Source organism: Choloepus didactylus, chromosome 5, assembly GCF_015220235.1.
Source record: "Choloepus didactylus isolate mChoDid1 chromosome 5, mChoDid1.pri, whole genome shotgun sequence".
In the NCBI taxonomy this organism is placed as follows: Eukaryota; Metazoa; Chordata; class Mammalia; order Pilosa; family Megalonychidae; genus Choloepus; species Choloepus didactylus.
Genome location: NC_051311.1, coordinates 64853102 through 64997280, shown reverse-complemented (window position 1 = coordinate 64997280; position 144179 = coordinate 64853102). Strand labels below are relative to the sequence as shown.

Here is a 144179-nt window from a genome sequence, read left to right as displayed (position 1 = left end):
CAGGGCAATCCGGCAAGACAAAGAAATAAAAGGCATCCAAATTGGAAAAGAAGAAGTAAAACTGTCATTGTTTGCAGATGATATGATCTTATATCTAGAAAACCCTGAGAAATCGACGATACAGCTACTAGAGCTAATAAACAAATTTAGCAAAGTAGCGGGATACAAGGTTAATGCAAATAAGTCAGTAATGTTTCTATATGCTAGAAATGAACAAACTGAAGAGACACTCAAGAAAAAGATACCATTTTCAATAGCAACTAAAAAAATCAGGTACCTAGGAATAAACTTAACCAAAGATGTAAAAGACCTATACAAAGAAAACTACATAACTCTACTAAAAGAAATAGAAGGAGACCTTAAAAGATGGAAAAATATTCCATGTTCATGGATAAGAAGACTAAATGTCATTAAGATGTCAATTCTACCCAAACTCATCTACAGATTCAATGCAATCCCAATCAAAATTCCAACAACCTTCTTTGCAGACTTGGAAAAGCTAGTTATCAAATTTATTTGGAAAGGGAAGATGCCTCGAATTGCTAAAGACACTCTAAAAAAGAAAAACGAAGTGGGAGGACTTACACTCCCTGACTTTGAAGCTTATTATAAAGCCACAGTTGCCAAAACAGCATGGTACTGGCACAAAGATAGACATATAGATCAATGGAATCGAATTGAGAATTCGGAGATAGACCCTCAGATCTATGGCCGACTGATCTTTGATAAGGCCCCCAAAGTCACTGAACTGAGTCATAATGGTCTTTTCAACAAATGGGGCTGGGAGAGTTGGATATCCATATCCAAAAGAATGAAAGAGGACCCCTACCTCACCCCCTACACAAAAATTAACTCAAAATGGACCAAAGATCTCAATATAAAAGAAAGTACCATAAAACTCCTAGAAGATAATGTAGGAAAACATCTTCAAGACCTTGTATTAGGCAGCCACTTCCTAGACTTTACACCCAAAGCACAAGCAACAAAAGAAAAAATAGATAAATGGGAACTCCTCAAGCTTAGAAGTTTCTGCACCTCAAAGGAATTTCTCAAAAAGGTAAAGAGGCAGCCAACTCAATGGGAAAAAATTTTTGGAAACCATGTTTCTGACAAAAGACTGATATCTTGCATATATAAAGAAATCCTACAACTCAATGACAATAGTACAGTCGGCCCAATTATAAAATGGGCAAAAGATATGAAAAGACAGTTCTCTGAAGAGAAAATACAAATGGCCAAGAAACACATGAAAAAATGTTCAGCTTCACTAGCTATTAGAGAGATGCAAATTAAGACCACAATGAGATACCATCTAACACCGGTTAGAATGGCTGCCATTAAACAAACAGGAAACTACAAATGCTGGAGGGGATGTGGAGAAATTGGAACTCTTATTCACTGTTGGTGGGACTGTATAATGGTTCAGTCACTCTGGAGGTCAGTCTGGCAGTTCCTTAGAAAACTGGATATAGAGTTACCATTCGACCCAGCGATTGCACTTCTCGGTATATACCCGGAAGATCGGAAAGCAGTGACACGAACAGATATCTGCACGCCAATGTTCATAGCAGCATTATTCACAATTGCCAAAAGATGGAAACAACCCAAATGTCCTTCAACAGATGAGTGGATAAATAAAATGTGGTATATACACACGATGGAATACTACGCGGCAGTAAGAAGGAACGATCTCGTGAAACGTATGACAACATGGATGAATCTTGAAGACATAATGCTAAGAGAAATAAGCCAGGCACAAAAAGAGAAATATTATATGCTACCACTAATGTGAACTTTGAAAAATGTAAAACAAATGGCTTATAATGTAGAATGTAGGGGAACTAGCAATAGAGTGCAATTAAGGAAGGGGGAACAATAATCCAAGAAGAACAGATAAGCTATTTAACGTTCTTGGGATGCCCAGGAATGACTATGGTCTGTGAATTTCTGATGGATATTGTAGGAGCAAGTTCACAGAAATGTTGCTATATTAGGTAACTTTCTTGGGGTAAAGTAGGAACATGTTGGAAGTTAAGCAGTTATCTTAGGTTAGTTGTCTTTTTCTTACTCCCTTGTTATGGTCTCTTTGAAATGTTCTTTTATTGTATGTTTGTTTTCTTTTTAACTTTTTTTTCATACAGTTGATTTAAAAAAGAAGGGAAAGTTAAAAAAAAACAAACAAGGAAAAAAAAAAGATGCAGTGCCCCCTTGAGGAGCCTGTGGAGAATGCAGGGGTATTGGCCTACCCCACCTCCATGGTTGGCTAACATGACCACAGACATAGGGGACTGGTGGTTTGATGGGTTGAGCCCTCTACCACAGGTTTTACCCTTGGGAAGACGGTTGCTGCAAAGGAGAGGCTAGGCCTCCCTATGGTTGTGCCTAAGAGCCTCCTCCCGAATGCCTCTTTGTTGCTCAGATGTGGCCCTGTCTCTCTAGCTAAGCCAACTTGAAAGGTGAAATCACTGCCCTCCCCCCTACGTGGGATCAGACACCCAGGGGAGTGAATCTCCCTGGCAACGTGGAATATGACTCCCGGGGAGGAATGTAGACCTGGCATCGTGGGATGGAGAACATCTTCTTGACCAAAAAGGGGATGTGAAAGGAAATGAAATAAGCTTCAGTGGCAGAGAGAATCCAAAAGGAGCCGAGAGGTCACTCTGGTGGGCACTCTTACGCACACTTTACACAACCCTTTTTAGGTTCTAAAGAATTGGGGTAGCTGGTGGTGGATACCTGAAACTATCAAACTACAACCCAGAACCCATGAATCTCGAATACAGTTGTATAAAAATGTAGCTTATGAGGGGTGACAAGGGGATTGGGAAAGCCATAAGGACCACACTCCACTTTGTCTAGTTTACGGATGGATGAGTAGAAAAATAGGGGAAGGAAACAAACAGACAAAGGTACCCAGTGTTCTTTTTTACTTCAATTGCTCTTTTTCACTCTAATTATTATTCTTGTTATTCTTGTGTGTGTGCTAATGAAGGTGTCAGGGATTGATTTGGGTGATGAATGTACAACTATGTAATGGTACCGTGAACAATTGAAAGTACGATTTGTTTTGTATGACTGCGTGGTATATGAATATATCTCAATAAAATGAAGATTTAAAAAAAAACAAAAAAAAAACAAAAAAAAAAAACATAATGCTGAGCAAAATAAGCCAGGCACAAAAAGAGACATATTGTATGTTACCACTAATGTGAATTCTGTGAAAAATGTACAATGTTTTATACTGTAGAATGTAGGGGACCTAGAGATACCAATTAGTGGAGGGGGAATGATAATCTAATAAGAACAGATAAACTATGGAGGGTAATCTCAATGTTATGGGAATACTCAGGAATGATTATGGTTTATAAACTTTCTTGGATATAGTAAGATCATGTTGGAAGCAATAGCGTTATTTTAGGGTTTTTTTTCTCTTATTCCTTTGTTTTCTTAGGGGTTGTTAATTTTCTTGGGGTATGGTAGGAACATGTTGGAAGCAATGTAGTTATTTTAGATTATTTGTTTTTCTTACTCCTCTGTTTGGACATGGTTTATTAATTTTCTTGGGGTATGGTAGGAACATATTGGAAGCAAAGTAATTATTTTAGGTTATTTGTTTTCCTTAAGCCATTGCTTTGTTTGAAATGTTGTGGGGTTTTTTTTGGTTGTTGTTTGCCTGTTTGTTTTTAATTTTTTGATAAACAAAGTTAAAAAATTGAAAAAAAATCAGTAGAAAAATGGGAGTAAAAACTAAATGACAAATAGGGTGGGATGGGGGGATGGTTTGGGTATTCTCTTTTCACTTTTATTTTTTATTCTTATTCTGATTCTTTCTGATGTAAGGAAAATGTTCAGAAATAGATTGTGGTGGTGAACGCATAACTATATGATCATACTGTGAACAGTTGATTGTATACCATGGATGACTGTATGGTTTGTGAATATATTTCAATAAAACTGAATTTAAAAAAAAATAAATAAATAAATCCAAAGCAAGAAGAAGGAAGAAAATAATAAAGATAACAGCAGAAAACAATGAAATTGGAAAAAAAAAAAGCAATAGAGAAATCCAATGAAACAAAGAACTGGTTGATCTTTCCTTTGAAAAGATCAATAAAACTGACAAATCTCTAGCAAGACTGTTCCAGTTTGCTAATGCTGCCATTTTGCAAAACACCAGAAATGGATTGGCTTTTATAATGGGGGTTTATTTGGTTACAAATTTACAGTCTGAAGGCCATGAAGTGTCCAAACAAAGGCATCAACACAAGTATACCTTCACCAAAGGAAGGCCAATGGCATCCAGGAAACCTCTGTTAGCAGGAAAGGCAAGTGGCTGGCATCTGGATTGTGGCTGATCCTGGATTGTGTTCCAGCTACTCTCTCAGCTCCTGTGTGTTCTTCAAAACGTTGCCCTTGGGGTGTTTTGTCCACTCTTAGCTTCTCTGGAATGACTCTGGGCTAGCATACCCAAAGTGTCAGCAGAAGTCTGCTTTCAGTGGCCATCTCCAAAATGTCTCTCTGAGCTGCTCTCCAAAATGTCACTTTCAGCTGCTCTGACATCCTCCTGTTTGTAAGCTCTTTTATAGGACTTCAGTGATTAAATCAAGACCCACCCTGAATGGTTGGGGTCCATATCGCCATGGAAATAATTCAATCAAACATATTATCCACAGTTGGGTGAGTCACATCTCCACGGAAACAACCTAATCCAAAGATTCCAACCTAATTGATACTAATATGTCTGCCCCCACAAGATTGTATTAAAGAACAGGGCATTTTGGGGGCATAATACATCCAAACTGGCACAAAGACTAACCAACAAAACAGAGAACATGCAAATTATCAATATCAAGAATGAAATAGGATATCCCTTCAAACACTGTAGTCATCAAAAGGATAATAAGGGTACAATACAAATAACTCTACACACATAAATTTGACAACTTAGATGAAATGGATCACTTCCTTGAATACTACAAACTACCACAACTCACCCAATATGAAATAGATTATTTGAATAGCCCTACAACTATTAAGGAACTTGAAGATATTATTTAAAACTTTCAAAATTAGTTTCAGAGATTTCTATCAATCATTTAAAGAAGAATTAACCCAATTCTACATAATTGATTCCATAAAATAGAAAAGGAGGGTATAATTCTCAAATAACTTTATGAAACTAGTATTACTCTGATACAAAAATCAAAGAACACAGTACAAAAAAAAAACATACAATCCAAAATCCCTCATGAATATGGATTTGTAAAAATCTTTAACAAAATATCAGCAAATAAAGTTCTATAATATATTTTTTAAAAATTATACATGTGACCAAGTGGAGTTTATTTCAGGGATGCAAGGCAGGTTCAGTATTCAAAAATCAATGTGATCCACTCTATTAGGCTAAAGAAGAAAAATCACATGACCATATCAATTGATGCAGAAAAATAATTTGAAAAGCTTCAACACTCATTCAAGATAAAAATTCCCAGGCAAATAGGAATAGAAGAGAGCTTCTTGAACTTGATAAAGAGCAATTACAAAATCCTACAGATAATATTATACTTTATGGTGAAAGACTGAACTCTTTCCCTTTAAGATCAGTAACAAGGCAAGATGTCTGCTTTCAATAATCTTATTCAACATAATCCTGAATGACTAGCCAGTGCAATAAGCCAAGAAAAGGAAATGAAAGGCATATAGATCAGAAAGGAAGAAATAAAACTATTTCTGTTTGCAAATGGTACAATTGCTTATATACAGAATCTGAAACAATCTAAAAAAGAAAACTCCTAGAACTAGTGAGTTCAGCAAGTTTGCAGGATACAACATAAACATACAAAAATCAATTGCATTTCTATAAACTATCAATAAACAGGTGTATACAAATTTAAAATACAATACCATTTACAATCACTCAAAAAATTAAATATCTAGGTGTGAATCTAATAAAATATATGCAGAATATGTATGCAGAAAACTACAATATGCTGATGAAAATAATCAAGAAAAATTAAATAAGAGATTTACCATGTTCATGGGTTGGAAGACAACATAAAGATGTCAATGGTCATCAGATTGATATATAGTTTCCCATATATATAGGTTCCCATGATTCCCATCAAAATCTTAGCAAGAGATTTTGTATATTTGGACAAGATTATTCCAAAATGAATGTAAAAGGCAAAAAACTTAGAATGGCTAAAACAATTTTGAAAAAGAATAATAAGTAGGAGGAATTAGTCTGCTTGATTTCAAAGTTTATTATATAGCTGCAATAATCAAGGCTGGCATTGGTGGAGGGTTAGACACATAGACAAATAGAAAAAAAAAAAAACCAGAGAACTCAGCAATAGACCCCACACAAATATGCCCAACTGATTTTTGACAAAGCTGCAAAAGTAATTCAATGAAGGAAAGATAACATTTTCAACAAATGGTATGTGCCGGTTTGGATGTATTATATCCCCCAAAATGCCATGTTGTTTGAGGTAGTCTTGTGGGGGCAGATGTATTAGTGTTGATTAGGTTGGAATACTTTGATTGAGTGTTTCCATGGAAATGTGACTCAATCAACTGTGGGCAAGACCCTTGATTGGATAATTTCCATGGAGGTGTTAGCCCACCCATTAAGGGTGGCTCTTGATTGAATCACTGGAGTCCTATAAAAGAGTTCACAGACAGAAGGAGGTGCTGCAGCTAAGTGAGACCTTTGAAGAAAGCACAGGAGCTGAGAGTGGAGCTGGAACATAACCTGGGATCAGCAGACACCAGCCACTTGCCTTCCCAGCTAACAGAGGTTTTCCAGATGCCATTGGCCTTCCTTCGGTGAAGGTATATTTGTGTTGATGACTTCATTTGAACATTTTCATGGCATTCAGACTGTAACTTTGTAACCAAATAAACCCCCTTTATAAAAGCCAATCCATTTCTGGTATTCTCCATAATGGCAGCAGTAGCAAACTGGAACATGATGCTAGAGTAACTGAATATCCACAGGTTAAAAAAAAAATGACCTCTGACCTATGTCTTATGCTTTAGACAAAAATTAACTTAAAATTGATTGTGGACTTGAATGTAAAATATGAAACTATAAAATTTTTAGTTAAAAAACTGGAGAAATTCTTCAGGATCTAGGGCTAAGCAAAAAGTTCTCAGACTTGACACCAAAAGCATGATCAATAGGAGAAAACTTTGAACTTCATCAAAATTGAAAATGGTTGCTCTGTGAAATACCCTGTGAAAAGTATAAAAAGATAAGAAACAAAATGGGAGAAGATATTTACAAACAACATATCTGACAAAGGACTAGTATCTAAAATATATAAAGAACTCTCAAAACTCAGTAGTAAAAAAAACCCAAACAATCCAATTAGAAAATGGGTAAGAGACATGGACAGATATTTTACCAAAGAGGATATACAGATTACAAATAAGCATATGAAATGATTTTCTTCTTTATCAGCCATTAAAGAAATGTAAATTGAGACTACAAAGAAATATCACCACACACCTATCAGACTATCTAAAAAAAAAACAAAATCGGTGACAAGGCCAAATGCTGTCAAAATTACAAAGGAACTGTATCACTTGTACATTGCTTCTGGGAATGTAGAATGGTACAGCCACTCTGGAAAACAATTTGGCAGTTTCTTTAAAAACTAAACATACAACTACCATATGACTCAGCATTTATCCCAGAGAAATGAAAACTTACGTTCACAGAAAAACCTGTACACCACTGTTTTCAGCAGCTTTATTCAGAATAACCCCAATCTGGAAACAAGCCAAATGTTCTTCAACAGGTGATGGGTTAAACAAACTGTGGTAACACATACCTTGGAATACCACTCAGCAAAAAGAAGGAATAAACCATTGATACAAGAAACAACCTAGATGACTCTCCAGAGAATTCTGCTGGTTCCAGAATTCCCTAAGGAGTCCACTTATATAGCAATCTTGAAGTGACAAAATTATAGAAATGGAGAACAGACATATTACTTTTTATAACTGCATGTGAATCTGTAATTATCTCAAAATTAAATTTTTAAATAAAAACAACAAAACAAAGCAAAATATCTTTTCAAGGTATGGAGCCATAATTACCTTCTGGAGACTACAGTCCTGCCACTCCTGTTGCACTTGGGAAGCACCTGGTTGCCAGGTAGCTCAGTGGCGTGTGTTTCACTTCAGAGTGATCCTGCCAGTTTTTGCCTGTCTCCTGGCTGGTCCTAAGCTGAGGAAAACAAAGAAACAAACTTCAAAAACACCCACATGAGATGGCAGTCATGGCCCTGTACAGGCATGAGCCTCATTGTGTGGTCACATTTCTGGTCTACTCTGAGCTGAGATGACAATTCTAAAGGAGCCCCAGAGCAATGAAGTCTCCCTCTAGTTCTTAAGAATAACCATTTGTTGAGCACTAACTGTGTGCTGGGCACTCTGCTAAGTGTTTTACTTGGATTAACTCATTTAATTATAGTAACAGGCTCATCAAGTAGGTTCACTCCTTTTTACTGTGGAAACTGAGGCACAGATCAATTGCATAACTTGCTCAAGGTCACAGAGTATGTAAAAGAACCAGGATCTAGACCTTAAAAATCTGGCACCAGAGTCTGAACTATTAACTACCACTATACAACTGACTCCAGACTTCGTCTCTGGAGACTAAAATGTTTAAAACAGTGTTTTTCAAGGTTGGTCCGAGGTATTTGCTTCAGGATCATGGGGCAGAAGGAGTGCTAGTTATAAAGCTGAGATGCATCCCCAACATTACCAAATCTGAATTCTGTGGGCCGGGTCCTGAGAACCATATTTCCAATAAGCACCCTAAGAGATTCTTAGGTACATCAGAGCTTGAATATAAACTTGACCTGAACAGACCATGCTTCAGCTCCTACCAACAAAACAAAACAAATGAACAAAAAAATTTTGATTTCTGAGAAAGACAGTTCAAACACAGGTTGCTCTCTAATGCCCAGTGGGTCCTTATCATTCCAGTTAGTAAAAATGGAAATTGGAGACAGCAGGTGAGCTTAACTGTTCCTAAGAAGGATTCCAGCTATGGGGATTATGCGAAAGCCAAGTACAAAGGCCTTACTTTTTATTCCTGGTCCTTAGAGCTCTAGTCTGGATCTTAGTGCCCGCATTCTATTCGCAATCAGTGAACTAACCATTTTGATAGTTGACCATCTGATTAGGAAAGTCCTAACATTTTGTTGGCTAGTTTGACTGAAGTTTATCCTATCATTCTGGCCAGTGTTCCAGACCTTGATTGTCTTTGAAAACAAAATAACTAACTAAAAAAACTAAACAAATAAGATTTGCAGATCAGACACTGAAACAGCTCACAATTTCCCCAATTTCCCATTTGCCTTAACAAATATCCCTGGAGACACTATTAATTCTAAGTGGCATTATCCAGATTAAAATAAAAGATACTATCAAAATAAATTTATCTGGATAGGATTTTACCTTAACAAAATTGTCAGGAGTGATAAATGAGGTGCCTGTTAGGCACCTCACACAAGGTTTACACATAGTAGGCACTCAATACATATTAGTTCTCTTCTCTTCTCTCTTCCCCATGCAAACAACGTCAGTCACCAGAAAAATAAAATAAGGCCCAAACGAGGGCACCTTGTTAATGAGATTCTAGTGATGTGTACGAGAGGACAGCATTATATGGAAATTGTACTTGCAGAGATTCATTATGTACTTAGCATCCCTAACTAAAGCAGGAGAAGGTTAACCTTGACCCTAGCCACTCTTTAAAATATATACCATTAATATCATATGACTGGAGTTTATTTTCACAGATTAGTAGAAAGACAAATTGCAGGAAGAAGTTAAAGTATAGGTTTTCTGTTCTTTCTTTTTTTAATCTTTAACTTCTTACAAAGACTGGTAAGTACATACAGCAAACTTTAGTTGCAGCACAGCAGGGTTTTTTTAGTTCTCCGGAATTATAGGTAATAATGAAGCTTGAGAGCTGGTATGGAGGTGGAATGGCCAGAGGATGCAGTTTAGCTAGGCAAGTTGGTGGTAAGGTAGGAGGTGATGAACAAAGCGGAAAAAAATAAAGATGAAAGAAGCAGGACCACACTTCTCACAGACCAAGGTTTCAAGCTGAGCAGCACTGAAGCAGGTGGGGGTGGACGTTACACAGTTATTATGGAAAGATGATTATTTCCCATTGCCCTCCCCTTTGAGAAAGAAATTTCTAGCAATGTGGTTTCCCATGGATAAGAAGGAGGTCAAGGGATTACAAGTAGCCTACTGCCATGTTCTGTCTTATGTAGACATTTGATGTGTCCCTTACAGAGCCTCGGAAGCTGTAACAAACTCATTTGTTTCTGTTGATGCGTGTTTCCCATGCATCTCACACTGCTCATACCTGTGTCCTAACAAGCCTGTTTCTGATGACCATTCAGCAGCACAACACATCTCTCATACAGGGCTATTTCCCAGAAGCCAACAGTCATGTCTCAAGGTCTCATGGGCTTAAACAGAACTTGAACTTAGATGGGATCATTGTATGGCACCCCAATTCTTGGTCCAAATCTATTCCACTCTTCTGTTACTTCAACATGTGTGGAGAATCATGATAGTCTCTTTATCTCTCCTGAGCCAAGAGTGGTTCCTCATCTTTTTACCACCAAGAACCTTCTTCCTTTTATCCATCATGAAACCCAGCATGAATAAAGAGTCAAAGTCTCAGCCCTGAGTTCCAAAATAGAGCCTTGGAAGCTCTGACTTTTCATTTGAGGAGCCAGGTATTCACACACAAAAATGTTTAGGGGGAAGGGGATGCAGGGATTTCAAGATCTTAGCCTGGATACTGAGAACTAGGCTGAGGGGATTTAAGGGTAATGATTAAACAATAAACCAGAGAGTGGGGAAGAATGTGTGTTTATGTAGAGCCAATTTCACCACACAGAGAAAAGATTAGAATTCTTTCTGGGCTAGGAAGAGGGACTTGGACAGAAGAAGAGAAGAGTTTCTATGTTGGCCTGGGAAGCAGGGTCACTACTTGCCCCTTTGGTGTCTTTGTGTAAATTAGAAAAAAGCGCTCCTTTCTCAAGACTTCCACTTACCAGAAAATTGCCATAATAAATAAACCAATCAATGACATGTGTAATGTGAATGGGGCCTGCTTAGATGTGATGCCCTTGTGCAGTGCATCACCATTTCATGAAGGCCCTGGGGGGTGCACACTTCTCCGCCTGCTCCCTTGGGTAAACACTCAGATGTGGGGGGATGGAAACTTCCCAGTAGGTTGGGGATTTGAGACCAGAGGGGAGTTGTGCCCTGCTTGCCATCATAGAACTCTGGAAGGAGACAGCTTCAGCATACTGCCCCCCTAGCATGGGGTGGCAGCAGAGTAGAAGCTGGCAGCTGGCCATCTAAAGCAGAGAAAGATCAGAGAAGGCACACTCCTCACTTCCCCAGGTCAATTCTAGAAGAAATCCAAAAAGGTGTCGAAGGTAGTTGAGGACTGAGAGCAATGGCCCCAGTCAAGCTGATTCCTAACCAAGACTGCAGGTAAACCACTAGGAGCCAGGATACTAAGTGTCCCAAAAAGCCATGGTGGGGATCGAATATAGAGAGAGAAATGCTGAGCTTCTCAAATGATTGTGCCTAAGGGAAAAGACAATGAGCCACACAGATGTGGCTGCCCCCAGAGGATCAAGACAGCCAGATTCCCTCCCCGGAAGCCAGAATGATGGATGAGTCCCTCGGAGACGGCACAGGAATATTGCTGTCAGGGAGAAGAGGAGAGGAGGAAGGAAGATGCTACTTGAAGGGATGGAATTACCTTGAGTTGGCGGGATTACCTTTTCCCCTATTTATTTTTTTCTGTAAGATTAAACAGCGTTATTTGGTTTGTGAACCACTTGAATTTTCTTACTGTGGGAATATCCTACCTGCCACAAAGAAAACACTCATTATGTACTTCTCCTGTGTCTCCCTTCTCCCTGCTTCTCACCACACTTTCTGCTATAGGCTAGGAATTCGAATTTCATAATCTGCCCCAAGAGGAATATTTCTTTGTAGAACTTCAGACTTTTGCTTTTTAACTGTGGACTGTTTCCCACTTGTTTTACCTTGTCTGTTCTCACAGGGCTAGTAGTGGTAAAATCTTCAGTAAAACATAATAATATGTGGTTGCTTATGAAACTGAAATCAGAGAGATTAGTAACCAAGTTGTGTTCCTGATCTGTAGTGAACAACAGAGGACCAGTTCCCAGCTACATGTGAGAACAGGTGTCCAACATGACAGTGAGGATGTAGTGGGCGAGGAAGGGAGGGCAGGAGGGGCGTCTTTAAACAACTGTTATAGGGCTTGAAACTCTGAAGACCTCAGTGATGGAAGGGGAAAGTTCTCCTACATTGAATGACCTTTTCCAGATGTGAGGGTGACATGGGTAAAGTGTGGACACTATAGTGTGCACTGTTTAACTTGAAGAATAAAATGTAAATGTTTCATATTACAGCCATATATTTAATCTTAACTGCAAATCTGTCTTCTTTCTTACAATAAGTAGTTTAATTCCTGCTGTATCCAAGCAGTGGCTTTGACACAATTCGGTGCCTTTCACTTCACTTCTCTTCTTCTTTCACACAATTTAGCACTGACATTATAATGCTCTGCAGAACTGTTTCATAATAATAATAACTGCTAACAGTTATTGACCATTTGCTTATGTCAAAAACTAGTCTAATCACTCTATAAAGATTAGCTCATCTAATTCTTGCAACCCTATAAGATAACCAGCAACCTTTGCTATTTCCAGTGTACACATGGGACAACTGAGGCCTAGACAGGTTAAATAAGGTCACACAATTAGTAAGTGGCTTTAGAACCCATCTCTTACCCCACACTAGCTTAGTTTGTAATAAACTGCAAAACTCTTTGAAATTAGGGATTGTCTTCCATCCCTACCACCTAGCATAATGGACAGGGGACAGGCAACAGTTATTAACTTGACTTGTCTTGTAGAAATAACGTGGGAATTCAGTCATCACCTGTCCCCTATGTGGGTCAAACACAAACCCTCTTATTTGATGACTGGCTTGTCAAGAGAATCTAACTATTGGTCATCTCTTTCTACTTCCTGGTGGACTACATCTCTAGGAAAATTGATACAGATATTATTATATCTACAGTTAGAACCAAAGTTTTGATTGATCTCTTTTCAAAAAACATTGGTCCCATCACTTGATTTATTGATAGATTTTAATTTTTTTCACCAAGGTCTAAAGTTTGCTATCAAAATGAGTGTCTCATAGGAATAATTCATGCCATACTTACATTTATTCCTGAAAAGTCAGGTATAAACTTACCTTTGATAAACTAATTCAGATTGTACCCACTCTGGGAAGTTTATTTGTTAAAGGCACTCTACGTTGAACCTTTTATAAAAGAAAAAAAAAACTCATATTTGACATTTTTGTAAATCTATATGTTACCCCAGCATCAGTCCCCTCAGAAAAGATGCTGACATTCTCAATCTGACTCCCTAGCCAGGATCGTAATGTAGCTGGTGACCTTTCTTAGCCTTATGAAGTCAGTCAGATCCTTGGCTGACTGAAGAATACCTCTTCAGGATGATTGTCAGAGAAGTCCTGCATTTTGTTCTATGAGGCTCTTATCGGGTCCCTTTCAGAATACAGCTATTGTCACTCTCAAGTTGCTGCCTGAGCCATGAAAATAGAATAATATCCAAGGAGGTGGTTAGGATGGATTTACCACAGCTTCAGTTTCTGTGTTGTACCCTCCCACAGCTGGTTCAGTGATAGCCTTCACCTGTAAGCTCAGGAAGAACCCAGAAATGTGTTAAAAATAACCTTAGCTGCTGCAACCCTTCTCCATCACTGGGGCATGCACATAAGTTTCATTCAGGATCCAGTGGCCTAGGCACAGCTGTTGCTCTAGATACCATCTTTATCTCCACCCCCATCCCAACTAGATTTAGTGAGCTAGGCTAAACCTTGGTGTCTGTGTATCCCCAAGTTGAAACACAGCCTCACTTTCAGCCAGGGAACTCCTTTGCCAGCCTGAGAAGACCAAAGCAATGGCCTTGGTCTAGTGGCCAGCTTATTCTAAAGTGGACTTTCCTTGACATGCATGGGTGGTGTAACCTAAGACTTGGAAATGAATTTGAGAGAACGAGTAGCCTTTCCAGTCTGCCATGGATCTAAATTCACAGCTGCCTCTAGTGGCAGCCAAAGGAATCCTCCACGCTAAGGTTTTACATTAAGGATTGGAGCCAAAGGAATGGCAAGTGTACATTTGCAGACTTTTGTCCTGTGTCCGTATTTCCTGTAAGTTCCTTGACAAGAGGGCAGGTTGCTTCAAGGCAAAGGTATGTGTGTGTGTGTGTGTGTGTGTGTGTGTGTGTGTGTGTGTGTGTGTGTGTGTATCTCAGGGACTCCCGACCAAATACCACTATCTTATTTTTACTCATGATTCTGGACTCTAGCATTTTGAAATAACTTATTATTTATGTTTAATCAGTATAATTCAACTCTTGAATTAAAAGTTGTATTCTCTGCCTTCTAAAAGGTCAATTGAAATTGGATAACTAAAAGCACTCCATCTCTTATGCTAGCATTATTTTTTAGGTAGTACACCTATCGAACTGGATTAATATTCTGAGGTTTGTTGGGTTTTGTTTTGTTTGTTTTTTGAGTGGAAAGTAAAAGAGAGATGCTGAGAGCTGAGATGGATGGGTATTTGCCTATATTCTCACTGATTGATTACAATGAGGATAGATGTTCATCATCAACAGCTCAAGGTGATAGTTTAGTTTTTAGTAAGGAATAATGACATCTCAAACAGTGCCGTTCCTCTTCTGCTCATGTTGTCCTCAGACTACTCTTTGCTAAATAATAGTCCTTTTTCCTTTCTTAAGAAGAACTGATTTCTGAGTTTAGTCCTTATGATTCCAGAAAAAAGAATATGACGATTTTTGCCTTTAAAAGATAAAAGATTATTAAGAGAATGTGGATACGTGGGATCTGACAACCAGGGGTTTAAATACCCCTGGCAACATGGAATATGACTCCTGGGGAGGAATCTGGACCTGGCATCGTGGGATGGAGAACATCTTCTTGACCAAAAGGGGGATGTGAAATGAAATGAAATAATTTTCAGTGCCTGAGAGATTCCAAAAGGAGCCAAGAAGTCACCCTGGTGGGCACTCTTATGCACAATATAGACAACCCTTTTTAGGTTCTAATGAACTGGAATAGCTAGCAGTAAATACCTGAAACTATCAAACTACAACCCAGAACCCTTGAATCTTGAAGACTATTATATAAAAATGTAGCTTATGAGGGGTGACAGTGTAATTGGGGAAGCCATGTGGATCACACTCGCCTTTGTCCAGTGTATGGATGGATGAATAGAAAAACAGAGGCAAAAAAAAAAAAAACACCCAGTGGTCTTTTTTACCTTAATTGTTCTTTTTCACTTTACTTTTTTTCCTTATTACTTTTGTGTGAGTGGCAATGAAAATGTTCAGAAATTAATTTTGGTGATGGGCGCACAACTATATGGTGGTACTGTGAACAATTGATTGTACACTTCGTATGACTGTATGATATGTGAATATATCTCAATAAAATTGAATTATTAAAAAAAGAGAATGGAATTAAAACAAATTCTTTTTTAAATATGATTTCATTTCTGAAAAATCAATATGGTTTTTTACAAAAACACACTCTCTAAAGTTACTGCAAATATATGTAGCAATTCTAAATCAGTGAGAAAATATTTAAGCTAACTTTATTTAAATTGAAAAAATACAAATAAAGTTCTTTCCTAGAGAGATAAAGAAATATGAAGCCCTTAGCAGACTTTTGCAATTAAATATATTCATGATCGCTTTCCAGTTTATCCTAGGAGGAAGAGGAATAGTAGCAGTGGTAGTAGTAGCAGCTAACATTTGAGTGCTTACTATGTGCTAAGATCTGTGCTCGGGCTGTTACATGCTTTACTTCATTTAATTCTTAAAGCAACCTGTGCTGGTTTGGATGTATTATGTCTCCCAAAGCATCATGTTCTTTGATGTCATCTTGTGGGGGCAGATGTATTAGTGTTGAGTTGGAACCTTTGGATTAGGAAGTTTCCATGGAGATGTGACCCACCCAACTGTAGGTGATAACTCTGATTAGATAATTTCCATGGAGGTGTGGCCCTGCCCATTCAGCATGCCCCGATTAGTTTATTAGAGCCATATAAGAGCTCAGACAGAAGGAGCTCACAGCTGCAGCCTATAGAGGAGCGTCCTGGGAGAAAGCCATTTTGAAACCAGACTCCGGAGCAGCTGCCAGCCACGGGCCTTCCCAGCTAACAGAGGTTTTCCGGACACCACTGGCCATCCTCCAGTGAAGGTACCCGACTGTTGATACCTTACCTTGGACACTTTATGGATTTAAGACTGTAAATGTGTAACCAAATAAACCCCCTTTTATAAAAGCAAATCCATTTCTGGTATTTTGTGAAAAGGCAGCATTAGCAAACTGGAACACAACCCTAAGAGATAAATACTATTATTATTATTGCCATTTTGCAGATAAGAAAACTAAGGTTTCAAAAACATTATTAACTTGCCTTAGATCACATGAAAATAAACAGTAGAGTAGGATTTAAACCCAGGCACTGATCTAGACACTTGGAATTAAAATTTAAGTACTGAAACAGTTCTTACACTGTCCCTAATCTAATCCCTCATGAAGGATGAAGTGGTTGAGGCTTAAACTGCAAATGACTCACCCTGGGTCATACAAGGAAGCACAAGGTGAGAAGTCAGGTCTCCTAACTTCCATATCAATGTCCATTACACTATAAAAGACCAATATAACAGCACTGATCCCTTATGGGATAAATCCCATATGCCAATTCTGAGAGAGAGAGAGAGAGACCACGTGTACAGCTTCATCAATCTCTGGGACTGAATTGTGTCCCCCACAAAACGTCTGTATGTTCAGGTCCCAAACCCTGGTCCTATGGGTGTGAACCATTTGTAAATAGGACATTTAATGATGCTATTAGTTAAGATGTGCTCAAACTGAATGAAGATGGGCTTTGATCCAATAGGGCTGACATCCTTATAAACAAAGAAAACAAAGAAAATTGGACACAGAAAGAGAAGCCATGGGGCGCAATCAGAAGGTGGAAGCCAATGGAACCCAGAAGAGAAAGAAGAAGATGCTACCACGTGCATTGCCATGTGAAAAAAAAACCATAGAACCCCAAAGATTGCCACCAGTCAGAAGATATTGACCCTATGAAGAAATAAGCCTTACAGCCTATGAAATCATGAACCAATAAATTCCTGTTGTTAAGCCAAACTATTGTATGGTATTTGTTTTATTAGCTAGGAAATTAAAACAATCAAGCACAAACATACATTCATTAAGAAGCAGCACTGGCTAGACCTAGCAACCAGGTGAGTACCTTATTCTTTTCTCCACTACCCAAGCAGGGCAGAACCAGGAGAATTCAGGGGACTTGAGGAAACACAGGTGAGGTCACCTGGGGACAGGAATTTGAGCGGCCCAAGGAACTGCCATAAGGATGAGTTGAAAAGCTGAGAGGCCATTCCATACAGCACATTCGGGTGCCAGGGATTATATAGCCTACCAAACCTCACAAGCAAAGAATTGGAAGTAGAACAGAACTGTGTGGGAGGAAGGAAAACTAAGGAACAGCAGGTCTCACCAGAAGATTCATGCCCTGATCCCCCAACTTCAAGAGGACTATGACCACTAGATAAGTGCAAATATGTCATATTTCCCCATCATTTTATTATAAAACTTCTCAAACAGGCAGAAAAGTTGAAAGTATTACACTGTGCACCTGTATACTCCCACTTAGATTTGACAATTAACACTTTGCTAAATTTGCTATCTCACATATTTATCAAGCTGTATTAGTCAGGGTTCTCTAAGGAAACAGAATAAACAGGAGACATATGTAAACATTATGAGTTTTTATAAGAATTGTCTCACATGACTATAGGAATGGCAAGTACAAATTCCATAGGGCAGGCCACAAACTGGGAATTCCAATGAAGGCTTTTGATTAACTCCCCAGGAGAAGCTGGCTGGCTGAAGTAGAGATAAAAGTTCTCTCTTCTGACTGCTGAAGTCATCACTTTTCCTTTTAAAGCCTTCAACTGATTGGATGAGATATCTCTCATTATTGAAGATAAGCTCCTCAGTTGATTGCAGATGTAATCAGCCATAGATGCAATCAACTTACTGATGACTTAAGTCTACAAAATATCCTTACAGTAACAATCAGGCCAGGGCTTGCTTAACCAAACATTTGGACACCTAACCTAGCCAAGTTGACAATGTGAACCTAACCATCACAGCCAACCCCTCATCAACTTGGCACCCATGCACATTTCCTAAAACCATGTTTAATCTCTAAATAAAAACAATGTCACATTTTTACCTAACAATACCCAACTGTCTTGCATACAACCAGAAACATATTAACTTTCCTCAGAATAGGGTGCAAGTCCTTGGGTAATATTCACTCTTAAATTTGATATCCTATAACTTAAATACCATGACATGAAGTTAATACAATTTACACCATATGATAGGGGATAAAAACAGGGAGGAAAACAAAGATATTTGCTTGTCAATTCTCCTCTTGCAGGGCACTTCAGCTATTTCCAGTTTTTGGCTATTGTGAATAAAGCTCATATAAATATACTCATAAGTGTCTTTGGATGGATATATGTTTTAATTTCTTTCAGGTAAATACCTAGGAAATTTCTGCATCATTGGGTAGATGTATGTTCAGAAATTGCCAGAATTTTCCCAAAGTAGTTGTGGCATTTTACACTTCCACCAACAATGAATACAAAAAGGTTCTGGTTGCTGCATATCCTCACTAACATTTGGAGCTGCCAGCTTTATACTTTTAGCCATTCTGGTGGCTAAAATTTATTCCTATAATTTCCCATCCATTTTCCTCTCCCATAATTTAAAAGGGAGAAATAATAACTGCTTCTGCCTTTAACACTAATCATACAGCATTCAATGGGAACTTACTATGTGCTAGATAATGAAGCTACTTAGACTTTGTAACTTCATCAAGGTCACACATCAAGTCAGTGACACCACCTGTTACTTGCCTAACCTCAAAGCCCACAGTTTTAACCTCTCTGTGATACTGATACCACATCCTCAGGCTGGTGTTAAGACAGAAAAGGATTTCACAGTACGACCTTCTGTCTCTCCTTTCCTCCACATAACTAAGTCTCCTCAATGAAATATGGAAGTCTTTGGTTAGTATGCTGAATAAATGGAGAAAATTCAAGGCTTGATAGGAATCCATAGCACAAGTAACCCACCTGATTGCCCGTGAGAAATGTGTCCATTTCTCAGGGAGCTACTGCTCCATTTACTTCTCCAGTCAGTCAATAACCACATACTGAGCAACCCAGGGTACATGGTGCTGTGCTAGACTCAGGATTCCAGAAGAAGTTAATTTCTTGGAACCTAAGCTGCCACTGTTTTATGTACTACTAAGAAATGATACTGCTTTCTTATGATTTAGAATTTTTATTTTGTACTTCCTGAAAGAATTCTTTTCATACTTATACAAGTTGTCAAACAACCTGTGTTCATCTGATCTTGATTCTTTATAGCCCTTTTGCACTGACAGTATAATTTCAAGACATGTTTAAAAACACCTGGGTATTACTAGCATTTCCACTTTGATTAAACTCACAGTTTATTTTTTTTTCTCTTCAATTAAACCACAGGTTGCTTGAAGTTAAAGCATTTTTATTCAAAGGTATCAGCAAGTTTCCGATAAATTAATGTCTGATGCCTTAAGCACAGACCTGCCTGAGGCATGGATTGGCCTCACCAGCTTCTCTCATTGATCTAAAATTTTATCATCTATTCCGAGGGATGTGACAAGTTCTTCTGCCTTTGTTGCTCTTGCTTGGCCTGTGATAGGTAATCCTTTTGCACATATCTCAGGAACAAAACATACCACAACTTGTGGGGACTACCTTTTTGGGTACCTTGGAGCACTTGGTTTTATTTTGCAAAAAGTACAGACTTGTAATTACTCCTCTAACAATGAATATCTGCTTCACTAATATCAAATGCATGTGCACTGCTCTGCTTCTTTAGACATAATTTTCAATGCTGAACCATACTGTAATATTTTTAAGATTTTTTTTCTTGATCAATAAATTTACCATCTTAACCAAAATATCCTGAAAAATTGAGATTGTATTCATCAGTTTAGGCCTGTTCCTGAGCTCTGAGGAAACTGGCCACCTTCTGAGTAACCTGATCTTTCTTCTGGCCAAGACACATTTTAGGAGGATTTTACATCTTCTTTTAAACTTCAGGTTTCTTCTTATAGATTGGATTCTCTTATGTGGCAGCATGAGCTTTCTAATCCACTTCCTCCATCATGTCTAGAGTTTCGCTTTTCTTTATGTGTTGAAATAATTATTTCTTCTAAGCTTCTGACCCATAATACATTTACTATGTACTTCCACATGGAATTTGTTGTTTTCTGAATCATAACCAGAGTACTATTTAGTACCCTTAAAGGATGTACAACCTTCATACTCATCTCCCTTCAGAGTCCCAAAATCTTTGTTTCCAAAGGGGTTCTGGTAAGGTCCTCACCCAAACATCACATGAAGGCAGGCTGACCATCAGTCCTTTCCACATTACCCTCCTCTCTGGTCACCTTCATGTGGCCTTCTTAGGGCTCGTCTACACTAGTGTCTTCAGCTGCAGCATGACTAAGCAAGCCAAACTTCATGCCATGCTTGGGGTGCTCATGAGTAGAAGCTGCACAGACTAGCATATCCACCTTTCTTCAGGCATAGCAATCAGGCAGAGTAAGTCTCTGTTGGAAACATAAACCATCATCCCGCACTTTGACAAAGAGGGCTCATTCTTACCCTGGATTGCCAAATGCTCTAAGCATAGGAATCATAGTCTTACTCTTCTTCTTCTAAATTTCACATTGTAGCTCCTGAAAACTTTCATAAACCCTATCCTTTCATGTCCCTGTCTTAACCCAGACCCAAAGGCTTTGCAATGCTGTGAAGGAAAAAGTATCTGAAGACATTATTAATTGCTTTTTGTTTAAAATAAACTCAACATGTAGTGCAAACAATGTACATCACAATATGTCACCACTGCCCACTGTCATCAATGTCAAGGATCTTAAAATGTAAAAATAGATAGATAAATAAATAAACAAATAAAGATCTCATTTAAAAATGGATGAAACATAGTAAGGAAGAGCCCTGATCTCAGGAAATACCAGGGTTTGTCTCCTTTGAGTCTCCACACTCTCTGAGAACAGTGGATTCAGCTGTCATTTCAAGGATCATTCTTACATTTGAGTGAAAATTATCTTTAAAATTTTCTCTTTCCTTTTATACAGTTAAAATGGTAGCAAATTTACTATACATTGAAGCTTAAAGAGTAATGCTAATGTAAATTGCTTGGAAAAGAACAGTAGACCTTAACTGGAGTTATGTTTATTCTTCTATTGAGAAAGAGAATTTTTTTAAACTTAAAGGATTTCTTAAAATGTGGTTTCCAGTGGCAGCCTAGAAAAGTATTGATGACTCTTCTATTTCTGGAAATAAAAAGATGTGAGATTCAAATCTACTAGTAAATATTTAAATACTTATCAGTTACTCCAGGGTTTCAAGTAATTGAAGGGAAAACAATCTTACTTAAAACAAATACAAGATTAGTCTTGAAAATAAAAGCATGAACAGTGCCTTCACTGATAGTTCAAGGTTTCTTTGTTTCTCCCCAGCTGTGAACATTAGTTTTCTTTTGGTTTTAACCATAACATATCAAGTAGTTGGACTTCCTATGACTCATTATGCTTTAAGAGTGTTTTACTTTTATTATATTTTCCAAGAACACTGAGTTACATGAGATCCTTCTTTATTCATAACAAAGAAGCCAGCATCAGAAGACAGGGTCTTCTGATAGAATAGTTACTGTGGCAAAAAACTATTAAATGTCAGATCCATATTCCAATCTTAGATTTATCCTATTAAACCACATTCTCTTGCCAACTGTACTCAATGTGGTTTTCTTCATTCATTTCTATTAACTTAGTCGATCAGAATGAAATAAGTATCTCTGATGAGGCTCCAGAAAGCTTACAGCTTAAAAGCAAACCATTTCTCCTCATTTAGTGCTGACTTGGGCCGGTTCACCCCTTCACAGGCAACCTAGTGGTCCCCTGCACCTGGGAGGTCACCACACTGATGCCGAGCTTAGCGTGGCCCACTGCAGCCCAGAACTCCCGGGCTCAAGGAATCCTCCTGCCTCAGCCTCCCTAGTAGCTGGAACTCCAGGCACATACCACCATGCCCAGTTCATTTAGTCCCTTTATGATCTTTTCAACTTACATGACAACCCAGATGGCCTAAAAGAAAAAAAAATTAAAGAAAGCGTAACATTAAAAAAAAAAGTATGATTATTTGAAAGCATTTGCTTCAGTCAGAAAATCAGTCCTTTCAAAATGGATTTTCTCAAGTTACTATCTCTAGTTCCCCATTCAGTGTCTTTGGTTTTATGCATATGATATAGCACTGATGTGGGCAGCTACTGGGAAGAGTCATATTCAGGAGGATGATCATCCAATTACTCAGCAATATTTCCTGGACAATGAATCGAGAGAAATAATTTCTGACATTCTATTTAATGTGCAGTCTTAAATAGTCAGCAAATTATCTACATTATGAAGTATGAATAGGAATATTTCTGAGGCTGTGAATTTTAAGTCTTGCCTTCACTGTTTTTTCTGAACCTGAGACTTCCTTTATTAAATACAAAACCTCTACCGACTTAAAAAACAGAACCATATAATAGCTGAAGTACTTTTACAAGATTAGCATTAGACAATTGTGCACAGCGATAATCATATGTCATAGAGTAGTGAGAGTCAGGGAAGTAAAACAATAGCAAACTATTTCCTTTGTTGTTTTATCCTAGGAATGGGTTTGCATATATCATTTTCAGATTTCTGCTAATATTACAAACAAAATCCATGAAAGGGGATTAATATATAATTTGCATAAAGTCAAATTTCTACAAAGCACTTTACAATATGTGGATGAAAGAAAAGTGTCAGAACATTATTAAAGCAATCAAATAAATGAAATTGCTAATTGCATATCCCTTTTAGTTAGAAACAATGATGTTAAAGAATGACAGAAGTAAAACTGCAAATTTGAGATCTGTAATTTTAGGAACCTTTTTCATTAAGCTCAAAATTAGTAAACTAGTTATTAAGCACTGGCAGTTAGTTGAGGCTTTAATTTTTTTCACAACCAGTGAAGCTGCTCAAAGGAGAGTTATGCCACAAAAGTACCACACTAATTCAAAGTGTTAATAATAGGGAAAAATTGTGGGGGTTGGGGTGGATATAGGAACTCTGTACTTCCTGCATGATTTTTCTGCAAACCTACAACTTCTCCAATTAAGAAAAGGGCAGGGGGAGGGGGAACATTATGCCAAATATCTGAACACCGTTTCATTTAAAAATGAAACCTGGGTTATCACAAGTCAAGGAAAGGGACTTTAAAGAAACCACTCAGATTAGTTATTACATGCCCCAGGCTGGATTCTGACTCTTGATGCATTAATTCCCTACTGATGCTAAAACAATTGACCACAAACTTAATGGCTTAAAACAACACAAATTTATTATCTTACAGTTCTGGTGGTTAGAAGTCCGAAATGGGTCTCACTGGGCTAAAACCAAGGTGTCAGCAGGGCTACATTCCTTCTGAGGCGCTAAAGAAGAATCCAGCTTCTAGAGGTGCCTGCACTCCTTGATGCATCATCTCATCCTGAGATCCGGGCCTTTCCTTACTATGTTTCATCCATTTTTAAATGAGATATTTATTTATTTATTTATTTATTTATCTATTTTTACATTTTAAGATCCTTGACATTGATGGCAGTGGGCAGTGGTGACATATTGTGATGTACATTGTTTGCACTACATGTTGAGTTTATTTTAAACAAAAGGCAATTAATAATGTCTTCAGATACTTTTTCCTTCACAGCATTGCAAAGCCTTTGGGTCTGGGTTAAGACAGGGACATGAAAGGATAGGGTTTATGAAAGTTTTCAGGAGCTACAATGTGAAATTTAGAAGAAGAAGAGTAAGACTATGATTCCTATGCTTAGAGCATTTGGCAATCCAGGGTAAGAATGAGCCCTCTTTGTCAAAGTGCGGGATGATGGTTTATGTTTCCAACAGAGACTTACTCTGCCTGATTGCTATGCCTGAAGAAAGGTGGATATGCCAGTCTGTGCAGCTTCTACTCATGAGCGCCCCAAGCACGGCATGAAGGTTGGCTTGCTTAGTCATGCTGCAGCAGAAGACACTCTGCTTCCATCCTCATATCTTCTCGGACTCTCCTGCCTCCCTCTTTTACTTATAGGGACCTTCGTGATTATAGTGGGTCCACCTGGATAATCCAGGATACTCTCTCCATTTTAAGATTATTAACTTAACCACATCAGCAAGGTCCCTTTTGCCATATGAAATAACATTCATAGGTTCCAGGGATTAAAACAAGGACTTATTTGGGAGGCCATTATCCTGCCTGAAGAGAACCAACTGGCCAGCACTGGCAGGTGAGCTGTAAGAGTGCCCCACTGGGCATTCTGTGCTCCGAGGGCATGTCAGGGCAAAGGATGCCTTAGTGTTTCCTGTGAGCCATTTGTGGGCAACCTAAGTGAGAGAGACAAAGAAAGACAGATCCAGTCAGTGCCAGGGGCCCCAAAGGGGAGAAGCCAAATATTGCCATCTCCCAGGCACTAGGGAAGGAACAAGCAATGAGCTACATCAGTGCTCGTCAAGTGGAATCTGAAGACTGGTGCTGGTCCATGGACTATTTTTTACCACTATACGATGGAAAAAGTACAGAAATCAAAATTACAATTTGACAGAGTAATTTTATGTCTTCTGCATGTGATAATAAAAAGTGAGTTTATATATTGTGTCTTTTTTTTTCATTTCGTTTTCCTAGCAACTAGTTTTTATTCTGTATTTTCAAAAGCATTGGTCCATGGCAGAGTGGAAATTAAAAAAAAAACAACCAATCCTGGTTCTTCACCACAGATGGTTTGAGAAGCCCTGAGCTAGAGGAGAGAGCATCACTCACAAAATGGAGCTGCAGGTGAGAGGTCTCCTAAAAGTATCCAAGGAAACATAATCAGCTTTAAACACTTGCCAGACCCAGGAGGCTTCACACCAACAAACTATGCTATCAGTTCAATAAGAGCTCTCCTGGCTCCCTTTCCTTCTTTCCACCCAATGCCAGGGGTCTGGTGAGCCAGGAGAGGAGAAGCAGCCCTGATCCAGAAAAGGTGAAAAAACCCACCACACTCTTTTCCTCCACTGCAGCCTTCTCTAAGCTGGGGGAAAGGGAGGCTCAACTTTAAATTAAGTTTGGAGTTTTGATTTTTACAAGGGACTAGTCATTTTAATTACTGAATTGAGAATATATTGTGTAGTTTAAAATGGAATATAGAATTTAAAAATTTTTTTCTGTAATTTTGAGGTCTAACTAAGTTTTCATCCAAGGCCAGGGCAAGAACAAGCCCCACAGAACTACTGTAATGAAGCAGTTGGAAACCAATTATGTTATAATTCCATCCCTCAACCTAATGATTCTATAACTCCTAGACATAGGGCAAGCCTTAATGTAGTCACCCATGTACTGACTTAAGGCAGGGTTTCTCAACTTTGGCACTATTGCAATATTGGGCTGGATAATTCTTTTTTTGTGGGGGGCTATCCTGTACATTACAGGATGTTTAGCATTCTCCCTCATCTCTAACCCCTAGAAGCCCACCCAAAGTTGTGGCAAACAAAAATGTCTCCAAACATTTCCAAACATCTCCTGGGGTGTAAAATTTCCCCAAATTGAGAACCACTGATTAAAGGAAAGCAATACATCTCTTCTCCTCGCCCAGTAATTACCTCCCTATCAAGATCCAAAGCATTAAAATTCCACTATTCAACACATTGTCTATTCCAGACCTACTCTTTTAAATTTGAAGTCCCCTAGTAAAGAACACTGAGCTGTTATCAGTCACTGATATATTAGTGTGAATGGATCATCAGATGTCTCTCTTGTACAGAATGGCCCAGTAGTAACATACTGGTTGTCTGTAGCCAAGACGAAAGCAAGACACAAAGATCTGGGAGAACCCTTTGGTTCCCTCCATTTCTGAAACATCTCTTGAGCCCATCTTCTCCCCAACTCTACTACCAATTCTCTATTTCAGGAACTACATCTCTCACCTGTATTATGACAATAAATTTTTATCATGTCCCCCTGCCCCAGTTTCATGTGTCTCAAACCCATCCTCCACCTTGTTCTTGAAGTGATCTTTCTAATCACATCATGCCCTTTCTCAAAAGTTTTTAAAGAGCCACCATTACCCAGAGTAAAATATTCAAGCTCTTTAACAGGACTCCCTATCGCCCAGCCATACTGAATTATTTCCATCCCCAATGCCTTTGCCCTTGATGTTCCCTCTGCTTAGAACATTCTTTTCTTCCATGACCCCTTTGTTTACCGGAAAACTCCTGCTCAACTTTCAGTCTCAAATCAAGCATTCAAGTCTTTGAAAATCCTTCTCTGATTCACTCAGCTCCTTTTCCCATATTTCCAGATAACAGTAAGCATATCTTTCTTTACTGTACAATTCATATTTTTGTTTTTGAATTATTTTCTTACTAGATATTTTTCTCCTCTAGACAGGGGAACTCTCTGAAGATAAACACCATGGTGTGCTTGTTTTCTCGAAGAAGGTCGAGAACGTGGTTTACAGAGCCGTACATGATCAGGCTTGTGCATACCTCTCTAGTCTTATCCCACCACACTCTCCATCTTGCTTTCAACTCTCAAACCACACGTCTTCACTCAGTTCTAATTTGTCATGTTTTCTCTCACCTCCAACCTCTATATGGTCCTCTCTGATATTTGCAGTGCTCTTCCTCCTCTCATCCCTTGAACACTGTCTGTGACAACTCTGTTTACTCTCCACCTCTCGCTAAATGTCACTTCTTTCAGGGACTTTTCCTGTACTACCAGGCCAAAAGAGACCCTCTGTTGTATCTTCCATGCCATCCTATGCTTCTTTTTGCACCATTTTGTACTTATTATAATTTAGCTTGCCTAGCATGTCTCTCACATCACCACACTCTGATGTAAGAGATGTGTTAATACTTTAATTTTTTAAGTAAAATGAAATCTGAATCTGAACTTTCCACTCACCTGTAAGGAGAAAAAATCAGTTAATCACATTTTGGCAAGGCTGTTGGAGCACAGAAGAATCCCAAGGGTTTCTTTAGTGCCTAAGACTCGGGGTCCCTCTAATCTGTAGCCTATCATAGTCTATGGTGACTGCTGAGATACTCATTGTCTAGTTTGTGGTCCATTTCAAGACAGAAGTCTCTGGTGCTTCATTCCAAGCTGTAGGGCTCCATACTGCCTGATCAACGTGGCACCCAGAGTTCTATCACCCAAGGATCAGACTAAAGCTACTTTCCTCCAAGGTGCCAAGACCTCCCAATGTGTCACTGCCCCCAGGATTACAGCTTTTGCATCTAGCCTTCCAAGGACCAATTTTACCTCTGATATTTGCAAGGGCCTGAGCACGAATAAAATGGAGGCTTATAAATGTGCAAATATTTCAAAATTATAAACAAAGCCAACAAACTGTTAAAATGTGTTCTTTTGTTATATACTGACAAATGTACCTTCATAATTTCCTAGAAGGCCACATTCAAAATAAGAATTTTTAGATTCCTCAGAGTCCCATGCTGGAACATGGTGGCCTTGGAAGAACTGGTACCTACCCCCATGCACATCCAACAATGTGAGGGGCTGCTCCAGCCTAGAGTAACCATGCCATGCCCACACTCTTTCAAATTAGCCATCCTTTGGCCACCCTTTGGGCCTAGAGATGCTCAATTACTGGCAGAGTAGGGGACTTGAAGAGCTTCTTCAGGTGGGTCTGTTTGGGCTGGGAGTTCTGGGGTTCCAGCAACCTAGAAGGTGGTTTAAAGAAGACAGCTCAAGTTCCAGGTAGGCAAATTCCCTTTACTTCACAGATTTTTCAACTTGGGAAAGAGGGAATGACCAAAGAAGTCCCAGAGCAGAGCTTTATAAAGCATGAGACCCAAAGCAAGGGCCTCTCTTACCTGGGTCTAAGGGCAATCCTGAGATCAGACCTTCAGGCATTGCTGGGACTAAGCCCTCCCAGCACAAGAATAAGAGGCACCAGAAAGCAGACTTATTCTGCAGACTAAATTGGTTGAGAGTTACACTATCAGTGCTAACTGAATTTAATACTGATGTGTGGAAACCTAATGGAGGGCCATTAGGACGTTAAGCTATAAATAAAACCAGTGTTGTCCAAAGTTTTTAAAAGACTATTAACAGATCCCAGTTCCATAGTGAAACATGCAAAATACATGTTTTTAAAGTAAGCTTTTCCTTTAATGCAGAATTCCTCATAGCTTTTAAAGTGCTCATGTGGTTTGTGAGCCTCCAAATAGGCAAATAAAGTACATGACATTTCCCAAACTTGTACAGGATGCGTGCACATGCATATGTATGTACACACACACACACACACACACAACATATCTCTTGGCCCTAGAATTCTGAAAATGCTGTCAATCAAATCAAACAAAACTGTATCAGTCAGAGTTCTCGTGTAAGTGATAGAAACTATGTTAGCTTAATGAACAAAGGAATTAAGTGGAAAGGTATCAGGGGAATCTTCAAGGCCTGGGCTTGTAAAGTAAGCAAGCTAGATACTAAAAAACCACAGCAGGATGAGTCTGGTCCTTTTGCTACTGGTACTGGATAAACTAATTCCAAACTATCCCCACTTCCTTGTGTCACAGGGAAAGGCTCACAAACAAGCAAAACAAAAAAAAAAAAAAAAAAAGAAAGAAACAAAAAAACAGAATTCAAATTCTATCAAAAAGAAAGAGAGATGTACAGAAATACAACAAAATATTAACAGTGCTTTCTCTGGGTAATAGAGTTACAGGTAATTTTTATTTTCCTTGTGTATAGGAATTACACATCTAATTACAAAATACATTTTTAAAACTTTTTTCTCAAGTCTAAAAGAAAAATTGTTTTAATGCCCAGATTTTGTGATTAAATCTAGGTTCACAATATTCAAATCCTTCCTGATTCCATAAACTTTGTTAATTTAATTAGGATCATTTAAGTTCCATGTAATCTGTGGATTTTTAATACAATAAAGATTTCTAAATCTTTTTCTTGCCTTTTATATGGGTATCTAGGACATTATGTAAAAATCACAATTCCAGTAAATTATTGGCAGAAAGGGTACAATATGCCAGTCTTCCGGGGAAGATGGAAGAACTGTTCAGGACTCAGTCCTTCCACCAAAACAACTACAGGTAGGAACTGTCTGAAACACTATTTTGAAACCCCAGAAGCTAGAAGAACACTGCACAGCATCCAAGGAAAAGCAGGAAGAAGAGACTGATAAAGTAGTAAAGAACTGTAAACTGTTTTCTTGGTGTGGGGGCTACCGACGCCCATCTCCTAGCTTCACAGCAGGCCATCATGGAGACGAGTCCCTGGCTAGTTCATTGGTAACAGAAAAAGACATAAAAATCCTCTTCCCCAAGAACAGGGGTGGACATGGCTGATTGCTGATCCCAGCTTTTGATTAGTGAAATCAGAATGCTGGGTCCTGGGCTCTGAGGACAGCTATTCTTTCAACCCACCCAGGATAAAAGAAAGCAGCAGCTATTTTGTTTCAATCCCACCCTGGACAAGGCAGAGGTATCCATGGTTTAACCCTCCCCTGACAGGGTTAAGGCAGTGTAGATTTAAAGACCCATTGTTTCCTCAGGGCTGCAGGAAACAGTTAGCTGAAGGGCTGCACTTGCTGGGCAGGCCAAGAAAGCCCAGCTTTGGGGAGCCATCAGAGAAGATTTTGGTACCCTTCCTGGTCCCCTCCCCAGAGCACTTTGGAGCCAGTCTGCGCCCTCTTGATGGGTCCCTGGCCCTGTGTTGGCTGGGAAAGACAGACTTGTGAAAGTCTACTCAGGGTGACCCTCTTCCCAGAATTTGCCCTCTAGGCAAAAGCAGTGTGAAACAACAAAAGGAATGTAAAAAACTATAGAGGTGGACAGTCTGGTACAAAGAACTGCTGGCTTCAAATACCTGAGAGAGGGAGGTCTGTCTCCTGGAAAGCAAAGGGGGCAACAAAACTCCTGTAAAGAGGGGATCTCCAAAACAACTAACAAGCAAAATCCCAGGACAAGACAGAGGCCCAGAAAGACAGGGAAAATGCTGCACACTGCATTCGCCTTGGTGGACCTTCCTGACTGGAGGGCTGAAGCTCAAGAAAATTTCTGTCTTATCACCAGCTGGTTAGAAAACCAAAAACAGACATCCCAGGAAGTAAATACCAGACTTAACATTTTTAAATATTAGAATGTACAATGCACAACAAAAGAGTACAAAACAAAGAAACAGCAAATGATGGCCCATCCATCATGAGAATGTGGACACACTGAACAAAGCCTTTTAAAAAATGATCTTAAAAATTCTCATGGAGATGAAGGAAAGTACAGAAAAGAACTACAGGATATTAGTAAAGAGTCAGAAATTTTTTAAAAGAGCCAAACTACTGGAGTTGAAAACTACAATAACTGAAATGAAAAATTCCCAGGAGGGTTTCAAGAGCAGATTGGAGCTAGCAAAAGAAAGAATCATGTGAAAGGAAATGAAATAAGCTTCAGTGGCAGAGAGATTCCAAAAGGAGCTGAGAGGTCACTCTGGTGGGCACTCTTACGCACACTTTAGACAACCCTTTTTAGGTTCTAAAGAATTGGGGTAGCTGGTGGTGGATACCTGAAACTATCAAACTACAACCCAGAACCCATGAATCTCGAAGACAGTTGTATAAAAATGTAGCTTATGAGGGGTGACAATGGGATTGGGAAAGCCATAAGGACCACACTCCACTTTGTCTAGTTTATGGATGGATGAGTAGAAAAATAGGGGAAGGAAACAAACAGACAAAGGTACCCAGTGTTCTTTTTTACTTCAATTGCTCTTTTTCACTCTAATTATTATTCTTGTTATTTTTGTGTGTGTGCTAATGAAGGTGTCAGGGATTGATTTAGGTGATGAATGTACAACTATGTAATGGTACTGTAAACAATCGAAAGTACAATTTGTTTTGTATGACTGCATGGTATGTGAATATATCTCAATAAAATGAAGATAAAAAAAAAAAGAAAGAATCAGTGAACTTGAAGACAAGACATTTGAAATGAGTCAGGTTGAGAAACAAAGAAATAGAAATATTAAAAGCAAAAATAGCTTAAGACAGCTATGGGATGCCATCAAGCAAACCAATATGCATTATAGGAGTCCCAGAAGGAAAAAAAAGAGAGAAAGAGGTGGAAGGAATAGTCAAAGAAATAATGACCGAGCACTTCCCAAAATTAGCAAATGATGTGAATATACACATCCAAGAAGCTCAGAGAACACCAAACACAATAAACATGAAGGACAATACACCCCATCATACATTGATTACACTATCAAATGCAAAGGATAGGAAGAGAGTTCTGAAAGCAGCAAGGAAAAAGCAATGAGTTATGTACAAAGGAGTCCCAATTAGATGGAGTGCTGATGATGAAACCATGGAGGCAAGAAGGCAGTGGGTTGAAATACTTAAAGTGCTGAAGGAAAACTGCCAGCCAAGAATTTGATATACAGTGAGACTCTCTTTCAAAAATGAGGGAGAGATTAAAATATTCTCTGATAAACAAAAGTTGAGGGAGTTCATCACCACTAGACCTGCCCTACAAGCAAGGCTAAAGGAAGGTTTTCAGACTGAAAGGAAAGATAGTGGCTCAAAGTAGCATAAAAAAATAAAGACTCAAGGTAATGGTAACTATTTGCATAATTATAAATGGCAGTATTTATTGTACTGTTTGGTATGTAACTCCACTCCTTACTTCTTACAGGTGCTATAATGCAAATGCATAAAAAGTAATGGCAAATCTAGGTTATTGGACATACAATATACAAAGATATAAGTGGTGACAAATACAAAAAAAATGGTGGGGGGACAGGGGAATATAGAAAAAGTATATGGACATGCTATTGAAGTTAAGTTGGTATCAAATCAAATATTGTTATATATTTAAGATATTAACTTTTAACCCAATGGTAACCATAAGGAAACAGATGAAAAATATATCCAGATAGAAATGAGAAGACACTAAATATGGCACAACACAAAAAAGAAAATAAATATAAAAGTAGGCTTTAACAGAAGTGAAGGACAATAAAGGTACAAGACTTATAAAGGCTAAATAGCAAAATGTCAGAAGAAAGTACTGTATTATCATAGTGACTTTAAATGTAAATGAATTAAACTCTCCAGTCAAATGGTGAGATTTGCAGAATGGATGAAAAAGCATGACCCAACTACATGCTGTCTGCAAGCAACTGACCTAAAATAGGCGGAGGGTGAAAGGATGGAAAAAATATAGCATGCAAGTAGGAAACAGAACAGAGTTGAGGTGGCTATACCAAGATTGGATTAAATAGACTTTAAGTTAAAAGCAGTTATGAATGATAAGATGGTCATTATATACTGATAAAGCAGAAAATTCAATAGAAAATGGAACAATTATGTGTGTGTGTGTGTGTGTGTGTGTGTGTGTGTGTGTGTGTGTGTGTATCCATCTAAAAGTAAAGCCCCAAAATATATGGAGCAAATACTGACAGATTTGAAGGGGAAATTGATGGTTCTGCATATAATAGTAGGAAATTTTAACACACCACTCTCAATAATGGATAGAACATCTAATCATAAGATCAATAAGGAGATACAGGACTTGAATGATACTCTAAACCAACCAGACCTAATAGACATATATAGAACACTGCACCCAACGAAAACAGAATATACATTCTTCTCAAGTGCACATGGATCATGCTCCAGGATAGACCATATGTTGGGTCACAAAACAAGCCTCAGTAAATTCAGAAATATTGAAATCATACAATGTATATTTTCCAATCACAAAGGAATGAAGTTGGAAATCAATAACAGAGGGAGAAATTGGAAATTGACAAATATGTAGAAATTAAACAACATACTCTTAAACCACCAATGCTTTAAAGAGGAAATTAGAAGCTAAATTAGGATTTATCTTGAGGCAAATGAAAATACAACACACCAAAACTTATGCATGCAGTGAAGGCAGTGCTGAGAGGGAAATTTATAGCTCTAAATGCTTACATTAAAAAAGAAGAAAGACTTCAAATTAGAGGCCTAACCTCAAACCTGGAAGAACTAGAAAAAGAAGAGCAAACTAAACCCAAAGTGAGCAGAAGGAAAGGAAATAACAAAGATGAGTGGAGATAAATGAAATAGAAAACAAAAAAAAAAAAAAAAAAAAAAACAATAGCATTAACAAACTCAAAAGTTGGTTCTTCGAAAAGATAAATAAAATCAGCAAAACTTTAGCTAAACTGACCAAAAAAAAAAAGAGAGAGGCTACAAATAATGAAAATCAGAAATGAAAATATGGACATTACTACCAACCCCACTGAAATAAAAAGGAATTTAAGAGGATACTATGAACGACTGCATGCCAATAAATTAGATGACCTAGAGGAAATGGACAAATTCTTAGAAATACACAAAATACCTACATTTACTCAAGAAGAAATAGAGGATCTCAACAAGCCAATTACTAGTAAAGAGATTGACCCAATCACCAAAATCCTCCCAATAAAGAAAGCCTGGGACCAGATGGCTTTACAGTGGAATTCTATCAAACATTCCAGGAAGACTACTCCAGTTCTGCTCAAACTCTTCCAAAAAATTGAACGGCAAGGAAAATGCCCTAATTCATTCTACAAGGCCAACATCACCCTCATGCCAAAACCAGATAAAGATATCACAAGCAAAGAAAACTACAAACCAATATCTCTTATGAATATCCCTGCAAAAATCCTCAAAAAAACACTAACAAACCAAATCCAACAGCATACTAAATTAATTATACACCATGACCAAGTAAGATTTATCCCCATTATGCAAAGTCAGTTCAATAAGAAAATTAATTAATGTAATATATCACATTAACAGAATGAATGAAAAACCACATGATCACTTAATCAATGCAGAAAAGGGCATTTGACAAAATACCACACTTGCTTGATAAAAACACTTAGAACATTAAGAATAGAAGGAAAGTTCCTCAACATGATAAGCAGCATAAAAGAAAAGCCCATAGCTAACATTCTACTTAATGGTGAAAGACTGAAAGCCTTCCCTCTAAGATCAGGAAAAAGACAAGGATACTCACTGTCACCACTGTTATTCAAAATTATACTGGAAGTTCTTGCCAGAGCAATTAGACAAGAAAATGAAACAAAAAACATCTAAATTGGAAAGGAAGAAGTAGTTTTCCCTATTTGTAGGTGATATGATTCTATATACAGAAAATCCTGAAAAATCCACAACAAAGCTCATAGAGTTAATAAATGAGTTCAACAGTGGTGCCATACAAGATCAATACCCCAAAATCAATAGTATTTCTATACACAAACAAGGGAAAATTGGAAGTGAAATCAAGCATAAAATTCCATTCACAATAGCAACTGAAAGAATCACATTTGTAGGAATAAATCTAGCCTAGGATGTAAAAGACTTGTACATAGAAAACTACAAAACACTGCTAAAAGAAATCAAAGACCTAAGTAAATGAAAGGACATTCCGTATTCACGGATTGAAACACTAAATATTATTAAGATGTCAATACTACCCAAGCAATTTATAGATTCAATGCAATCTCAATCAAAATTTCAACAACCTTCTTTGCAGAAATGGAAAGCCCAATGATCATATTTATATGGAAGGGCAAAGAGTCCAAATAGCTAAAGTCACCTTGAAAAAAAAAGAATGAAGCGAAGGACTTATACTATTTAATATTTAAACTTACTGCAAAGCCACGGTTATCAAAACAGCATGGGAAAGGAGCTGGATGGTGGCACAGAGAGGCATAGAAGTTAGTTAGTCCCCCTGGAACAACTAATTAGCAACAGAAAAATTAGTAAATAACCTGGAATAACTGCTGGGAGACAAACGTGACTGTCCACTCATCATACACCAAACTGAATTGAGAGGAATGCCCGAGATTGCAGCATAAAATCTGTAAGTAAAAACCGTGGATCTGAGTGGAGAGCCCCTCCCTCACAGAAGCCTTCTGGTGCTAGAGAGCAGCACTATCTGAACAAGCAAATATACCTCAGCCCAGCTCCAACTGGGGTTTTAATGTTAACTGCTCAATACAGACAGTGAATCCTCAACAAGCAGATGGAGGCTTTTGGTGATGACTGACCTTGGAGAGTCAGGGGACGTATCTGTCTCAGGATGGGGAGCCAAAGGATCGGGTGCTATCTCTGGCCAATGGGTCAATCTGGGGGCCGTGGACAGGGGCTTTCTGTCCCTTTCTCTCTCTCTCAAACTGGGTGGCTCAAGAGAAAGCCTCAGCCATTTTCAGCTTGCAGTGCTCTGCTGTAGAGAAAGCCTCAGCCATTTTAAACTCACAGCACTCTGACCCAGACAAGGGTGGAGATAGCAGAGTCAGAGGAACAAAGAAACTATTTATATGCAACTGACCTCTCTGTAGAGGGCATAGCTTCCCAAGAGGAAAGAGGTGGGCCCCAGCTCTACTACCTGCCTTCCATTCAGGGCCTAACCCCAGAGCCTGGGGGAGGAGAGCCATGAGCCACACCTCCTTACACTAGCCTGGAATGACAGGCTGACAGGCACCACCTGCTGGGCAGAAAAGCACAGGGTGTGTCAATCCTCTAAGACACACCATCAGGGAAACCGGATACTGAATATTTCCTCCTTCTGGGACCTGAGCTTGTTTTCATCTGGGAAAACCTGATTGGGGTGGCCTAGGAGGTCAGATGCCTAGACAACAGAAAACTATAACCTACGCTAAGAAAAACAAAGTTATGGCCCAGTAAAAGGAACAAATGTACATTTCAACTGAGATACAGGAATTTAAACAACTAATGCTAAATCAATTCAAAAAGTTTAGAGAAGATATGGCAAAAGAGATAAAGGCTATAAAGAAAACACTGGGCATACATAAGGCAGAAATCGAAAGTTCAAAAAAACAGCAAGCAGAATCTATGGAAATGAAAGGCACAACACAAGAGATGAAAGACATGGTGGAAACATACAACAGCAGATTTCAAGAGGCAGAAGAAAACACTCAAGAACTGGAGAACAAAACACCTGAAAGCCTATACACAAAAGAACAGATAGAGAAATTAATGGGAAAATATGAGCAACATCTCTGGTAACTTAAGGACAAAGCAAAATGCAGGAATGTATGTGTCATTGGTGTCCCAGAGGAGAAGAGAGGGGAAAAGGGGCAGAAGCAGTAATAGAGGAAATAAAAAAAATTTCCCATCTCTTATGAAAGACATAAAATTACAGATCCAAAAGCGCAGCATACTCCAAACAGAATACATCTGAATAGGCCTACACCAAGACACTTAATAATCAGATTACCAAATGTAAAAGACAAAGAGAGAATCCTGAAAGCAGCAAGAGAAAAGAGATCTATCACATACAAAGGAAGCTTAATAAGACTAAGTGTGGATTTCTCAGTAGAAACCATGGAGGCAAGAAGGAAAGAGAAAAACCACCAACCAAGAGTCCTGTATCCAGCAAAACTGTCCTTCAAATATGAGGGAGAGTTCAAAATATTCTCTGACAAACAGACAATGGGAGACTTTGTGAACAAGACACCTGCCCTACAGGAAATACTAAAGAAAGCACTACAGACTGATAGGAGAAGACAGGAGTGAGATGTTTGGAACACAATTTTGGGTGATGGTAGCACAGCAATGTAAGTACAGTGAAAAAAGATAACTATGAATATGGTTGAAAGAGGAAGATTAGGAGCATGTGGGACACCAGAAGAAAAGAGGAAAGATAAAGACTGGGACTGTATAACTCAGTGAAACCTAGAGTGCTCAACAATTGTGATAAAATGTACAAATATGTTTTTTCATGAGGGAGAACAAATGGATGTCAACCTTGCAAGGTATTAAAAATAGAGAGGCATTGGGGGAAAATACAATCAACGTAAACTAGAGACTATAATTAACAGAATCATTGTATTATGCTTCCTTTAATGTAACAAAGGCAATATACCAAGGTAAATGCATATAATAGGAGGGGCATAGGGGAGGGGTGTGAGACACTTGGCACTGGTGGTGTTGTCTGATTCTTTATTCTACTTTGATTTAACATTATCTTTCCTTTTGCTGCTTCCTAGGTGTCATTTTTATTTTTTCCTCTTTCATTTTTTCTTTTTCTTTTGCCTCTCTACCTTCTTTGACTCTTCCTCCTGCTTTGTGGAAGAAATGTAGATGTGAGGGTGGTGAACACATAAATATGTGAACACATAAATATGTGACTCTACAGGGAACCATTGATTGTTTACTTAGGATGGAATGTATGGGGTGTGAACAAAACCATCTTAAAAAAAAAAAATGGGTTGATGATGAAACCTTGAGGGCAATATACTGAGTGAAATAAGCCAGACACCTAAGGACAAATATTGCAGGGTCTCACTGATAGGAACTAATTATAATATGTAAACTCATAGACATGAAATATAAGTTACCAAGATACAGAATGAGGCTAAAGAATGGGGAGCAGTTGCTTATTATGAGCAGAATGTTCAACTAGGATGAATTTAAATGTTTGGAAATGAACAGAGGTGACAGTAGCATGTTGTTAGAATAACTAACAGTGCTGAATGGTGTGTGAACGTGGTAGAAAGGGGAAGTTCAGAGACATGTATGTCACCAGAAGGAAAGTTGGAGGTTAAAAGATGGGAATATATAAAACTGAATCCTATGGTGGGCAATGTCCATGATTAACCATACAAATATTAGAAATCTCTTTCATGAACCAGAACAAATGTATGACACTATAACTAGAAGTTAATAATAGAGGGGCATACAGGGAGAAAATATATATCTATTGCAAACTATATACTACAGTTAGTAGTATTTCACTGTTCTTTCATAAACAGTAACAAATGTACTATACCAATACTATGAGTCAACAATGGAGATGGGGTGGTTAGGGATATGGGAGGATTTGAGTTTCCTTTTCTTTTTGTTTTTGTTTTTTGTCTTTTTTTTTTTTCCTCTTCTTTGTCTTTATTTCTTGTCTGGAGTAATGAAAACATCCTGAAAATTCAACAAAAATTAATTGTGGTGATGGAAGCACAGCTGTATGAGGGTACCGGGGGCAACTGGTTGTACACTTTGGATCTTTGGATAATTGTATGGTATGTGAACAATCACAATTAAAAAAAAAGCATTGTACTAGCACAAGGACAGACACATAGATCAGTGGAATAGAACTGAGAGCTCAGAAATTAACCCTCACATTTATGGCAAATTGTTTTTTGACAAGGTGGCAAATACCACTTAATTGGGAAAGAATAGTCTCTTCAACAAATGGTGCTGGGAAAACTGGATCTTCATTTGCAAAAAAAGGATGGGGAACCCTTACCTCATACCATATACAAAAAGCAACAAAAAATGGATCAAAGATCTTAAATAAGAGCTAGAAATTTCAAACTACTAGAAGAAATTGTAGGGAAGCATGTTTAGGAACTTGTGTTAGGCAATGGTTTCTGAGACTTTACACCCAAAGCATAAGTAACAAAGGAAAAGAAAAAAAAACAGATAAATGGGACCTCCTCAAAATTAAAAACTTTTGTGCCACATAGGACTTTATCATGAAAGTAAATGGGAGGAAATATTTGGAAACCACATACCCAATAAAGGATTAATATCCAGAATATACCAAGGAATCTTACAACTTAAAAACAAAAAGATAAACAACCCAATTCAAAAATCAGCAAAATACTTAAAAGATATCTCTCCAAAGAAAATATACAAATGTCCAGAAACCACATTAAAAAGATGCTCAACATCATTAGTCATCAGGGAAGTGCAAATAAAAACCACAATGAGATAGCATTTCACACCTGCTAGAATAGCTATGATTTAAAAACCTGAAAATTACAAGTGTTGGAGAGGATGTGGAGAAGCAGGCACACTCATTCATTGCTAATGGCTATGTAAAATGGTGCAGCTGCTGTGGAAGACAGTTTGGCAGTTTCTCAGTAAGCTAAATATAGAATTACCATATGACCCACCAATCCTGCCATTAGATATATACCCTGAAGAATTGAAAGCAGGGAATCAAACAGATATTTGCACACCAATGTTCTTAGCAGCATTATTCACTCTTGCCAAAAGATGGAAGCAATTCAGTGTCCCTCAACTGATGAATGGATAAACAAAATGTGGTATATACATATGATGTAATATTATTCAGCTGTAAAAAGGAAAGAAGTCTTGATGCATGCAGCAACATGGATGAACCTTGAGGATATTATGCTAAGTGAAATAAGACAAAAAGGACAAATATTGCATGATCTCACTGCTATGAATTAATTTTAATATGCAAACTCATAGAATGAGAATCTAGAATACAGGTTACCAGGGGATAGGTTAGGGTAAAGAATGGGGAGCTGATACTTAATTTGTACAGAATTTCTATTTAGGTTGATTGTAAAGGTTTGGAAATGGATGGTGGTGATGGTAGCACATTCCAGTGAGTGTAATTAATAGCACTGAATTATGTATGTGAATGTGGTTGAAAGGGGAAGTTTTGGTCTTGTATGTTAGTAGAATGAAAGTTAGAAAATAAAACATGGGATTGTATAACACTGTGAACCCTGTTGTGGACAATGGACTAGGGTTAGTAGAACAAATATAAGAATGTTCTTTCATGAATTATAACAAATGTATGACACTAAAACAAAGTGTTAATAATAGGGTGGTACATGGGAAAAATACACCTAATGTAAACCATGGACTATAATTAATAGTACTATTTCAATATTCTCTCATCAATTGTAACAAAGGTACAACACTAATGCAAAGTGTCAACAGCAGGGGGGTATATGGGAACATTGTGTTTTTTACATGACTTTTCTATAAGCCTACAACTTCTCTAATTAAAAAATAATAATTTAAAAAATTATGCTAAGCAAAAGAAACCAGACACAAAGTACTACATATTGTATGATTCCATTTATATAAAATGTAAACATAAATAAATCTATAGAAACAGAGATAGATTAGTGGTTATGAAGACATGGGGGAGACAGATTGAGAGGTGACTGCCAAGGGGTATGGGTTTTTCCTTTTTGGAGTAATGACTATGTTCTAAAATTGAATGTGGTGATGAATGCATAACTGTGAATATACTCAAAGTCATTGACTGTACACTTTGGATAAATTGTATGGTGTGTGAAAATATCTTAATAAAACTGCTTATTAAAAAAGAGTACAGTATGTCAAACCTGTTGTCAGTAGTAGAATAGTCACTACTAGGTGGCACTATTGGGTAAGATCAGGTAAGAAGGATCTCTAGGTAGTGCTTGCATATAACCCCAGATAAGATCACTTCACAGATAATTTCACTTTTTCCAAACAAAATTAGCTCTTTATTAAAATAGCAACATAAATATTAATAAATTTATTCTTTATTAAAAAGAAAGCAGGTTTAACAATAACAAAAGCCTCACAATGCTATCCTAAATAACACCAGTTAAAAATGAAATTAAAACAGCAATTACAATCCATTATTCTTAAATAGCGTCAATTAAGAGACTACATACCAAGACTTTGGGGATGCAGCCAAAGCTGTGCTCAGAGGTAAATTTATAGCTTTAAGTGTCCTATTATTAAATAAGAAACAAATAAAAATAAATGAACTAAGCAATCAGTTACAAAGATGCATTCAGAAAAAAACAAAATTAACTTAAAAGAATAAGAAATGAATCAATAAAAATTAAAATTATATTAATGCTGTAGAAAATAGAAAAAAAAATAGGATAGTATATCTAAGGGCTGGTTCCCTAAAAAGACTGGCAAGTCTAATAAATGAGAGAAAAAACACAATTTACAAGATTAGGAATAGAAAGGGAATATAACCACAAATACAGAGAAAAATATTTTTAATTGTAAGATAGTTATATGTAAAACTCTGCTAATAAATTTTAAAATCCTATGAAAATGCATGATTTTCTTTAAAAATATTATTAAATTGATACTTAAGAAGTAGTAGTTAATCTGTCTAGGCCAAAACCATAGAATAAATTTTAAAAGTTTTCAAAGAATTATCTTTCCCCCACCCACCTACCCTGAAAGAAAGCTTGGGACCCAAATGGCTTTGGGTTAGTTCCTCCAAACCTTCAAATAATAGACAATTCCTATAGTATGCACTAATTTAGAGTGTAGGATAAATGGACAATTCATTTTTTGAAGCTGATATAGATAAAATAAAGAATGTAAAACTATAGCCTAATCTTGTTCATGTATATAAATGCATTATGATACTAAAAGAGGAAAAAACTCACCATGATGAAATAGGATGCATCTCATCCTAGAACAATCACTATTGAGAAATCTATTAATATAAATCATTGTGATAAAAGGTCAAAGGAGTAAAACCGTATGATCTCTCCAGTCATCCAGTTACCCAGAACATGTTTAATAGAATTCAATAACCACTTCCAATAAAATTCTTCATATACTTGGACCAGGAAATCATTTCTTTAACATGATGAGAACTCTATCATTCCAACAACTAACATTAAAAGCTGGTGAAATATTAATGGCATTCCTAAAATGTTCAGGAATCTGAGCAAAATTGTGACCATCATTTATTTAATATATGAGGGATATATGTAAGGGAAGAGAAAAAATGATCATTAATTATGCTTAAAATGATTATTTACTTAGAAGAGAATCAACCATTAGAAAGTTCAGAAAACTTACTAATTACAAAAATCAATAGCTTTACCCCATAAGAAGCAACCAGTTAAAAAACATAATGGGAAAATGATTCCACTCAAATAGCAAAAAAAAAGAAAAAATCTAAGAATGTAATAAGAAATATGCCAGATCTATAAAATTACTCAGGATCATATAGGAAATCTTCAACAACTGACATGTACCAAGTTCATGAATGGGAAACTTAATATTACAAAGAAGGCAATTCTCCTCCAAATAGCCTATACTGCTAAACTAACTCTAAACAAACTGTAAATAGAATTTATTTGGTAACTTGACCAAAACATAACTAAAGCCTATCTGGAAGAATAAATGCACAAATATAACCAAAAATATTTGGAAAAAAAAAAAATATTTACCACATTAAAAAGTTTATCACACAGTAAAACAAATTATAAAATGGCAATAATTAAAACAGTGTGGTTCAGGAATAGAGAAGGATTAACAAAAAAACAATAAATCTAGAAAACACTCCAGGTATGTATAAAAATTTATATTTGATAAATGTGGAATTTTCAAAACAGTGGAAAGAGGAATTTTCAATAAGTGATAATACAACAATTAAATAAATATTTAGATGCTTAATCACATCTTTATCAAAAATAAATTCCATCTGGAGTAAAGATTTAAGCCAAAAAAATTTTAAGATAAACAAGGTGAATTTTTATGTAACATGGGGTAGAGAAGACCTTTGTAAACATATCACCAAAGGCAGAAATTATGAAAGAACAGATAGATTTCTCTAAATGAAAAATGGAATATTTCTGTATATCAAAGACATCATAAATTAAATGGGTAAATATATGACAAGAAGCAAAATAATCTGCACAAATGGTTAACGGTCTTAACATAAAAAGAGCTTTTACAGATCAATAAAAATGAACCCCCAACATAAAAAAATAGCAAATGCATTCATTCATTCCTTCAACAGATATTTATTGTGCACCTAATATGTGCCAAGAATCATGCTAGGGACTGGAAATACAATGTTGAAGGATCAAGATATCCAGGTACAGTCTCTACCATCATACATCTAATATGGGAAAAAGAGCAAGAAGTAAGTGAGTAAACAAATAAATAAAGTTACAAATTGAGATGAAGGATGAGAGTAACGATGGAAACAAAGACTGAGATGGCAAATAGAAGAAGAGGGGACAGGACAACTTTCAATCAGGTGCTCTGAAAAGACTTTACTCAAGACTTTGTAATTAAGCTGTTTTCTAAAGGGGTGAGGGAGAGGATGGTTATGGAGAGCAGCCTAAGCAGAGAGACAGAATTTGCTAAGCCCCTAAAGTGCAGAAAAGAACTTGGCATGTTGGAGGAATCAGTGTGGCTGCATAATAGTGGGCAATGAAGAGAGAAGCATAAGATAGGGTTGGAGAGAAGTAAGGGTCAGAATGTGCAGGGTTGTGAGTCATGGGAAGGGGTTCAGATTTTATCCTACAAGCAAGAATTTACTTGATTTGAGTTACAAGTAAGGTTATTGTTACTGCTCTATCAAGAGCATGTTGAAGTGGGTCAAGAGTACAAGCAGAGATACCAGATAAGAATTGGCTGTCACAACAGTCAGGTGAGAAAAAATATTGGTGAGGACTAAGTAATGGTATTGGAGCTTGAGAGAAGATGATTAAAGATGTATTTGGGTGACAAAACTGATAGATCATGCTGATACAGTTGATGTGGGGGAGAGGGCATGAGAAGAATCAATGATGACTTCCAAGATTCTGTCTTGAGTAATTGGTGGGTTGTGGTGTTATTTATTGTGATAGGGAAGGTGAGGGGAAATGGGTTTGGAGGTGTGAATGCTGAATTCGATTTTGGGCATGTTAAGTTTGAGATATCTAAGAGTCATCAGAGGAAGACATGAAGCCGATAGGTGAGTCTAGAACTTAAAGGAAAGGTCTAGGTGGAAAACAAGTTTGAAACTCATTAGCATAAAGATGATAACAAGTCCAAGGAAATTTATGAGATCATACTGGAAGAGAACATAGAAAGAAAAAAAGGACTGGATGGAGCCCTGAGAAACCCCAACTTTCAGAGTTAAGCAGAAGGGGATGAAGCATAAAACTGAGGCCCAGTCAATGAATCAGTGGGAAATCCAGGAAAGAATCCAGAGAAGAACATTTAAAGAAGCAGGAAGCGATCAGGATGAAGATGGGAATGTACCCTTTTGGGATGGGTAATATTAACAAGGGTACTTTGCGGGGAGGGGCAGTTCACATTGTTCCGGATTGAAGATGAGAAAAGGAGACAACATATGAAGACAGCTCTATAAAGAAGTTTGATTATGAAGGAGACCTGAGAAATTGCCAAAAGATGGAGGTGGATGCAGACAAGGGAGGTTTGGTTAAGGTGGAGGACATTGGAACATGTTTTCAGGCTGATGAGAATGATCCATTAGAAAGGAAGAAAGTGATGATGTAGGAAAAAAAGAAAGAGGGAAAACCCAGGAAGCAAAGTCCTTAAAAAGGCTTGAGAGGGTGGGATGCAGAACACAAGAGAAGGTGCTGGCCTTTGAAGCTTCCTCCATTATCATAGAAAGGAAGATGATGATTACCAAGGCAGCTGAGTTGGTGGGTCTTTGTGATGGGAAGATGAAGAACTTTGTATGTGATCTCTTCTATTTTCTCAGGGAAATATCAACAGGGAAGAGGGAATGAGAAAATTTTGATGACAGATGAAACAGCATAAAGATTTTGAAGTGGGAAACGGAAACTATGAAAGGAACAATAGCACCAATTTGAGGTTTGACATAATGGATTAAAAGTAAAATTAGTTGGCTGGGTTACATGATTTTTCTTAAATAAAACCTTCAGTTGTCCCAATCAGGCCCAAGGAAGGCAGGTGGCAAGGTTTATCCAGGGTTAGGATTTTGCCATGAAAGTAAACTGGAAGAAATTGAGGTTCAAGAGTGCTGCGAGTACTGCATATCAAGAATGATTTGATGGGTCATGGTAACTAGGCTAGACAAGGAAGGAAGTGAATCCAAGAGAGGGACTGATGGATATTGAAAAAAATGAGGTCAATGAATTAGTTGTCCCAATGACACTGAAAAATCATGTCAGGGTCTAGGGTACCCAGAAGGATAGAAAGATGGTGATTAAAGGATGGAATGTCGAATATTGTTTTAGTCAGGGCTCTCCTAGAAGAAGACACCAAGACAGGGTTCAATGTGCAAGAGTTTTATTGAGGGAACACCTGTGAAGGATAGATGGACAAAAGTAGTAGCTGAAGAGGGCCAGGGCTGGGGCCTTCATACAATAATGCAGAGCTGATACCTGTCAAAGGAGGAAGGAGGGAACATTGGGAAAGAAGAACCTCAGACTGCATACAGTGCTACCAAAGTTTTGACCAGGCTGCTGAGGAGTGCCCATGCCAAAGTTGCTTATTTAGAGAGGTCCCAGGTCTCATGAGTCTCACAGGAATGGACTATCACTAATACCTGGCTGTGCTCATTCATGGACTGGGAGTAGCCAGGGGTGGCATGGCCTCAGACCAAACCCAGTGGTCACTGGGGCCACAATGGGAGTTGTCAGTCAACTATGCTCCCTACAGTAGAGCTGAAAATCAGTCCCATGGTAACCACGGAAAGAATTCTAGTGATGACGCTGTTTCTAATGATGACAAAGTCTAGAACTGTGGGAGCAAGGGCTGATTCAGAAGGGAAGAAATGGTTACTGGAGATGAAATTACAAGGAGGGGACTGGATGTTGGAGAGTTCAAGTTCAACCACAGTAGTGCATTACCCAACTCCAGGTTGTATCAATCACCCCATAGTCACTGGAGATTTGTAGTTACTTCAACATTGTTCTTGCAGATAGAAGTAGTGTCTTGGGAGAGGGGTTAACTAACTTGTTGATGACAGGGTTTGAGGTGGGGAAGAAGACTAAAGTAGGAACCAATCTTCAAACAACAAAAATGGAAGTCAGTAAATTGCGAGGAAGAGAAAAAGAGAATGGCATTGTCCAGTGGCATGATTTTCAAAGAAGCTGGGGTTTCGACAGGCAGGATGAGGAAGTAATGCTCTGCAGGTAGCAATGATTAGCAAGGAGGCCATCCTCCCCACCCGCTGGCCCTAAGGCACATGGTCCTCTTGAGGGGCTTTGTGGGAAAGAGTTTTGGGGTAAACCAGATCAGTTAAAGCAAGAGGACGAAAGAAGGTCTGAGAATACATGAGAATGCAGAAGTTCGCTGATGACGGAGCGGATTTCCGAGCGTTCTGAGGGTTTGGAGGAGCTGGCAAGGAAGAGAGGCGGCGACAGGATGCCTGAAACGGCCAGACGTGGCGAGCTGCCTGAGGTACACCGAGCTGTGCGGAGCGATGGGGAAACCCGCCGGCCGCTGGGCGGCGGCGCTCACTGGGGCGCGGGCTTCCCGAGGCCCCGTGCCGCGTGCTGGCGCTCCCGCGCGGCTCCGCCGCGAAGCTTGGCGCGGCAGCTGGCGGCGGCCTGGCGCGTGGTGACGGCGCCCGCCGGCGGACAGCGGCTCCCGGAGGCGGCCGGGCGCAGGGCGGCGGCGCTGAGGGGCGACGGCTTCCCGAGGCTTCAGCCCCCATGGGCGGCAGCGGTCCCCAAGGAGGAAAGACAAAGACACGCCCGTTAGAAACCAGAAGGAAAACGCTAAAGCACTGCAAAGCAAAGGGACAGGGAGATGCCATTTTTGCCTAACAGGTTGTCATATATAAATATGGGATCAAACTGTGGTGAACAGAAGAAAACAGCATTCAATTGAAATCTGATCAAATAATTTTAGGAAAATGTATCAAAACCTGTAACATTTTGCATACTCTTTAACCCAGAAATTTTCCGTTAAGAATTATGAATGCACACAGAATTTTCGTACAGTATGTTCAGTGCAGTATCTATAATACCAAAATTAATAAATAGGAATGAAAGAAAAAGGAAAGAAAAATTAAAGAAAAACTGGAGATATCCTACATCCAACAGTGAGGTATTGGTTAAATAGATATAGTCTTTTGTAATAGTGGATACTAACCTGCTATTAAAATAATGCTGTGAAATAACAATGATATAGAAAAGTATTCACACTGTATGCAATGAAAAACATCAGTTTCATCCCATTTGTAGTGTAAGTGGGTGTTTGTATACTTGAGCAGTATGTGTGGTATTACATGTCATACACACATGACATACCACACATACATAAAGTAATGGAAAAAAAAATACCAAAATGTTAAGTAGTTATCTCCAGGTAATGAAGCTTCAGGTGATCTTTCTTTTCCTTTTATTTCTATGTTTTCCAGGTTTTATACGATAAGCATAACTTCTATAATAAAAAAATTCAAGCTACTTTCAAATAAAGAGAATTTTACTCCACTGTTATGTTCCCATTCTATCATTATCCCAACTCAAATTTTGGAAAATAATTATTTCCTATTGTGTAGCAGAGTGCCTTACATGTGGTGGACACTGAAGGATTTTAAAGAATGGATGAATGGTCCACAGACAAAGCTTATCCTCTTAAAAGGTTTTGAATAAATCACAGTATTATAGAGCAGTTTGTCACATAAACATTATACAATCAAAACCAAACCACTGCCTTTAGTGAAATTATGCCTTATTTTACTCTATTAATCATTTCAGAAAAAAAAATTTCTGGGCTTCTGACAAACCTGATTTGATTTATAATCTCCACAGATTTGGGAGACAAAGTTTGCTAAAAACAGATAAATGTACCATACTTTTGAAACAAATATTTTAGACAAGGTTATTACCAATGTTTTATAAAAATTCAATAATTTTCTCCTTACTATAATTTGAAAGAACTAAATGGGAACAAAACTGAAATATTACAATTGAATTAACAATGAACTTAACATCCTGGTTTTCCAATCATAACAAATTTAAAATGTTAATTATTGATACCAGGTTTGCTTTGCTAAACCTTATTCCAGGAAAATGCATAAAGGTGATAATAAAATTATACTAATATAATAAATGGGAGGAACTCCAAGGCTTTGCTATTAAATTGATAAAAGATCTTCTATAAATTCAAAAGATATTTTAATCCAAAGTGACCTCAGAGATGTCAGGTTGATTTTATTTAATGATGAGCAAATCCAGGACTACTGAAATATTGCCTACATAGATAATGACTTAATCAATCAGACACACCAACCTGCAAGTTTCTTTCCCTCTGAATATATGGGATAAAATTATCATGTCTGGAGGCATACTTTTAGCAAAAAATTATCAGAAATTAATCAATTTTACAAAGAGAATAAATTCCAAGAGACTAAAACTTTGTGTTAACCAACTGTTCCTGAACAAAAAGAAGACTGTAAGAGCTTTTTATGAAGACCTATCTCTCTAAAAATCTTATTATTCACCAAATGATTTAATATAACAGAATTTAATACATATTAGAAGAGCAATTTTTTATTGGTGCTTTAGTCTAAGTTACATTATCCATACAGTGATTTTGACATTTTTTGAGTACCTATTATGTCTGAAGCACTGTGCTTAGACACCAGGAACAAAAAAGATAAAACTTGGATCCTACCTGTGAGAAGCTCTGTCTAGAAAATTACCTTGAGATAATTAGAAAGACTCATATTCCCTAGGCCTAACCTGAACCACTAAACCATTTTGCAGTCTTGCCAAAGCTTTCCTTCCCATATTTTTTAGATGAGCTTTCTAATTTCATGTCATTCTCCTTTGCTCAAGTCTATCCAGAGCATCCCACTGCCACCACTAAGTCAGGTGAGTCAAAGACCACTAGTCTGAGATTCTATTTAAAGAAATGGATATCCTCCTCCAGAAACATGCACAGAAATGCATACACCATATACTTTATTTCACTGCACTGGAAACTGATATCCTAAATATAAGCAATATATAAAAAACAGTATTTACAAAGGATTATGACTCACATTGCTTTTTTTTTTCTTTAATGAAAGAAAAATGGCTACTTCCTGAAAAAAAAATTCCTAAATGAATTCTAACCATTCAATACTAAACCCCAATGAGATCTGGCTTAAAAGAGTTGAAACTGTGGTATGGCTTTGACTTAACAGATACTTCATCTTTGACAGTCAGTTTCAACTTTTTCTCTGTGTCAACAAATGCTGAAATCCTTGAGTCACAAAGATGCATAGAACCAAATCAGGATTCCATAGAATTCTTTGCCAGGTGAAGGTAGCCTTGTGTACTCATCACCAAGTTCCTCCAAGACTTTCAAGTTATAGTCAAGTCACATTATTTCCTCTGTTTTCAAGTTCAATTAAGACAGACCTCTGGAAAACTAGCAAATTTCTGTCTGGTAGAGAAAAAATGTCACATTCTGTTCCTATTTCTTGGCAATACCTGATGCCAGCTGCTGATGTGGAAAGTACTGAGGCACGACATGTGGCAATTCTTTCCTCATCAAAGCAGGAAAACCATAATGTGTGCCTGACATCTCAAGTGCTCCATATACCCTCAGAGTGCTGTAATTTTGTTTTCTTCCATTTGAATGTTTAAGAGAGAGACAGAGAGTGGGTGTGTGAGGGAGCGATTATTTTGAAGATGTTGACAGTTTTTCCAGTTTCCAAAAGGGGTTATAAAATGGAATTCTTCTTTAATGACATCAGAGAGCACATGAAAACATGAAGCCGATTTCATATAAGGCCTCAATAGTTTCATCCAGTTGCATGCTGAAGAGAAATGGCATAACTTCCCAGTTTTCTAACTTTGGAAAGAGCAGTATTATTTAATGAAGCACTGCCTCAATTTTTTCATGAACCACATTCAAGAACCTTTGAACCAAACTATTTGACGCTCCATTCCCCTAACTTACACTATTATTTCCCACATTTACGCTTTTGTTCTTGCCACTCTGTCCAACAAAAAATGCTTTCTCTCTCCTGTCCATCTATTCAAATGCTGCTCATACTTCCTCAAAACCCAGACTAAAATCAGTCTCTTTCACTAATTTTTCTAGATTACTAAAGTCTGAAATGATCTATCCCTTTTCTGAACTCCTACATCAGTTACCATCTACAACAGTGTTCTCAAAATATGGTTCTGAGACTACCAGCTTCAAAAAATGCACCATAATCTGCATTTGTACGAACACCAGAAAGAACTCTGGCTATTTCTCCACTGTTTTTTCAGATTTATTTAGGCACTGCTAAAGAGGAAGGCTAACAATGCTTATTGTTGCTGGAGTATCCAACTGACTCCTATGAATCATTCCTTTATATATTCATTTTCATGCAAAAAAATTTTGATTTGTCAACTATGTATTTGTCAGATCTGTTCTGTCATTGTTAAACAATGGATTTATACCATCATCATATCTGACCCCTGGATTTTTCCGTAATTGCCCACTCTCCCACCAATTCCATGGCTGTCTTACTATTTCTTCTAGGGATTCAGATGCTGCTACCATTTTCAAAGTAACTTTACACTCTGTGAGAAAGAATTTAAAGCAGAATTTGAAATGAAGGTAAGCACAATTAGATGGAAAGGGCTACAACTGATACTATACATTCAAGAATTATATAGACTTAAATATATTTGAGAGCCAGGCAGTCACTTCAAAATCATCTCTCCCAAAAGATTCATTTTACAGATGTGGATCTGTGGGGAAAGGGATATTTTGGAGCAACAAACTGAAATTTCTTGCTCATGAAATCTTGTAAACAAAATAGGAAAATCATACAAAGCCAAAAAAGCATTTTTCTAACTTAATTTGCCCATGGATTCAACATTAAGGATTAATTAAATTAAATAATCAAAATTTAAAAATTAAAATTAAAGAAAAATAATTAAAAAGAAATTAAAATAACTCAAAATGTAAAAGACGAGATTGATCAGTCATCTATAGAAATGGCCCAAGATTGTCTTTGACACATACAAGTATCAACGTGACCTGGGCTCAATACCAGTTACACCTAATGATAATAATAGTTATCATTAATTTACTGTATAGTCAAGCACTGGGCTAGACTTTTTACATATATTTGTTCAATTTTATTAAATAAATCCAATTTTATTAGACCTTAATTGGAAAAAAAAATGTGTTAAAGAAAGGAGATAGTCTATAACACCTTTATAAGGGGTCAAGAAAGCAAAAGCTGGCTGTGTGTTTGCAGCCTGTTCTAGTAGAAAGCATACTCTGATAACTGAAGAATATCTGGTGTGAGTGGCAAGTATATTCTTATAGGAAAGATGAAAGTACAGCACTACCAGAGCTTGCAGAGATGGGTCACTGAGAGCTGTTTCAATGCCCATCAAGCAACCTTCTGATCATAATTCAGTTTTCCATGTAGATTTGTCTACTGGGAGAAAATGCACTGAACCATGAATATGAGAAGCCAGTGTACTCGATATTTCTCATTGCAAATTAAAGAGCTGGCATTGTATATTTACGCAGGACTGTCTATGAGGCTGGTTAGAGTGACACGTCCTCTAATTGCCAGTCACCTCTCCAGAGGAACCAGTAATCACAGTCTTAAACAGTAGTGGCCATGTCAGTTACATGTGAGGCCTAGAAGGGAGGCTAGCCTGCCCTCACTCTGTCTTGCTGTTCAAACTACAGTGCTTTATGATTTTATATAAACACACACATACACATGCACAAACACAGAAATAACCATTTAATTAGAAATGGAAATGATGAGAAAATGAGGAACAAAATGAAATGCTGTTTCTCCATGTTCCAGAGTAACACCTTGTGGGTTTAGAGCATCACGGTTTTAAGGAGAGAAAGCTAAAAGATTTTTTTTTAATGGCACCAGTAAGTATTTATTTTGCTTATTAAAACAGTGACCTAAGCAAAAAGCAACAGTTCAAATGGAACTTGGACATATAAACTTTTACCAAAGAATAAATATCAAAACATTTCAGATGTCCACATATATCTACACTTTATGGGTACTTGAAGGTTTTGTTTCTGTTTGGGATTTGTTTGTCAAATTTTGTTTTCTGATAACATCTCCACAGGAAAGAAACCTACAAATACAGCAAGGTCAAAACAATTCTTGACATGACTTCAGTTCACTGTCTTACTTTCAAAAATTCCAAAGTCAGAATGCAAGTAAGAGCTGTTAGACCCTTGTGTTCAGGGTTGAGGATGACACACATGAACTTTGCTCTATTATTGAATTTTCACAATTGGGAGTGTTTTGAAAATATATTTCAAGTCTAATTAAATTTTTTCCATCCAGTAATGGTTAGAGTTACAACTGATACTATTTGCAAACAGGATTACCCAGTAATAAATTGAAAGGTATTGCCACCTTTAGGAAGAGTATGGGATTACTGATTATCTAAAGTAAAAATCACAGATTACTTAATTTCTATGAATCCTATCATAGACATTCGGCATGAGATAGATTTGTTTTTAATGGATTCGTTTTTTGAGATGCAATTTGGTCAGTAAGATTTAAAATTAAGCAGTTCTAATAGGTCCCATTAATCTCTAAAAAATAAAGCTGTAATTGCATTGATAGATAATTTGGCCAAAATAAACCTAGAATGATAAAAATTAAGGATACATTTTAATACAGATAATTTTCAGTCATATCAAGGAAACTAAAACATAATTTAAAAATTATGAGAAACAAAAGAAAGACTATTTCTGTGATTAGCATATGAAGTTGGAAAACAGAACATTTGGACAATAAACATTTGTGATTTGATATTTATAACATTATTGCTTCACACTGGCTCTGGGATATGAAACTGTTTTGTAAATATCATATAGATTTCACACAAATCTAAAGGTAAACGATATCCCTAAAACTCCCATCTGCCATTTCTTTCTCAAATGGAAAAGAAAATATCTCAATTAGCTTTTTTGATAACTAGCAGTAATAGTATCCTTATATATAGATTTCACTTATTATTTTTTAACTTCAACATTTATCATAAAATAAAGCAATGACCAGGATCCCTCTTTTTCTGAAAGAAATGTGAAAAACTACATTGCATTGAACATGAGGTACCCAATATGATTTGCTAGCAACTAATACTAATACTCTGTCCACTCACAATAACAAAATCAGTTGTCTAAAAGATAGGCACAGTGATGTAAAATGGAAGGTTCATGGACCAAGGAATAAAAAGACCTGAGTTCTACAATTTCCAGACATATTGTTAAACAAGCGAAAAAAAAAAAAGAAAGTTCAGAAAAGTATGCAGAATATAGTATCATCTGCATGAAGAAAGGGGATGTATACATTTATATGGCTATATATACATAAACTAACTCCTGACAGCAAAAGAAACTGGCAACTGATCACCTTTTGGGAAGGGAATGAGAGAAGTAAGAAATAGAGTAGGGAGAAAACTTACCTTTCACAGTAGACCTCTGTACTGTTTTAATTTTTTATATGTACAAGTTATCACCTATTAAAAATAACTTTTAAGAGATAGCTGGCTTTTAGTCATGACTCCTTCATCAACTACATGTGTGACCTTATGCAAGTATTTACCTCACTTTTCTCCATTTTAAAATGAGGTTATACTAAATCTCTAGAGTCCCCATCTATGATTCAATAGAATTATGGGTCAAAAGAAAGTATAAACAAAATGGCAGGTAATGAAATGAAATAAATTTAAGCCTTAATTTGCAGTGAATAACACAGCATGAAATTATAATTATTTACACATCTGCCTCTCCCTTCTCATCAAGCTGTAAGAAGAGCATAATATGCAAGAGTCTGGGAAGAAAACTCAGGTTTGTGAACTTGACAATGATTCTATTCTTTCTTTTTTATTCTGTATGAAAAGTGAAAATCTGGTTAATTGATTCCTCCTTTTTCATCTATCCAAACTATTGCTTCTAAGATATAGGCTCTCAATACACATTTTGATACATGAACATAAATGTTAAGAGTTATTATAAAGAGAATTTTTGTGGTAGAGTTTATAAATGGATCCTGACATAGGAAAAAGCTGGAAAAGATACATTTATATTCCCCTCAAATTAGCCCAAGAATCCCCTAAATTCATCCATAATCTTCATAAACAGAAGATACTAAGCAAATCAGAGGGAGCCCAAAGTAGAGCAACATAATACTTAGACTCGTAAAAATAGGACATTAAGAGGATACTGAAAAGAAAGAAACCCAAACTGACTGACACTTGGAGGATAAGGAGAATGGGGACAAGTTTGGGGATCCATCCATTTACAGCCCTACATACAGAAGTAAAACTGTTAGTCTCAGGTCCCAAAGAGCTTAGTCTAATTATGGGGGCCATGTAATTAAATAATAATGCAATAATGAGACAAAGGATGAAAATGAAAAATAAATGGTTAGGTAAATGTTGCAAGTTCATCAGAGAAAGAAATCACTATGGGCTGGAGCTAAGAGAGAGTCATAGTAGAAATGGGACTTTGAAATCTGTGTAAAAGGCAAAATGAGGGTGGTACCATGGACAAAAGAAAATCAGCAAGGGGAGTCAGTTCAGTTAATGGGATGATGAATTCAGTTTTAGTTTTAAACACAGTACATTTGAGGCTCTCAGTCTGGCACATAGTAAGTGCTTAACAAATATAAATGAATACACAAACAAGGAAATATAAATGTCTCATAAGTGTCTGGAAATAGGCAAGTAGAATTCAAGCAAAAGACTATATCTGAAAAACACAGATTGGATGAGGGGTTGATAATTTCATGGAAGTGAATTTTTATGCATATGACAGTAAAAATGAAATCTAACTATAGAATTTTAAAGAGATACATACAAACTATACTTTGATTCTAAATAATTACCTTAGCTAAAAATGCTCAAAATTATTTTTCAAATACCGGGTTGCCAAACTTTCTTCATAAAAAAACTAAACAAAAGTGATGTGCTAGTAGTATATCAAAAGTAACTGTTGGCCAGGTTCAAATACAAGACGAATGTGCATACTAGATGCAACTTTTAACAAGGGAGGGACCCAAGGTATGGGAAGATCATACTTGAGCAGGATGTTTGGCAATCCTCCTCCAGTATTTTCTTGCAGGTACTAGTATTACTTCCTATCACACACATCTTACTCAAGAATCTGCTCCACCCACCCACCCACCCCAACCCCCCCCCAAAAAAAACCCACAAAAACACACACCACAAAACCAGGAAATCAAGAGGTGCTGGTTTTACTTTTCCATTGATTAAGTCTGTGAATTGGGCCAAGCTGATGAAATAGAGTGCTGTGGGTTTCACTACCTGAAAAATATCAATTAAAACAAGATTTAAAAAGAAAAAAAAAAAAAACTACCCCCTGTTCAATGATTTACTGAACTTGTAAAGCTAAAGAAATAATTTATAACCACTTGCTAACTTTCCACAAAATATGCAATTATAAATATGCAAGGTACTCATTATCACATGGATAAAAATGTGTGTGTGCACGCACATTTCGTAATTTGTAACATACTAATAAATCTTGTAAAAAATTTCTAAATAAAATTTATTTCTAAAATGTTGTCATAGGGCAAGAAAGAATATCAAGAAACATAAAGAACGGTAGTAAATGAAATCCTGAACACAGAAAGTATAAATTCTATACTGCTATTCTTTTTTGAACAATCTTTCAAATGTCTAAATAAATGTATTACTTTTATCAATAATATCTTAGTAATTTACTGAGGTGTGACAGGATATATAGAGGCTTGCCAGAAAAAAAAATCAATGTTCAAATAAACTTATTCAAAAAGGAAGATTTGAAAGAGATAGTAAAGTTTATGGCTTATTACAATTCTGTGCTAAAGCAGTTGTGCCTTGTGTTATTTGAAGAAGATATTAGGTTTTTATGCTTATGCCTATTACTGACAAATTTAAAGCTGAAATAAGGAAGCATTTTCAAAGCATTAGAACAAAAACTTAAAAGATTTTTTTTTCATTTTACTAAAGACCATAAGGGAATAGCAAAAAGTGGTTATATTACAGCTATCCTATTCTAGTTCAGGTCTGCTAGCATTTCTGTTATTGACTTCTATACTTAGGAGTGTATAACTCACCCATAATATTCACTCTATTGAAACTTAACACACAATATCTCCCAGGGAATTCTTTCTCTTAAACGGAGATTTTTAAAAGTTAATAAAAAAAATCAAATAGCTCAAATGGTATAAAGATCTATGCCTTCTCTACTAAAACATTGGTTTCAGTCCCAAACAGGGTTGACATCCTAAAAGTCATTCTGTATATACACGTAAGTACCCATTAGCCTGGGTGGGGTTTATAGGCTGATACGTTAGTTTCTAGGGGACAGAGATTCCCAATTGAACTCTAAGTGGTTATCTTGATGACAAGACCAAGAAAAGTTTTATTGTTAGGCTCTCTCTTCAAAAAGGGGTAAAAAGAAATTGGAAAGAATCGTGACGGCCACAGGAACATATAAAACAACGACAATACAAAACCTAGTTTTTATTAACCGTTATTTTTTAAAAAGTCCAAAAAGTGCAGCTTAGCAAAGTAAAATTAATTTATTTCATTCACTGTTTAAACCTTTAATAGCATCTTTTCTTCATTAGAATATAGTTATAGATACTAAAATATTTGAGTTTATCACATCGATTGTGTCAGGGTCTATCAGGATTTAACCCAGATGCCTTTCTCTAAGTATTCTTGCCTAGATTAGTTACACAGATAAAGGTCCTGCCTGTTCAGAGGCATAGGGACCAAATCATGAACAACTCACGGACAGATCAAAGCAATGAGACTCAAAAACAAATCTTGTTCAGTGTCCAAGAACACTACTAAATTGTTTTATTTTAAAAATTAAGGTATTTCATTTTTGAAGAAATAATCTTTTAAAATAGGCATTGAGATTTTATCTTAAAAGCTCTCTGAACATGAAACACAAGGTCACATTGCCTGCTACTATAACAATGTAATTATCCAGCACGTCTCAGACTAATATCAAATACATGTTGTATGTTTTATACACACATTCACACGCACACACAGAACCAATACAAGCCAAACATCATTTCTCACATGAAAACCTGAAATAGGCAGGCATTGCCCTGAATTACAAAATAAACCAAAAGAATGTGAGAAGTACTATGACATATTTCAAAACCTATGCCTTCAGCAACCAAAAGTATATAATGATACATAAATCTCTAGGTCTTGGGCAATCTCTCCTAACCTTCAGCCTTGTATATCCTACTCCTACTGAGTATCTCCAATTAGATGTCCCATAAGCACCCCAAACTCAACATGTCTAAAAGTTAATTCAACATGTTCCCCTCGAAATGTGCACCTCCTCCTGTGTTCTGTCTTAGCGAATGGTACCACCTACTTGCCCAACCAAAATGCCCAAACTTAGGAATAATATAAGATTCCTTCATCTCCACTGTCTGGAAAATTCTACTTCTGAAATAGCTATCATTTCTGTTATCTTTCTCTATAATCTCATTTCTATTACCTGAATTTAGGCCCTTATCATGCCCCACTTCAATTATTAAAACCTGGTCATAAGTGATTTCTCTGCCATCAGTTTTACCCCTATCCCCAGTCCAACCCAGTTTCCTGAATGCTTTCAGATGCTCCTGCTTGAAGATGCTACTCCTAATCTTGAAAATATGAGGCAAGCTAATTACTTGGTATGATGGGTAACTTCATGTATCAACTTGGCTAGGTATGGCATCCATTTGTTTGGTCAAGCAAGCTCTGGCTTGATCATTACTGGTATTTCATAGATAGATTTGCATTATAGTCAGCTGACTACATCTATGGCTGATTGCATCTATAATCACCTAAGGAAATTGCACTCAGCATCCAATCAGTTGGAGGTCTTAAAACCAGAAATGGGGATTTCAGAAGTCAGAGAGAAATTTCTGTTTCTACTTCAGCGAGCCAGCTTCTCCTAGGAAATTAAACGTCACCTTCAACGGAGTTTCCAACTTGCTGATTCTCTTAGAGACTTCAACTTCACCTTCATTGGAGTTTGCAACTTGCAGCCTACCCTATAGAATTTGGACTTGCCAATCCCCACAGTCACATAAGCCAATTCCTATAATAATCTCTTAATATTTACGCTACATACATCCTGTCAGTTCTGCTTCTCTGGTGAACCCAGTTGGTACCTAAGGTCCTTCTTGTTTTAGCCACTACCTTGTCTCACATTGCTTCTTTTAATCTACAGGTGGTTTCATGTCCTGTACCTACTTGGAAACTTTTTTTTCTGCCTAGCTTTCAAAACTCAACTGAATTTGGGAATTATAAGATGTCATCCCCAATCCCTGAGTATGCGTTAATATCCCACTTCTATATCCTTATAATGTGTTTCTATTCCACAGCACTTGAAAGAAGAAACTGTATTGCTTATTTATGAAACCCTAGTATCTAACTCATTGCCTTGCACAAAGGAGTTCAATATATCTAGTGAACGAATGAAACAAGCTAGAATGCTCATGAATTCTTTGATTTTGATAACTGAACAAACACCACAGGAAAAAAAAATTATTGATTTGCTCATTATTAATAATCTGTGCCCAGATATTACTTGTAAACAATTTCTTTCATCTTCTAATAAAAGTTCATTAAATTGAAATCTTCAATCTTTAAAAGGCAAATAAATACCTCATTTCAAACACACCCAGTCCTACAAGTAGTATACACTTTAATTAACTTATGATACAAATGCTTGTCTCACTCAAGAAACTTAAAAAGGATCTAGGTTAATTCAACCTAGCAAATACCTGTTTGTCTGCATGCTGAGAGCACCATCTATGCATCATAACAGGTAATGAAATCTAGCTGCCATCACCCCACAGTCCTGAAATCAATTGCAGTCACATCAGCAAACCCCCTATCATCTATCATATTCCCAGCAACCCTTCAGCTTCCAATGATCAACCCCAGTAAAGTTTGGGTTATTTTTAATTCTTACTAGCAAAGATAATTTATTTAGACACTATCAAACTTTTTCCACCTATGTACTGAACATATCAAATTAAAAATCAAAATGACAAGACTAGTGAAAAGAAAAAAGAGAATGAGGAAGGAAAAGAGGGAGGGAGGGAAGAGTTATTTTTAAAACTAGAGTTTGTCAAAAAACAAAATTACTTGCCAGTTAATGCCTTTTAAAAACTGTTAAGCACAGCCACTCCTAACAATATCATACTGAAAATAAAGCACTTGCAATCTTCAGAAGGCCAAGTTTTATTTTTAAGAGGCGACAGGGTCTCTGAAGAAACAACTTGTTTCCACCTGCATTTGTTTTTATTTGACCTCAAAAAACCATAGCTGATACGAAAGTCAGAAACGAGAAATTACTTTCAGATTTATTCTTGTATACTTGATGGTCATGGAAGAGCAAAAGGACAAAGGCGTATCCTCAGTGTATTGAAACTTTAACGAGAGAAAATGTCCAAAACAAAAAAACTATTTTAGATTGGTTGCCCCATTCAGGAAAAAAAAAAAAAAAACTTAAAAAATGTAGAAGGTTATTATTTTTAGCCTTAGTGCTCAAAGTGTGAATCACAGGCCAGCAGCATGGACATCACATGGAAGCCTGTTAGAAATGGAAAATCTCAGGCCCAACTCCAGACCTACTGAATCAGAATCTGCATTGTAATTAGATCCCACATGATCTGTATGCATATTAAGATTTGAGATGCTCTGGTTTAGAGTCAACTAGTTCTGGCTGCTCATTAAATCACCTGGGGGATTTGTAGAAAATATATAGAAGCTTAGATCCTACCCCCAGACATTATGATGATAGACCTGGAATGAGTGGAGACATCTATATGTTTTCAAAATTTCACAGAGGACTGAAATTCATATTTCTAATTAAAATACCACTAGTATAACTAAAGACATTTTGGCTTTATCAAAGCTCTCACTACAGAACTACTTTAAATACCAAACCTTAGTACATTTAAAATAAGATTTGATGTTTTCTTAACATTTCAGATACTTCTTAATTTTGTAAAACAAGAGAAATGTTAATCTGCATATTTACATATAATATTTTATAGGAGATTCAATAACCTCTCTCTGCAGAAAAGTTGAGAAAGCCAATCCAGAAATCAGTCTTTCTCTCAAGAGACCCAAACTGGTTCTTTTTTGGAACAAAATACATTTGAAAGCACAAGTACCACTAGAATGAGCTTCTGATTTTTTTTAACATGGTTAAGAGTCATCCAAGAGGCCAACTTTATTTATACTAACAGCAATTCAAAAACTCAGTTCAATCAACAAAAGTTAAATTTAAAACATAAACTAAAATATGGAAAAATACTTTATCAACATCACTGATTATTACCACAGTCATATGTTCAAGTATGCAAATGTGGGTTTACAGTATAACTTATTAGGAATAGAGATGGAAATTAGTACTGTGTCTCTTTAATAATGTGCAAAGAAGACCGATCCTGGCATGGTCCTGCAGTCCTGCAGATCACTTAGCTAATAATCTTGATCATTCCCTCCACAAATGTCTGTTTGTCACATATTATGTACTAGGCACCGTGCTGAGTACTGAGGACACAAGGATGAATAAGACACAGCCCTGCCTGCAAAGGTCTTTTCAGTCTAGACGGGGAGATCCAAAGAAACGGGCAATCACAAAACATGATAATAATTGCTATAAAGGGATATGTAGAGGGTTAGGATGGAGTACATGGAAGGGGCATCTAATTCTGCCTTGGAAAAGGGGAAAGGCTTCTAAGAGGTCAGTCTTTAAAGAGGTGGGGATGGCTAATACAAAGAACATTCCAAGCTGAGGCAACAGGGTCTTGGAGAAAGACAGAGCATGGTTCCAGATTTTGTGCTTTAGAAAAATCATTCTTGCTTCAATATGGACCGAAGAGCAAAAGTGGAAGAAGGATCAGTTAGAAAGTTATTACACTGGTGAAGATATAAGATGAAGGTGACCTAAGCTAAGGAAGGGGCAGTGGACCAGGGGAAAAAATGGACAGCTTCAAGAGATGCTAAGTATGACAGACTGAATTATATACCCCTGAGAACATGTTCTCAATCTTAGTCCATTCCTGTGGTGTGAACCCACTGTAAAAAGGTCCTTTGGATGAGGCTATTTGTAGTTAAAGTGTGGCAAACTGAACCGGATGGGTCTTATCCTATTACTGGAGGCCTTATAAAGGCCACAGAGACAAAAAAAAAAAAAAAAAAGCCATGGGTAGAAGCAGGAAGTCAGCAGAACCCAGAGGAGAAGGGAGGCACTGTCACCATTTGCAGCCACCCCAGAATGTCATGGGCTCTGAGAAGAAAGCACTGCCTTGCTGATGCCTCAATTTTGGACTTCAAGCCACAAAACTGTGAATCAATTAAATTCCTGCTAAGCCAACCCATTGTATGGTATTTGTTTTAGCAGCTGGGAAACTAAGGAAATAGAAATGACAGACTAAGAGAATGATTCAGTGTGCTGTGTTGAGGTTAGAAATGAAAAGTGAAGAGTCAAGAATGACTCTTGTATAGATTTGAGTAATCAAATAACTGATTGCACACCTTTGTGAGAAAGGGAATATAAGAGGAAGTACAGGTTTGAAGGAAGATAAATCCAGTTTTTGACACAAGTGACTGAGAAACATTCACTTGAAAATATCCAGTGGACGGTTGAATATACAAATCAGGTGAAAGGCATGAAAAAAGTCTAGAATACATACTTCTTGAGAATGACTAAGTCTTATTTTTCTTCAAATCCTAAGTGCCTGGTATAGTCCCTGGCATACAGTAACTGTTCAAGTGCAGTGGATGAATAAATAGGTAGATAGATGGAAAAAGAAATGTGAAGGCCAAACAAGTTAGCTCCCTCTCCACAGCTCCTCACCCTCAGCCTCAAATTCCTTTTAGCCAAAAAATAAACTTCCCCTCCGTACTACTTCAGTTTAGTTACTGACATTGATTCCTTCTTCCTTTAATGTCAAATTGCCATAGGCTCTCCTAGTAGTGTGTGTTAGCTCTGATCCCAGTGCATTGTAATTTTCTGTTTACTTATCTGTCTGCTCCATTAGACCATAAGCACAAACGGAGTTGGAAGCTTGAGTGTAGCGTAAAAGGTATGAAACAGGCAACATGGAAAGGGATAAATTAAGTGATAACTAATCAATTCCAATTATTAATATTACACTAATGACACAGGAGGCAACTAACAATGCATTGTTTGGATCTGGGAATGGAATATTAAATAGAATGTAAGCTGCATTTTACAGAATTTGATAGGCATAAATTAAACAAAGGTAAACCTTAAAAAGAATCATCCAAAAACCATTAAATGCATATCTACACAGTGTGTAACTGATTATGGACTGCTTTTCAGGGTATATAGTCAATACAGCACTCCCATGAGTTTGAACTTGTCACCATTAGTTAGTAGCAATGGCAGAAGCCAGGAGGCTCACACAAAAAAGGCAGTCAATGGAAGCCATGAGTAAACAGAAGCCAAAAGGAACTCATAAGCAGAGAAGCTACACAGATTAGAAAATAAGATGATAGGAAAAGAAGTAAAAGCAAAGACAGACTGTGGACTAATGATAAACCTGAAAATAACATATAATGTTCCTGCCTTCTTCCTTTCTTTCGTTCAAAGAAGGTGCCAGATATTCTGCAAGGCGTTGGTGACACAAAGAATACATAAGTCTTGCTCATAAGGAGCTCAGAATGTGTTCATGTATCCACAGCCTAATGTTTACAATGAAAAAATAAAACTGAAAGCTGCCCTGAGATTTACTATTCAAAACTATACTGTTCAGTAAGACATTAATCACAAAGAAGCAAAAATTACATCAAAAAAGTCAACCAATTCTTGAACAATTAGCAAAAGGCATCGCCAAAAATGGCAACAAACTCCAGTAGAGATTAAAGGCCCATAAAATAAAGATACACTCTAATTTAATAAACGGCTGCATATCCTTGGCTTTATCAAAGATGTTACATCTGACTTTTCATTAAACGGTTGGATTAATGTCAAAAAGGCAACGAACATCAAAAGGCAAAGCAAGATAACCAAATACTAAGTGTTTGCTACAAAATAAGTACTTCAGTAGCAAACTGATACCAATTTTAGGGATCACTACTACGGTAATAACATACTTACTGAGCCAGGCATTGTGCTAAGTATATTATATAAAATATATCATTAAATTTTTATAAACCTCACAACAAACCTACTTCTAAGGTAGTTTCTAATATTATTATTTTACAGACAAGAAAATTAAAGCTTGGAAAGATTAAGTAATTTGCCCAAACTACACAGCTAATAAGTAAAGAAGCCAGGATTGGAACTCAGTTCTACATGACTTAAAAATCCATGCTTTAACCACTTTGTAATTCTGTTTCCCCAAAAGAAGAGAATTTTGCCAGGCACATGATAGATAATCAACAGTGTTTGTCATTGAAGGAATGAATGACAAGATACAAAGCAACTAGTGCAGGGTAAGTCCAAATGTGGAAAACAAGTAGAAAAGCAGGAACAGTACTTTAGGGGATTCACTAAATTACCATTTCAAACTCTGAAGCATAATTGTGAGTATCTGGAAAATAACAGCAACTGACAGAATGGCCTAATAAGGCTACTACAGGAAAAGCAATGGCTTTTTCTGAGTGAACACTTCAGGCAGTCCAGAAAAGGAACTGATAAGCGGATGCTGATCAAAAAGATGTATTTCCCACATTTTCTCAGTATGGAAAGGTTTGTTGGTGCTGCATCAACATTAAGCCAAGCCCACAGGTTGCTTTCAATTCTATCATCTTTAAAAATGGAGAACGTGTGTACTGGAAAAAATTATTACATTCTAGGACTACCAAGATCCTCTTTTAAAAGTTTCCCATCAGAAGATTCCTTCTATCAGGTCCCAGGTCATTTTTATGCCACTTGGCTCTGCCACCATGATCACTAGTGACTGAACCAGTGGAGAGCACCTGGCCCAAAATCAGCCAATCTATAGACAAGCCATAAAACTATGAAGAGGCCTGGTATGAGAGATTTGCCCAACAGGGAATGTACCTAACCAAACCAATCAGACTTTCTCTTACAGGAATTTGAACTCAAGCTATATAGAGAGGGAGAGGGCAAGCAGCAGAAGCAATGAAGCAGTTGCAACCATATTGGGAAGATACAGAGTGAGGTAATTGGTTAAAAAAGAAACAAAGGTAAAAACAGTGTCTGAAAGGGCCAACAGCAGAGAATAATACTTCTGCTGTTGAAGACAGTAACACTCAGTCATGAGAATTGCAATGATTTTTCTTCCAGTTTCCATGATACCTAGTTGAAATCTGTATAGTAAAGCCAGGTTGTACAATTACTCCCGGATTCCCATAAGGCCTTGCTACTTCCATCTCCCTCATTTTCCCCACATAAAGCCATGTAATACTCCCCCTCACTAGTTACAAACTAAGTTAAACTTTGTGCTTGCAATAAAAAAAAAAAAACACCCTATAACAATATTTATACATGTGGGTGTGTATGTACTCACACACCTGCAATAAATGACATGGCAAGGTAGGTGATGGCTGGCAATCAAAGCATCATAGGTCTTACTTTCACCTTGTAGCATACATAGTTCGAGGACACTGTTACTTAGCCCTCCTTAACCATTCTAGAGAGGATTTTCAAAGAAGTACCTAAACCTTAAAAATCAACAATTCGTATCATTACAATCACGCACTTGGAGATTAAAAACAGATCCAGGAAACAAAATCATCCCCTTTAAAAGTTTCTTCCCCTTGTGTGTGTATCAATCTATCTATATGCAAATTTCATGAAGAATAAGTGATTTCATTCTCTTAGAATCACAAGAAACAACACTGATTAGTAAAGACGGCCAGGCAAAGAAGAGACAACTATGTTGAGGGAAGTATAACCTGAGGATCTAAATCTGGGAAATTACTAGTAATTGTGTTTTTGTCTATCTTAATGACAGCTCCATTTCTTCTCCTCAAAGCCTGCCCATGCAAAGGAAAGAATAAAGATCAGAAATTCTTAAACATCTACAAATGCCCAGTGTGTTGCATTCCAAGAATAAATATTTGATGAGCAAAGGGCATGAAAAATAACATGCTCACTCCCATAGAAGTCATTAAAAACTACCTAGTATCTTCCTCCCTAATAATTTAACATGGCAAAAATTGAAGAAAACCACATAAAAATCCCTTCCCTGAAGGCAAATTTTCTTTCACATATTTCAACCTCTTGTGCACTGTGTTCCTAGTGCTTCACTATATTTTTTCTTAGAAGTATTCCTTGCTTTTGTTTTCATCCAAAATAAAATCACAACCAGAAGGCACTTTGGGGTTCAAATCAACCGAAGCTCCTGTCTACTCAAGAAGAATCTCAGCTTTTTTTAAAAAACACTCTCACACAGTTGAGAAATAAAGCCTGACTAGAGGCCACAGTACCATTTCTCAGAGCTAATTTATTATCAGGATAATCCCACAGATAGAGGGGTTAAAAAATCAATATTCAAAACCTAACTTGTAAGGAAAGATCTATGCATTATGGTGTAATTTCTCATGTGAACATAACATTATATGCTTTGAATTGAAAGTCTTACCAGATTATATAAAGCAGGGCATCCAGAAAGGTACAAGTTATTATTGCTCAAGCATCCAAAGTGGGCTTTTTTATTTATTTTCGTTTCATTACTTTTTCAAACAAGTCATTCTTTTGCTTAAACACTACCACGTTTGTGTGCCAGAAACGTACTCCAGCCACCTGACACAAGCATTTGAGTATCAGAATTACTACAAAACCACACAATCCAGGTGTAGGGATGCTAGTACTACCTCCGAAGTTCGGGATGTAAAGGTTCATCCAAACCTTGAGGCAAAGGTTCTGTGATGATGCGGATTATTCCAGTTCCTACACACTAGAATTTATAAAAACATCATCTTATTGTTAAAAAAGCAAGATCAAGAACAGCCAGGTGTTTAGTAAACTTTCTCAGCAGATAATTTAACAGTAATTGGGCCTTAGTTGAAATCTGGAGTACTGCCACTAATGAATACTACTGGCAAGGCTTTTGATGAGTGCCGTTTCTTATCTCTTCATGACACATTCACCAAAGAAATTCCTGACTCAGCCCAAACTGTACTCTACTGAAGAATCCATTCTTTCAATAATTGAATGCTTTTCTTTTTCAAATAGTTCTACATATCTACAAGTTTTGTTTTATAAAAATACTTCAGCACCAGCACTCAATTAACATTTGCTCTGTGTAACTATTTTGCATTTGACCAAAAATAACAAAATACTTGTTACAGGACAGATATTAATGAGAATTTTGAGACAGATGGGTTGTTCTGAGGAGTAATCATAAAAACAAAGCCTAACTTACAATGAATGTGTTTAAAATGATTTAATGTATTTTTCAAGACAAATGAAAAATTTGAGTTAAAATTGATACACTAGTAATATCTGATTAGAAGAGAACTGGTAGCAAAAAATACAGTTGGTCATCTTCATCGTCCCAACTAAACACAAAAGCAGCAGTTATAATCTGATGTGTAATGAAGTTTCTCTTGTACACAAATTTCTATCTAAACTGAACTTTAATAGGTAATAAAAATGTTTCATATTTGAATATGAGACGTACAATCACTTTTAGTGGTATCTAACATTTTTTGTTAACAGGCCAGGCACTGTTCTAAGTGCTTTACATGTATTTTTCATTTTATCCTCAAAATAACCAATGAGGTAAGAAATATTGCCATTTTATAGATGAGGTATCTAAGGCACAGAATGTTTAGTTAACTTGTCCAAAGTCACACAGGAAATAATTGGTGATCTACCTTATCAACAAATCTAGCTCCAAATCATTATACTAAGCTGCCAATAAAGTAATGTGAATATGCTTTGCAAAGGGTAAAACGTGCAAATACAAGACTGCACTTTTTAAAGGCACAGGCTTTGTAATCAGCTCTAGAGCCATAGTTGTAACTTACTAAGTAGGTTGAACTTGGGTAAATCACTGAAATTTTCCAAGCTTCAACTTTCTGTCCTATAAAATGGGATAATGAAATAATAGTTCTTATTCCATATGGTTGTTGGTAGGATTAGGGGAATAATGCATGTAAAGGGTTAGCACAGCACGTGGCATACAGTAAAACCTAAATGTTCATTATTATTAGCTATTACTAAGAATTATCCTTGTTTTCATAAACTCTAATCTTTCTAAAATAAGTAAAATCCATCAATATTGAGATAATAAAAACTTATGAAATTAAGACCCAAAGTCTCAAGGAATATGAGAGCACAATTTTGAGATGGAAAAGTCCACTACTCACTTTAATATCATTATCAAACATTTATTTAAAGTGCCTGGGTATACATGAAAGCGTGCTAGGCACTACACAAAATTATCAAGACATGGTCCCTGACCTAAAAAAAATACAATCAAGCAAATTAATTCTGCACAAACAGCAAAACCTTCAACTATGGTCATTTTCCCCACCAGATCCACCTATTAAGATTCCCTCTACTTGTCATGTCATGTGGTAGTGGTGAAAATATGTAGGGGGAAGAAGCTTGAAAGCTACAAACCTTCCAAATCCAGTGTGGAGCAATAAAGATTCAGGAGGAAATGAGCTACCTGTCACCCTCTAATCCTCCCAAAAAATACTGTTATCTATCTGGGAAACAATCATCCCTGTTAATTAACCAGAAGAGAAAAAAGATAAGAGAGAACTGGAAGCTCAGAACAGATGTCAGAAAAAAAAGGGTATGGGAACAAATTATAAAAGAGAGGAGGAATGGATTTGAAAAATTAGAAAAGACAAAATAATTGTAGGTATGTTTAAGGGAAACATGTTTTATTCTATATTCTACCATGTGCCTAATACCTTAGATCCTTACTTCTTTTCAGTAGCCAAGTTTCCTTTAGTTCTTAAAGTCAGAGAGAGGGGGAAGAACTAACAGAATACAGAAAGATTCTGTCTAGCAGTAGAGCCAACACCAAGCTGCATGTATCTTAAAGCTAGGCTTCAGACTGACCAAGAGCATTATAGCTAAATCATAATCCTGGTAGTCTATGGATTCCATTCAAGAAGCAACTTCTACAACCCCAAACTAAGGATCTAGAATACTTCCACAAACCGTGCACTGCAGGAAATCTGGAAGACTAATTTTTATAATTTTAGAAGCATTTCTGTATTATTTTCAGTGGTAATCTCTCTGAAGAGATCTTTTGCAACTTCACATCAGGGTCTGGTATTCACTGTGTCCCTATATCTCCATATCTACTTGCTGTAACACCAAGAGGGAAATTCTTTTCTATACCCACACCTCATGCCATATAGTAAAACCACAAAACTCCCTGCTACTGCATCCATAGGCTAATTAAAGCAAATCGAGTAGAACAGCCTATTGACCATAAAGCCAAACAACAAATATATTTTCCTTTAAAAATGTGAAGGTAATTTTCAACAATAAAAGCAAACTGTGTCAACCAAAAAATTAGCTCATATATACAAAGCTAGGCTAAAAATTAAAGATGGGTAATGTGTACATTCTTCAAAAGTTTTCTTCTTAAAGTCAGCAGTAGACATAAAAAGAGAGACATGAACCAAAAAAAAAAAAAAAAAAAAAAGGATGTTTTGTGTTTTGTATTCAAGGTATATGTACATGTTCTAATGAACACCTACCCAATGTTAAACCATACCTTGTATTCAGCTCTCACTTGCACAATTCAAACTTATGAAGATGAAGTGTATGCTATACCTGCTATATAGTCTCTCCTCTTTTACTACCACTTGAGAGGAAAGGATATTAGATAAGTTGAATTCCATAAAGAAACTCTTAATTGATCAAATAGGAGCAAAAGTGGGAATAATTTGTAGCCAGAGATAAGTCTTAACATGAACAGTTTCTGATGGCTCTTTATCTGATTAACTACTCCTCCCTGAAACAACAACAAAAAGGCATATATTTGTCTACATATGCTGCATGCAGAAAAACTTCTGGCACAAACTTCTTAGGCCTCTTCTCATGAAACTCAAACCTAAACCTGAGCCTCTGAGATGACAGTGCTCAAGAGTGAAAATAAAATGAAGTAAAAATGAAGCCAAGAAAGAAATAAGAATAAATACTTTCTAATCACTTCTTGATTCTTCTACCTTTCTAAACTGGTCCCAGTATAATGCCACTACCTCTAACTCCTATGTCTGCCATGATCTGTTAATTTGCCTATTATGATAAAATACTCCTAATCTCTTGTCCCTTCTAATTTAGGCAAATCCTGACACAGAGCTATTTTTTTTCTATATGACCCAGATGAAATTTTTTGACATTCCCTAGAGCCCTCATTTCCCCCTAAATTCCTGCTCTATGGCTCTACAGTTATTACAGAGGTGAAGGGTTTTGTGGAAAAAGGTGAGTGGAGGAAGGGAATTCCTGTAACTGGACTCTCCCTCCTCTAATATCAGGCTATTTTTCTTTCTTCCTTACAATATTTAACAAGTAAAGTTGAGAGGAAGAGGCTGACATACAGATGAGAGTATGCAGCAAAGAGCTCCCCAAAACTTCTAAGGAATCCTCATATCTATTCACTGGTTATATGTTCTCAAGTCTGGAAAATTTCTTTGAAATATGTCTTGTGTGTAGGAATGCATAAAAGATAACACTTTGTAAAAGTCAAACATACAGCTTTAATAATGTGCAACTAACGAAGATGGTTTATAAATGAAATACCACCTACACATTGAGTTCCCTAAACATATTATACTATTAAGTCTTAAAGTTATACCTATAAGTACAAGTTTTCCATACATGGAAAAGTAAATCTTTTAAATAAAAGAGAAATTATTACTCTAATTCTTAAAAATAAAACTATTGGGATATAATTCAAGTGTAGCTGCTCATAGTCACTGAATAAATTTGATTTAAAAAAAAAAAAACATTTAAGTTTCAACCAATGCACCTTTGTTGAAGCACATTTAGCTGAAATAACTTTGAGTCTGGTTTATTTCCATCACATATAGTACATTTTTTCCAACAAGAGCATGTACATTCAATATAGAACATTTCCAGCAACAGTTACAGTCTTTCTAATTTCCTTTCACAGTATATTTTAGTGCAAAGCACTAGGAAGGGTAAATGTTTTCTTGCTATAGAAGCATTTTATTATGACCTTGTGGATCTTCAACATTTTAAAATTTTATACAAAAAGTATATAGTTGGACAGGGATTCTCCTAAGCACAGGTATGAACCTATAAAAACATGGTATATTTTCTGCTGTACCTTTTAAAATTGTAATTTGACACAAATCACTAAAAAATAAAATATTACCTAAAAGTACAAAATATTGATACACAAAACCTGCTCCAAATGTAAGGATAGATGTACTTCTGGTTTTTCCTAAAATCTTGATTACAAAAATGGACAAGAATTCATTATTTTCCAAGTTTTAAAGTAGGAATCAAATAGTATATAAAGTAGTCATTTAAGATTTTCCTTGGGAGGAAAAAAAAAAACAGGATTTACACCCCATCTTCATTTTTTTTCCTTTTAGCAATACTTAAAGAAATAAACTAGCATCATAAGGAGTGGTTGTACATGGATTGTCTGAAACTAAAAAATATCAGTATGCTGTTTACTACCTTCATATTAACATTAGTAAATGTGCGGTCTTAAAAAAAAAAAAAAGAAACTGAAAAATTTAGTTGCATCTATCATTAAAGTGCTTGTATATAAAATTTAAAGAATAATTGGGGAATGTTTAATTTTCATAAAACTGTTAGATGTTTACAAATGAAAAATGCAATGGTCCATGCATGAAAATGAATTGGAACTCTCCTGTAGTTTATTTTTTAGAATGAAACTTTCTAACCCTTAAGTGCTAGAGAACAAGTTAGAAGTAAATGTGTACGAATATCATGACAAATATTTAGTTAGCTGAGTATTTACATGTTGGACTAATTTACCTTTTGTTCTTAACATGCACTCACTAGAAAATCATAGATCTGTATAATCTAGATGAAAATTTTGCCAAATAAAGTGGAACAGAGCTAAAATCACTATGATAAGGTTTTTGTCAATTAAAATTATCACCAGTGGTGACATTTTCTTCAGGTTGTTGATTGCTTTAAATAGCAAATTGTTTGGAAAACAAAATTTGAAATATTTTTGTTTATAAACTGCATACCAAATGCACAAGGTCAGGGGGTAGTTAGCTAATGGATGGTGATGATGACATGTAATGATGACATGTAATGTCACAGCTACTTGAAAGTGCTGGAAGAGGCAGTGCCTTAGAAATAAGTGGTCAGATAGTTATTAATTTAGTCAGAAAACAGCAGTTACAGTTGAATATTTATGAAAATGTGTTTTTTCCTCATAGTACCATTTGAAGACGTTTAGTGGTTCTAACACCAATTTAAAGTCTTTCCACAAAAATGAACTCCAAACCTTTTCGTACATCACTTGAAGTTATCTGAGGAGAAATGGGAATAAATGAACACTTTTGAGTTTACCAATAAAATCTTTTTTAAAATTATACAATAGTAAATGACTTCTAAAGGATGGTTTCATCTCAAGTTTTCCACACAAAAAGGTTTGTGATTATCAAACCACATTTAACCTACTCAGCACTCAAACTAAGTATTCTGCTTTAGAACCTGAATCCAAAACTAATACTTATTAAATACATTAAATGCCTTAGTACAATGGACATAGGTACTAAAGGTAAACTTTAAAAATATATAGATACTTGCAAAAACAAGTACAGGGCATCTACTCCTTATTTCATATTGCATTTTAAAAATCTACATTTGTTCCAAAACATTCTTTAGAAAGTATTTTTTTTCCTATCTTCCCAACAGGGATTTGACTTTCCTTGTAACACACAACCACAAAAACATCCCTACTTCACAATATTAACTATGTTGAAATGATCACCAAAAGTTTATTTAAACAAAAAGGGAAAAATAAAGAGGATTTGGGACCTAATCATTTTTTCCATAATCAAAACTAAAAAATAGTCACTAACACACACTCCCAAGGAGAAGGGAAAAAAATCCAAACTTTTGTTTGCCAAGTTTCCCTCTTTGCCTGGAAGCACTATGTTAAAAGTAAATAATAAATGCTAATAATTCTAAATCCAATTTGGGTTTTTTTTTTTTTTCTGAGTGCAGCACTTTATTAAGCCATCACAGATTAATTTTTACAATAATTACAGTGCCTCAGAAGATTTTTTCCTATAATTATTGCCTTCACAAATTCATTCTAATATATTTAACTTCCTACAATGAGTTAGTAGACTAAGACGCTGAAAAAAAATTAACCTGTGCAAAGTTAGTTAAACAGAAGACTTCTATTGTAAACAAAGCCAAAATAAATGCATATATTTTACAATATTAAGAGGAAAGCACTGACCCTGTGCCATCTACCTATAACTACATTGCATTGTCCTGTGGAAGGTAAGTTCTGAAGTTAACTTTTGTTCCCAAGCCACTGGAATAAAGGTCACTGAAGAAGTGAATGCAATATGCACATTACTCTTGCAGTTCTCACTGCCATAAAATACATGGAAGCAAATGTGTTAAAATGGAATCAGATATAAATTATGGTCAAATGATTTTTTTTTTTAGTTCGATGGGGGGGAAAAGCAAAACTCTGTAACTGTTCCTCACCAGACAAGAGCCTTAGATCTTGTACTTCGGCCTTTGGTTTTGTTTCCTTCAGGTGAATTGGAAGCATTTGCCTTATGAGTTTTCTTATGATGTTCAAGGTAAGTCTTTTTGGCAAATGCCTTTCCACATTTATTGCATCTGTGAAGAGAAAAGTTTTTTGTGACTTTTACTTCAATACCAACGTCAGCTACTTCATACTTTTTACTAGGAGAGTTAGAAGTGCCATCATGTTTTGAATCACTATGTTTTGCTTCGTCCCTCGAAGGGCCTCTTTTTGCCACTTTATTTAGAACAAAATCAATGGGCTTTTTAATAGCTCTGATCTCTAAACTGGCAGTTATTTTCCCAAGATAGCGGGATGACTTTTTATGAACCACAGTTATATGTCGTATCACATCACGCTTCCGACGAGTTTCGTAAGTGCAAAGAGGACACTTGTAGAATTTAACATAAATGTTATTTCCATCTGTGTGCAACTCAATGTGTTTAGTCAAGTTCTGTTTGGAAGTAAACTGACGTTTACAAAGTTTACAGTAAAGCTGCTTAAAGTCAAAGCCAGCTGAAAGTTTTGGTTTCCTGGTTTTTTGCTGGCCACCTGCAGCAGACAGACTAGTTGATTTAGGGCTTTCAGAGTCTTGTTTAACTTTATTTTTCTGTGCTGCCGGTGTGTTCTTTTTTTCATTTGAATGATTTGTTCCCTTTAATTCATTCTGTGGAGAATGGGTAATGGAAGGGGGTGAAGATTCTACAGAATCTGCTGGTTCAACTTTAACTTTTATTTCCGTACTGTTGGCAGTATTATTAGGGCCTTTCTCTCTTTTAGAGTTTGTTCCAGAAAGAGTTATCTTGTGGACAATTTGCATATGTCTTTTAAGCATTATTTGTGAACTATATTTCCTCTTGCAAAGAAGACATTTGCATGCAGTTAAATTGTATTCAGCCTTTGAAGACGACTTTTGTTTTCGAGTCTTAAAAGATTTTTTAGAAGAAACAGAATCCAGGAACAAAGGTTGCCCAGGCTTTGTTGCTATATCAGGAGTAATTGAATCCCTCCTTAGTCCTCTATGAACTTCATCAAAATGCCTCCTTACATTTGCTTTCGTAGCAAATGATTTACAGCATACTGGACAACTCCTACTTAATGGAACTAGAACGTTCTTACTCCGTCCTTTAGAGGATTGGTTTGGATTCTTTCGTGTTTCAATGTACTTTTTTAGTTCTTCCATCTTTTTCTTGTGTACTTTTCGAATATGACGACGAACACCTCGTCTGGAATTGAATTCTTTTCTACAAAGACAACATATCAACTGGTGACCAAAATCAGAACTGTCAGAAGTTTCCAAGTCAGCCTGTGATTCCTGAGGTGGTTCATCAGATGTAAGTGCAACTTCATCTGCGACAATCTCAACAGGAGGAGGCTCTACAGTTTCCACCTCTGTATCTGGAACTGATACTGTTTTAGACTGTTCAGTGCTAGTTTCCTGTATTTGAACTTCGGTTTGTTCAGGAGTGCTGCTTGACTCTGTGACTTCAGAGGGATTATCAGTCCTTGAAATATATTGAAACACTGCATTCTGATTTGTTTCTATGGGTTCCAGCTTAATAATATATTCTCGCTTGTCTACACTTGGATATATGGCTTCTAGGAGATCATTTATGGCTTGGCTTTGTTTATCATTTATATCAGGAAGGTCTGTTAAGGAAAAAAACAACATTTTAATCTGAAATTTTTAGCCTGCTCTAGCCTGTAATATTTTAAAATATTTCTAAATCTCTACCTTGAAATTTATTATATTTCTGGTCTGCATTTATTCTCCTAAGAGCATTGTACATGTTTCAGTATTTTATTAAAAATAAAAACTAGTGTTAATTAAACTAATATTTGCTTTAATTTAAATTCTCATCATGGTATGCAAATTTTAGGAATAGAGGCAATCTGAAGAGCTACTTCTGTTTCTAAATTCTCTTAATATAAAATACATAAGCACAATGGTGTCCTAAACAATAAAGATAATATTTCATCTTTTTAGTCTAAAAGTTTTAGCCTAACAAAGGCAACTCAGAGTTCTCATAATCCAGGATGGATAAAACATCAAGAATAATGTTACTACATTAATAAAAATGATTAAAAAAAAAAAAAACAGCATTCCTTATAACTTAATCTATAATAAATAATCTAGTCTAATGGTGTGAGGACAAGAATTCTGAACATGCTAATGAAATGAAAAGGTAAAAAAGATGCAAGGGAAGATTGTAGGAGAATATATAAAGATGAATGACATGATATTCAGAGTATTTGCTAAACTCAGTCCTATACATTTCTTCTTAACATGAAACTATTCTATTAAATAAATGATTAAAGTATAACCTAAAAGATAACAAACAATAACTACTAAAAAATAAATTAATTTTCAATTAGCAGTTTAATTAAAAAACTAGATTTGAAACTAATCCTTATACACTTTTAACTGATATGTCAATGATAAAAAGTATAGTACAAATAAACATTAGTAGGAAAAGTTTCCAGACAAACATAAACTTTTTGTTTCACCTATGCTCTATAATAACCTTTAAACCAGCTTAAGGCTAATAATTCAAGCAGTTCTTTTGATATTTGGAGCTTGCATTTCATGCTCATCCCAAAAAGGACAAGTTAAAAAAATGTATAAAACCCACACTGTAACTATGTTATCAAACCAAAAAGTTCATTCTGTATTTTGTAGGTATACAAGGAGTTAAATTCCTGAACAAGAAATAATAAAAGCACCTATTACTTACTAAAATATTTTTAAGATAACTTATATTAATTCTTTAAAGTGAGAAAATAATACTATTCCATAAACTGCTAACTGAGTCATACAGGGATAATATGCTTAACTCAACAAAAGTTTGATTCCATGAACTTTATTAGCCTACTATCTGTCTTCATCACATAAAGCAATTTTGGATCTCAAGGTAGCACGTGATACAATTTAATTTCTGATATAATGACTTTTCTAAATCAATTTCATTGAGAACAAAATTAATTTTCAAATCAAGACCCAGAAAATACTAGGAAAATTAATAAAGATTTTTAATGTTTTCTACCATTAGTAAGAAATCACTCATTTATTTATCCTTTGCTCTAAATTTCCAACCTTCTCACTTTAAGGGGAATCTATGTAAACAACCATATCTGGCAACAAGTTGTTAAAGAAGTAAAGAGGAAAAGTACCAAGAAATTGTCCCTTTCAAGATAACATTAATATTTTTAAGTCACAAATATCCTGAATATACATGGTCTACATAAACGTTCAAAAACAATACCCAATATCTTAATAAAAATAAATATACTCCTAAGTCTAACCTCTTAGAAGGTATCTTTAAGAATATCCAAGTGGAAAGCACTGACGTGAAAGTATCTATAACATTGAGTCAAGTATAATAATTTTATTCTCCATCGTTAAATTAAAGAATCTTTAACTATATATTGATACCATTTAAGTGCAAATGTATAGTTACAATATAAGAACACTAACTGTAAAATGTATATCTGAATATATGAATAAAACTTACTGTCATCCATCTGGAGACTTGGTGGGCAGTAGAATTTTTTATGAGTAATTAAATTTGGTAATCCTCTGAAGAGACTGCGGCATAATTTACATTCAAAAATAGTGTCCACATCTTTTAATAAAATATGCTTAAGTTGTTTAGTTCCTGAGAGAAAACAGAAACGAAAACTTAACACAAAAAGATAACTTTAACATGCACTTTTAAACTGGGCAGACACTGTTAACAATCCAAAAGTGCAGTTAACTCTTTGAAAACAAAATATAGACACTGCCAATTTCTTTCACACTATATTTACAACTAAATGCTAAGCAAAATCCTACTATCAACTGGTTATTACGACAGCTAAAATCTGTGCCCATTTTCTAATTCAGCTGTCAATCAGTTTTTGGGCTATTCAAAGGCAGTAGTTCCAACATCTGGTTGATCGCCCCAGGATGACCTGGGAAAAATGATGTAGGTGACCCCCCCGCCTAGAGATTCTGATTCAAGTGATCTGGAGTAGGGCAGAAAAATTCAATGCTCCCCTGTCACCTCCCCATCACATTTTTTAGCTGACTCTTCCAGCTCTTTTCTGTATTAGGAAGCAAACATGGAGTTTCACAATACATTTTCCCTTGATTCCTTAAAGGACAAAACTGTTTCACAGGTGCCTGTAGCTTTTCTTTTTAAATTCAGCTCAAATCACTTCAGGTTCTGGGCAACATGGGATTATGGTCACTTAGTGTGATAACAGAGAATCCCTGACCATCCTGAGAAGTAATTCTGAATTCTACTTAGATTTCTTGATGCCACTATGCATTTATTCAAAGACTCTCCCTCAAAACACTTACCCCAACCACAAGTTGATATAATTATTAGTCTAATGTCTGTTTTCTGCATAGATTATAAACTCCAAAGCAGCCAAGACCAAACCTGTCTTACGTACAACTACAAAATCTTCAACTATAATTTCTATTTGTTGAAGAAATTAGCTAGATTTGAGAATCACTGATCTAGGGAATCTAAGCATTACAATGGAAAAGCAAAAAGCAGAGACAAAATAAAGGGTTACAAGCATCTCATCTTTAAAATAAAAAACTCCACCAGGAATAAAATACAAATGAAGGCCTTCTATCACTACTTCCTACATCTTTGCCACAGTTAAGTTTACAAAATTGATCTGCAGTGCTTTACTACTTAATGTGTCTTTAGTTTCCTCAAATATAAAAATGACCTAAATTAAAGAGTTAAAAAACAAAGTGCCCTGAAAACTTATTTCAGACTATCTCGGCTCAATGTATTCCATCATTCAACAAACATTTACTGACTAGCTATTAAGCTCTGTGAATACTAAATAAACAATCTTGGTTTTATAAATAATATTTTAAACTTTATAAAAGTTAAATATTTCTCAGTATAATTAATACTGTAAAGTCTATTTAAAAGTTAAATAGTTCTGATTCAATATTTTACAATATGCTTACATTTATTTTTCGAAGCATATTTTATTATCATTTATAAGACAGGCCAGCCCTCAAAATTCTACGGCAAATAGATGATCAGATTATCAGAACTTTACTAAGTCTTTAGAGATTCCAATTCTGATGTTATCTTGCTGTGTGACTTAAGAAGCAATATAATCTTTGCACTTTGTCTTATCCATCTCGTAAACAAAACAAACCAAACCAAACCAGACCTATCTTGGAGAATTTTGGAAGAAAATATGAACCTAAAGCCCAGGAAAATTAAATTATACATCTGAGTTTCTACCATTTCTCAAATCCAAATCTATGTTTACTTCACTAAACCGTATTATCACAAAATCACAAAACATACATTTTTAAATTCAGAGACTAGCTTGAGTGTTATTCTTTATATGAAAGTAAATTCACATAACTCTATTCCATTTCACATTACAAAATATCTTGGCAATAGGCTGGTAATGTATTTAGTTCATAGTTAAAACTGATAGGTGATTGAAACTTATGAGGTAGACTGATCCATAAAAATGTTTTGGATAAACCTGTCTGATTGATCTACACATAGTTTTCTGTAAGAACAGCTAAGAATCAAGTACTAGTGGAAACTTCTGCATGCTTTAATAGCTATTTAATTGTAAAAATTTAAAACTACATTCCTCAAATCAAGACATAACACTTTGTCTACCAGTCTCTCAATCACAGAAAAACAAAAACAATATTCAATTTATTTAGTCCTAGTTATACAGTTCTAAGCTATATTCAGGAGGGATTGTGTATTTGTTCCCAGTAAGCATCCAAGAAAAAGTATCTGGCTCTAACCTTGACTAATAAAAACTAATTATCAATCACAAATGCATTCCCCTGCCCCCCATGATTATTGTTGATCCAGGTATACCAAATTTCTTTCAGTTCTGCAATTACACCAAATGCTCTAGCTCTCTCACTTTCTAGGCCTTCACCTATTTGTCTCTCTGCCTGTAACATTCTCCCACCTCCCTCCTCTGGCTCACAATTCTGGTAATCCTTCAGGTCCCAGGTTAGACGTCACTTCTTCCAGGAAACCTTCTCTGGATCCCTCTTGATTTTTGTTAAGAGATCTTCACCTATATTCCCATAGCACCCTATACTTCTCCTATACTAGATTATCCCACTATCTTGTAATTAACTACATTTCTATATCCCCATTAAGCTGGAAGCTTTAAGAAGACAAGAGGAGAAGATAGTTGTGATGCTCAACATTGTATTCTTGGCCCTGAGAACAATGCCTAATCGACATTTGTTGAATGACATATTACAGAGCTCTATGTATGACAAAACCGTCTCTAAAAACAAGATTTTTTAATCTATGTGAAGTTGACTGGGAGTCAGAAAAAGGACCTGTAATATTTTCTATTTACTTACACAGTTCACAAATAAGAAAAATATGTTCCACTCCATAAAAAGAGACAATAAAGTTTTTCCCTAAATTAGTTTCAGTCACCATTTAAATGCTTTGTTATATTTTTTCCCTTGGGAACTTCATTCAAAATCAGCTACTGTTGCTGGTTATTCTGCTCACTAACAATTAGGCACATCCAACCTCCTGTGCCCCTGTCAAAAGCCAAAGGCTTTCAGTCACCTGAGGCAACAACAGAGATGGTCACCTGGATAGCAAGTTTTTCCACAGCTCTTGATCCTAAGAAACAGTCATATTGCTTACTCCTAATTATTCCTTTCCCTATATTGGCTTAGGTTTTTAAGTTACCTTAGAATTCACTATTTACTGCTTAAACAGATTATCAATCAATAGCTTTAAAAAACAAGCCCTCCAAAGTATAGGGCACTGATGCCTAAATATTAACCAATTAGTGTATATTCCAGATTTTGACACATAACAGACGCTCAAAAAAAATTAGTTAAATCTTATCAAAGGTTTATCTTGTGCTATTCCTTAACAGTAAGTACACTGCATATACTGATGACAATGTTTAAAAGCTCTGTTTCAAAAGGAATCCAGTATTCAATTTTACATTAGGTTGGTTGACAGTCACTTATAACATGACATAATATTAATTCTATTCTTCTGTCCTAGAGAGACAAAGACAAGTTTTCATTTTTTTCCTTAATACATTAACATTTTGGCCAATGACCATTTTCAGCTTTGCCAGTAATGATTTTTAAATGGCACACTGCTTGCCTATTGTTAGCTCACACATGAGCTCAGTCTTCTTTAGGATGACTGTTTAACCACAGTATCATGCCAACACTGAAAGCAAATCTATGAGCCTTGTCAATCCTTCCTGGGTTCCAAGATCATTATGAAGGAAATTTTTAAGTAATCATCCTTTAACATAAGCACTCAAAGGTAAATAGCAGGAAACTTAAGAAACTTGACACTGTTATCTTAAAACCACCATCTAGAAGGGTTGGTTGGTCAAAAGTTACTGGGTTAATGATGGAGCACCACCACAAACTACAATAAATTTGCAAGTAGAACAAAATTATTTTAGTGCCTACATGGTGACTCTTTCACTTCAGTCTAGCAAACATTTATTGAGCACCTATTAAATAGCAGGAAGAAAGTTAAGTAACTGAAGATAAGGAAATGAAGAATATGGTTTGTGCCCTTGAGAAATTTATAAACTAATATAAATAACTGCTCTCCTAGGAGAATAACCCAGACAACATGCTTTGAAATCAAATCTCTAAGAACAGCAAATGAGATAAATCTACACTTATTTATCCAACTAATATCTAGTCTCTAGTATCATTCTGAATTTCCTTCAATTGCTATGTACCAATCCAAAAAAAAACCTCCATCCTATAATATGGCACTGTCATATATACCCCAGATCATAGTTTCATCAAAAGTTTTTGCTATCAAGTCAGGAATGAGGTACCATCATCGCCACCCAGTCACAGCTTACGCTAATTGCAACTAAAGTTGCTTTAAGCAGTTAAAAATATGTATTTTTAAAAACTTCTCTAATAAATTAAAAGGTCAAACCCAAATTTGTGAAGCTAATAACAACAGCAAACATCATACAAAGCTAATTCCCATTTTTCACTACTGTACTGTAAAAGAAAAGTTAGTTTCTTCTTCCCTAACATTTTAAAAAGATAGAATTTACTTTATAATATTCTATATTATCTATTTTTACAAAGTTATATATTTCAAGAATTTAAAAGGTGATGTCAACTCATATTAAAGACCAGTTAATACCGGACAAAATGGTTATCGTCCCCCCACCCCCACCCCATTTTTCTGTTTTCTAACCTTAGGATATTCCATCACACCTTTGCCTTCAACAGAAAATGAAGAGACTAAGAAAGAATACTAAACTCAATTAAGTCAATTTTAAAAACTATTTAATAGTAGTATATATATTTTTAATTAAAATTTCATATTAGTTTGTAAAAATAGGCCAGGGAGGAAGGAAAATACACTCAAGTGTCAACAGAAAGAAGGAAAACTTGAACACAATGAATTACAGATGTGATCCTCGAAGGACTAACACAGCCAAGGCAAGGCTACAGCAAAAGGCTAGTCAAGGAGTACAAAAAAGCCATACACAGCCAAGGTGTACACAAGCCAGTACTCAGTCAAGGAAGTACATAAAGCCAGTAATTCAGATCAAACAGCAAGTCACAAGTCAGTCAGCCATCGGGGATTACAGAGAAGAGAATGTGTAGACCAGGACAAAAAAGGAAGCTTTCTTTAAAAAAAAAAAAAAAGACATCTCTCTATGTACTAATGTCAATACTAAAATCTACTGTTAATAAAGCAAAGGTACGTAAAAATGTATTGAGTCTGCTACCACTGTATTAGGAAAAAAATGAGGGATATATATGCTTATATATGCATAGGTCTTTTTTTAAAAACCAGACATGCATTACTTATTCCATAAAGAAAAATCTATTCCAATTAATTTATAAGTCAAGCAGTCAGAAATAGATACCAGAGGTCAAGAGGATTTGAAATCTAAAACCAGGAAGACAGTCCAAAGCAAAAGCTGAAGTGTGATGCAAACAGAATAGGTCAAAATTGGTCCAGCGGTCAGTATAACATGCATGAAACTAGTGGACTTTAAATGAATCAACTCCTTCTTCTGACAAGCCTTTTATGAACTTCCAGCTTGGGTAGGAATTAATGCCAGGTCATAGACAGCCCAGGGTAGGAGGGAGAAGGTAAGTCACTTACATAAAGATTAGACAATTCCTGAACCATCTTAACTTAAAGATAAAGGTAGATATTCTAATACATGACTACTGCCCAACATGACTTAGCCTCTGTAGGTTAAGCATGGTAAAAGCATGGACTTGAGAGTTCTATTTTTTAAGTATCCGTCACACAGCAAAAGCAGAGTGGGACAAAGAAGAACTGACCAAGTCTCAGGGTTAGAAGGGATCTGAATCCCTAGGTAATCTGGCCTAAACTTTCATCCCATCCTCCCCAAGGTTTCAGTCAGCCATGGCTTGAATATCTCAGTGCTAAAGTAGACTTTGGATGATCCAGATATGCAAGAGATTACTATCTTGATAAAATGAAAATTTCTTAGTTATGAGAAATTAATGAAGTAAAAAAAATTTTTCAATCCAAAATGAGTTTCTGTATACCACTCAGCAAGTTTTTAAACTATTGGGTAATTAGAAAATTAAAATTATAGTATTTTCAGAATTTGCTAAATAAAATACAATTCAGAAGGTAAATTTCCTGGGGAGATTTATAAAAGAACACATTTCAAAAGATACTCATAAATGGCTCTGTAATTATACCATTTCAGATCACCTGTTTTCACAGTCCCTCTTCTTTAGCTTAGATAGTAAAAAAAAAAAATGCCAAACACAGAAAATAGACATGGCCACAGTACAGTAAGAAAACAATAAATTTTACTTTTAAATATTCACCTTCCAAAGGTAAAGAAAAACACATAGATTTTGGGTACAGGGTTTTGTTGAAAAGGCATTTTTAAGTTCATGTATGAATTAACCAAAACCTTGATTAAATGACACTAAATAATGAACTGAAGACTTACTAACTCTAAATTATAAGTTTAAAAAAAGAAATCTACAGCAAAGAATATCACTAGATGTGAAAAACTGTTACCCTCATTTCTACGGCATTAGAAAGAAAAGAACTTGTATCTCCATTCTGAAAGTCACTAAAACAGACAAGTAGCTAAAACAAATTCTTACTACAAGAACTAACCAATTCTTCCGTTATGCCAGAAATGTATTATATTTAAACTGCCTTTAGTAAGTAGGATTTTATTTTTAACCCTATTTACCATAGGAGGATTTGACCTGTAAGTTATTTCTGTTAACCAAGGACAATTACTACAAGTAAAGAACAAACAATAAAAAACACCCTAAATTAGGTTACACCACCAACCAACATAAAGATAGGCACATGATATACACTCAATACTTACTGAATTAAATACACATAAAAGCAATGTCATGAGGACTACTGATGGAAAGTCTAAGAAATGGATCTCAGAGGTTCAGAGAAAAAAACTTTTAAATTTAAATTAAGGAACATTCTATTTCTTAGAATCCTAAAATAAAGCAAATATATGTCATTTCCCTTTACAATGATTTAAAAACAAGCACCTCAAAAAATTTCTCATCATTACAAAATGAGTGGTTATATATAATTATCTTTTCCTTTGAAGCTCAGAAATTTTCCATTAAGATAGCAAGCTTTAAAATAATGACAAAGGATATTCTAATCCTCTACATGTCCATCATTAGGTCATGTTTGTTTGCTTATTTACATTTGACTAAAATAGTCTATGTCAGAGAAACCAAATCTACAAGAGGTGGAAAAGCGGATTTTAAGAATCACAGCAACTTAAGATCTTACTGATAACACACGAGTTCAAACAGTTCTCAATCATATATATGCAGTAAGCAAACCTATTTTAAAGCAATGGAGTGCAACTGCAAAAATACACTTATTATATATCCAATTCTTATAAAAATATAATAGAGAGAAAACCTGAGCAAATGTATCTGAAGATGCCAGGGCTAGAATAAATCTTCATTTTATTTTGTACTCTTAAAGATATTGAAACTCCAGAAACTCTACAGTTAGGCAGAAGGTGAATCACACAAATAGAGATGACAAGGAAATTAATCTAGAACAAGTGACATCAAATAAATAATATACTGTGCCAGAACTTAAGAAGATCCGGAACAATTTACTGCCTTTTCAGAGTTTATAAAGAACATGCCAAAAGATAACAAAGACTCTTTAAGGGGAACAGGTGCTTTACCACCAAATATACCACATAATGCATTTGTTAAAACTATACTACTTTTTAAAATTTATAAATACAGTACTGAAAAAGAACCTCTAAGTCAATATTTATTCATCTACTTTTTTAATATGACAAAAGTATTCCATAAAAAAAAAACCAATGTATACATTTTAATATTTTTTAATTGTTTCTAAGGACTTCTAGTTGTTTTTAACTACTAAGTGAGGACTTAAAAATACATCCTAAAACATTCATACCTGATCGAAAGCACTCAATTATTTGCTGAATACCAGATTTGGATGTCTGTAGTGGTTGCTGTAACAAAGGAGGATCTCCAGGTTCCAGGATATAAACTACATGAAAGACAAACACCCACCCCAATCCCCACAAAAAAAGGGTTATTTAAATCATTTACTATTAAGGTAAAACAATGGTTTGCTAACAGTTACGTTAATGATAAGTACATTTGTGTGTGTGTGTATATATATATAAAATATTCATCATTATCTTTGTAAGGCAAAATAAAACAATGGGAGGGGGAAAAAAGCAAGATTATCCTCAATTCAAGGCAAGTTAAGGCTACTTAAGGCCAAATTAGGTTCAAATGCAAAGACTACTATTTTGTTATTGCCTTTTTATACCCCTTAAAGAGGAACCACTATATTTAACTAAAATCCTAGGAAAATGGTGGCCTAGCTACACCTCATAAGCCATTCCAAAACCCTCTTGACAATCTAGTACGGTTCTGTGGGCAATTACGAGAGCAAAGCTCAAAAACCACTGCCAAAGGAAACAACTGAACAAATGCACAATGATAGATGTACAAGAATGTTCCCTGTAGCACAGCATATAACTGAGAAAACTGTCAAACTTAAGTCTTTCAACAGACGAAATAAACTTTCATACCACACAATACTCATACCATAGAATCGCTAACAGCTGTTAGAAAACATGAACTAGATGTGCATGCATTGACAACAAAGGATGTTGACAATAGATTAAGCAACAGAAACAGGTTATAGCATGGTATGATCTCATTTATAATGGCACATATTTAGACAGATACAGAAATACATAAATTTATATGCAAATATATGTGTATGTACCGATGCTAATATAAACACAAAAATGTCCGGAGGGGTACCAACAAAACTTAACAGAGGTTCTGCCAGGCTGGGTTTACAGGGGTGATTTTCACATTCTGCCTCACACTTCTGTACTATTTGCATTTTAGAGAGCACACATTTTTAAGTAAAAATAATATTTTCATTAAAAAAAAATTTACATTTTCATATAAAGAGATCTATATCATCCCTCCTTTCCAAAATATCTCAGTAGTATAAATATATCATAAATTACACTATGGTAATATGAAACAAGGTAACTGAAAAGGAAAACTGAGAAAAAGCAAAGGTTGTAGTTGAGAAAAACTGGCCATTTCAATTACCTCTTTAAAAATATGCTAACATGTTCTACTCAACTATTACCATCATAACAAAGGACTAGCCCCTCCATGTGGAACCTTAAGGAGGGTTACTTCAACAATGTGCGCTGCTACTGCTTCAGGGCCTGGGCTTGGACAGCATTCAGCTTTCTGACAAGAGAGCTCAAGGCCACTTTGCTGTATATATTCACAAAGCCTTAGATTCCTCTTTATGCTTCACATCTTCTGCTCAGTGTACATACATACAGGAGGAACTATGTCTCAGGACCAAATCATTTCATTAAGTCAAATTTTCCCAATTTTAAGAGATTCTTTAGGGATATTTTAAATGAATTAAAGAACATACACACACAACTCATCGTGAGAATATCTGATACTGGCCCTATTTTGCACTGATAAAGAACGTAAGACTCCAGATCTGGATGCCTTCATTTAAATCCCTTTCCTGCCATTTATTAGATGCAACTAGGACAAATTAAACTCTCTGATCTCTCCTTTCTCATCCTAAAATGGGGATAAAAAAAAGTTGTGTGAGAATTAAATGAACTAATGTAGGTAAACTGTTTAAAACAGAGCCTGGGATATAATAAGTGCTCAATAAATGTTCTATCATCTTCATCACCACCACCACTACCACCACCACCACCACCATATTCAAATCAATTGCTTTCTGGACACCAAAAACTCAAAAATCTTTTTTCAAAATCTAGAAGTCGTCGAATTCAACTCCTCAGAGAAACAATAGCAGAAATTTGTAAATGGATTGATTGATGATACCATTTATTTGAATTAGATGGATCTCTTTTCAGTATCTGCACATTATAGCAACTGAAAACTATTTATAAAAAAATAATAACAAAGGAGAGTACAAAACCCATAAAATTGTAAAGAACTAGAAAACTTCAACATCTGGGTCTTTAAGTGACAAGAATTCTAGAAAGGGGGAAATTTCTCCATAGAGCCCCCTTTCCTCACTTAGGTACATGATCCAGAAAACTTTCTATATATACTAACTTCCACATCCACATGACAACGCCTCATTTATAAAGATGGTAGATCAAAATTTTTTATCCATCACCCTCAGAACACTGCTACCACCAGAGCATATACATACATATCCTGAATCAACACTCAAAGTGATACCAGGGTCTGCTGAACTGTGCCTGGACACATCCACATAGAATTCATATCTCTGTAACTCACACTGTAACTTCATTTGAAAACACATCTCAACCCTAAAATACTTTAAATATTAATATATTTATAAAATTTCCTCCTAAATATGCTATCATCCTTCTCAAGATCAGACCCATCTGGGTTACACTGACCATTTAAAAAAAGGACAGCATCTCTCTCCAACCAAAAATCCTCAGAAGTTAACGACTTTCCCTATAAAGCTTCCAACAGCACATTTCCCAGAATAAAGCACCAACTTTTGTTAAGTCTCTTCTACTTGAGAAAAAAGCCTCTTAAAAGACCTTTCTATTTATGATATCTGCTATTTCATTCAAAATAATAGGGGTTGGGGAATAGTTGGTGGGTGGGGAAGGGAATTGTAGGGTTGAGAGAATATAGATGAAGAGAGTATCCATGTACTGATAACTGATGAAGCTGTGTGATGGTCCCACTAGGTTCCTTATACCATTCTCTCTACTTCTGAATGTTTGAAAATTTCTATTAAAAAAAAATTCTTAAAACATAACTAAGGAAATACTTTATATACACTGACAAGCTTCTATCACTATTCTTAACTACAAGTTGACCAATTCTAATAAGACATAAATCCTCCTCAGGAATATACTGCTCTCATCCAAGAACTCAACCACAATCCACAATCTAAGCAAGCACAAACCTCAGGAGAGTCCATGAAAATAATTTCTCAAACATCATTTCTTCTTCCCTCCATCTGAGGGCATCACCTTTTAAAAACTATCACACACATTTCTTTCAGTCCTGGGAATATCCTCCCACAGAGCACATACCTTCCTCTGAAATAATGACAATGAATGAACCACCCTATAAGTTAACAAACTTCTAGCTTTCCAATGAACTAGGATAGGACTAAGTCCCTGCCAAGTGTTCAATTATAGCTAAGAAAGCAAAGAAACAATAAATACTTTTTATCTGATAGTCTGAAAAATAAACTGCATGGAAAAAATTTCCAGTAAAAGATGAAAATTTTAAATTAATGCAATTTATCTCATTTCCTGTTAGTGGAGGACTTAAAGAAGCAAAAGAAGTTTCAATACACATTAAAAAGTTCAATTCTGGAAAACATCTTTAAAAACACATTAAAGTCTCTAGAAAACTTTAATTACCAAAATACATTAAATAAGGTACAGTCACAAATACCTTATTTGTTTACTTGTTTATTTCTACCTTCCTGATGGTAAGTTTTTGAGGGAGGAACCTGTCTAGTTCAACATTTATCTCTCCATTGCCTTGGACAACCGGAATCTAATAGGTGCTCAATGATAATCTGTCAAATAGATGAGTATGCAAATGAACAAATAAACTTCTTACCAAATAAGATGATTTCATTAACTAATTCAACTTAAAGAAATAACTTGAAGTGTCCTCAGAACAGAACTGGAATAAAAGTTCAGTGGAACACAGGTATGAAAAGAATTCACCTCTTTGTACTTCAAAACCAGCAAACTTGCTTCAAATTATATAAAACATAAGTGATGTATCTTCACTTCAAACACAAAATATGCAGTATATAAGGATGCTGAAAGTTAGATAGGTCAGAGGGCCCTTGAAAGAAACTGGATTCCATCCATTTTATTAGTAGAGGTGAGTTATTACTGATCTCAGCAAAATGCAATGAGGGTAGGTCATAGTACAAATTTTATTCTCATGTGTACCAAAGTTCTCTGAAAATGGAAGTTCTTCCCCTTTACCACTGCACTTTTTCCCATTCATCAAAAATCCCCTACTTAAAATGAACTCTATGTGATAAAAACCCTACTACATCATGGCAGTTAAAATACTCCTACAAAAAGTAAGCAAAGATATAAAAAGTCCTAATAACTCTTAGGTTAAAAAAAAAAGCACCTGCTTTTAAACTATAATAGAATAACCTTTATATGGGTTAGTGACAAAATGTATTCAATGATTCCCTTTTAAGGTGTACCTCTAAATGTCTCTGACAAAGCACATTAAAGTTCTAATAAGTACAAAAACTGCCAATAGTTTACATATCACATTTCTCAAATTAAAATTTGCTAATATTCATGAGACCCCCCTACAAGCAACTTTTTCACTTCATAAATTCAACTCAAAAAAAAAATTCCACTGAACAAAATACCCTAAAAATACTTAGGTATACTAACTAAATAATCAGCCGGTTTTTTATTTTGCAACAGAATATGTTCTGCCCAAGAAAATTTTTTAAAAGTTTGCACTTTAAACAATCTGATTCTCCCAATAAGTTGAATACAAAAACCTTTTTTTCAACCCAAACTAAACTCCATTTTCAGGTTTTCAGAGATATTCTCTGATAAAAATGGATAAGAAACTTCTGATATTTTTTTAAGTGAAATTATTTTCACAAAGATAAGTGCTAGCAATCTGCTTATTTTCTTCTTTCCCCTCAGTTTTAAACATTCACAGAGCATGGGGGTATACCACTAACTGCAGCCTGCCTTGAAAGAGAAGGAAAAAGGACTGAGTGACTGATCTTGTGGAAAAAATTTAAGGTGACACTTGCAGTACTTTTTTCAAAGGATCAAGCAGTGGAGACCTCTTGTTTGTAGACGCTTCTAGCTTCATAACTGGTTTTATACTGGGGAAAATTATAGTCTGCGTACTTAGAAATGACTTCTTAGGCAGGAGGAAAAGAAAACTAAAAGGAAATAAAAGGCAGAGTGGCTCTGACGGAGGCCAAAGTAACCGCAGAAGAAAAAGGGTATATATACCTGGTTCACAGCATCCGTGATGATGGTGGTCAGTCTGACAGTATTTATCCCTTAAAGGCATTTTCAGTGGCCGCAACCTACTTTCCTTTTACTGTAAGAAGCTCTTCATTGCGGCTTGGCTGTTGAAAGAAGCACAAACTCGTCATTCAACCTGAACTTCCTGGGGGGACTCTGGCTGCTTTTTCCAGATACGTTCGCTTCACCTACCCTCCCCTTTTTATCCACGAACCCGCACCTTCTTCTTTAAAAAAAAAAAAGAAAGAAAGAAAGAAAAGAAAGAAACGCACTAACCCTTCCTAGGCCACAACTCCCCGCACAGGTTCCTAGCCCTACCCGGAAACGCAGCCTTCCGACGCGCAGGGCGAGGTCCCGGCCGGCTGCGCGGGCGGCGACCGCGGCCTCGCCGTCCCGGGCGGGCGCGCGCGGAGAGGAAACGAAAAGCGCGCGGGGTACGGCCGGTCGCCGGGGCCCGCGGGGGGACCGGACTGCGAAGAACGGCGACAGCAGCGGAGCGGATCCGCCGTCGGCCCATCAGCGCCGCGCCCTCCCACCACGCACGTGCTTTGAGGTCCCGCTGCCCGAACCTCCGTCCCCAAAACCAAGTGCGCCCAACTTACTTAACTCCTAGAGCGAGCGGGAGGGCCGGCGGGCAGGCGGAAGGAAGGCCGGACGGCCGCGGGGACAGCCTGGCGTGGCAGGCGACTTCGGGCCCCACCTGGCGCAGCCTCCGCAGACCACGCGAAAGGGAACCAGGATTCGGGCCCGACGCGCTCCCAAAGAGTCCCCGCCGGCCCTGACGCGGAAGCGCCCCAGCTCACCACGTCCCTCCGCGGCCCAAGGCGACAGTGACGGCGGCTCACGACGTCCCTCCGCGCTTTGGAGATAGGCGGGCGAGCGGTCGGCGCGCGGGCGCAGGCAGTTGACAGGAGGAACCGCCCCGCAGCAGCCGCCGCCGCCACGGAAGAAGCCGCAGTAGGAGAGGGCAGGACCTGAAGCGCCCCTCGCCGGGGCAACGGCTGCCGCCGAGCCCGTCTCCCCCCCCGTGCCGCTCCACCTGCAACGGTCCCTCAGGCTTTTGGAGAGGGGCGGGAAAAGGTGGGGGTTTCCCCCCCTCGTCTGTCCCTTTTTGGTAGTAGTTGTTGTTTCAGGAAACTTTATTAAGTCGGTCTTTCTCCGTGTCCCCCTCCCCAAAGAGCCTGAGTACCGCTGCGGATCGGGTATGAAGGGGGAAGCAGAGGCTCTCCAACAGCGACAGGGAGAGACTGACTGACCCCGGACGGAGATGGGGCGAGGGCAGGAAGTGACAAGCTCACGGAGTGGGTGGGGGGAGTGTGGCCGGCACGCCCGGGAGCGCCGCGCGCATGCGCTTGGCCCGGCGCCCCCGCCACTGGGGAGGCTATGCGACGCGCCAGCCGCGGCCCGGCGGAGGCAGGGAACCGCGGCGGGGGTCACGGGCTCGCTGCTCGCCCGCCCACCCGCCGGCTGACCGGGAGCCGAAGCCCTGGGCTGCGCGCGCATGAAGGTGTGAGGTCCCTGGCGCGGCGTTCGCGCCCGGGAGACGAGCTGCTCAGCAACCAAAGTGTTGCTATCGCTTTTCTCCTTTCAGTGGAACTGAAACTCTGGGAGGGTTGGAAAAGCACAGGAAAGAACTGTGGGAAGAGGCTTGCAAATATATAAACCGAAAGTCGTAATTCCAAAAGAGTTGTCAAAATGCATTTTTAAATGGTACAGGTTGAACGTTTTTCAGTCAAGTGTACCTCCCAGAACTTGGGTTTTTTGTTTTTGTTTTAATCAGGCTTTGGGGAGAAATCCGTAGTAGATCTGTCTAGTCCATCAGCGGTCTGCTTCTGAAACCTGAAAGTGAAGTTCTGTCACGTGGGCAATCCGCACTTTCCCTCCTTTCGGGCGCCCGCATCCTGCTTGGAACATCCCCGAAGATCGCAGTTGTGCCTCAAATTCAGCAAGCTCGAGCGCCGCTTCTTGGGATCGGGGGAGCCACCTCTCTCGCCTTCTCCCCACTTCCTAGAACGGAATTCTTGTTCAGGGTAACCTGAAGCAAATATGTGTACACTGTTGGTTAGGAAAACTTAAGGTGGAAAAAGGCCACTCTCCTGGTTTATATCCCCCACAGAGACATTAATAACTTATCTCAGTTGTCTAATCTGCCCGTGAGCGGGGTCCTGAAAACGCCAAGTTTAAGAGATAGGCTCTGGGTGTATTTTGGAAGAAAAAAAGAGTGAAGTCAATTTTCAAAATGCAAAGGAAAGTTTGTAGTAGGTCCAGTAAATTGATAAGTTCGTTATTTTAAAAAAGTTAAATGGAGCATTTGCATAGGTCTTGGGGGATTGTAGCAGTTTGATTATGGAGTTGACAGAAAACGGATAGAAAAATGATTTTTTAAAGGAATTCCAGATAATGTATTTTCTACACACACACTACGCAGTCACATAAGTAGAATGTATGATTGTTTTATCCTGTTTTTATAAAGCTTCACCTAACATCAAACTAAAATATAAAGAAATGCCACAGTTTATAAATCAATAAATAAAGTGATACATCCACGTAATGGTGTTTGTTACACAGTCAATAAAAATCACATTTTATATAACATTTAATTGTATAGAATATGTGAACAAAAAAATGAAAAATTATTTTTTGAAATGTAACACCTTAACGAGTTATCTCAGGGATGGGATTTTAGGTGATTTTTATTTTTCTTATGCTTTTTTATCCATTTCAAAATTTCTAATTTAAGCATATAAAACAATTAATTTTAAAAGTCAATAAAAAATTTAGAATGTAAAAATGGCTATGGAATAACAAAGTAAAAAGTAGGATACAAACTTAAATATACACTATTAATGCCTCACCAAAAAATGCAGTGAAAAAAACTGAAAGGAAACAGACCAAAATATTAACAGTGGTGATTTTCGATGATAAAATTTGAAGTGAAATATTTTCTTCATTTTTGAAGGATCTTTTCCAACTTTTATATGATAAGCATATTTATCATGTGTTAAAAAATGAATATATAATTATAAATTTCCATAAACCTGAAAAAAGCATTGCTTCAGGTATCAGGGAGTTATAAATGTTTGTTGACCAGATGTGAGTAAAATTTTTCTTTTAAAAGTTTTGTAAGTAAAAGCATTCCCAGTTCAAAGTCATTACTAGGGAGTCCTCAAAATTGCTGAAACAATGTTTTAGACAATGTTTGAAAAGTTAGGATTAGATACAATATTAGAATGTGCATGTGGGAAAAACAAATATTAAGCATTGAATCATAGAATTTTAAAGCTGAAAAGAAACTTTAAAGTTTCTTTAAAGTTTGGAAGTTATCCGGTTAACCTTCTTTTATAGATGAGGAGACTGAATCCCAGAAAGTATCTAGTAAACCTTATTTTGTGGATGAGGAAACTGAGATCCAGAAAGGGTAAGTGATTTGTCCAAAGTCTGTAACTACTGGTTCTAGGTCCCACATTATCCCTACTATAATAACAATACTAATATCTGAAATGTATTGAGTTAATTGTTGTAAACTCATTAACTCATTTAATCCTATCAGTGATCCAAGGAAGTTTTGTTATTCTCCCACTTTGCAGGTGGGGAAACTGAGGCAAAGAGAAACTAGATAACTTATGAAGGTTACTGCTGGTAGACAGCTAGGCCAGCATTTGAACTCCGGCAGTGTGGCTCTGGAACTCATGAATTTAGCCACTATTCTCTGTTGCCTATGCTGTGTTGCCTGCTTTATACCATAGCTGTTTTGGATCTCTATTGTCATGTTTTATCTGACAGATGAGGCAGTAGATCTTGCCAGTTAAGAAAGGTACTGAAATTCCCTGTACAAGTTCAGAAAGTGGAAAAAAGAATTGCTAACTCACAAAAATTTCACTGAAAATTCACAGGGTTCTCGAGTTTAAAGAGACTTTGGAAACTATAATTATTGTCTTGCCTCTAAAACTACTACGCACAAACCATCACAGAAAACCATCTGCCTTCCCTTTCACTATGGCAACCTAGGTGACACTTGACAACATTGCTTTTTTATTCTTTAAGTCTGGAAGTCTGTCCTAAGGATTAACCTAAATCCCTTTTACAGTTTAAAATTATTTTCTCTTGATCTCAGGGTAAAGGAACACTACCATCTATATCTATATATCTATATCTGTATCTACACATATGTATTATTGTTGCATGACAAACTACCCCAAAATTAGTAGGTTAAAACCATTTCATGTACTCTCAATTCTGTAGATCAGAAATTTGGGAAGGCTTCGTCTGGGGTCACTCAAGCATCTGCTGCAGTCAACTGGCTGCTTGACTGGGGCTCACTCACACAGCTGGTAGTTGGTGTTGACTCTTGGCTGGACCCTTCTCTCCTCATAGCCTTTCATCCTCAAGGAGAATAGCCTGGGCTTCGTTATATAGTGATAGTATGCCAAGAGGGTAGAGAGGAAGTTGCATAACATAACTTCTACTACATTCTGTTAGTCAAAGCAAGTCATAAAACCAGCACAGATTAAGGAAGTGGAGAGGGAGACAGCCCTTCTGAAGGGGAATAGCAGCAAAGTCATAGCACAAAGGAGTATGCATATAGCCATGGGAGAAATCATTGTGATAAGCTTTGCATACAATCTGTCACAGTATATAATTATTTTTAAAATGGTACTAGCTGTTGAAGCTGCTTTTTTTTTTTTTTTTAATGTTAGGTGATGCCTTATGGACCAAGAAAATGGGGTAACAGTTATCAAACCTATTATTTAAATTAACCAAACAGGTCAGTTTGGTGGCCTTGTGTAGCTAAACTTTGGTGATTCCTTAACTTTCCTCGCTAGGCCTGTTTTTCCCATCATATTACTGCTTTCTTTAAGATCCATTCTTAGTTTACTATCAGTTTTAAACAGAGCCCACTACTAAAACACAACATAAAAATCGAACATCAGGCAGAAGCAATTATAGTTCCTAGATTCTCCAGTCAAGAATTTGCTAGCTTTTATCATAATGTGACACTTGACAACACAATCCAGAATTATTTTCCAAATCAAATTATGGGCCAAAATAGGGTCTAGGGGGTTAAAAAGGGCTAGGGGGTTAAAAAGGGTCATATATTCATGGACATATTTATTTAGGACATATTAAACTGTTGATCTGTTATCAATTATATAGAACTTAATACCAAGGTCTTGTGCAGGAAACATAAGATAAAAAAAGAAGGTATTGCTTTCCCTAAAATGCTTATTTAAGGAGGGTGAGGAGTAGGTTGTAATGGGGTTGCAATGCCCTGAAGATAAACTGTCTACTGGGAAACCGCTGACATGGCCTTGTATGGTGCTAAAGGCACACTTAGGTCTTGCTAGCCAAGTGACACAATGATGCATGCCCCATGCTGCTTTGTGGGCATTAAACCATACCTTACAGGTCTTCTGTTCAGATGCATTTCAGACAACATTTGAGTGAAATGCATGGAAAAAACTGCTTTTGTTATAGTGGAGTTTTTTCTTAAGGAAGTCTGTATTATCTAATAATAATGGCTAATGTAATTTTGTCACTTAACTGAGCTCAGACAATGTGCTAAGTATTTTATATTTTTTTCATTGAATCCTTATAAAGATCCTGGGTTAGAGATCCCATTTTGCAACATGGAAACAGCTAGTTGGTGTCTGAGCTAGAATTTATACCTATGTTTCTCTGAGTCCAAAACCTGTGCCTCAAGTTACATATTTCTAATGATTCCTAAAATTTTATCTTTAACTCAGACCTGTCCCTGGGTGCCTTTAAGCTATATTTCAAGCTGCCCATGAGACAGATCATCTGAATTTCCCCCAGGCATCTCAAAATTAACAAGACCAAAACTGAACTTATCTTCTCATCAAACCTGTCCTTCCTAATTTTAATCAAAGTGTTGCTATCCATTCAAGCCTTAGAGTCACAGAGAGGAGCACATGCAAAAATCCAAAGTACTGAAAGTCACTTGTGTAGAAGGTTTCTTATCTCACTATCCCCAACATCCAATATAGCACCATAAGTTTTAGTTATGCCTCAGAAAAATATAGGTAATACAGTTCCCTCACTCCATATGCACATCAATCTTCCAGTCCAATTCCCATCTCTGATCCACTGCAATAATCACCTCCACGTCCTCCCTACCACCAATACCTCCCTCATTCCAGTATTGTAAGCTATCAACATAATTATAGCCCAAACAAATCTGATGTTACTCCTTAATTTAAAGTCCCTGTTGACTTCCAATTACCTACTTGAATAAGTCAAATATTAACAAGAAGCATTAGTAAAAAGAGCTTGTTTTGCAGTCAGAAAAATCTGTGTGTTAGTCAAGCAAGTGAGACCCTCCCTTGAACCTCAATTTCCTCAACTTTTAGAGTTGTGAGAAATCTATCAATGAATAAAACACCCAGCAGGACCTGGCACACAGTACACAATAGTACACATTATTATATCTTTCCTCCCACAACTTCACATACTTTATGCTCCAAACACACTGGATTTCCCTTTCCAGAAATCAACAAAGCAAAGAAGTAGCTAAACTGTGTGAAGTCTGTATGGGACACAAGGGAATTTGGGGAGGAGAGGATAGGAGTATGGGTTACATGACTGTATACATTTGTTAAAGTTGTACCCATAAAATTTCAATGTATTCAAATTTAACTTTTAAAAACTATAAAAAATAGAGTGTGGTGGATATAGGTGGAGGTACAGATGATTCAAGAATAACAGGACATCGATAATAGTTGAAGCTAGGTGATGGGTAAAGAAAGGTTCTGTTTACTTTGTATATGTTTAGATGTTTCCATAATAAGTTAAAAATATGAAAGTACGTTCAACTTTATTAATAAAGAAATGCAAATTAAAACCAGAATTAGATACTACTACATACCTACCAGAATGACTAAAATTTTAAAAAAAACAAAACAACTCAAAGTATGTAGAATTCCCATTGAGAGGATGTGGAGCAGTGGGAACACTCATATGCCACTAGTGAAAGTATAAATTGGAACATTCATTTTAGAAAATTTGAAGATGTCAATTTCTTATGTCCAAGCAAATTTACTCCTAAAATTTACTCCAGCAAATTTACCAGAAATGCATGCACATATATATCGAAAGACAGGTACAAGAATCCTCATAGCAATTTTATTCATGATATCCAAAAACTAATAATTCAAATGTCCATCAACAGAATGGATAAGTAAATTATGGTGTATTAACATAGTGGAATATTAGCAATGAAAATTAAAGAACTCTAGCTACACACAACAACATGGATGAATCTGAAAAAACATACTGGGGAGTAAAAGAAGCCAGATCCAAAATATATACAGATTCCACTTCAAAAATAGGCAAAACTAATCAATTCATTCATTACAATAAATATGCCAAGAAAAAGTTTGCTGAGAAAAAACAGAGTGTTTTTTGGCCTGATGTGACACATAGCCACTCAATTTCGGTATAAAGAACAATCATACAAGGACATTAAAGAATTAGTAATGCTGTAGAATATTTGCCATAGCTAGACACTTGAAACTACTGACCATATAGCCTATACACCATATAAAGGATGGAATTTTGTTTGTTGTATTTTAATTTTTAAAATTTTGGTGTCTTTAACTTTTAATTTTGAAATAATCAAATTTAAAGAAAAGTTGTAAGAATGGTACAAATAATTCCCATACTCCCTTTACCCAGACTCACCAACTGTTAACATTTTGTCATGTTCATTCTCTCTCCCTCTCTCTCTCTTCCTCCCTCCCTCTCTTGCACTCCTTTTCTCTCTTTCTCTTTTGAACCATCTGACAGTAGGTTATATATACCATACCCATTTATCCCCTATAACTTCAGTGTGTATTTTCTGAAGATAGGGTTATTGTTCTCCTAGATAACCAAAGTACAGTTTTCCAATTCAGGAAATTTAATATTGATACAATACTTTTTTTTGATCTACAACCTATATTACAATTTTGTCAGCTATCCTAATAATGAGTTCTACGGATTATTCTTCTTGCTTCAATATAAGTGCCAAACCAGGATCAAGTATTGCATTTTGTTGTCATGTCTCTTTAGTCTCCTTTAACTTTAAACAGCTCTTCAGGCTTTCTTTATTTTTCAAGACAATGTCATTTTGAAGAATACAGGCCAGTTATTTTATAGAATGAGTCTATTTGGATTTGTCTGATGTTTCTTCATGATTAGATTGAGGTTATGCATTTTGCAATGGAATACTACATAAGTGATGTACCTGTAGTGTCTTTCTCAGGGTATCACATCTAGAACCAAGCAATGTTTGTTTCATATTAATCTTTTTGTTTTGTTCTAAACTTTTTATTTTGAAATTATTTCAAACTTACAGGACAGTTGTAAAAAATAATACAAAATCCATACAAAGAACTCCAATATAACCACCCCTGCCCAGATACCCAGATCTGCCAACTTTGAACATTTTGCCACATTTGATTTCTCTCTTGCTTGTCTGCTTGCTTTCTCTTTCTCTATTTATCTATCTATATATCTATTTTCTAAACATTTGAGAGTAGGTTGTCTACATTATGCTTCTTAATGTTTTATATTAATCTTGATCACTGGCTTAAGGGGTAATTCAGGTTCTCCACTGTACAGTTACAATTTTTCCTTTTGTTATTAATAAGTAATTTGTGGGGAGATAAGAATGGTTTTATTACAGAAACTAATCTTTTAACTGATGATCTTGATAATCCTGCTTAGGTTTTAGAAATTATCAGTATCAAAGCAAAAATAAAAGAGAGAAAATGTGCATCTGCAATATATTTAGAAACTAATGATCAATTTTGCAACTGGAAGCTATTTTGGGGGGTTAATCTTATATGACATGAAGTTAGGGAAAAAAGTTTATAATCATACCAAGTGCTAATTTATTATAGGTAAATCCATTCAACTAACATCTACTGAGTATCTATTATATTCCAAACACTGTGCCAAACCCTGAGAATACACAGATATGTAAGACAAGGTCTCTTCCCTTTAGTGAAAAAAAATTTATTGAATGCCTCTGTGCTAGGTCCTAGGAACATATCCATGAATAAGATAGGTAGTTCTTAACCTCTTGGAGTTTCTAGTCTAATTAATGAGAAGCACCTAGTCTAATGAGGGAGGCATGAAAAAGTTTATTTTTTCATGACAATCGCATAAGACAGGCACAAGAGAGATGATTGAGGCCATGAAATTTATAAGGTGTCTGAAAGGTTCTCTAAACAACAGCAGCATTTGAAGGGAATAGGGGGCAATGTGTGCAGCATTTCAACTCACTGGATCTAGGAAGAGATAATAATAGATGGTGAATAACAATATGCTATTTTTTTCCAAGTAAATATTATAATGTTACCAAGATCTGTTTCTTAAAGATACCCGACTAATAGATTATCATTATATTTTAGCAGGGTAATTTATCCTAAATCATAAATTGTAAATGCTATGTGATTCACATTGGAGAGCTCTGTATTTGATATCATATCATCAAAAAGGCATTTTGAGTCTTTCATTCATTTTCTCAACTGCTCCTCCTTATGGCCAAGGAGGTGTATGTGAAAGATTGAGAATAAGGTGCAGTTCAAGGCTGTGGACTCGAATGAAGTTAGCTCTTTTATGTGCTTGAACCTATAACTCTAACGTCATTAATACCTCTTTTTTTTCTTTTTTTGACTTCATTAATATCTTGATCTGAACTACCAAATCCAAAATCTTCTCTGGAAAAGTGAAATGATGCCTCATCTCTAATGACAAAGTATCAGAAGAAATGTTCACTTTTAGCTTATATGAACTGAGTCAAACATTCACGTAGATGTGCCCAGGTCTTAATTCCAATCGAACATATAGGTCACAATGTACCAGACCATAAACTCCAACTTTTATACTAATATAATATTTTAATTAGGAGACTTGGGCCTGCACTTATGATATTTTTAATATTAAATAATTTTAAATAATTAAATAATTTCTAAATATTTATTAAATAAATATTTAATATTAAATAATTATTAATTTATAATTATTAAATAATTTCAAAAATGTTACCCTGATCTACAAAATGATCACACTTAAAAAATTTTTTTTCTTTATTAGAGAAGGTATGGCCTACAGAACAATCATGCATAAAATACAGGAGTCCCACATACCACCTTGCATTGGTGTGGAATATTTGTTACAATTGATGACAGCCCAATTTTATAATTGTACTATTAATTAAAGTACAATTAATGGTTTAACTTAGGGTTCACTGTTTTTGTAGCGTAGTTCCATGGATTTTTAAAATTTTTATTGTTACCATATATACAATCTAACATTTCCCCCTTTAATCATATTCAGATATATATTTCAGTGCTGTTAATTGTGTTCACAATATTGTGCTACCATCTCCACCATACATTACCAAAATATTCCCATCATTCCAAACAGGAGCCCTGTATATCTGAAGCCTTAACTTCCCATTCCCTATATCCACTCAATCCCCCAGTAACCTATATTCTAGATTATGACTCTATGGATTTGCTTTTTCTAATTGTTTCAAATAAATGAGATTATACAATATTTGTCCTTTTGTGTCTGGCTTATTTCACTCAACATGACATCTTCAAGGTTCATCCATGTTGTCGTGGTGATCACACTTTTAATCTTAAATTGGCATGAATTTTTCCCATTCAAACCTTCTAATTTTTTCAAAAGAAAGTTGTATGTCTTGAATCTGAGAATTCTCTAGAATCAGGTATTTTATGTAAAGTCAGGAATTTTCCTGGGTTTTTCTTCTACATTCAATTCCTCAAATATTGACAGTTAGAAATTATCAAGCAATTTGAGTGTTGTGACTGTCAGAGTAAGGAAATTACTCTTTAGAGTAAATTGTAGAGTAAGGAAAAAGTTAAGGTGGTTAGAATTCTGAATAAGAACATTGAGGAATTACTCTCCCCACTTAGGCAAAGTAGTTTCTAGTTGGGAGAAAGCCCTACAGAAGACATCGGGTCAATATTCTTGGCAAGATCTGTGTTGCCAAGCAATAATAAATCATCCAACCCCACCTCAATACTGGAGTTAATGTCACTGTTTTCAATGCCATAGAATGACACTTTCTTCTTGGTACTTTGCAGGGAAGTACCTTTGGGGAAAAAAAGTGAATCAAAGATTAGTGTGGTTCTAATCACCTTATTTCTAGAAAAGACAGTGTGCCAGCACTGTCAGTAATTGCAGTTTCATTTATGGGAACAGAGTTGGTTTACATTTCTCAGAAAAAATTTTTAAAAAAGGAACAATTGCTATAAGATAGTAAAAAATTCCCCAATATTAGTTCTCCTTTCATGGTCACTCATTAAACTGAGAATCTGTAATACAATAAGGTGAGGGAAGGTATAATTGAAACCCCTCATTGTTTTCTTCTTGTCTTTCTAGTCTTAGAAAACTCATTTTAGACATACAACATACAACTCAGCCAGATGAATGAAGATACAAGATAACACACAAGTCAACTAGGTAAGTCAAACAACTGTCTTAAGATTATTAAACATATTTTATTTTGAAAACATTTGAAATATTTATTTTTTTTTTTTTTTATTTTTTTGTTTGTTTCCTCTAACTGTCCCTTCGGATTTCACTTAAGAAAACAAAGAACTCATGACTTCTGGGAATTAAAAGAGAGTCTACACAAGATATTTTTTAGTCTGCTTATTCATCCCTGCAGTGTTTTTGTGTAAAAAGAGGTAGAAGAAATTCCAATAAAAAGTATGAAGAAGTGGTGAGCGGAAAGGAAAAGTTAACTAACATTTGTCAAATCACAACTCTGTACTAGACACCAGGCTCGATACTTTACATTCATTATCTCACAAGCAAAGCAAAAACATTAACCAGCTTTATTTTAGATTCCATATGTTCCCTAAGCTGAAGGAGATATATATTCTCTCCCATAGTTTTTTTGTTTTTGTTTTTCTTTTTAGTCTAGGAAAGAATCATTTTCCTCAATCTAAAATGCCCTAGCTCCAATACTTAAATGAGAGAGAAAGAAAGGTTGTTGCAGATGCAAAGGAATTGTCACTTACATTTCCAGGAGAAAATGTCTGAGGATACTCATGGCTATCTTCATACTCGATAATGGCAGGAGAACAGCTGCTGCACATAAACCACACGTAAGTACTGAGCCACCTCTGGGCACCATACTTTAAAAGAGGCAAAATAAACACACAGAGGCACTTTCACTGGGGGGCTGACAAGGAAAGGGAAGAGACTCGAAATCATATCCTACATGGAATGTTTGTACAAAGTGGAGAGATTTATCCTACACAGAGAAGACTTCAAATACATATCAGAGTGTTGGATGGAAAAGGAATCATATGTTTTCTATATAACCCATCCTTGCTGGGACATGAGAAGGGCAGGAAGGCCTATTTCAATGCAATATAATAAGAATTTTTCTAACCAATATAATAAGAATTTTCTTTCCATCCTAAGAGATGGAATGGATTGCCTCAATAGGTGTCAAGTTCCTGGTCACTCATGTTCAAGCTTTGGCTGGGCACTTGGCAGAAATACTGTGAAAGGGATTCAACATTAAGCGGAAGGTTGGATTAGAAAATATTACTTTAAAATTATTTCCAAGCCTGAGATTGTATATAAATGAAAGGAATCAGACCCGCAATTGAACCAGACCTACGTGTCTCTGAACTCATATAGTAAATCTGAACAAATTTTTCTCACATGAACCATGCAATAAGAATCCATGCTTATACTGTCTTGTCCCTTCTAATTCAAAGTTAAAAAGTATTTTTTACTCACTGATTTCTTTCATAAACTGAGACACAAACCAACAACTTGACCTGATAACATCAGCACTGGTATCAGTCATCATTAAATTTATCCTCTATAAATATCTATCATGTACTTAGAGTATTTTGATTGCTTCATATATGATATTTATTGTGTACCTACTACATGACAATCACAGTGCTAAGCACCATGGAATATAATGGTAAGCAAGAAACAAACATGATCTCAGCCCTCATAGAGCTGAGTATAACTACTCTCTTCCCACAGATTTCATGAAATCTGTCAGCATGCATATGTTTTCATTAATTTACTTTCCTGATTAAAAATGCCAATCTAATTAAAAAAAAGAAAATCATTTCCTTTCATTAAACATTCAGCAGAAAAAAATGATTATCAACTCAGAAGTACTCAATTTATATAATTTAACTAAGAAACCACATTTCTACCAAAACACTTACAGAGTTAGTATGAATACATACATAAGATACAAGAATGTTCTTTTCTAGGATTAATTTATATAGACAGTCAATTTGCATAAAATCTGATTCATTAAGAGAACACAATCACTTGGATAATTAAAAATATGTAAGAATATTAATTAGCTGACTTTTTGCCAACAGCAATGTGTGAGCATTCCAATTTCTCCGCAACCTAACCAACATTTGTTACTGTCATTTTGATTATAGCTACCCTACATGGTGTGAAGTGGCATTTCATAGGTTTGATTTGCATTTTCTTGATGGCTAATGATATTGAGCATCTTCTCCTGTGTTTATTGGCCATTTGTGTATCTTCTTGGGAGAAATGTCCTGCCTGATTTTTGAATAGCCCACTAAACTTCCATGAAGGTGGAAAAAAAACTGCTTATAATTATCTGAACCTAGACCCTAACTCCAGTTTACACATTATCACAAAGTATTTTTACATGATTTTAATATACAGTGAATTCCAGAAATGCAACTACCATGTAAATTAAAGGTTGACTGTACTTCGTTTTATTTGAAATCTTAGAAAGATTTGTTCATTATTTTAGAACATCACATCATCAACAACCGTGTACTCCTGGTGTTTGGATTGCCAGCACAACATGCCTTCCAATGTCAGTGCATTTGTTGCCGTCACATGCAAATATGTATCAGAGGAAATTTAAGACTCCTTATCAAATGTTAACCATAAAGGTTTTTAAAATATTTCATGTTATTTTCAATTTATATGTTTGAAAATAAATTCAAATATGAGTTATCTATGGTATGAAAATTACATATTAAAATTATGTAATTTTTAGAGATCTATTGTTTTTCAACAAACTTTGATTCTGTCCCCAGAAATGTGTCAAACAACCTCTTCATAGCATCTTCTGTTACTGTTTTATTTTCCAATCTGCCTTGCTCCTCTTTGCTTGTCAAGGGATATGGTATCTGTTATGGATTGAATTGGTATGTTCAGAAAGACATGTCCCTTATGTTGACTGAAATAAGCCAGAAACAAAAGGACAAATACGTATGGTCTCACCAATATGAACTAACTATAATGAGTAAACTCTGAGAGTTAAATTCGAGAGCATACGTTATCAGGAAATAGAAAGAGGGCAGAGTTTGGACAGAATGTTTAATAAGGTTGACTGTAAAGGTTTGGAAATGGATAGCACAATACTGTGTGATCGTAACACAATGGTAAGTGTAATTAACAAAGCTGAGTGTGAGTTTGGCTGAAAGAGGAAGATTAGGGTCATGTATGTCACCAAAAGGAAAGCTAGAGGATCAAAACTGGAACTGTATAACTTAGCAAAACCTAAATGGACGATGACAGTGGTAAACTGTACAAATATAAGAAAGTCTTTACATGAACTAGAACAGATGTATGTCACTATCACAAGTGCTAATAATGGGATGGTAGATGGGAAAAAACACCATTAATGCAAACTGAGGTCTCTAGTTAGTAACATTGTAATATTCTTTCATTAATTGTAACAAAGTCACTCTACCAAAGCTAAATGTCAATTTTTTCTTTCTTTCTTTTCTTTCAGAAGAAATAGAAACATTCTCATATAGACTGTGGTGGTGACTGCATGATTATGTGATTATACCAGAAGCCATTGATTATACACTATAAGATGGATTATATGGTGTGTGAATAAAACTTTAAAATAAATAAATAAATCAAGGTAAAGGGAAAAATACACCTAAGAAAGAAAGAAAGAAGGAAGGGATGGAGGGAGGAAAGGAAGTTAGGAAGTTAGGAAGGAAGTTAGGAAGGAAGTTAGGAAGGAAGTTGGAAGGAAGGAAGGAGGGAAGGAAGTTAGGAAGGAAGTTGGAAGGAAGGAAGGAAGGAGGGAAGGAAGGAAGGAAGGAAGGAAGGAAGGAAGGAAGGAAGAAAGAAAGAAAGAAAGAAAGAAAGAAAGAAAGAAAGAAAGAAAAAAACATCCCCAAAAAGGATATGTTCAAGTTCTAACTTCCAGTCTCGTTAATGTGACCCCATTTGGAAATATGATCTTTGACAATGTTATTATTTAAAATAAGGCCAAACTGGTTTAGGGCAGGTCCTTGACCTAATATGACTGGTATCCATACAAGCAGAGGTAAGTTGGACACAATCAGTAAGAGAGAGACCGAGAGGCAGCCACGTGAAGAGGCAGAGATGGAGTTACGCTACCACGAGCCAAGGAATGCCATGACTGCTGGCTCCCACCAGAAGCCAGGAAAGAGGAACGGAACAGTCTCTCCTTCAGAGGACGCATGGCCCTGCCGACATACTGATTTTGGACTTCCAGCCTCCAGAACTGAGACCATAAACTTCTGTTGTTTAAGCCAACTAGTCTCTGGTACCTTTTAACGGCAACCCTGGCAAACTAAAATGGCATCCTAGGTCTTTTTAAATACATTGGATACAGTGGGATTTTAAGACAGGAGAGATGTTTTCTTGTGATACTTCATCACTACCTGTGCTATGTCTTAACATATGGAATTATTTTACATTGTACAAAAAATTAAGACCAAGTTCATCTGCACAAAGGTCATACTTCCTTTTCCCACTTCAGCCATCTGTAATCTGTCTTGGATGTTATCCATACTTCAATTAAGGTTATTTCCTGCTTGCTCTTATCACATGCAAGAAAGTTTGATCTGTTATTACATATCCTAATTCTAGTTTACATTTTCATTTCCACTTGTACTTCTGCTCTTTCGTGTTTTTGAATTTCTTGTACAGAAGAGTTTCTTACTTAAATTCAAACTTTTTCATTATAAAATAAATGTAAGCATCGGCCCCTTCATTATATCTTCTAGTCTAGACCTGCCCAGGCATTTACACCTTGAAAGGCTTATTATTTTATATTAAATTACTTTCCTTTTATTTCTCCTTTAGGTTATTATATCAATTTTATGAAATTCTATGTGAGATGATTTCTATTAGCTGTAACTTTCATTTCAGGATAATAAAGAAGGCATTACAGATATTAGTTATGAAAAGGGATCGTTAGGTCTGAGAGGGTTGAGAACCACTGCTGTGTATCTTCCTCTGCCATAGTGCAGGAAGCACCATGGCCTATCACAGAGGAAGGGGTACCTTCTCTCCACTATGGGAGGCTCTAAGGTTTCAGGTGAATAGTCTTGATTTTTTATGTGCTAAAGAACTTAGATAATCAAGACAAAGAAGTCAAGTACCTACCCTCCCAACTCCAGAGCAGTAAGCCTCCAGGCTCACTCAGCTTCAGAGGTTGAAGACTATAAAAGCTCACAAATTAAGGGATAGATTAAAATGTATTGTTCTCAGCAGGGAGGAAGGGAGGTCACATAATCATATTTGGGTTCTATAAACTCCAGCTCTATGCAAAGAATTGACTCAAGAGAGGCAGTATATTAACTCAAGAGAAACACAACTGCCTTTCTGGGTTTCTCTAATTCCAGCACAAGTGTGGCTGGTATTACCTTTGTTCCCCCACGGTGCCAAGTATCATTAAATTAAACCTTTATCACTAAAAGTAATCTGGGATCTTAAGGGATTAACAGCATTACAAAGACATCAAAGGTATAGTTGGAGAGTGGCTTAATAATCTTAAGAATCTACCTCCTTTTTATTCTATCTTCAGGTAACATAGTTGCTCAGTTGTGGTTTGGATCTCTGCAGCTTCTAGCTAATAAAGGTAGGTCTTAGAACTTGGAACGGGAGCCTAGTTGCTGCTCCATGAATCGGAAAATACAGACACTTTGTGCACCCTGCCTTCTCTCTCTCTCTGAATCCTCCCATTTTAATTCAGTTTTAATGTATGATTCAATGAAGTTCAGTTAGATCCAATATCTAGAGATCTCCTGTAATTATCACATGGTTTTATAGCAACAAGAGTCTGATGGTCCATGTGAATTGTTTAATGAACACTGTATTACTGATCCAGCCAGCACTGTGGTATTACATTCTAGACTGGAGAGAAACAGAGTCATCAACTGCCTCAAATTATTTTGTGGAGGAGCTGGGTATAAATTGTATAGGACGGAATGCTGAAGTCAAGATGACCAAGAAGAAGAAATTCCTGAGAAAGATCATAGAATCCTTTCCCTGGGAAATATTCAATAAGAAAAAAAATATATCTGTTTCAATTGGAAATAAACAAAGAGGACTGGATGTACTGGATTTCTTTGTTCTTTCAGTCAGAGGATTCTGTGTTTCATTAAGAAATGTAACAAAAATAGAAGGATTCAAGGTTCCATGGATCGTTTGCTAACTGATGGCTTGATTGAAACTGCTGGTTCATTCTGTGTACCTTAGTAACATATGCTGTTTCTTTTCTCTTGTTTAAATTGGTCACTTCTTAATAAAATGGAGAATCTTCATGGACTATTTCTTATCTTAGAGATTCAGCAATTCTTTTGCTTACCTTTTTGCTTAAAGCAATAATGTTTTGAAATTATGGCTGTGGGAAAGGAAGTAAAATAGTGGTTTTGATTAGTAGTATAACAACCACGACTTCTAGTTTCAATTTCTAGTCCTGCTTATTTTTCTTCTTGATATTGAGGAAGGAAAATACCGAAATTCTCAGACAGTTATAAGTGTCCATAAGTCGCTCTGTGTGTTTTTCATGAGAAACCCTATAAAACCAATACAGATAAAACTACTTGTCATAAAAGAAGATGCAAAATTACCAGCCAAACTTCAAAGTGTCAAAATATTGCTACATTGGGATTTGAGCACATAAACACTGCTGACAGACAGCTCAGCTTCCTGCAGCCATTTTCCTCAAGATAAAGAGTCTTCAAAACAAAGCCCAACTCAAGCGAAATTATGAAATAAAGGAGAATTGCTTTTTTACTATTCCTTTCCTCTTCTCTCCTTGCTTTCCCCCACTGCAGCGCCTGCCTCAAGCTATTCACTGTGTCTCATTTTTCTTTCCTGGCCAGGATCATCTGGGGTCCCCTAGGCATTCTGCCTGAGTCTGACAACCTTGCTGGTTGGCCCATCATGCCTCTACCACTCAAGATTTGTTATTATGGATTTATAGATAGAAATCTGTCAGTTCTGTATACCCTCAGATGCCTACTTTGATAACAATTAGCAAAACTAACAAACATGGTAATGTGTTAGTGGAAAACAGAAAAGGTCTTAACCCAGAAGCCTTCCATCCCTTCTAGGGAAATTTATGTGTTGAAAAAAATTCTGGAAACAATGGCTCATGCCTTTGTTGTATAATTCAGTGTAGTGACTTTTATTTAATTTCAGGCAGGTCCAGCTATATAATTTGAGGATCCTGTGCAAAATGAAAATGCAGGGCCCCAGACCCACTGTCCCAATCCATGGGGGACAGGCAACCTTCCCCCTAAGAGATTGCAACCTCTGTACCAGTGCACGCTCAGTACCTGGATTGGGGGTGTGCAAGAGGCCTTCTCCGAGTCACCTGCCAAATGTGCCATGATGTTGCCAGCCTGGGGCCAGGACAGCTGCCACCTTTCTCTGCCCTGAGACACCACAGGGCATGCATCTGACTCTGACCCTCCCTGCACCTGCACCCAGGCCCCCACTGGAACAGAAAGTGGCAAAAAAAAAAAAAAAAATGTGGGTCTCTCCCCTCTGCTGAGGTGGCCTTGTCATTGTCCCTACTGTCCCTAGCAGTGGGTGGCAAGGTCATGTACAGGAGTGGAAAGGAGAAGTACAGATGGCCCGAGTCATCAGAAGGTAGATAGTGGGTAGTCAAGAACCTGTCTAGGAGAGGTGGAGAGGCAGAAGAAGGTGGAATTGTATGTGAACCAGGAAGAAATTTACATGCAAGTAGATCTTTACAGTGTTCCACCAGTCACATCACATCATAAGAGACACAAAGACATAGTGCAAAGAGTGTAGGATTTGGAGTGAGAAGACGCAGATTTGTGTCCTGAATTTCTGACTTGCTAACTAAATGATATTATCATTAAATGTTCCAAAACCATGCTTTTATCAACTGTAGGATGGTATATTTTAAGGATTAAATTAGATAACATTAGTGTGAGAGACCACTAGCTATCCACCAGAATCCATTCTCTCCATCTTTGTTTAGACAGCTAGACTACATTTTCTAACTTCTTTTACAGTTAGGTGGGGCCATGTGCCAAGTTCTCTCCAATGAACTGTGGGCAGAAGTAACAGGCAATTTTCAGGCCAGGCCCAGACAGAACTCCCACAGCTGCTTCTCTATGCCGTTCTCATTCAACAGGCTGGTTGTAGATAACGATGAGGCCCTAGGAGAAAGAATTCTCAGCCTGGGCTACAGGGAACCCCAAGGGATCTTTGGATAGAATGTAGGGAGCTTAAGATTTAGATGAGGAAAAACATTGTATCTTTATTTTCACTAATCTCTATATGAAATGTAGTATTTCTTTTAATTATTAATGTAGGCAATGAAGCACAGGACTATGAGCAGTAACTAACTCTCCAATAGAAATCACCAGTGTTGTATTTTATTACTGTTGTTGCAGATATCTCGAAATAAAATGTATGCTTATTGTTACTTTGATATTACAGCAGTTATTAGACCCACTGCTAGATTTTAATACCATAATAAAAAGTACATATATTGCTAAATCACTTTTGTTCTTCTAACATTTTAATAACTTTATTTCAACATAATTTTCATTCTTATTCTATATATTTTATTTTATGCATTTGTAAACAGTATTCCAAGAAGGAAGCTCTTAGCTTGACCAGACTGCCTAAGCAGCCCATGATAAAAAAAAGTTTAGGAACCCTGCTAGGACATGTGGTATGATTCCATTTATATGACACTCTAGAAATGGCAAACTTATAGGGACAGAAATAAGTGGAGGAGAGAAGGGACTTGACTACAAATAGACAGGTGGGCACTTGGATGGGTTGGTAGTTACAAAACTGTATACATTTGTCAAAAATCATCGAACGATAAACCTAAAAAGAATTTTACCATATGTAAATCATACCCAAATGAAACTGACTTAAAAACAACCCTCTAGGGGATAACAAAATCACAAGATGATAGGAGCCTGCATGACAACACGGAGAAGCCACCTCACTGGCCTGAACCACTGCCACAGCAGTCACAATAGAAAGAAAGAGACTTCTTTGTCTTGAGTTTCTGTGCTTGTGCCTCTTGTCCCTGCAGCTTAGCCTGCTCTAACATATTTAGGAAAAAAACTGTAAAATATAATACAAATGTTGGAATGAGGATATTCATGTTCAAGTCCTGGTGCTGTTAGGAGGTTCACCTAATTTGCACAACCACAACTTCTCAGAACTTCAATTTCCTCATCCATAGAACGGATACTACTGATAATACTCCCCTTGAAATATGTTGTGAAGATGAGAGACTATATAAATTTCAGCCTAGTGCACCCAGTAAATGAAGAACCCTTGTTTAAGGGTAGCCACCTACCCTGATTGTGTTTGGGGTGTTGCAGTGTACCTGTAGTACCAGCTCTGTCAAATCTAGAATTATACTTTCCTTAGCAAAACTATGTCTCAAGATGAGTTCCTCTTTTTTTATCAAGTGATTTTCATATCTCAGAGTTGGATGGGATGTCCAAGACCATCTGACCCAACTCTCGTTTTCTACTTCTGCTTAGGGAACAAAACTAAAGTAATAGGATGGCTTTAGGTTTTCAGTGACATAATCAACAGCTACAACCCAAAGCTGGAAAAAAAAAAGAAGTCCAGAGAATCTCCACTCTCTGAGTCAAAGCCACAAACTGTTGCAAGCAAGCCAGTAGCCCACAGGGCTTGTGGAGAGCTGCCATTCTGGCAGAACTAAGGAGGGAAGGACTAGGAGAAAAGAGGTCACAATTTGGGAAGTTATTTTTTATTGAAATATCGCTATTCTCTTCCTTTACCTCCTGAAAGCCAAAGAAAGTCAATCAGGAAGACTGAGGATTCCCAAACTACAGCCTCCCCCACAAACTAAACTGCCAAGTACCTGATGCTGTTTCAGAGAATGATGATAGATCTGAGAGAAGCCTTAACCAGGAGGTGGGGCGGGGCAGTCTGCATTTCCACTGTTTGCAGCAACAAGGATTCTTGAGTGTCCATGGGTGAAGATGACACAGCTGAAGGAGTCTGGACATGAGCCACCCTGCTGTACTGCAGTGAATGACCACACAACACTTGATGGGACCCTGACAGCAAGAGGCTGGTGAAATGAACCATCTATGCAGCAAGGGCTGTGGCCACAATAGGGGTTGAGTTCAAGACAGATCTCCTCTGCCAGGGACTGTGCAAAGTGGAGGTCCCTAATAGCACCCTTTGAAGAATGAACAAATACATCTCAGAGTGACATGGCATTTGGTTGCTACCACAAAGTATGAATGTGTTAAGTGCCAGTCAGTGTTTAAGAATCAGCTACTCAGTCACAACTTACAAGCAACTGCTACCTCACAATAGCTCTTTCTGTAAGCAGACTCTGCCTCTGCCTTTCCCACTTCCTTCCTACCCTAGCACCAGAGCAGAAATGGTAAGAAGGAAAGGTTGAGGGGAGGTTTCTCAGAGAGTATCCACTCTGTGCCTTCTCCTCATTCTAATCAGCCAGGTCAGAAACCACTGCTCCACCTCCTACACCACCACCACCACTACCAAGCAGCAAGAGCAAAGGTCTTATCTGCACGGGGGTAGGGGGGAAGGTGCTACTAGGGGAGAGCTTTGGCCAAATACGGATTTAATGTTTGGAAATGAATTAAAATACAGTTGTGGAGCTGTTGTAATAACTCATGTCTTCAAAGTTATGGAATTGCAATGTGATGACTTTAAGGAGCTCATTACCCAGAGGTGAAGCCTAACTTGTGAAAAGAAAACCATTTCATGTTTATACCCCAATGAATTGAGACTCTTTAATAGAATGAATAATTAGTTGACATTAATGAACACCAAATATATCCCAAGTACTAAGTTTGACACTTTAAATACATGCTCTCATTGCATTCATCATAATTGTCCTGAGAGAAAGCCATTTTGAGACCAGAACTCCAGAGCAGACACCAGCCACGTGCCTTCCCAGCTAACAGAGTTTCCAGACATCATTGGCCATCCTCCAGTGATGGTGCCTGATTGTTGATGCATTACCTTGGACACTTTATGGCCTTAAGACTGTAAGTTTGTAACCAAATAAATCACCTTTATAAAAGCTGATCCATTTCTGGTGTTTTGCAAAAAGGCAGCATTAGCAAACCGGAACAACTAGTAATGAGTTATCTGTGGAAATCAAGAAACATTTCACTTACAATAGCAACTAAAAGAATCAAATATCTAGGAATGAATTTAAACAAGGATATGAAGGACTTGTGCCCAGAAAATGAAAACACATTGCTAAAAGAAATCAAAGGAGACCTAAATAAATGAAAGGACATTCTATGGTCATAGATTAGAAGACCAAATATTGTTAACATGTCAATTCTACCCAAAGATATTTAAGGATTCACCAAAATCCCAATCAAAATACCAACAGCCCTTTTTTGCATAAATGGAAAAGCCAATCATCAAATTTATATGGAAGGGTAAGGGGCTCCAAATAGCCAAAACAATCTTGAAAAAGAAGACCAAGTTGGAGGACTCACTCCCCAATCTTAAAACTTATTACAAAGCAACAGTAATCAAAAGAGCATGGTACTGGTACAAGCACAGACATATAGGCCAATAGAATCAAAATGAGAGATCAGAAATCTACCTCCACATTTATGGCCAACTGATTTTTGACAAAGGAACAATTGGGAAAGAATGGTCTCTTCAACAAATGGTACTGGGGAAACTGGATCTCCATTTGCAAAAGAATGAAGGTGGACCCTTACCTCACACCAAATACAAAATATAAAAATCAACTCAAAATGGATGAAGACCTAAATTTAAGAACCAGAACTATAAAACTTCTAGAATAAAACATGGGAAAGTATCTTCAGATCTTATGTTAGGGGATGGTTTATAAACTTTATATCCAAAGCATGAGCAACAAATGAAAAAACAGATAAATAGGACTTCATCAAAATTAAAAACTTTTGTGCATCAAAAGACTTCATAATGAAAGTAAAAAGACAACCTACACAACAGTAGAAAATATTTGGAAAATATATATCTGATAAGGGTTTAATATACAGAATATATAAAGAATTCCTACAACTCAGCAACAAAAAGGCAAACCATCCAATTTAAAAATGGTCAAAAGACTTGAATAGACTTTCCCCAAAGAAAATATACAAATGGCCAAAAAGCACATGAAAAGATGCTCAAAATCATTAGCCTTTAGGCAAATGCAAATCAAAACCACAATGAGATACCATTTCACATCCACTAGAATGGCTACTATTAAAAAAAATGGAAAATTACAACTGTAGATAAATGGGAACACTTGTTCACTGTTGGTGGGAATGTAAAATGGCACAGTCACTGTGGAAGGCAGTTCCTCAGTAAGCTAAATATAGAATTATCATATGACTCGGTAATCCTGCCACAAGGTATATTCCCAGAAGAATTGAAAGCAGGGACTCAAACAGATATTTGCACACCAATGTTCTTAGCAACATTATTCACAATTGACAAAAGATGTAAGCAACCCAACTGTCCATCAACAGATGAATGGATAAACAAAATGTGGTATATACATGCAATGGAATATTATTCTGCCATAAAAAGGAATGAGGTTCTGATACATGTGACGACATGGATGAACCTTGAAGACATCATGTTGAGTGAAATAAGCCAGACACAAGAAGACAAATATTGTGTGATCTTACTGATATGAAATAACTAGATTAAGCAAATTCATAGAGTCAGAAACTAGAATACAGGCCACCAGGGGCCAAGTTGAGGGTAGGAAATGGGGAATCAATGCTTAATTGATACAGAGTTTCTGTTTGGGGTATTTGGTAATGGATGGTGGTGCTGGTCGCACAACACTGTGAATGTAATTAACAGCACTGAATTATGTATTTGAAAGTGGCAAAAGGGGAAATTTTAGGTAGTATATATGTTACTGGAACAAAAATTTAAACAAAAGCATAGGACTGGTCAACACAAATAGAGATCCCTAATGCAAACTATGGACTATAATTAATAGTACATTATAATAATACTCTCTCATCAATTGTAACGTACCACACTAATGCATATGTTAATAATGGTGGGAGTTATGGGAACTTTGTATTTTCCTCATGATTTTTCTGTAAACCTACTATTTTTCTAATAAAAACAAATGCAGGTGAATGGATAAAAAAACAAAGAAATTTAAAAGAAAATAGTGCCATGAAAATATCCTTCTGATATTTGGCATTCTGAAATCTAATTAAATCTAATCTTTAAGGAATACTCTAAAATGTTAACAGTGGTTATCCCTATGCAAAGGAATTCTGGATGAATTTTACCTTTGTCTTTATATTTTTTGCATTAATTTTTTTCTTAAAAATATTACAGTAAGGTTAGATAAGCATATGAGCCTCCATTAAAACCAACAGAAATCCATCATTCATTATGGCTGTAGCCAGATCCTCTCTTCATAGGGGAAGAAAGGTCATTTAAAAATTTACAACGCATTTTCAATAAGCAGGATTGAACAGAGGTATTTTTTCCATTACTATTCTTCTTTTCCTTCTAACATGTCACAGATGGACTGACTATATTAGCTGAAAATTATTCTAGGGGAGAAGTCCAAATAGATTTATTTTCATTTTAACAGAGTTTTTTTTTTTATATATATATATAATGTTGAATTGTTTCCTGCTCTAAATAAAGTATATGCTTTAGAAGCTACAAAGAAATTCCTCTTATAATACATAGAGTATTCATATATAATCTCTTGTCATGTTTAATGGTCTTCAGTTGCATGAGCTTTTACTCCCTTTTGTTGATTGGCAGTTATATTGTAATGAAAAAGGATTCATATTTTTGCCACTCACAGTTTATTGCAGCAACTGAGTTTGAAGTTTTATATTTTCCTCACTTTGATTCTTTGGATATGTTTTCTTTAACATAGATCTATTGTTTTCATTTTTAAATGTTTTCCGTTTAGATTTCTTTTAGGTACTTTCTGTGCACTTTATGGGCCTCCATTCTATTACTGCTCTAGCTGTCATTTCTGAAATCAGCGAAGCATAGCCTTTTATAGGGTTGACTTGTACCAATCTTCAACTAGAAGAAACTTTTGGCATTCTATTTCTCTGCAACTTCCTGCTCAATAATGACTCTGTATATAGTTGTTAGACTAACTTTTTGAAATCCTAAATATAGTCTTTTATCTTATGTTCATTTTTTGTCATTTCTCATATACACTATTCTCCATCCACTGCGATTTAGTAAAGGAAGTACCAAATTAGATCAAAAAGCCTGGATTAAATCCAAGTTCTGCCATTTACTAATTCTGTGAATCGCTTAACTTCTTTGAACTCTACTTTTCTATTCTGTAAAATGGGAATGACACTAACTACATCATAGGCGTTATTTTAAAAAATAAAAAATAGTGATCCCATAACATTTTAGAATAATTACTTTATTGTTTTTTATCCTGACTCAAATGCCCCAGGAAGTAAGAAGTAACTAGAGAAGGGAAAGGAGAGAGTGTAAGCCAAAGGAAATAAAATTTGCCTTCAAAGTTGAACTTAGAATTTGTCCTTGTCACATTCTCACTGCCACACGCACACCCTTCGCTTTTTCATTCTGCAATACTTAACTGGTGGTTTGGTTTGAGAGGTTTTATAACCATGCCTGGGAAAGGTTTCAATACTGAAAGAGTTTACAGGGTGGGGTTGGCAGGAGTGGCAAAGAGCCTAAAAGAAAACAAAACACTCCCTTAGCACTGCAATCATCTGTCCAATTTATATAGATTGCCCTCCAGAAATCCATTGTTTTCAAATTATACATTTTGCCACATCCTTTCCTTAAGCCAATGTGAGAATAGGTAGGGATTCTGAGATAAGAATAAAAACAGATGGATGGCTATGCAGGTGGGTAATTAGGTATATATAGGATCATTTAGTCTCATGGATATGAATGATATATTGGAAAGTAAAGAACATATGGACTTGATGAAATGTGTGAAAGACACAGCCCAGAGCAGCCTCTAGGAGTTTGACAACAGACAGGTACATATGTGTAGGGAGGTCTGAATCTTAGGGCAAATAGAGAAAGGGAACAAAGTAATAGTTATAGGCTAATGACATGGGCATTTGAAATGAACTTGATAATGACAGAGTGGTTGGTTGTAAATACAAGAAAGAATATAATTTAGTGGTTAGTCTCTTTTTATTTCATTGTGGGTTTTTTTCCCCTACTCATTAAAGCATTTGACCATTGGTGGATACTTCATTTACTTTCCATTCCCTTTTAAAAATCTGTTTGGTATTTCCCATAATTAATGAATTGTTTTTGCACTAACTACAATTAATAATAATGATGGAAAATTACTTCTATCAAAAGTATGTATAGATTCTATGTACCTGATATAAAAATGAGAAGATTCTTATGACACTAAGTAATTCAACACATTTACTGCAGGCATGATCCCTCAATTTATTCATCTATGTGCAGAAGACAAAAATACCTATTTTATAAGAAGTAATGATGATCAATGGGGCCAATGTTTATAAAAAACTGAAAATACTGAAAGTCAATTAATTTTAATGTGCTTTTCCATGATGCTTTTTTGTGCATTTTTAAACATTTCTCACCTTGAAAAGAAAAATTACAGTATCTATTTTGTTGGCTCAAAAGACAAGAGATTAAAGTACTTCTTTAAGTTAAAAGGAGATGTTATTATCATCTGTGATGGTTAGGTTCATGTGTCAACTTGGCCAGATGATGGTGCCCAGGTGTCTATCAAGCAAGCATTGGCCTAACCTGCAAGGACATTTGTGGCTGGTTAATAATCCAGAAAGCTGGTTTATTAAATCAAAGTCAATTGATTCTGTGGCTGATTACATCAATGAAAGGCGTGCCTTCCGTAATGCAAGAATTCAATCAGCTGGATTTAATCTAATCAGTTGAAGACTTTTAAGGGAGAAGAGAGAGAAATTTCATTTCCTCTTCAGCCAGCCAGCCTCTCCTGGGGAGTTCAAGGACCTTCATCGGAATTGCCAACTTGCTGCCTGCCCTACGGAGTTTGGACTCGTGAATCCCCACAGTTGCACGAGATGCTTTTACAAAATCTCATATTTACTGATCTCTCTTGTTGGTTCTGTTTCCCTAGAGAAGCCTAACTAAAACATCATCTAAAGGCTGCAAGGGTTTTATGTTATTCATAGGCTAGCCGAGCTGTTCTGTTTGTTCTTTGATTACATCCCACCAACAGCAACAGGGAAAATTTCATCCAATGACTCAAAAAAATTTATTGAGCACCTGCTATACATATACTGGGATCTGGAGACTTGAAATTATTAATAAGACATTATTTCTATCCTCAATATAGATAAAGTCTATTAAAGAAATTCTCTTCCATTTTAAAACAGTAAAAAAGAAAAACACAATCATTCATTTTAAAGTTTATTCTGTGATCTATGCTACAGAGACATAGTTTGCTCATGGAGAAGGACGATTCTATCCATCTGATAGTTATAGTAAAAGACAACTAATAATTTCAGATCTAAACATTCCTGAATTTAAAATATTTCAAACTACATTTGAATTTAAAATGTTTCAAACTACAAAAAAAATTATTTTAAAAACTGTGAACTTTCTTCTAAAAAAAGAATAGGTGTGAAGTATAATGAAGAGAAATTATTTGATGATAAATAATAATGTCACATCAAATATCAACATCAATTCAGTTGAACTAAAACCAAAGGATCCTTAAAGAGCAAGTTTTACCACTGGTCAGTTCTCATTTCATGAAAATAAGACATTACAAAGTAGTTGTTGGGAGGACATCATTCGTGTCTACCAATAACAAATAAATAATAATCATCTAGGTAACAAAGGCTTTAGTTCCCCTAACTTGACTGTCCCAAGATGAATGTTAAACTCCTCTCCACTCCTGCTTTTATGCAGACTCTTCTGTCAATGAACTCTTTCCAGGAGAAGATACTGCCAAACTATGAGGACAATATCCAGTCAACTTACTAAGTGGCCAACACTTAGGTCCTCTCAGCAGTATACCTCAGAAGATGCGTTAGATTGTATTTTTTTAAACATTTTTTATTGCAGAATGTTACATATATACATAGAAGTGAAAACTTTCCAAGTGCAATTTAACAAGTTTGTTAGAGAGCAAATTTCAAAGGATGTTATGGGTTGCAGTTCCACAGTTTCAGTTATTTCCTTATTGTGAAATATAACATATATACAAAAAAGTGATAACTTTCAAAGTACAATTTAACAAGTAACTATAGAATAAATTCCAAAAGATGCTATGGGTTATAATTGCTAGGTTATATTTTAAAATAAAAGAATTACCAGCACTGAGGTTAGCAATATCTTATCCAGAACATGGGAGTGTTTAGAAACACATTAACAGCTCCTTCCCCTATCCCAAACTACACACACCAAATGATGGAGCCTTAATAGAAGGGACAGACTTAAGTGAAACGTCCATTTGACATTAGCTTCAAAATAAGTGACAATTCTTACCATTTTATGGCTACTAAATTGGCCACAATGAGGTAAAACATGATTTCATCAACAAATATTTCTTTATCATCTATGATAAGTAAAACATATTGCATGGTCCTAGGGATACACAAAGAAATAAAACAATATCTGACCTCAAAGGGCTGAGAAAGAGAATATATGTGTGTGTGTGTGTGTGTGTGTGAAGTAACCTACAAGGTAGCATGAGGCAAACTACTGCACTAAATGAGCGTTAGATCTAAAGAAAGGGGAGCCAGAATTTAATTAAGATCTATTACATGTCCATAAGCCAATCACTAACCAAGGTGTTTTACATAGTTACATGTTTAAATTTGGATTTTAAGAAAACAGACAGATTATCCTAAGGAAACAATCCAAAATTTTAAACAAGACTCAGATGCAAAATGTTCCAAAACATTATTTGTGAAAAGTAAAAGAAATTTTAATACAACCATACAGAAAAATTATATATATTCATTAAAGCAAATATTTATAAATAATCATGTAAGTATTTCCTAAAACTGAGGAGATTCTAAATAGTATGTTAATTAAAAGAAGTATAAAAACAATATATGCATTATGATCTCAAATTTCTGTCTTAAAAATCTGTGCAAATATTACACCAATTGTATACTCTGAAAATTGATCAACATGGGAAATAATTAAGTATTCACCCTGCCTTTTTAGGAAGAACCAAGTGCTTATGAGGGAAAGCTCTTCTTTACAGAATAATGCCAGCAAATAAATGTAGAAAGAATAAAACTAGAAAATAGCCATTTTGCAACCCTAATGAAATAATTAACTTTGTCAAGAATCTCAGTGGATGCTAAAACCATTAGGTGAAAAAGTGATGGGTGACTAGACAATTGAGAACACCAAAAAATTCAGTCACAGATTACTTGCCAATCACAAAAGGAAATAATGGAGGGATGTGATTGCACCAATTTAGGGAATCAAACAGCTGCTTTTCATGAACCAATATGAATTACACGGTATCATCTATGAAACATTCTTATCAGAAAATTATCTTAAATCCAATCAAGGCCTTAGATCTAACTTCCAATTTACAGAAAACACAGGAAACAGAAGAACAAGTTAAATGTCATTTTGCGGAAGCAATCACCCACCAGAATGTAGGATAGTCTACATGACAGGTTTCTTTCAAAGAAAATCTCATGAAAAGATATGAAAGAAACATAAAAATCCTATGACCATCCTTGTATCCTGGCTTGAAAATAAAACAAACAGTTATAAAAAAAAATTGGGGGAAATCAAGGATATTTTAAATATAGACTGCGTGTTAAATTATATTTGAGACTTAGAAATTTTGATGATAATGTTATTGTAGTTATATAGGAGAATGTCTTATTTTTCAGAAGGTAATAAGTTATAACTCACTCTCTTAAAGGAGAAACAGACAGAGAGACAGGGAGTTACAAAGAGACAAAGGAGATAGAGAAAGAAAGATAAATCATTTATTGCAATATCATAATAACCATTAAGTCTAGGTGTTAGATAGGTGATCCTTGTACTAGTTTTTCAATTTTTCTATGTTAAAAATTTTTATCATAAAAGTTGAAAAAAATACATAGAAAAAAAGACTAAGAAGAAATATACCAAAATATTAACTATGCTTACTTCAGGTGATTTCCCTTCTGATTTTAAAAATAATATTCTGTAATTTCCAGTTTCTTCTTAATTATAATTCATTATTGTTATAACCAGGAAAAAAAGTGAGTAAAAGAAAAGCAGGCATTGGGTAGAATCATGTTTGAGAAAATAAAATGTCTTAACCTATCCATTTAAGGCAAGTGTGATATGGACTATCGTTAATCCTTTGGTCCTGATGTTCCTTAACATACTAATCATTTCCAAGAGGAAGTACAAGGTATATCAAGTCATATTTCAAATAGCATCTTGGCAAAGCAATAAGGAAGGCTACAAAAACAGGTCAACCTAACAAAAACTGCCCACATACACATTAATAAACAGGGACAATTTTTTAAATCTTGAAAAAATGCAATCCAATACTTCTGGGGAAATTGTTTTCTTCATAGTGATTCAATACATAGAGAAGCCTGGAAGGCAGCAAATAACAATGGGGAATGGCAGTGGAGAAATGGGAAGAGATCTTGGAATGATAATGGAAGACAAATTGGAGATCAATTTCTAGTGATGGAAGTAAAAAGAAGGTCAATGCTGATATGGACTGGGTATCAAAGTAAAAGACTGTCTTTCCCCACTACTTGCTGAGACCTTCTAGTCTATGTAGTGTTCAAATTGGGGACACAAGAATACCATGAACAGTAAGTCTAGAAAAGAATATAAATAGGAGAACTTCAGGGATTCCTTCATCAAAACTGAGCAAAGAATTAAATATGCAGAACCTGCCAAGAGATGACAGAGTGAAGAAAGAAGTAAAAAAAATATGTAAAAGTTATTAATGCCAAGAAGAAAGAGAAACCATTTAGCCCAGAGCTAAGATAAAGGGATTAAATAAACTTAAGAACTGAAAAAAATTACAGCAAAAATTATTTAAATAGTTTCATTGGAACATCTCTTACCACTTGCCTTTACATACTACTGCACAATTTAATAGTGATATTTTCCCTATACCAGTGATTCACATGGGTTAATGTTCTTCCCTAAGGGCCTTTTAGTAATGGAATATCTTAAGTTAAGATTCCTTAAATAATATTGTAACACAGTGGTGACCAAATTTTGCTGCACATGAGAATCACCTGCACAGCTTTGAAAATCCCAGTGCTCAGGGATATCCTACACCATTTAAATAAAAATATCTGTAATGTAAACGATATATCAGTATATTTTAAATATCATCAGGAGATTCCAATCGGCAGCAAGGTTTAGGAACTACTGGCATAATGTGCAAAGGCAAATGCCAGGAACTATATTGATTACAGAATTCATCTGATTAAAATATTTTAGGGGAGGAGACCAAGAAAATGACAGCACACAGAGAGGAGTGTAAGTTAGACAGTCCCCCTGGAACAACTAATAAACAACCAGGAACAACTAGTAAATAATCTGGAATAACTGCTGCGGGACAAACGTGACTGTCCACACATTGTACACCAACCTGGATTGGAAGGAACGCCTGAGATCGCAGCATAAAAACTGTAAGTAAAAACTGTGGACATGAGCTGGGAGCCCCCCCCCCCATTGGCAGCCCAAACTGCAAAACCTCACTGTAGTAGAAAGCAGCACTATCTGAACAAGTGAGTATACCTCAGTCCAACTCCAACTGGGGTTTTAGTTAACAAACATGGACTGCTCAATACAAGCTACAAATCCCCAACAAGGAGACAGAGGCTTTTAGTGATGACTGACCTCAAAGAGCTGGAGGACTTCTCTGTCCTGGAACGGAGAGCCCAGAGGACCAGGAGCTACCTCTGGCTGGCGGGTGAAGCTGCTGGGGCCATGGACTGGCCCTGAAGGGGGGCTTTCTATCCGTTCATCTCTCTCTCAACCTGAGCAGCTCAGTGGAGAAAACCTCAGCCATTTTCAGTTCGCAGTACTCTGACCTAGACAAGGGTGGAGATAGCAGAGTCAGAGAGATAAACAACCTATTTAAATGCTGATGATCACTGCCCAGGGGGTGTATCTACCCTAAGAGGAAGGGGGTGGTGCCCAGCTCTACTACCGGCCTCCCATTCAGAACCAGAACCCAGAGCTTGGGGGAAAACAGGCAAAACAAAAACTAAGCAGGCCACACTTTCTTACACCAGTCAGGAGCGAAAGACTGACAGACGCCACCTGCTGGGCAGGTTAGGAAAAGTACAGCAGCTAGAGGTGTCACAGAGTGTGTCAGTGTTCTAAGACACACCCTCAGGGAAACTGATACTGAATATTTCCCCTTTCTGAGATCTGAGCCTGCTCTGGTCTGTGAAAACCTTACTGGGGTAACCAAGGAAACCAGATGCCTAGACAACAGAAAACTACAACCTACACTAAGAAAAACGAAGTTATGGCCCAGTCAAAGGAACAAACTTACACTTCAACTGACATATAGGAATTGAAATAACTAATGCTAAATCAATTCAAAAAGTTTAGGGAAGATATGGCAAAAGAGATGAAGCGTATAATGAAAACACTGGGCAAACATAAGGTAGAAATTGAAAGTTCAAAAAAATGACTGGCAGAATCTATGGAAACGAAAGGCACAAAACAAGAGATTAAAGACGCAATGGAGACATAAAACAGCAGAGATCAATAAGCAGAAGAAAAGACTCAGGAATTGGAGAACAAGATATCTGAAAGCCTACACACAAAAGAACACATAGAAAAAAGAATGGAAAAATATGAGCAATGTCTCAGGGAATTGAATGACAACATGAAATGCAGGAATGTACATGTCATGGGTGTCCCAGAAGGAGAAGAGAAGGGAAAAGGGGCAGAAGCAATAATAGAGGAAATAGTCAATGAAAATTTCCCATCTCTTATGAAAGGCATAAAAGTACAGATCCAAGAAGCACAGCATACACCAAACAGAATACATCTGAATAGGCCTATGCCAAGACAATTAATAATCAGATTATCAGATGTCAAAGACAAAGAGAGAATCCTGAAAGCAGCAAGAGAAATGTGATCCATCACATACAGGGGAAGCTTGATAAGGCTATGTGTGGATTTCTCAGCAGAAACCATGGAGGCAAGAAGGAAGTGGTGAGATATATTTAAGATACTGAAAGAAAAACTGCCAATCAAGAATCCTATATCCACAATAACTGTCCTTTGAATATGAGGGAAAGTTTAAAATATTCTCTGAGAAACAGATAATGAGAGAGTTTATGAACAAGATACCTGCTCTACAGGATATACTAAAGGGAGCACTACAGACAGATAGGAAAAGACTGCAGTAAGAGGTTTGGAACACATTTTTGGATGATGGTAGCACAGCAATGTAAGTACACGGAACAAAGATGACTGTGAATGTTGTTGAAAGAGGAAGGTTAGGAGCATATTGGATACCAGAAGGAAAGAGGAAAGACAAAGACTGGGACTGTATAACTCAGTGAAACCTAGAGTGCTCAACAATTGTGATAAAATGTACAAATATATTTTTACATGAGGAAAACAAATGATTGTCAACCTTGCAAGGTGTTAAAAATAGGGTGGTATTGAAGGAAAAATACAATCAATGCAAACTAGAGACTATAGTTAACAGAAACATTGTATTATGCTTCCTTTCATGTAACAAAGGCAATATACCAACACTAAATGCATATAAGAGGGGAACATAAGGGAAGTGTATGGGACTCTTGGGACTGGTGATGTTGTCTGACTCTTTATTCTACTTTAGTTTAATGCTATCTTTCCTTTTGTTGCTTCCTAGCTGTCATGTTCTTTTTCCTCTTTCTTTTTTCTTTTCCATTTATCTCTCTAGCTTCTTTGATTCTTCCTCCTTCTTTGTGGAAGAAATGGAGACGTCCTTATATAGATAGTGGTGGTGATGGTTGTGCCAGTTTGGATGCATTATGTCCCCCAAAATGCCATTATCTCTGATGCAGTCTTGTGTGGGGAGGAAACATATTGGTGTTGATTGGGTTGGAGACTTTTGTTTGGATGTTTCCGTGGAGATGTGATCAATCAACTGTGGGTGAGATCTTTCATTGGATAATTTCCATGGATGTGTGACCCCATCCATTCAGCACGGGCCTTGATTAATTTACTAGGGCACTATATAAGCTCAGGCATAAGAAGTGAGCTTGCTACAGCCAAGAGGGACACTTTGAAAAACGTACAGGAGCTGAGAGAGGAACTGCAACTTACAGAGACATTTTGAAGATGGCGGTTGGAAGCTGATAAAGACATATTGGAGAACACCATTTTGAAACGCAACCTGGCAGCAAGTAGATTCCAGCCACATGCCTTCCCAGCTAACAGAGGTTTTCCAGATGCCATTGGCCATCCTCTAGTGAAGGTACCCAATTGTCAATGCATTACCTTGGACACTTTATGGCCTTAAGACTGTAACTGTGTAACCAAATAAACCCCCTTTCATAAAAGCCAATCCATTTCTGGTGTTTTGCATTCTGGCAGCATTAGCAAACCGGAAAAGTGGTGAATACATAAATATGTAGCTATACAGGGAACCATCGATTGTTTACTTAAGGCAATTTATGGTGTGTCAACAAAGCCGTCTTAAAGGAAAAAAAAGGGTTGATGAAGAAACCTTGAAGGCAGTGTATTGAGTGAAACAAGTCAGACACTTAAGGACAAATATTGCAGGGTCTCACTGATATGAACTAATTATAATATGTAAACTCACAGACATAAAATATAAGCTTCCAGCATATAGAATGAGGCTAAAGAATGGGGAACAGTTGCTTATTATGAGCAGAATGTTCAACTAGGTTGAACTTAAATGTTGGAAATGGACAGAGGTGATGGTGGCATGTTGCAAGAATAACTAACAGTGCTGAACGGTTTGTGAATGTGGTGGAAAGAGGAAGCTCAGAGTCATATATGTCACCAGAAGGAAAGTTGGAGGTGAAAAGATGGGAATGTATAAAACAGTGAATCTTGTGGTGGGCAATGTCTGTGATTAACTGTACAAATATTAGAAATCTCTTCATGAACTAGAATAAATGTATGACACTATAACTAGAAGTTAATAATAGAGGGGCATATAGGAAAAATATATACCTATTGTAAACTACATACTACAGTTAATAGTATGTTAGCATTCTTTCATCAACAGTAACAAAGGTACTATGCCAATACAATAGTCATGATGGAGGGTGGGGTTAGGGGTATGGGAGGATTGAAGTTTCCTTTTTTTTGTCTTTATTTCTTTTCTGGAGTAATGAAAATGTTCTAAAACTTCAAAAAAAATTAATTGTGGTGATGGCTGCACAGTTGTATGATGGTACTGTGGGCAACTGTACACTTTGGATCTTTGGATAGTTACATGGTATATGAACAATCTCAATTAAAAAATATTTTAATGGAAATCTCACCCACAAATTATAACAGCCCAGTCAAACCATATAACTGCTACATAGGAAGAGGCCAGAATTGTGATACTATAGTCAGCCAAAATGTAGAGCTAAGACAGCAAGCAGTCAGAAGTAAAAACTGGTGAGCTGTAACACAGGTCCAGGCTGGTGGGGAAATTTTATTGGAATGTTGTAAGAACTGACTCCATACTAGCTGAAAGTAAACTGAATGTCTTTTTTAATCCTGTTTTTATAGAAAACAATCAAGAGTCCATATATTCTGTTACCACATGAAACCAGTTGCATCAAATATTTATTTCCATCCTTAATCAATGTTGGTTTTAACTAAGATTATCAAATCCATTTTGAATTTTTATTTCTTTTTGCTTTCCCATAAAGTATTTATTAATATCCTTCCTATAATAATTTGGAGGGGTTTTTGAACCACTGCAATTTTTTTTTAAGGAAGAATACAGGTTTATTTGAAGAATAAGAAAAATACATCAATAATCTGCATTCATTAAAAACAAACATAGAGTACATTTTTCAACAGAATTCTATTACCTATCACAGGAAAATGTAATTGTTCATTAACATATTTTTTTAATTCAGTTTTATTGAAATACATTCACACACCATACAATCATCCATGGTATACAATCAACTGTCCACAGTATGATCACATAGTTATGCGTTCATCACCATAATCTATCTCTGAACATTTTCCTTACATCAGAAAGAACCAGAACAAGAATAAAAAATAAAAGTGAAAAAGAACACCCAAACCATCCCCCCATCCCACCCCATTTGTCCTTTAGTTTCTATCCCAATTTTTCTACTCATCCATACACTAGATAAAGGGGGTGTGATCCACAAGGTCTTCACAATCACACTGTCACCCCTTGTAATCTACATTATTATATAATCATCTTCAGGAGTCCAGACTGCTGGGTTGGAGTTTGGTAGTTTCAGATATTTACTTCTAGCTATTCCAATACATTAAAACCTAAGAGGTGTTATCTATACAGTGCATAAGAATGTCCACCAGAGTGACCTCTCGACTCCATTTGAAATCTCTCAGCCACTGAAACTATTTCGTCTCATTTTGCATCCCCCTTTTGGTCAAGAAGGTACTCTCAGTCCCATGATGCCAGGTCCAGACTCATCCCCGGGAGTTATATTCTGCATTGCCAGGGAGACTTATACCCCTGGGAGTTGGGTCCCACGTAGGGGGGAGGGCAGCAAGTTCACCTGTCGAGGTGGCTCAGTTAGAGAGAGGGCCACATCTGAGCAACAAAGAGGTACTCAGGGGGAGACACTTAGGCACAGTTATATGCAAGTTTAGCCTCTCCTTTGCAGTAACAAGCTTCGTAAGGGCAAGTCCCATGATCAAGGGCTCAGCACATCAAACTGCCAGTCCCAATGTTTGTGACAACATCAACACCAGTCCAGGTGAGGAAGTCCAACACTTCTGCACCTTCCCCCAGATCCTCAGGGCTGGGGGGGGGGGGCTGTAAATATATATATATTTTTTTTTCATTTTTATTGAGATTGTTCAGATACCATACAATTATCCAAAGATCCAAAGTGTACAATCACTTGCCCCTGGGTACCCTCATACAGCTGTACATCCATCACATTTAATTTTTGTTCAATTTTTAGAAACTCTTCATTACTCCAGACAAGAAATAAAGTGAAAGATGAAAAAAGAAAAAAAGAAAAGGAAACTCTAATCCTCCCCTATCCCTAACCAACCCCCCTCAATTGTTGACTCATAGTATTGATATAGTACGTTTGTTACTGTTTATGAGAAATGTTGAAATACTACTAACTGTAGTATATAGTTTGTAATAGATATATAGTTCTTCCCTATATGCCCCTCTATTATTAACTTCTAATTGTATTGTCATACATTTGTTCTGGTTCATGGAAGCGATTTCCAGTATTTGTACAGTTGATCATGGACATCGTCCACCATAGGATTCAGTTTTATACATTCCCATCTTTTGACCTCCAACTTTCCTTCTGGTGACATATATGACTCTGAGCTTCCCCTTTCCACCTTATTCACACACCATTCGGCGCTGTTAGTTATTCTCACATCTTGCTACCAACACCCCTGTTCATTTCCAAACATTTAAGTTCATCCTAATTGAACATTCTGCTCATACTAAGCAACCGCTCGCCATTCTTAAGCCTCCTCCTATATTTTGGTACCTTATATTTCATGTCTATGAGCTTACATATTATAATTAGTTCTTATCAGTAAGACCCTGCAATATTTGTCCTTATATGTCCTTATTTCACTCAGTATATTGCCCTCGAGGTTTTGTCATCAACCCATGTTTTTTTTAATGTGGTTTTGTTCACTCACCATACATTCCACCCCAAGTAAATAATCGATGGTTCTCTGCATGGTCATTCATTCATGTGTTTACCACCTTCACCACTATCTATATAAGGGCATCTACATTTCTTCCACAAGGCAGGAGGGAAAGTCAAAGAAGGTAGAGAGGCAAAAGAAAGAGGAAAAAAAAATGACAGCTAGGAAGCAGCAAAAGGAAAAATAACCTTAAATCAAAGTAGAATAAAGAATCAGACAATACCACCAATGTCAAGTGTCTAACATGCCTCCCCTATCCCCCCCTCTTATCTGCATTTACCTTGGTATACCACCTTTGTTACATTAAAGGAAGCATAATACAATGATTCCATTAGTTACAGTCTCTCGTTTAGGCTGATTGCATCCCTCCCCCAATGCCTCCCCATTTTAACACCTTGCAAGGTTGACATTGGCTTGTTCTTCCTCGTAAAAGAACATATTTGTACATTTTATCACAATTGTTGAATACTCTAGATTTCACCAAGTTACACAGTCCCAGTCTTTATCTTTCCTCCTTTCTTGTGGTGTCTCACATGCTCCCCACCTTCCTCTCTCATCCATATTCATAGTTACCTTTGTTCAGTGTACTTACATTGTTGTGCTACCATCTCCCAAAATTGTGTCTTCTATCACTCTGTAATGCTCCCTTTAGTATTTCCTGTAGGGCAGGTGTCTTGTTCACAAAGTCTCTCATTGTCTGTTTGTCAGAAAATATTTTGAGCTCTCCCTCATATTTGAAGGACAGCTTTGCCAGATATAGGATTCTTGGTTGGCGGTTTTTCTCTTTCAGTATCTTAAATATATCACACCACTTCCTTCTTGCCTCCATGGTTTCTGCTGAGAGATCCGCACATAGTCTTATTAAGCTTCCTTTGTATGTAATGGATCGCTTTTCTCTTGCTGCTGTCAGGATTCTCTCTTTGCCTTTGACATTTGATAATCTGATTATTAAGTATCTTGGCATAGGCCTATTCATATCTCCTCTGTTTGGAGTACGCTGTGCTTCTTGGATCTGTAATTTTATATCTTTCAGAAGAGATGGGAAATTTTCATTAATTATTTCCTCTATTATTGCTTCTGCCCCCTTTCCCTTCTCTTCTCCTTCTGGGACACCAATGATATGTACATAATTGTACTTTGTTTCATCCTTGAGTTCCTGGAGATGTTGCTCATATTTTTTCATTCTCTTCTCCATCTGCTCCTTTGCGTGTAGGATTTCAGGTGTTTTGTTCTCCAGTTCCTGAGTGTTTTCTTCTGCCTCTTGAGATCTGCTGTTGTATGTTTCCATTGTGTCTTTCATTTCCATAGATTCTACTAGTTGTTTTTTTGAACTTTTGATTTCTGCTGTATATATGCCCAGTGTTTCCTTTACAGCCTCTACCTCTTTTGCAATATCTTCTCTAAACTTTTTTATTTGATTTAGCATTAGTTGTTTAAATTCCTGTATCTCAGTTGAAGTGTATGTTTGTTCCTTTGACTGGGACATAACTTTGTTTTTCTTAGTGTAGGTTGTAATTTTCTGTTGTCTAGGCATGGTTTCCTTGGTTATCCAAATCAGGTTTTCCCAGACCAGAACAGGCTCAGGTCCCAGAGGGAAGAAATATGCAGTATCTGGTTTCCCTGAGGGTGTGTCTTAGAAAATTGCTCCACCCTTTGATGCCTCAGGTCACTGTGCTTTTCTGCCCAGCAGGTGATGCCTGTTAGCCTATAATTCTTGACTGGTGTGAGGAGGTAAGGCCGTGTTCCCCCAGGCTCTGGGGTCTGGTTCTGAATGGAAAGGGCCCCACCCCTTTCCTCCTAGAGAAGACAGACCCCCCAGGTGGTGGTCATTAGCATTTCAATGGTCTCACTCTCTGCTTGTGCTGTCTCCACCCTTCCCAGAGTCACAGCCCTGGAAACTGAAAATGACTGGGGCTTTTTCCACTGAGCCAAAAAAGAAACAGGGAGTCCCCTTCAGACCCAGTCCAAGGTGACCCTCCGGCTCTCCAAGGTCAGTCAGTCGTCACCCAAAGCCTCTGTCTGTTTTTTGGGGATGCTTACCTGTAGTGAGCAGTTCACACTCGCTACTTAAAACCCCAGTTGGAGCTCAGCTGAGCTATATTTGCTTGCTGGGAGAGAGCTTCTCTCTGGCACCACGAGGCTTTGCAGCTTGGGCTATGGGGGAGGGGGTCTCACGAGTTGGATCTGCAGGTTTTACTTACAGATTTTATGCTGTGTTCTCCGGCATTCCTCCCAATTCAGGGTGGTGTATGGTAAGTGGATGGTCTCGTTTGTCCCCCCGCAGTTATTCTGGATTATTTACTAGTTGTTTCTGGTTTTTTGTAGTTGTTCCAGAGGGACTACTTAGCTTCCACTCCTCTCTATGCCGCCATCTTGCCCCGCCTCTGTCGAGCCACTGTAATTTTTAAAATTACATATATGTACACATACATAAAAATAAGAGATCTAGATGTATGAATTTGGAAGTGATTAGGAAAGCATATAAAGTTTATTTCATTTGAAAATCACATAATAAATCATATTAAGTTTGGCATTTGAGATTAAATTTATAATTTATGCCTATATATTCCTTACACAAGGCCAAAGATTATCTCTTCCCTCACAAATATTTTTTTCATCAAAAGAAAACCTGGGAGGCAGGGAAAGACAGCAGTATAGGTAGGTGGGGAATGTAGTTAGTCCTCTGGAACAACTAGCTTATAGCCAGGAACAACTAGTAAATAGTCTGGAGCAACTGTTGGGGGACATCTGTGACCAAACATCATAGACCAGTCTGGAATGAATAGAATGGATGAGATTGCAGCATAAGAACTGTAAGTAAAGCCCCCCAAACTGCAGAGTTGTCTCCCCTCTCCCATTGGCATGGCAGGCTGAGTTGGAAGACTTCCCTGTGGGAAAAAGAAGCAGTCTACTAAGAGGAAGCAAAGGCAGCTCACCCCAGCTCCAACTGAAGTTTTAACTAAAGAAACCGGACAACTGAATACAAGCTATGAGCACAGATTAACCTGGAGCAAGCAGGAAAGGAACTAGGAGGTTTCTCCCAGCAGAGAGGAGGCAGGGCTGATAGAAAAAAATAAATACATGAATAAAAACAGAGGCTTTTGAAATCAGCTGAGCTCAGAATACTGGAAAAGGACTGTGTCCTAAGAAACAGGGCACATAGAATTGGGCACCAACTTCAATTCTTAACTGGTAACTGGGGGGATGCAGACTGGCTCTGAAAAGGAGATTTATTTCTTTTTTTTCTTTTTTTTTCCTCATTCTAAGTAGCTCCCTAGAGAAAGCCTCAGGCATTTTCAATTGTTAGTGATGACCCAGGCAAGGCTAGAGTTGAGATAGTAAGAGAGTCAAAAGAAGAATTCAAATGTAGGAGATAAATCCTTACAGGGCTTATCTTCCCTAAGAAAAGGGGGAGGTGGGGCTGAGTACAAGTGGCTGCCCTCCCTCAGAGAACTCAGACCCTAGGGCCCAAGGGAAAAAAAACAAACAGCCTAAGCTTGCCTTCTGACAATCTCAGCCTTTGGCAGGGACAGGGTCTACTGGGAATTAGGACAACGCACCTCTTTACACAGGTAGGGAGCTGTGGGCTGACAAGCACCACCTGCTGGGCAGGATAGGAAAAGCACAGCATCTAGAGGCCTCACAGGAAAGTATGACAATCTTCTGGGTCTCATCCTCAGGGAAACCTGATACTGATTACACTCTCTTCCTGAAACTTAGGCTTGTCTGGTCTCGGAAAATCTGATTTGGGTAATCAAGGAAACCAGAGGCCTAAACAACAAAAAATTATGATTCACACTAGAAAAAACGAAGATATGTCCCAGTCAAGGAAACAAACTTACACTTTAAATGAGATACAGGAGTTGAAACAAGTATTAAGGATCTTCAAACAAATATGCTAAATGAATTCAAAAACCAAATCAATGAGTTGAGGGAAGATATGGCAAAATAGATGAACATAAAAGAAGACATTGGGCAAACGTAAGGAAAAACTTGAAAGTTTGATAAAACAATTGGCATAACTTATGGGAATGAAAGGCACAATAGAAGAGATGAAAAACACATGGAGAAATACAACATCAGATTTGAAGAGGCAGAAGAAAGGATTCAGGAACTAGAGGACAGCATATCTAAATGCTACACAAAAAAGAAGAGATAAGGAAAAGAATGGAAAAATATGAGCAGGGTATCAGGGAACTGAATGACAACCTGAAGCACATAATTATACATGGCATGGATTTCCCAGAACGAAAAGAGAAGGGAAAGGGGCAGAAAGAATAATGGAGGGAATAGTCACTGAAAATTTTCCATCTCTTATGGAAGACATAAAATTGCAGATCCAAGAAGCACAGCATACCGCAAACAGAATAGATCTGTAAAGACTATACCAAGACACATAATAATCAGATAATCAAATGTCAAAGACAAAGAGAGAATTCTGAAAGCAGAAAGAGAAAAGCAATCCATCACATACAAGGAAAGCTCAATAAGACTACATGCAGATTTCTCAGTAGAAACCATGGAGGCAAGAAGGCAGTAGCATGATACATTTAAGTTACCAAAAGAGAAAAACTGCCAACCAAGAATCCTATATCCGGCAAAACTGTTCTTCAAAAATGAGGGAAAGTTTAACATATTTTCAGACAGACACTGAGAGAGATTGTGAACAAGATACCTGCTCTACAAGAAATACTAAAAGGAGCACAACAGGCAAATGGAAAAAGACAGGAGAAGAGAGGTTTGGAGAAGAGAGGAGAAATGAGGACTACCAGCAAGGGTAAAAACAGAGAGAAAAAAATAAAAATAAGATATGACATATAAAATCCAAAAGACAAAATGGTAGACAGTAGACATTACATTGACTGAAATTAGCCAGAAACAAAAGGATAGATACTCTATGGACTCTAATATGAACTGACATTGATGAGAGAAATTTGAGAGTTAAAGTTGAGAACAAAGGTTGTCAGGAGATGGAAAGAAGTTAGAAAATGAGTATTTGCTGCTAAAGGAGTACATAATGTTCAAGAGGATTGACTGTATAGATCCAAAAATGGATAGCATAATACTGTGCGATGGTCACACAATATTGTAAGTACTCTGAACAAAGATGAGTGTGAGTATGGTTGAAAGTGGAAGGCTAGGGGCATGTATGACACCAAAAAAGAAAGACGATAAAGACCAGGATTGTATAACAGCAAAATCTAGAGTGGTCAATGATGGTGATTAAATGTACAACTATAACAATGCTTTTAAATGAGGGAGAACAAATGAATGTCAACATTGCAAGGTGTTGAAAATTGGATGGTATAGGGGAAAAATACAATCAATGAAAACTAGATTTTATAATTAATGGTAACATTGTAATCCATTGTAATGGTAACATTGCAATCTATCACATACATACATCCATCACATACAATCCATCACATACATGCAATCCATCATGCAATCCACCATGCAATCCACATCACATGCAATCCACATGTAGTTCATCACATACAAAGGAAGCTTGATAAGACTATGTGCAGATTTCTCAATAGAAACCATGGAGGCAAGAAGGAAGTAGGGTGATATATTTAAGATACTGAAAGAGAAAAACCACCAACCAAGAATCCTATATCCAGCAAAACTATCCTTCACATTGAGGGAGAGCTTAAAATATTCTCTGACAAACAGACAATGACAGAATTTGTGAACAAGATACCTACTCTACAGGAAACACTAAAGGAAGCACTGCAGACAGAAAGGAAAAGACAGGAGTGAGAGGTTTGGAACACAATTTTGGGAGATAGTAGCACAGCAACGTAAGTACACTGAACAAAGATGACTGTGAATACAGTTGAAAGAGGAATGCTGGACCATGTGGGACACCAGAACAAAAGATGAACGATAAAGACTGGTACTGTGTAACTCAGGGAAACCTAGGGTGCTCAATGATTGTAATATAAGGTACAAATATGTTTTTACATGAGGGAGAAAAAAATTAATTTCAACCTTGCAAGGTGTTAAAAATAGGGTGGTATTGGGGGAAAATACAATCAATGCAAACTAGAGACTGTAATTAACAGAAACATTGTATTATGCTTCCTTTAATATAACAAAGGCAATATACCAAAGCTAAATGCATATGGGGGGGTGGGGAATAGGGGAAGGGTATGGGATTCCTGGCATTGGTGATGTTGTCTGACTCTATTCTACTTTAGGTTAATGTTATCTTCCTTTTGTCACTTTCTAGCTATCAGGTTGTGTTTTTTGTTTGTTTGTTTTCTCTCTTTCTCTTTTCTTTTGCTTTTGCCTGTCTGCCTTCTTTGACTCTTCCTCCGTCTTTGTGGAAGAAATGGAAATGTCCTCATATAGATAGTGGTGATGGTGTTGAATACATAAATACATGACTATACAGGGAAACAAAAAACAAACAAACAAACAAAAAACTCATGGGATGCACTGAAGGCAGTGCTGAGAGGAAAATTTATAGCCCTAAACACGTACATTAAAAAAGAAGAAAGAGCTAAAATCAAATCTAACTGCACACTGGGAGGATCTAGAAAAAAGAAAGCAAAATAATCTCAAAGCAAGCAGAAGGAAAGACATACAAAGATTGGAGCAAAATAAATGATATTGAGAATTAAAAAAAAAACAATAGAGAGGATTAACAAAACCAAAAGTGGTTTCTTTGATAAGATCAATAAAACTGACAAATGCTTAGCTAGATGACATAAAAGACAGAATACCCAAATAAATAAAATCAGAAATGAGAGAAGGGCATTATGACTACACAGAAATAGAAAGGATACTATGAACAACTGTATGACAACAATTGAGACAACTTAGATGAAATGGACAACTTCCTAGAACCATACAAACAACTTACACTGACTCTAGAAGAAATAAAAGGCCTCAGAAGACCAATTACAGGTAGAGATTGAATCAGTCATCAAAATCCTCCCAACAAAGAAAACCCCAGGACCAGATGGCTTCACAGTGAATTCTACCAATCATTCTAAGAAGAATTAATTCCAATCCTGATCAAACTCCTCCAGAAAATTGAAGAGGAGGGAATGAACATATCCAAACTCATTGTATAAGATCAACATCACCCTAATACCAAAGCCAGATAAAGACACTACAAGAAAAGAAAATTACTGACTAATTTCTCTTATGAATATAGATGCAAAAATCCTCAACAAAATATTTGTGAATCAAATTCAACAGCACATTAAAAGAATTATACACCATGATCAGGTGGGTTTTATCCTATGTATGCAAGAGAGGTTCAACATAAGAAAATCAATTAACGTAATACACCACACATTAACAAAATAAAGGAAAAATACACATGATCTTCTCCATTGATACAGAAAAGTCATTTGACAAAATCCAGCATCCTTTCTGAATAAAAACACTTAGTAAAATGGGAATACACGGAAACTTCCTCTATATGATAAAGTACATACATGAAAACCCTACAGCTAACATCATACAAAATGGTGAAAGACTGAAAGATTTCCAGGATCTGGAACAAGACAAGTATGCCGACTTTTATGCCCACTGTTATTCAACATTGTACTGGAAGTTCTAGCCAGAGAAGTTGGAAGGAAGGAAGGAAGGAAAGAAGGAAGGAAGGGAGGGAGGGAGGGAAGGAGGGAGGGAGGGAGGGAGGGAGGAAGAAGGGAGATCCTAATTGGAAGGAATAAGTAAAACTCACAATTTGCACATGACATGTTCCTACAGAAAGTCCTGAAAAATCTACAACAAAGCTACTAGAGCTAATAAAGTCAGCAAAGAGACAGGGTACAAGATCAACAAGCAAAAATCAGTAGTGTTTTCTATATACCAGTAATGAGCAATTTGAAAGGAAATCAAGAAAAAATTCCATTTACAATAGCAATTAAAAGAATCAAATATCTTGAAATAATAAATTTATCCAAGGATATAAAAGACTTGCACACAGAAAACTACAAAACACTGCTAAAAGAAAAAAAAAATCAAAGACCTAAATAAATGGAAGGACATTCCATGTTCATAGATTGGAAGACTAAATATTGTTAAGATGTCAATTCTACCCAAATGATTTACAGATTCAACACAATCCCAATAAAAATTCCAACAGCCTACTTTGCAAAAATGGAAAAGTCAATTATCAAATTTATTTGGAAGGATAAGGGGCTCTGAGTTGCCAAAAACATCTTAAAAAAGAAGAACAAAGATGGAATACACACTTTCTGACTTTAAAGCATATTACAAAGTTACAGCACTTCATTGGCACAAAGATACATATATTGACCAACGGAATTGAATTGAGAGTTCAGAAATAGACCCTCACATCTAGGGCCGGTTGATTTTTGACAAAGCTGCCATGTCCACTCAACTGGGAAAGAACAGTCTCTTCAAATGGTGCTGAGAGAATTGGATATCCATATGAAAAAAATGAAGGAGGAACCCCATCTTACACCATATACAAAAATTAACTCAAAATGGATCAAAGACCTAGATATAAGAACCAGGACTATAAAGCTCCTAGAAGAAAATGTAGGGAAGCATCTTTAGAATCTTATGTTAGGCAATGGTTTCTTAGACTTTATATCCAAAGCACAAACACCAAAAGAAAAAATTGATAAATGGAACTTTTGCTCAACAAAAGACTGTCACAAAAGTAAAAAGACAGCTTATTCAATGGAAGAAAATATTTGGAAGCCATATATATGAGGATTTAACACCCAGAAAATATAAAGAAAATCCTACAACTCAACAATAAAAAGACAACCCAATTTAAAAAGGCGTAAAACGTCTCTCCAAAGATATACAAATGGCCTGAAAGCACATGAAAAGATGCTCAACATCACTAATTATTGGGGAAATGCAAATCAAAACCACAATCAGATTTCATTTCACACCCACTAGAATGGCTACTATTAAAAAAACAGAAAACTGCAAGTGTTGGAGAGGATGTGGAGAAATAGAAACATTTATTCATTGCTAGTGGGAATGTAAATGATGCAGCTGCTATGGAAGAAAGCTCGGTGGTTCTTCTGGAAGCTAAGTATCGAATTATCATATAACCCAATAATCCTGCTACTAGGTATATAACCAGAAGAATTGAAAGCAGGGACTGGAACACGCTAGTGCTCATAGTGGCCTTATTCACAATTGTCAAAAGATGACAGCAACCCAAGTGTCCATCAACTGATGACTGCATAAACAAAATGTGGTATGTGTACACACACACACACACACACACACACACACACACACACACACACACTGGAATATTCTCCAATAAAAAGAAATGAAGTCCTGATGCATGCAACAACACGGCTGAACCTTGAGGAATTAAGCTGGCTGAAATAAGCCAGTCACAAAAAGACAAATATTGTATGATCTCACTGATATGAACTAATTATAATGAACAAACTCATAGAGTTAGAATCTAGAATATAGGTTACCAGGGGCTAGACTGGGGTAAGAGAATGGGGAATGGACACTGAATTTGTACAGAATTTCTATTTAGGTTGATTGTAAAGGTTTGGAAATGGATGGTGGTGATGGTAGAAAATTATTGTGAATGTAATTAACTGTACTGAATTGTATACAATTGAATGTGGTTAAAAGGGGAAACCTTAGGTCATATATGTTACTAAAATAAAAATTAAAAGATAAAACATAGGACTGTACAATACAGTGAACCCTATTGTAGATGATGGACTATAGTTAACATATAAGTGTGTGTGTGTGTGTGTGTGTGTGTGTGTGTATATATATATGAAGTTTCATTAATTATAATAAATGTACAACACTAATACAAAGTGGTATATGGGGGAAAATATACCTAATGTAAACTATGGACAATAGTTAATAGTACTATGTTATTAATCTTTCATCAATTGTAACAAAGGTTAACTACTGTTAAAAAAATTATACAATTACAAAAAAGTGCTATCATCAACTGTAACAAATGTTCCACACCAATTGGTGGTGGGATGGTGTGATGGTTAGGTTCATGTGTCAACTTGGCTAGGTGATTCATGGGTCCAGGAATTAAGGGGTGGAAACAGGATTGGCACCACTCACTATCACTTCTAGTTATTCACTAGGGAAATTTTTCCTTCCTGTCCCTGCAAGCTTAAGCTCTGCTGGTCTACAGGTCTTGGTTCCAAAAGGAAGAGTGCCTCCACCAGGAAACACAACAGTAATTCCATTGAACTGGAAGTTAAGACTGACACCTGGCTACTTTGGGCTTCTTATGCCTCTGAATCAACAGGCAAGGAAGGGGCTTACTGTACTGGCTGGGGTGATTGATCCTGCCTATCAAGGGGAAATAGGACTACAACTACACAGTAGAGGTAAAGAAGAGTTTTCCTGGAATACAGGCAATCCCCTAGGGCATCTCTTAGTACTACCATGCCCTGTGATTAACGTCAGTGGAAAAACTGCAATAACCCAATCCAGGCAGGACTACCAATGGCCAAGAAACTTCAGGAATGAAGGTTTGGGTCACCACCACCCCCACCCCACCCCCCCAGGCAAAGAACCATGGCCAGCTGAAGTGCTTGCTGAGGGTAAAGGGAACATGGAATGGGTAGTGGAAGAAGGTAGTGATAAATATGAACTACGGCCATGTGACCAGTTACAGAAACGAGGACAATGATGGCATGAATCTTTTCTCCTCGTTTTGTTATGATTATGTTTGTATTTGTCTGTAAAGCAAATATTTTTGCTTTCATCTCTGTCTTATCCACTTATCATATGGCATAACCCGTACTGTTCATTTTGCTATATTTAAGCTAAAGGAAATCAATTTTAAGAGCTAATGTCTCCCAAGGACTTGCACCCTATTCTGGAGAGACTTAGTGCGTTTCCAGTTGTATGCTGCACAGCGGAGTACTGTTAGGCAAAATATATGTCTCTTATTGTTATCTGCTGAGAGATAAAGTATGGTTTTAGGTGATGTGTATAACTGCCAAGTTGACAAGGGGTGGACTGTGTTGGTTAGGTTCATGTGTCAACTTGGCCAGGTGATAGTACCCAGCTGTCTGGTCAAGCAAACACTGGCCTAACAATTGCTGTGAGGATGTTTGTGGCTGTTTTATTAAATCATCAGTCAATTGACTGCAGCTGTGACTGATGACTCACCAAAGGGCGTGCCTTCCACAATGAGAGAATGCAATTGGCTGGATTTAATCCAATTAATCAGTTGAAGACTTATCAGTGAGACAGTTAGAGGACCTTCACTTCTTTGGCTGCCCAGTGAAGCGTTTCCTGAGGAGTTCATCGAAATTGCCAGTTCGTTTTCTGAGGAGTGCATCGAACATGTTCGTCGAAGATCCCAGTTCATTTCCTGAGGAGTTCATCGAAGTTGCCGGTTCATTTCCTGAGGAGTTCATCAGACATCTTCCTTGGAGTTGACAGTTTGCTGACTGCTCTACAGAATTTAGACTTGTGCATACCCACAGTTGGGTGAGTCACTTTTACAAATCTGATAGTCAGAGACACCTCTCATTGACTCTGTTTCCCTAGAGAACCCCAACTAATACAGACGGTATATGCGAATCCTGTATTTTATGCATGATTGTTCTGTAAACCCACAACTACTATAAGAAAAAAAGAAAAAAAAGAAAATCTGTTTCCATCCCATTGTTCATGAACCTATCTCTAACCCTTCTTCACTCTGACCTTGTCCTTGGCCCCTAATCCTCAGTGAGAAGAACTTTCCCAGACCACAGGGGACCTAGCCACCTAATTTGGGGTAGGAGCAAGGCCAGAATCTCCCATAAATGGCCATCCCCACTCCTACCCTGTTGGAGCTACCTTTGGGAAATGGAGGGCAGATCTTCAGTCCTGGGTCTCTGTTAACCCTGGCAGGTCTGAGTTGGAGCTGCCACATCCACTGAACAAACAGGAACGGAACTTCCTTTCCAGAACTACTTGACTTTTTGTGACCCAGTGACCCAGAGCTGAGTCTGACACATTACCCACCAGCCCTTCTAAGCCTCTCCATTTGAAGGCCATGTGTGCTGTTTTGGATGTATTATGTCCCCCAAAACACCAATATCTTTGATGCAGTCTTGTGTGGGCAGGACATGTATTGGTGTTAATTGGGTTGGAGACTTTTGATTGGATGTTTCTGTGGAGATGTGATCACTCAGCTGTAAGTGAGATCTTTCATTGGATAATTTCCATGAAGGTGTGGCCCCACCCATTCAACATGGGCCTTGATTAGTTTACTGCAGCACTATAGAAACTCAGACAGGAGCGAGCTTGCTACAGCCAAGAGGGACACTTTGAAGAATGCACAGAAGCTGAGAAAGTAGCTACAGATGAGAGACAGTTTGAAGATGGCCATTGAAAGCAGACTCTTGCTCTGGAGAAGCTAAAAGAGGACAAACACCCCAATAGCAACTGAGAGTGACATTTTGAAGAGGAGCTGCAGCCTAGAGAGGAACATCCTGGGAGAAAGCCATTCTGAAACCAGAACTTGGAGCAGATGCCAGCCACATGCCTTCCCAGCTAACAGAGGTTTTCCAGACACCATTGGCCATCTTCCAGTGAAGGTACCCAATTGTTGATGCCTTACCTTGGACACTTTATGGCCTTAAGACTGTAACTGTGTAACCAAATAAACCACCTTTATAAAAGCCAATCCATCTCTGGTATCTTCCATTCCAGCAGCATTAGCAAACCAGAACACCATGGTATCAGTTTACCATCACTTCCATATCCTTTCTATCAATATCTACCCCTCCCAGACATTTACTTCTGCTGGCACTTAGATTTTATTTGTGCTCCACACCCATAACCCAGTTCAGATTCTCAGCAATTTCAGTATCTATGTCAACAACCACCTGTCTCCTCAATCTCAGCTCCTTGTTCTCTTTGACTTCACTGAGTTTACCTCCCCCAGATGGTCCACATCTTGTATGTCACCATGATATTGCGCTAAAACATACCTAAGAACTCAGGATTTTCCCAGTGAAACAAATAGCAGCTAACTGCCCATTCTCATTCATTCCCACAGGCAATTATTGGACTCCAAATGTGTGGTCTGCACTGGGTGTGTAGCAATAACCAAGACACAGAGAGTCTTTCCTTCATGGATGTCACCAACTTTCTTACACTCTCATACCCTGCAGCAGACCTGGCTTTCTTCTCCTTCATCAGATTTCTGCTCCCCTCCACATTTAATCTTCTTTCTAAATATTCTGCATACATGAAGTTAAATATCTATGTTCCTAGGCTTGAAAAACAAATACCAAGAGTACCTTTCCACCTCCACAAATTGGTATTTTCTAATTACAGAGAGGAGGAAGGTGGTATGCTTTCTGCTCAACAAGCATTTAATCTCTTCATACTTACTTTACTCTCCCAACTATTCTAACTTCTTTTCTATGCCCATCAAGTCTTCAGTTTCACCATTTATCTAGCCTCCAACAGAAGCCATCCAGTGTGTGCTCCTTCACTTCTCATCTTCCCCATGGACCATTTGTTTTGACACCTCTCCTCTGACCATTCCCTCTGTCTAAAAGGAAAATTTTTTTAAAAAAGTTATTCCTCCTCCTCTCTAGACCAGTCAGCATCCTATCCTACCTCCCGGCTGCTGCTTCTTGCATTCTTCCGTTTAAAATGCACATGGGGGTGGGAAGAGCCCAAATTAAATGATATCATTAATATATACATATGTATAGATGGAAATACATACAAAAAGCTATGACAGGTAAACATTAAACTGCCAATATTGTCTACCTTTCTGGGACTTGTGTGAAATTTGACTGGAGGTGGATTTTTACAAGAACGTACTCATGGATTACTTGTATAAATAAACATAATGACTCAGTTTTTAGGACAACAGTTTCACATGATTATGTAGATAACACCAGAACTATACTGTCATATTTAAATTGGCAAAGATTTAAACCAAAATATCTCATTTGATTCCAGCATGACCCTTGCCTTACACCTTCCTAACCATATAATTCTTTAATTAACATTTTATCGCCTGTGGCCTAACAGAGCGATCTGGGCTGCATATAGAGATTTGGGAGTCATTCACCCACAGGTGCTAAATGAAGCAACTAAGAGAGTTGAGGTTACCCTGGAAATATTTGCAAATAAGAGAAGTGATACCAGTCAGAACTGGGGAGAGCCTTGACTTTTAAGGAGAGTGCAGGGTCACACCGGAGAGACAAACACAGGAAGTATCTCTGCAGCTTTTGTCACTGTCTGCCATTCTGTTCTTCCCTTGTGACTCCAATGACAACATGCTGTCCTGTTTCCTTTCTGTCTCTCTTCCTCATGTGTGCCTGGGATAAGATATATTTATCAAATTTAGCAACAAACAGATCACTGGTGACCTTAGTTAGAGCATCTTCAGTGGAGTGGCAGAACAGAAACCAGAAAGCAGGAAAGTGGGAAGTGAATATTACATGAGGAAGTGGAGACAGCAAAAAAAGTTCAGAAAGCTTGGCAATGAGAGCAAGGAGAGAAAAGTAGCTACAAAGGGATGTAGAGCAACATTTGACTTTTCAACATGGTGCTACTTAAGCATATTTAAATACTAGTGGAAAGGATTCTGCTGAAGTTTAAAAATTGGCCAAAAGATCACAATGGACACTCAAATCCAGTGGGCTGTAGGGGAGGCAGGATGGCAGCATAGAAAGGAATGGAATTTAGTCAGTCCCCTGGAACAACTAATAAACAACCAGGAACAACTAGTAAATAATCTGGAGTAACTGCTGGGGGACAAACATGACTGTCCACACTTTGTACACCAAGCTGGATAGGGAGGAATGCCTGAGATCGCAGCACAGCATCTGTAAGTAAAAGCTGCAGAACCATGCCAAGATTCCCCTCCCCCATGGCAGGCTTTGCTGCAAAACCTTGCTGTGGTAGAAACTAGCAGCACTCTCCAAGCAAGCAAATATAGCTCAGCTAAGCTCCAACTGGGGTTTTAATTAACAAATGTAGACTGCTGAATACAAGCTACAAACCCCCAACAAGCAGACAGAAGCTTTTAGTAACAACTGACCTTAAAGAACCCAGAAGACTCATCTGTATTGGGAGGGGGAGCTCAGAAGACCAGGTGTTACCTCTGGCCAATGAGTGAAACTGGGGGGCTGTGTTCTGGCTCCAAAAGGGGGCTTTCTGTCCCTTTTTCTCTCTCTCAACCTCAGGAGCTCAGAAGAGAGAGGTGCAGTCATTTTCAGTTCCCAGCACTCTGACCCAGACAGGGGTGGAGAAAACAGAGACAGAGAGACAATTCAAATGCAAATGATAAATCCCTAGGGGATGTATTTTCCCTAAGAGTAAGGAGGTGGGGTCCAGCTTTTCCTTCAGAACCAGTTCCCAGAGCCTGGAGGAAAACAGCCAAAACAGAAACTGAAGCCAAAACACATCTCCTTACACCAGTCAGGAGTGACAGGCTGACAGGCACCACTTGCTGGGCAGGTTAGGAAAAGCACAGCAAATGAAAACCTCACAGGAAAGTCTGTCATTCCTCTAAGATACACCCTGAATATAACCCCATTCTGAGACGTGAACCAGTTCTGGTCTGGGAAAATCTGACTTGGGTAACCAAGGAAACCAGATGCCTAGACAACAGAAAGCTACAATCTATACCAGTAAAAATGAAGATATGGCTCAAAGGAACAAACTTACACCTCAATCAAGATACAGTTGAGATATCGTTTTACTTTAAGGAAACAATCTATTAAATATTTTCAAAGAGATATGCTGAATCAAATCAAAAACCAAATCAACAAGTTCAGGGAAGATATAAGAAAAGAGATGAAGGCTATAAAGAAAACACTGGGCAAACATAAGGTAGAAATCAAAAGTTTAAAAAAACAACTGGCAGAAGCTATGGAAATGAAAGGCACAACACAACAGATGAAAAACACAATGGAGACATACAACAGCAGATCTCAAGAGGCAGAAGAAAACACTCAGGAACTGGAAAACAAGACACCTGAAATCCTACACATAAAAGAACAGATAGGGAAAAGAATAGAAAAATATGAGCAATGTCTCAGGGAATTGAATGACAACATGAAATGCAGGAATGTACATGTCATGGGTGTCCCAGAAGGAGAAGAGAAGGGAAAAGGGACAGAAGCAATAATAGAGGAAATAGTCAATGAAAATTTCCCACCTCTTGTCATAAAATTACAGATCCAAGAAGCGCAGCATACCCCAAACAGAACAGATCTGAATAGGCCTACGCCAAGACACTTAATAATCAGATTATCAAACATCAAAGATAAAGAGAGAATTCTGAAAGCAGCAAGAGAAAAGTGATCCTCACATACAAGGGAAGCTTGATAAGACTATGTGAGGATCTCTCAGTAGAAACCACGGAGGCAAGAAGGAAGTGGGGTGATATGTTTAAGATACTGAAAGAGAAAAACCACCAACCAATAATCCTACATCTGGCAAAACTGTCCTTCAAATATGAGGGAGAGTTTAAAATATTTTCTGACAAACAAACAATGAGAGAATTTGTGAACAAGATACCTGCGCTATAGGAAATACTAAAGAGAGCACTGCAGACAGAAAGGAAAAGACAGGAGTGAGAGGTTTGGAATACAGTTTTGGGTGATGGTACCACAGCAATGTAAGTATACCAAAGATGACTGTGAGTATGGTTGAAAGAGGAAGGTTAGGAGCATGTGGGACACCAGAAGGAAACAGGAAAGATTAAGACTGGGACTGTATAACTCAGTGAAACCTAGAGTGTTCAACAATTGTGATAAAATATACAAATATGTTTTTACATGAGGGAGAA

The 144179-nt window shown here is 36.8% G+C and overlaps 1 protein-coding gene across 4 annotated transcripts; it reads right to left on the bottom strand.

Annotated features, from left to right (window-relative positions):
• Positions 1-42708: 42708 nt before the first annotated feature.
• ZNF800 (zinc finger protein 800) lies at positions 42709-90189 on the bottom strand. Of its 4 annotated transcripts, none has more exons than XM_037836245.1 (6): positions 90058-90189; positions 89240-89358; positions 84133-84228; positions 76174-76317; positions 72619-74311; positions 42709-46626 (listed from the first exon to the last, which is right to left on the bottom strand). In XM_037836245.1, exons 2-6 carry the CDS (start codon positions 89298-89300, stop codon positions 46440-46442), a joined length of 2181 nt encoding a protein of 726 aa, XP_037692173.1. In that variant the 5' UTR covers positions 89301-89358; positions 90058-90189; the 3' UTR covers positions 42709-46439. The 4 variants fall into 4 exon arrangements, with proteins under 4 accessions (XP_037692173.1, XP_037692171.1, XP_037692174.1 ...); XM_037836243.1 differs by lacking the exon at positions 90058-90189 and adding an exon at positions 89857-89996; XM_037836247.1 differs by lacking the exons at positions 42709-46626; positions 90058-90189 and adding exons at positions 69909-71420; positions 89857-89996.
• Positions 90190-144179: the final 53990 nt, after the last annotated feature.

What these genes read in the sequence shown, in the direction of transcription:
- ZNF800 (XM_037836245.1), bottom strand. Translation starts at nt 89,300, where the DNA reads ATGCCTTTAAGGGATAAATACTGTCAGACTGACCACCATCATCACGGA. An exon ending in AAGTCTCCAGATGGATGACA is followed by an intron (nt 74,312 to 76,173) that starts GTAAGTTTTATT and finishes TTTCCTTAACAG; the next exon opens with ACCTTCCTGATATAAATGAT. An exon ending in AGATCTAAGGCTCTTGTCTG is followed by an intron (nt 46,627 to 72,618) that starts GTGAGGAACAGT and finishes TGGGGGCTGAAG; the next exon opens with CCTCGGGAAGCCGTCGCCCC.